We start from the raw sequence: 143041 nt of genomic DNA, 5'->3' as shown, positions 1-143041 counted from the left end.
AATCAGGAATTTGTTTGAAGTTTTTACCATTCCTGGTTCAGTGCCTTAACTTAACTAACTTTTTCGTCTAGAAACATGATAGTGAAATCAGAGGAAGAACAAAAGAAATCACTCTTTCCATCAATTTGGCTTTTCTCTTCCAAATAATAAATCTGTAATTGCAACAGAACCCCAAGAGTTTACAAATTCAATAGATAACCAAAGTAAATACTTATTTGAACTCTTAAAGTAATCTATTTAAATAACCCTTCTGTTATTTAAGAGATTCAAAACCATTGTTATTAAAAAAAAATTAAACATATGTGACTTTAATCTTTGTTTGGGATTTAATCAGCCCTCCAAACCTTGCCGAGCGATTTTAAATAAAACTTCTTTTTTGTAAATCAGAGATTTTAATAAGTAATACTAGCTGCCAGCATATTTTTTTAATAACCAGAGACAGGGTTCTGTCTCATAGTTCCAGAAAAGCTAGACAAAATTGGTTTAATTACTCTTCAAAGCAGCCCTGAAATATCCTCAGAACCTGATAAGCATGTCTGAGTTCGTTTCAGGAAGCTGCCAAGGTAATCTATGTGGTGAAAAGGATAATGAAACTGCCAGTTCAAAATAGAAGTTAGAGGAAAAATGGTCCTTGAATGTTGTCTTTGTCCCAAGCCATGACCCTTAACATCACTTATCAAGATAACAGGCCATTCACTGGAAACCATTTCCCCTCACCCATGTTTCAGTGCCAGGCATGGGAAGAAGAGAGGTAGACAATCCTCCTCTGGGAGACACCACAGGGCTTCAGGGGACACAATGGTACATCATTTTGAAGTTCTACCTTGTTCACAAGCAGGACATCCCACATCAGAGCTTCACTGGCCAGGTGGTCAGCTCTTCCCACACCACGTCACCAGGCAGCACTCTGCAGTGCTGTTTGCTGCTGTCTTCCATGTGGGGAACTCTACTCCTATCATTTCTGTCCAGCCTTAGGGACACATTATCCTGTACAGCTTGCTTGCTTCCTGCCAAACTGTTCTCTGGTGCTGGCACTTCCACTTGTCTTTCTACCTTACTCTGCTCACACAGATAGAGACTTATTACTGTCATGCATCCACAAGTCCGAGTGGAGGATTTGCATTAAAGACCTGGAAGACATTTTACTGTGGTACGTTCACAGTGCTCTTAATCTTTTCCAAACTTCATAAGTGCTGGTATCAGCACAGTTTTATTTCCATTCTTATCCCCTTGTATTGATTAGATTTTATTACAACAGGCTTGAGGCATCTAAATCATTTCCCCCCCTCCCTTTGTATATTGGGAAAGCTTCCAGCGATATATTTTACAAGTGAGCTCAGTGAGCCAAAGAAGGCTGTGTGAACCTCTCACTGCCTAGGTCACCTACAGGACTTCAGTTTTCTGCATAGTTCTTGAGGGTTTAATACTGTTGTTTCTGGTTGCTGCTGCTCTTCTGCTACTATTGCTCTTCCACGATCATGTTGAACCACAGAGTTCTCTTTAACACAGCAAGTCAGCATCCCAGTGGAGTTCCAAAACTGGAACATAGGTCTAGGTACATACTAGAACATTGGATAGTAGGTACACAGTTTTACCAAAATGCTTCATTGTGCTGCCTGCCGGGACACAATTACCTAAATATATTGTACAGTATACAGTGCATAGTGTCAATAGTATACTGCATAATGACAATATACATGCACTTTGGACATTTTTAAGGCACCCATAAGGGCCCCAGAGACATGACAAAGGGCTAAGGACAACAGCCATCTTTCTGGATCTTCAATGATTTAGAAGGTTGGATACACAAGCCCCTCTAAAACACCATTAGATGCCTGTTTTGAGAGGACAGAATATACACAGATCCAAAGCCCTGTCTGTTCACTGACAAGTAGAGATGTGATTCAAGTCCCAGTCTTGTATGCTATAACCTCAATGCTTTACTGTGGCCTCTCCTCATTCCCCTCATCTGGGCAGGATGAAATCCTGTATTGTCTCTTTTACATCATTAGTCCGTGAGAACCCTCATGTCACTGATTCCTGCCACTAGCAAAGATGAGTGGCTTTCTGCCTTCCATACCACAAACAATAGTAATGAAACAAATAAAACGAAAGCTTTTGAGAAATTATCTGAAATAGGTAGATGGCATGAGGCACGGAAACCAAAGCACCTTCAGTTCCCCAACAATTTTCCTCAAGAGGCCTTGTTTAGTACGGGAGCAGCCAGAATACTTAAACAGTTTTCCTATGGTCTAGGAAAATACTTTTCCCTACATATGCACCGGATTTCATCAGAAAAGTGAAAGGCTACAGTGATCACCCTCTAAACTATTTTTGGAGTCATATATAGGATTTAAGCTCCAACTCCCACTAAGATTCCAGGCTAGTAATTTTAATATACTGCTTAGGAGGTTGCTTAAAGGACATTTCCAATAAAAAGACACTGTTATATCCTCATTACAATGATGTTCTTCAACCTATTAATAGTTACCAAAGAGGCAGAGCATGTAGTTATGGAAAATCATACAAAGCTGAGAAAATACTGTCATTTTTATTCAGTGTCAAAATTAATAGAATTATAAAATTAGACTTGTGCATAATTCAGGTTATTCTCAATATAACTCGGTCATTTTTAGCCACCTGTAAAAAGAGAGGGCTGCAGTTTAACTGGAAAACTTTCTTCTTGTTTTTTCCCACTTTGTATAATTACAGTGTATGTAAACATGCTCTAACAAAACAGAGACAAAGCCTATTTTTACTCATGGTAAAATACAAAAGTATGAAATTACTATTTGTTTTAGACTTGATGTTGCACTAGAAAATGCCTGCTCACAGCCATAAAAAAGAGAGGGAAGAGAGTGATTTTTCAGTGAGCATGTTGAGAGTCTCAGCTGGAGAAAAATCTACCCAGACCTTTCAAGGACAGAGAGATTCATTAGGCAAGAAAGGGAGAGCAAGCAAGGGTACTCAATAGACAGGAGGCTTGGAGAGGCTGAAAGAAGCCCAGAGATTGGTACTTGTAATACCAAACCACCACTGACTTGGTGTAATGCTCAAGAGGTTGTTCACAGGCTGGTTCCAGTAACTTTTGGAAGTGATGGGAGATGAAGACCCGCACAAGCTAAATGTTTTTATCACTGTAGCACTCCTGTGTTTGTGAGTCAGCATCTAGAGTCTTCTACTGACCTGGAGGCCCCCAAAGTAATTCAGAAATTTGGCTGACTTCTTTTGTCACTCGGATCTGAAGAAACAGGTTCAGATGTATAGAAAGAAAATGCTCACCTGATGCAGTCTTGCAAAGCCAAGGTGATGATTTGAACTAGCAGGTGTACTGAGGAAGCCACATGAGCCTGACAGTTGCTAATAAAGTAGTCCTTCCCTAGCACTCAAAGTCTATGCTGGGATTTGGTGTGAGGCTGCCAAAGTGCTCACAAAACCTGGCACCTTTACAGACTGCATAACTAACTGATGGCCAGCACCAGTTTATTCACCATTCCTCACTGGACCAAGCAATTACTCCTCCTTTAAAGAAGGGAATTCTCTAAAATGCATACATCCCCAGAGGTTTCCACAATGACAGAAGCTTGAGGTAGGAGCTGAGCCACCCTTTTTTCCCTATCGCAATTTCTTAATCTTCTCAGTGAACTTCAACCCACTAAAAGAGACACCTAAGGTACACTTCAGAAGCAGAGGTCCTGATTGCTTAAGCAGACAACGATTTACCTATCTGTCTATCTCAACTTATTTCAACTATAGGCAAATCCAATGCATATAATTTCCACAGGTTTCTTGAAAATAAGTAGCTTGTTAGGGGGCTGAAAATTAGTGTTCCCATTGCTATGAAATCAGAGGTGTAATTCTAACAATTCATTGTTCCTTTCCTTGTGAAACAGTCCTCCTCTCACTGCTCTTTAGACAACAAGAGAGAAAGAGGCATCATGAAAATTTCACCTTTTCACCTCCGTTATAGTACCATTTCAGCAATGAACACTAATGAGTTTTGAAATGTGCAAACGTGTCTCACACTCTCCCCACTTTAGTGTCCCTGGTTTTCACATTTCCCTGAAGCACACTGGTCTTTTTGTGTTTACAGTGCAGAAATTTATTCACTTTAGTAAAAACCTTAACTTACACAGAAATACAGAATACAACGGGGGGGGGGGGGGGGGAATACTACATTCATGATGCTTACACCTGAAATTACAAGCTGAGTGTTAGTGGGATTCATTGCTGAAGGATGCTGTGAATGCAAAAATGAGCATCTATTTAAAGGCAATACAGCTAGGTATTTGCATGAGACTAAATGGAAAGACTACATCATTTTCATGGATATTCCTGAGATAAAAATAGCAGGAAGATGGGAAATTCTTGAGGAAAAAATCAGATATACATATCCTGTTCTTATTCTCTCAGCTTTGTACACAATTAGAGATGAGCTGCTCAGTTAAGGGGGGCCTTCATATGTGGCAGCCAATACACATATGTTCCTATATTGTTATGCTTAGATTTGCAGCTGAGAAACTGAATTGATCTGCAGGGAGTAGACACGTCCAGCAAAACGAACACAATTACAGTCCAAAAAAGAACAAAACAATTTTTTGTGCTAAACCAGTATGGCAGTGGAAAAATTCTGATCATTTTTAACAGCTTGAAGACGCATCAGCAGACGGCAACCACAGCTTAGCAACTGTGATCAAAGTGCTTGTCTTTCAGCTTCCCTATGAGGATGATAAAGTATGCAAATAAGACCAGGGTATTAGTCATGGTTAAATTACATAAACTGTTATAAGAAGAGCCCATTGTCCCTTCTAGGAAGGAAGGTAATTCCTGTTAAACTAAAAAATCTGTAAAAGTAGTAACAACACACTAGAAGGCAGGACGTCTGTCTGTCACCAGCTCTCCTTGTCACTGGTAAACTGAATAGGCCATTGTAGTCCTGATACAAGACTGAGGCTCCTCAATCAGTGCTCCCTGTTGTCTGTGCACCTAATAAATACTTGGACTCAAAAGCAATATGCAGTTTCAAAAGAGTAATAATCCAGAATAATAATCCAACTCTCAAGTAATGTCCTTTTTCAACAGCTGAATTTCCTTTTTAATGTATCCCACTCACAAGAGCTTGTGGAAAAACACAGTGATCACATAATTACTTGTGATATTCCCAACTGGGTTCATCATAACTCTCCTCAGCAGCAGATGGAGCATTATGGCAGGTCACCCACCAGGAATTCCTGAGTGGGTGCTGATCCTGGACAAGGTACCAGCTCCCAGCTGAGTGACTGAAACCAGCCTGCAGAGAGAGCATTCACTGAAGCCTCCCAGTGGCACAGCACTGAAGATGATCAGTACACAGAAGGCTAGTGTTTTCCTCTGCCTCCCTTCTGTCAGTGCCACGATTGCCTTCTTCACTCACTTGAAATGCTAGCAGAATAGGGCCTGAGTATTCTGTCTTGGAAGGCAATGATCATGTGGAGGGAGGATGTACAAGCCAGAGATGATCAGAAATCCAGCTTCCCCAGAAACGATAGGCAAATACAGTGCAGGCATATCAATCACTGGCAGCTCAGCTCATCTCTGGTTCCTTGCCACTTGCCCTAGAAGTACACGGAGTGTGCCTCAGAGCACCAACTCTTATGATTAAGTAGCATTTCTGAAGATCTTCTGTGTCTATAACTGTCCAAGGGGGAACACACAGGTTTAATTGGTCATTTTCTGTTTGAGCTCAATTTGGTAGGGAAGCACAGGAGTTACTCCTCAACACTGAGTCCAGCTCTATTCTGTTAAGCAATATTTCTATTTCTGGCCCTGCTTCAAGATCAAGTCAAGCTGGGAAACAGATCCCATGGTGGCACGTCCTTTGCCTACCTGCTCTCCTTTATCCCCATACCCAAAATCTGCTGCTGTGCCTTACTGAGTCCAAACAACACTAGAAAGAACATGGCCAGCCTCTATTTGGCTGGCTGTGTGATTTCAGTTGCCATGAAAAAACACAAGGATTAGTTCCCTGGAGGAAGCAGACACAAAGCAAGATTAAATGATTCAAGACAGGTAGCAAGACTACAAAGCAAAATTTAAAGGTCTAGGAGCTTAATACCTATTATCCTGCAGGATTCTCAGTAGGGACTCTGTCTGCTGTGATAATGGCATAAACAACCTCAAAAAGCAAGTATGGGAGTAAATGAAATTGCAGTTGCAACTTCTATGTCAATGAAGGGAAAAAAAATAGAAAACGGGCCACAGTACTCCCAAGCTGCATTACTTAGTTTTTAGCTAATACCTAGCTCTTGTTGCTTATTACATAAAACTGCATAAAAATCCTCTTTGCTGTAGGCTCAGGCATGACATTGTGTCACAGGGAACAGCTCTCTAATGGATGGCTCTTGTTTAGTTACTATGCAGATATATTTGCACATGGAGGACAAAGGAGCAGAGAAGCAATTTCCATACCAAAACCAATTGTACTCAGCTACCTGCATGACTTCACTTTCCAAATGTATCATTTCCGAAAGCAGCACATATGTGTGCCTGTGTGTGTGCATATACCAACACACACCTAACTGGAAAGGCGCAAGAGCACAAGATTTGGTAGACGGCTGATCTGATGCTCAGCTGACTTATCAGCACATACTCCTGAGGTAAATTTTCAGAGGAAAGTTGTTTTACCTCCCCTGTTGTGGCAACAGCTTTTGGCAAAAAGTTGAAGAAGGGCTTCATCAGATCTCTTCAGCTTGGAACAACCCCCTTCACAGCATTTTCCATATTTAAGTATCAGCGTGAAAGTAAATCTTCCACTTTCAGCTTGGTGTACCCCAAAGCTCTTCCTAGAACTATTGTTTGTTACCTCAGGAAGCCTACTTACCAATTATTCATTGAAGAAATGGGAATACATTGGTGCTTCCATGTCAGGGCAATCCTTGTGCAGTTAAGAAGTGAGTTGGGAGTACCATGACCAGTACTTTGTAAACTCGTACATTTTTTCCCCATGGGTTGCTCACTTAGCCCACCCATACAGAGCTCACAGTTGCCATCTGCTCTGCACCAGCGTGGCCAGGGCTGAGAGGGGCAGAGATGGTGCAGGGTTTTTTCTGGATTTCAATAAGAAATGCCCAACAACAAATGATGTAATAAAATAGCTGTTTCGAAAAGATAGAATAAAAAGAAAAATAAGAATGTAAATAAACCTCACATTCCCTCAAGTTTTGAGAACCTCTCATTTGTGAAGCATTGAACTGTCTCTGCATGGACTTTTCCATGGCACACTGCACAGATTCCATTCATGGAGAGAACTGTTTGCCTCTTTGGTCATTTGAAATTAGCTCAGTTGGTTAGAGTATCGTGCTAATAATGCCAAGGTTGCAGGTTAAATCCCTGTATGGGTCATTTACTTAAGATTTGGACTAGACAATACTCGTAGGCTCCTTCCAACTTAGAATATTCTGTGAGATACTATATTATTTTCTTACAATTTTGTTGGTAAAAGCTATTGTCACGAGAAATTCTTGCTGCTTTGCTACATAAAGGCAAACCACGCAGGTGTGGCAATCACTGGTGCCAAGCAGGAGCTGCCTGCAGTTGCAATGAGCTGTCTGAGTTTATCCTGCAGCCAAGGGGCTGTGCAACACCACACAAGCATCAAGGCCACACTGTATGTGCAGCACAGCAGAGCAGAGCCTGTGCTGTTAACTGGATCACTAACACCACAACAATGGTCATCTGGTGAGGACCAATACATTCCACCCCTTGCTTCAGACAGAGTTCGCCTTTCTCAATGGATTCTATTAGCAACCTCTTCAGCTAGTAGTTTCCTGGCAAGCTGGGTTCTCTGTCATAGCACCCACCACACACAGTCCAGCCCAGCACTGGCTGTTGCTGCAGGATCACACACAGCACCTAGTCAAGTTAGTGTATGGCTGCTTGTGCCTTAAGTACACGGTCAAATGGGCAGACATGGCTTGTTCCAAATCAAACACCATGCTTTTTGCAGGGTTCCCAGTGCACCATCCAATCCCCATGGTCAGCTCTCCAGGCTTACCTGCCTTCTGACTCTTGCATGCTTTCCTACTCCCAGTCCATGATTGATGGTGCCACAATTAAACAGCAACATTATATTTCTTGCTCTCAACAAGCCCATCTGCCCAGTATCAAATACGGTCACATCACTATATTTCTTGCCTATTGGACATATCCTCATTGTTAGTTTCCATAGAGACATAAAGCTCATTCAGTTGCTCTGCTTTAAAACTCCTGAAAACATCTTGATTTCTAATCTCAGATGAAGATAAACCCATTTTCTGGAGTTCTTATGTCTTGACAGAATATCAGCATCTAAGATATTCTTGATGACCTTTCTTTCTTTCTTTCTTTCTGTTCTCTCTTTCTTTCATTCTTCCTTTTTCTTTCTTTCTTTCTTTCTTTCTTTCTTTCTTTCTTTCTTTCTTTCTTTCTTTCTTTCTTTCTTTCTTTCTTTCTTTCTTTCTTTCTTTCTTTCTTTCTTTCTTTCTTTCTTTCTTTTCTTTCTCTCTTTCTCTCTTTCTCTCTTTCTTTCTTTCTTTCTTTCTTTTCTTTCTCTCTTTCTCTCTTTCTCTCTTTCTTTCTTTCCCTTCTGGTGAAATCTGCAATGGCTTGCCACTGCTCTTAATAGGTTTCCACTACGCTAATTTCTTTGGTGGAAACTTCCTATCATCTGGGATGAGCCCTTAAAAACCTGCATCATCTTGTAGACTCTCACTTAGGGAGATGCCATTCTAAGCAGTCCCTTCAGATGAAATGCTCTTTCTTTCCTTGCTCTCCAAACAACCCACCATGAAGATGAACCAAACTTCTCTTGAGAGCCAGAAGGAGCAAGATGTCACTGCCAAAAGAATCAGACTAAAGACTCCTTCATTTTTGAGAGGCTCATTTTTGCTGTCTCTAAAGCAGCCTCTTTAACTAGAGCTGATGCTTACTGATACAGTTTTGTTGATGGAGCATTTCAGGGAGGCTCTCAGGGCAGCAGCCTGAGCAGAGTGACAGCACAGTTGCACAAACACTTGTGTTATTCTGCTTTAACTCATTTTGGGCTAGGCATAAATACCCAACAAGTTCACCAACTCCAAACAACCTTTAAAAACTTTATTTAAGGTGCTATCCTGGTGTCACAACATTGTCTTTTCCAACTGGACCCATAAAGCCAGTTGGAAGGAGTCAGGATGGCTACTTCAGCAACATAAATCTATGGTTATAGGCAGGCTCTGTGCTAGCTCTCCACATGCATTGCTGGGGGCGCAGAAAGTTTTAAGTCCTTTATTGCACCTCCATTTAGGAGACATATCACCAATACTGGGTTCTGGGTACAGAACCTCATTGAAGGAGTTGAAGAAGATCAGAAATCTGTCAAGAGCATAAGAGGAGAAAGAACTTTACTGTGCTGAAACTATCAATGAGATGTATCTGTGTTCTCCCAACGCTGGGATCAAGAAGGCTGACCCATATTGATCCAGTTTGCCACAGAGTTAATCCGCCCTTAGACTCTCTTAGCCCTTCACTGTGGGCCCCAACATAGCACTGTCACATGGCAAAGGCCCCTGCAGTACTGTCAGGCAATGACACTTGAAAGCATCTTTCTACCCTAGTATATTCTCCAAGTTTCTTTCTAGTAGGAGGTGGGAATCTGAACAGGAGCTACATGCAGACCTCAATGTTTATAGGTCTATTTGTCACTGTTCTCTTGTTCTCTTTTCAAGCAGTATCCTGGAGAAACATGAGCTTTGCTAAACGGAGGCAAAACAAATACAACTCAAGAGCCTGGCTCCAGCCACAAAGGGATTGTCTTTGCCAAAGCAGGATTCTGAAGTACCTGTTAAGTGGCCTAGACTGCATTGCACTGAGTTGTTTCTATAAGGTCTTATCCCTTGATATTATGTAACACAATCCTTTTTTTTTTTTTTTTAAGATAAAGTTATCTTCTTGTGACTGCGATTGAGATCGAAAGCCAAGAGAAACACTAAGGAAAAGCCATAAATGCTTAAGAGAGGGGAAAAGAAACAAACCAATCAAACCAAAACACAAAGAAAGCCAAAATCCCCCATCACTAAATGACAAGAAAAAAATGTACACACATAAAAAAAAGTACAAATCCTGTGTGCTGCAACTGCACCATGTTACACATTTATCAGACTTGAGGAAATATTTTCTAACGGCAATAACAATGAGATCCAAACACTGCCTGCCTGAGAAAGGATGATCTCCATTAGAGAAGCTAGAAAGAGAACACTAGACAAACAACTGTCAGGAATGCTTCAGAAGGAATTAATTCTGCCTTGAACAGCTACAGGCTAAATCAGTTCTTGTCTGAACTTATACACCAAATATCAGTCATCCCATCCACATGCCCTAAGTCATAATTTTTTACACCACAAGGTAGACCATGATGCAGTTGCCCTGGAGCTTTAACAGGGTTATAGGAGCTGCATTTCACACTGGGCTGGCTGTCTGATGAAACCTTAGTATCTGTCAGCACTTCCTGTGTACACACACACACAGGCTAAGTGCTTTCACAGCATTCCAGTCTAGGCAATAATGCTCTGACACAGCCTCATCTTGTGGCACTACACAACTTGATTTGCACGGTCAGCATCAAGCCAGATAATCCCAGGCTTCCCTCCACAGTGCTTGCCTTACCACTGCGACCTCCAGTATGGAACTCAGGGGCAGAGAATGCAGTTGTGGCATCTGACAACCTTGTGCTCTTTCTCTTATCTTCCCGTGCTCATAGTCCTCTTCAAAACATCCTCTGTCTTCATTTCTCAAGGTTTCTACCGTCACACCAAATCTGTTTTCTCTACACCACATCATTATGTTAGTGATAAAACCATACAAAGCTAAGAAAAAGTAAGAAAAATAGTATCTGCTAAATTAGAAAAATCCCTGTTCAAGCTGAATTAGGTGAAACAAGCTGCTGGCACATCTCTGTAAATTCAGATAAAGTAAGCCCGGCAGTAACTTACAACAAAAGGCTAGTAGCAATGGCAATACCAGATTGCAGGGCTACACAGTAACAGAGTACAACATAATACCCCAATACACCTCTTTATCAGAAGCTCATCTGGCCCAGGGTGTCATCTCATATTATGGCCAGAGGTAGATATCTGCAGGACAGTTCAAAAACAGGGGAAGTAAGGAGCAATCCTTCCTCAGAACATTCTTTCAGGTGTTTGAAATGTGTGTGTTCAGGCTTCCAGACACGATTAATAAAATCTACACGTTCTAAGGCTACTGACATGAACATTAAGCTTCCCCTTTCAAGAAGATAGCTAAGGATGGATCTGAAATTTGTTGCTTACATTCCTTTTAGGGGTAGAAAATAAGAGAAGGTGTGTGTCACTTCCCTGCATCAGGGAGGTCATCAATAGAGGATCTACTTGGAGCTCTTCTACCTTTTTTTTTTAAAGTATACAAATATATATATATATATATACATATATATATAGGTATATATATATAGGTAGGTGTATATATATATATATACACCTAGGCAGTGCCAGGAGCTGCACGCAGGCTTTTTGATGGATTTATCCCATGTGCAGTTTAACGACAGAGTGCTCCCAACAGGGAACAACAGCTCAGCAGAGAAGACAAGCAGAAATAGCCAAGATCTATATTTTACTGCTAATCTGCAGGCAGGATAACCAAAGTCTCCAACAAAGACCTGAGTTTCATGCAGGTGCATTACGCAGACTCACCACAGCACCTGAGTTTGACTTAAGGTTCAGGCCCTATCTTTCACATGCATTCTGCTCTTTGCTTCATTAAACCACCCCTCTGCCTCTGTCACCAGTTGCTATTTGCATTTTTCTACAGAATACATAAAGCAGGAACATAGGCTATGTAGAACCCAAGTTGCTGAAGTCTCAGTCTCCTCTTGGCATTTTTAGACAAAGTACATTCAATGTTTCAAAATTTGCTTTCAGAAGGAATCTCTCTGTGGGACTGAAATCACAAATGACCTGAATGTCTTTTGTTTTGTATCTTTGTTCTCGGGCAGCAAATGGTGTCCTGTGAGGGACACAACTCTTAGTTCTTACACAAGCAGCTTGATACAGTCCATGAATGAGGTGGGTTATATCTAAAGGAGTTTCTCATATCAACCCAAGTATCAAAAATCACAACTATAGCAGGATGTTAATGCCCTTGATACAAAAATACAATAAGGTGTGGTGGTTGTCATGGTGACTTTCCATCACACTGGGCACTTGCAGCAACTTGAGAATAATGATTCAGAAGTTGAAATGCAAGGTGCTGTTTCTGAGCGAGATATTTTTAAAAATCACTTTTTCTTTGTGTTAAATAAATTCCTTTTTTCCAGTTTGTCTCTTTTGATTCACCATTGCAGCTTAAAAATAATAGACTGAATGTACTTGAATTCCCCTTTTGTAAAGAAGAAAATCCCCTCTTTATACTTTCTGCCAACAGATCTCATCTTCCCGAGTCTATGAGTTTTCAGGAAGTTTATTCGCTAAAAGCCTTCAAGTATCTCTAATATTTTTTGGGCACAACATAAAAATGTAATGCATAGTTCACTTGAAGAATATTAAAGCATAACAAATAACAGCTCCTTTTGAAAGAACTATCGAGATTTTTGAAGTTGGAAAAGTGAGAGGGGCCCTGAGGACAAACTATTGAAGAGAATTATTCAGAGAAAAGATGGGATTCATGTACAGTGGCATTAGGAATCAATAATAACAGTGTCAATCATACATTAAGGGTGACCTTTACACTGATGCACTCATGTTGGTGATGATGCATATCCTTGAAAAATTCACAAAGCGAATTTTTTTTAAACAACTTTTTTCTAAACAATTTCACTGTAGATGTATGCCCTTCAGTGTTACCAGAACTTTCCAAGGCATGATTTTGTTTCCTGACTGGCCACTGAAGGACGACCAGAGCTAATGCTGCAGATATGAAGAGGTTCCTGCAAAATGCAAGTCTCCACAGCCAGGGACACAACAGCTGCACGTTTCTCTGACATTTGCCAGCATGAGTTAGGACATGATCTATCCACATAAGCAGACTACTGCTTTTGCCTTGTACTGTGTCAGGGTGCTGCTACCAAGAATACAAATACGGCATAGAAGTCTCTCAACAAATAGAGGAGTTAGGGTCACTATTTGCAAGCTGTTGAGGAATGCATCTAGTGCAGGTAGCCAGTGTGCAGCTGCAGTGCTGGCATTGGTTGAGCCAGAATGAGCTCTGGGTGGCAGCCTGAGGCAAGAGGTCAGGAATTGGTGTCGACCCTTAGCATAAAAACAGGCATGGAGACCTGTGGCCCAGCCAGGTGACCAGACACTGAGAGACAGAGTAGGAGCCAAGGACTGAAGGAAGACCTCCGACTCTTGTGCATAGACTGTGAGGGTATAAAAGTCCAGGGTTTCCTCTGTTCAGGGTCCCTCCTCAGAGGCACCAGCTTGCACTGCTATTCTGTTGCTGCACTGTGATTACAGTATTTTGAGAATCTAGACATCTGAGACTCTGCTGTAGGAAACCTGGGGTCAATCCAGTAAGGAAACTTGGTCTGACTGTGTGAGGGTGGGGTGTGTAGGCAGTCGAGTGGGGCACCCATGGGCTCACTGGAGCCACCCACTGTGAATAGATCTTGGTCCCAGCTCACGTTGTGCAAGTGTGACTGCCAGAGTGGCTTCTGGATGGTCAGACAGGAAAGTTTCCTCAACAAAGTCAGTGGTAAGTTGATGCTCTGTGTCCCAAGAGTTCTGCATAAACAGGTAACTCTCCTGTGCTCTGATGTGATGAGTGGGAAAATGAGAGCCTCCCCTTGTTATGCTGTTTCACCCAGTGCTGGATGACCAGTGCAGAAACGAAAGTTGAGCTGAGTCCTTCATAGAGTTGTTATTCTGATCCTGAAGACATCTTCAATATCCATGTCCTTTCCTGGCAGAGATGAACTCAGGGACATACAACAGGTTGTCAGCATGTGTGGGAGCAGCTGTTTCCCAAAATATCCCCAAACTGAAACATTCACACTTGAGTTGCTTGGGCACTTGACTTATCAAGATGCAAGCAATCATCCGGGGAGATTTTCCAGGCTCCTCTTAGGAAAGTAGAATAAACACACTCCATTGCAAAGCGGAAGCTAAAGGAATCACCCTCCCATAAACAAATATCTCCCACCAGCAACAGAGTCAGATGGAAGGAAATGAGGTCACCCTACAGCTTCCATATTGGAATACCATTCTGAGGCCTGTCTCAGAGCACTGACCATTTCACCAATAGCTAAGTCACAATTTGGTGCCAGGATTACACTTTCTTGAGAAGTGATTTGACAGGTCCAGCACTTTGCTCTGGCTAGTGTCTGGAGAAGTAAGAGGCTGTGGGGACACAAGCCTGCCAGGAAAGTCTCAGTCAGAGATCACAGGACCACCACTGCAGAAAACAGGTTCCAATTCAGTAGGAAATAAACAGTGGCCAGTATTACAGAATCACAGAATCATCAAGGTTGGAAGAGACCTTCAAGATCATCTGTCCAACCATCACCTTAGCATCATCATAATCACCCCATACCATATTCCCAGTGCCACATCCAGATGCCTCTTGAACACTTGCAGAGACAGTGACACCATCACCTCCCCGGGCAATCTCTTCCAATACCTAAACACTCTTTCAATGAAAAAAAAATTCTTGTCTCTAATCTGAACCTCCTTTGGTGCAACTTAAGACCATTTCCTCTTGTCCTTTCACTTCAGACAGAGCAGTAAAGGCCAATATCCCCCTGGCTACAACCTCCTTTCAGGTAGTTGCAGACAGCAATAAGGTCTCCCCTTAGCCTCCTTTTCTTGAGGCCAAATAACCCCAGCTCCCTCAGGCACTCCTCTTGAGTTGGTTTCTAGACCCTCCACTATCTTTGTTGTCCTTCTTTGGACACACTCCAGCAGGCCCAATGTTCTTCTTGTAGTGATGGGTCCACACCTGGACATAGAACCCAAGGTGCAGCCTCACCAGTGCCAAGTATAGGGGGACAATCACTTCCCTGGTCCTGCTGATAACATTGGTTTCCTTGGCCACCTGGGCACACAGCTGGCTCATCTTCCCCAGCCTGCAGCACTGCATGGGGTTATTGCAACTCAAGTGCAGTACCCACTTTGTCCACTTTGTTGAACCTCATACCATTGGCTTCAGCCCATCAATCCAGCCTGTTCAGATCCCTCTACAGAGCCTTCCCATCCTGCAGCAAATCCACACTCCTGCCCAGTCTGGTGTCATCTGCAAATTCACTGAGGGTGCACTCAATTCTCTCGTATAGGTCGTTCTTAAAGATGTTAAACAGGACTGGCCCCAATTCTGAGCACTAGTGAACAGACATCAACTGGATTTAGTTCCATTCTCCACCACCTTCTGGACCCAGTCATCCGGACAGTTTTTCGCCTGGACAAGAGTACACCCATCAAAGCTGTGAGTAGCCAGTTTCTCCCGGAGAATGCTGTGGGAGATGGTGTCAAATGCTTTGCTGAAGTCTAGATAGACTATATCTACAGCCTTTCTTCATTTATTAAGTAGGTCACTTTGTCATAGAAAGAAATGGGGTTGGTCAAGCAGGACCTGCCTTTTGTAAATCCATGTTGACTGGGCCTAATCCTCTGGTTTTCCTGCACATGCCAGGTGATGCTACTCAGGATGATCTGCTCCATAACCTTCCCCATCATAGAATGGTTAGGTTTGAAAGGGACTTTAAAAGATACCAGGTTGCTCAAAGCATTATCCAACCTGGCCTTGAACACTCCCAGGGACGGGGCATTCACAGCTTCTCTGGGCAACCTGTGCCAGTGCCTCCCTATCCCCATAGTAAAGAATTTCTTCCTAATATCTAATCTGAATCTGCTTGCTTTCACTTTGAAGCCATTCTGCTTTGTCCTGTCACTACAGGCTCTTATAAATAGTCTCTCTCCCTCTTTCATGTTTAAGGCACTGGAAGGCCACAGTTGGGTCACCCCAAAGCCTTCTCTTTTCCTGTCTGAACAGTCTCAGTTCTCTCAGCCTTTGCTCATAAGAGAGGTGGTCTATCCCTCTAATCAACCTGGTGGCCCTCCTCTGGACACACTCCAACAGGTCAATGTCCTTCCTGTGCTGAGGAACCCAGAGCTGGACCCCAGAGTGTTCCAGGTGGGGTCTCACCAGAGCAGAGCAGAGGAGCAGAACCACCTCCCTTGACCTGCTGGCCACATTGCTTTTGATGCAGCCCAGGATACAGCTGGCTTTCTGCAAGTACAGCCAAGTCCAGTCTCTCACCCAGCAGCACCCCTGGATCCTTCTCAGCAGAGCTGCTCTCGATCTGTTCATCCCCAGCCTGTGCTGATAGCGGGGATTGCCCTAACCCAAGTGCAGCACCTTGAACTTGATCTTTTTAAACCTCATGAGATTTCCATGGGCCCACTTCTCAAACTTGTCCAGGTCCCTCTGTACAGCATCTCATCCTTCAGGTGTGTCAACTGCACCACTCAGCTTGGTGTCATCTGCAAAATGCTGAGAATGCACTTGATCTCTTCATCTAATGAGTCATTGTTGAAGATATTAAATAACACTAGTCCCAATACAGACCTCTGAGGGACACTACTCGTCATTGATGTCCACTGGGACTCTCAGCTGTTGAACATGACCCTCTGGATGTGACTATCCAACCACTTTCTTAGCCATCAAACAGTCTACTCAGCAAATCCATCTCTCTTCAATTTAGAGAGAAGGATATTGTGGGGGAATATGTCAAAGGCTTTACAGAAGTCCAGCCAAACAACATTTGTAGCTCTTCCCTTGTCCACTGACTGCATTATAGAAGGCCACCAGGTTGGCCAGGTAGGACTTGCCCTCGGTGAAGCCGTGCTGATTGTCCCAAATCACTTCCCTGTCCTCCCTGTGCCTCAGCACAGCTTCTAGGAGGATCTGTTCCATGATCTTCTCAGGCATAGAGGTGAAGCTGACAGGCCAGTGGTTCCCAAGGTCCTCCTTGATAAACTTTGTAAAAATGTTTACAATGCTTCCCTTTTTCCACTCACCTGATGCTTCACCTGACCAGCACTGCGGTCAGACCTGGTTCCCTGGATCATCCTTCTGACCCTTCTTGTCAGCAGATTCCAGCTCTACAAACCTATAACCTGAGGCCACACCTCTGCAGGTGTACTTTTCAAGGCTACAGAAACAAGAGACACAAGCGGACTTCTCCGGTCATCAAAATCAATCCAGCTACCATGGGAAAACATACCACTGAATACCTTTTAATTCTACAGAAAGAAAATGAGTCTTATATCATCTTTCACCATTTTCTCAGCCATGATCACAGTATCTAAGAACTGGCAAGTTCTTAGAGCATGCTGTACCCACTCCAGTAGTTCCTTGTCTCCCTTGTTCTGAGGAGTTGTCACAAGATATTACAGAGAGAACAAAGCTTGGTTCAAGGTCTTCATCACAGTCAAAATATGATCAGAGACTGGGATGAAATCTAATTATGAGATCATGTATCAAAATCGGGACTTCAAAAGAAACTGCCCATCATCACCAAAACCGTCTCCTTTGTTGTACCAGCAAAAAACATGCTTTCAAACACATGGAGAACTAGAATTTGGAGGGTCACCTGGATTAGTATCTTTGACAATCTCTTCAGCTTAGAGTCCCAGTCTATACTAGCTTAATGTATTTATGAAATTACAGCCTAAATCTCATGTGTTTATCTAATACAAGAAAAGTCTGTACAAGAAAGACAGGGGGGGTGTAGTGGTTTGGATCTTGTTTTCCCCCAGAGACTAAGAAAAAGTGGTAGACCCCAAGGGGTGGAAACCCCTGGAAGTTTTGAAGTTTTGTCCAGTGGGCGCTCCTGCAAAACGTAAACATACCACAACCAGACCGGAAAAGAAGAGTTGTAGTTTTGGTAGTAGAAGAAGTAGCCATGTTGTAGAGCCACGAGGAAGGGGCTCTGAACCCCTCGGGGCCTCTGGGGCCTCCCAGCCCCTGGCTGGGGGGGACTGCACAGACTTGGAACAGTGTTAGACTGGACTAAGTGTCTGTAGTTAAGCCGGGAGATGTTTTCTCCAAACTGGGCAGTGGAGACAGAGCAGAAAGCAGAGACGCAGCATCCAGAGACTGGCAGAGAGCCAGGATAGATAAGACCTGAACCGGAGGAGCAGCAGGAACAACGTGCAGCACCGCAGAGAAGACTCCTGGAAGGAGAGCCGAGGAAAAGAGAGCCAGCATCTGAGAGACAGAGTTCTGGGGGTAAGAACTGATACCAGACCCCCCCCAAACTCCTTTGATCCCTCTGAGAAAAAGAGGGAGATGGACTCCTATTAAGGAGAAGAGTTTTGGACATGTAGCACTGGAGAGAGAGAGGAGCTGAGAAGCTCAGTTGTCCTGAGAGCTGAGCCAGGACGGTGTGGGAGGTTGGCCGTGGGGGTCCTCCCTTGCTGCAAGCTACAAAGAAACTTGCAGCCTGAGACAGGGCACAGAGGCCCTGCAAGGAGCTTGAGTCTCCTGGAGATACCAGACCGTCACAAAGACCCCCCTGTGTCTTCGTGATATGACCGTGGTGGAACGACCTTTGTCTGGGGTGACGTAGCCCATGGAAGACCCCTTTGCCTGCGTCAAGGGGCCGAGGGAGCTTGGATACCTCCCTCGTGAGTGCTGGCAGAGATCCAGCAACAGCTGCATGCATGAGAGAGAGATAGACTGCTACCCTGAAGAAGCTGCTGCCCTGAGAGACTGGAAGGGATCTGTCCTTTTTTCCCTCCTGGACTTTTATTTGGAGGGGAGAAGAGATTTGATCCATTGTAAATACTATATGTCATGGTAGAGATTGTTGTGATCATGTGTATAATGTGTTATAATATTTATTTGTACAGTCATTGTAATATATTCCCTTTCCCCCATTCTGAGTCTGGTTGTGTTTTGTCTGGAAAACCCCATCTCACATTGGGTTGAGATGTGGGAGGGGGAATGGAGCTAGGGAATTGGATTTTGGGGCTATCTCAAACCATGACAGGGGGAAAAGGCAGAACTGAAGTCTTTATAATAGGTAGATTTAAAAAAATCACTTTAACAAATTTAGGTGCCAGTTTCATACAAGTCCTGGCTCAAGGCTGTGTGATGAAGCAAACATCAGAACAAGGCCATCACAAAGACAGTGAATGTCCTTTAAACAAGGACTTAGATCTGCAGCAAGGTTCCTGATCTACTGTGTTTAGATTATTTAAATTCTACCTTCACATGGAAAGTGAAAGCAAATGATCATACAACAAAGGTTTTGCTAAGTCCCTTCTTGGTTTACCTTGGACCTCTTCAGTCATGTAAACTATGTGCAGCAGTTCCAGGCATGCACCCTAGGTTGTCCAAATGAGTTGACCTTAGGTCATAAGTGAGTTATTAGATCACTTTTCAGTGCACTGCTTTTTAGTTTTGTCAGATAGTCTATACTAAAAGAAAGAGTTCTTTTCCTTCTCAAAGTCCATTTTGACCTTGTCAATTTTCATCAATTTAATTCAGCTGCAGCATCTTGCTCCTGAGTATCCCTTGCTTTCTGGGGATTTTCTCTTTAACGCAGGTAGTTTGACTGAAATAGTTGGGTTTTGCTTTCCTGTAGGTTTAAAACATTGATGACTGGTGGTTTCATTGCACTGCACTTAGCCAGGCAGAATGTGTAAAGAGAAAAAAGTATCTTTAATTAGATCATGTAATACTGCAGGAAAGAACAGTGAAGTTTTTGGAACAAGTCCTTCTTCATATTAAGACAGTCATTTCAAGAGACAGAGAAAATGACAGAGACAGGAACAGGAGAAGGGGCAGAGGGGTGCGGGGAAGGGGCAGGAGGGAGGGGGAGAGAAGAATGAGAGGGGAAAGATGGGGGACCAAAGAGTCTGAGAGAGGCTGACAGAGGAAGACAGAAACATGGGTTAGGAAGAGTGAAGAGAGAAAGACAAAACAAGACAGGCTGTGGGTGGGAGAGAAAGGCAGCAGACAGAGAGATCCAGAGTGAGAGAAAGTGAGACAGAAAATTAATACGCCACAGCAAATATTTTGGTGTTCCCTTTTTATCAAGTGATGTCATCTCTACAGTTTGCCCACATTTCATCATAAATGCCTGAGACTTTTTTATTCTAAATGTTTCTCTATATTTCAGCATTCTTCCACAACACATGTAGTGTAAACCTATTAAACTTCAACCTCTTTTTCCATAAATACTCCTGACCAGCCTTCAAACTCCATTATGGAGTTTACTTTTACATGTAGAGATCTATATTTAGTTCCCTTTCCTTTCAGAAATCAAGCATGCATATCATCTGAAATTCTCACAAACTATTCATTATTTAAGTCAGCTGTGAAAGAAACTCAAATATTCCTATAGGGCCTTCAGGACTGTGAATATCTACACTGAATAAAGATCACCTACCCACCTATGTGCCAAAATAATGAGGTTTTCATTATCACTTCACAGACAACTCATGAACTAGAGCAGGAGGAAATGAATTTACCCTGTTATATAGATTTTACACTGTAAATCATAATTTACTCATATCTGGAAGATACAGCTCTGACAGGGAGAAACAACAGGCAGATATTAAAGAGCTTTAGAAGGAATATCAGCTCCCTCTATGGAGCATAGCAAATAATTCAGAATAAAAATTGTAGTTGATATAGTAAAGTTGATTTTTTTTTTTTTTCTGTTTGCAAATTGCTTTCAACAGTTTGTAGTCCCTGTGCATCAGCTTCTGTCCATTCTCTCCTGTCCCATTGCTTGGCACCACTAAGAGCCTGGCTCTTGACACCCTCCCTGCAGATACTTGTATATATTGATGATGTTCCCTCTCAGTCTGCTCTTCTCGACGCTGAACAGGCCCAATTCCCTCAACCCTTCCTCATAAAAGAGATGATCCAGTTCCTTCATCATCCTCGTAGACTTGTGCTGCACCCACTCCAGTAGTTCCTTGTCTCTCTTGTGCTGAGGAGCCCAGAACTGGACACAGTACTTCAAATGTGGCCTCATCAGGGCTGAATAGAGAGGTAGGATCACCTCCCTCGACCTGCTAGCAATGCTTTTCCCAATGCAGCCCAGAATCCCATCGGTCTCCTTCGTGACAAGGGCACACTGCTGGCTCATGGACAGATTGTTGTCCACCAGGACATTCGCTGTACCTAAGACCTGTCTGATGACTCTGTGGCTCTATGGTCCAAACACAGTTCTACAAATACCACTTTCCTTATGACTCAAGTGAAAACATGAACAAAGGAGCAAGTTTGTCTGTTGTTTCTCTACACCAGTAAGTGAAAAACTATTTGCTGCTGCTTGTAATACAAAACCAGAAAAAATTGTCATCCCAGGCCTAAAGAGCAGGAAACAGCCTGGGAGGCAGCAACAAAATATTTTTAGATAGTCAGTTTCAACAACTGTGGTCTAGTACACCACTAGCTTCATCAGTGTTAAATGTATTCATTTCAGCTTCTTCCCAAAGATAGAGAAAGCTCCTCTGTGAGGATGACTAGAAGGAATCCTCACAGGATTCCTGAGGAAGAAGATACAAATGCCATATGATCATGCAGGGATGGAATTAGAAAAGTCAAAGACCATCTGGAGTTGAATCTGATGAAGGATGTGAAAGGCAACAAGAAGATATTATATAAGTACAAAAATGAAAGACAAAGAAATGCAGGCTAGCCACTAAATGAAGCAGAGACCACAGTGCCAAAGGAAAAGGCCAAGATAGCCAATGCCTCTCTTGCCTCAGCCTTTCCTGGGAAGCCGAGCATTCAGGAGTCCTAGTCTTCTGAGACCAGAGAGAAAATTTAAGCAGAGAAGACCTAACTCTTGGTGGGAAAGGGCTGGGATAGGAAACTCCTAGACAAACAGGACAAGCAGAAATTGGTGGGACCTGACAGCTTGCACTCACAAGTGCTGAGGGAAGCGAGAAGATATCATTGGGAAATCACTCTTGATTGTCTTTGGAAAGCAGCTGGGACAGGTTCTGAGGATTGGAAAACAACAAATGTCAGCCTGTCTTCAAGAAGGGCAAGAAGGATGAGTAAGAGAAGCACAGGCCAGATCGATTGTCCTCAGTCCCTGAAAGGCAATGTAACAACTAATACTGGAAACCATCTCTAGACACATGAAGGACAAGAAGATGATCAGGAGTAGTCAGCATGGATTAACAAAGTGAAAGTCATGTTTAACTAATTTGATAGCCTTCTCCAACAAGTTGAACAACTTGCTAGATGACAGGAGCACAGTGAATATTGTTTACTTTGACTTAGGTTGGTTTTTGACACTGTCTTTCATAACATCTCCAAAGAAAAACTAGAAAAGAAATCAGGTTATGTAAGTGGGTACTGAGGTAGATTAAAATCTGACCAAACAGCTGACCTAGACCATTGGGGACAGTGGGACAAAGTCCATCTGGATGCTGATCACGACTCATATACCCCTGGGGGGTACAATTTCTGGGGCAAATACTGTTTAATATCTTCATTAATGCTCTAGATAATTAGGTAGACTACACCTGCATGAAGTTTGCAGAACACACAAAAGTGTCAGAAGTAGCTGTTACACCAGATGGCTATGCTGCCATACAGAAGGACATCAACAGACTGAAGAAATGGGACAGCAAGAATCTCATAAAGTTCAACAGAGGGAAATGTGAAGACCTGAGCATGTGGGGGAACCTGATTCTTCCCCCTTACTCAGCGTTGGTGATGCCATTCATTGACTACTGTATCCTGTTCTGGGCTATGCAGTACAAGAGAGACACAGGCGTGCTGGACAGAGTCCCATAAAGGGTCACTGAGGTGATTAAGGGACTGGGTCATCTGCCATGTGACAAAAGGCTGAGCAAGCTGGGACTATTCAGTCTGGAGAAGAGGCGGTTTGGGGATCTTATCAGTGTAAATAAATACCTTGTGAGGGGACTAGAGAAGATAGAACCAAGCTCTTTCCAGTGATGCTGGCAGGACAAAAGGCAATGGACAGAAATTAAAACACATGACATTCTACCTGTACCCCAGAGCACACTTTTTTGCTGTGAGGGTGCTCAACCAATGGGAAAGGTTGTCCAGGGAAGTTTGGAAACTCAACCCCTGAGAGTCAAAATCCGACTGGACACAATCCTGGGCAACCTGCATCAAGTGACCCTGCTTAGGCAGAGAGGTTGGAGTGGATGATCTCAGGTGGTATCTACCAGCCTCAACACTTCTGTGGACAGCTGTAGGCTAGGGAAGTTGCACAGAATCTGCCAGCTTTGGCTGTAATTTTGCAGAAAGGTGTTCTCCTGCTCGCATGTATCTCACAATTTTCTCAAAGTGCAAAGGAAAAGGAGTAAAATCTACTGATGATCAGACCATCTGTGGTTAAATACTTACCGCTACTGCAAGGATAAGCTGGCCTGTGTACAGCACAGTCTAACTCCTGTCTTGCTCCAGGTTTGCCAAGATGTTCTGGGCAGCATGTGCTAATTACAAATGTGATTATTACAAATCAACATCATTTCAATCTTCTGCTACTTGTCAGGGATTATAAACTGGGTACAGCTTATCTAGGGGAGTCAATTCCCTGTTCCTAAGATCTGATATTTCATCTCCCAGAGATGTTTTATTCCTACGTAGTGTAACAAACACAGCTGGCACTTGATTCCAAAGTTCTCAAGTGACCAAAGAAATCTGTTGCTCACGGTTTGTCCTCGACAGCTGACAGGGGTGAAAAGGAGCTGAAGGAGTCTGTCTGTGAAGCTTGTGAGTGTCATGCTGCTGCACCCTGTATTTAACGTACCTGCAAATGCACTAAGGGCAGAAAAGGAGGGGGTGAAAGTGGAACTCACTAAGTGATTTTATTTAATGGCCACCGGGTGTCACTGCTACTCCGCCAGAGATGATCGCCTGCACAGTAACCAGGGCCATCAACTCCAGTCCGGAAATTCAGTTGCCCTCCCGTTGTCACCGGCAAAGAGAAAAAGGAACAGGCAATTGAGGGACTTCTGCACTTTCTCAAAGCAGATATCTTTTTTTAAAAGGACTGTGACAGCTTGATGAGGGGTGAAGATGAGTTGGAAAGGAATAAAACCTTGCAAGGAAAGAGAGCTCCTTGTGAAGTAAGAATGGGCCAGGGAGATTCCCAGAGAGTACTGGAGTTCAAGGTGGGGTAAATGTTAACCTTACCTTAGAGAATGGCAGTTTCAAGCAGATAAGAAGTGGAAAGATGGAGAGTCTGGAGAGACACACAGTTTAGGAAACTGTAGCCTTGCTGTTAGCATTGTGCAGTGTGGTGTATGTGCTTGCATTTTCCAGGACAGCAAAGGCTGTGCAAGCTCTGAGACATACAGACTGCAGTCATGCTATTGCTCAGGTTGGCCTCTTCAGCACAGGGAAACAGCCTGGGTCTCCTCAAACCCAGCTCTGGCCACTGGACCAGCCTGTCTAAGCCACAGAGCAAATGGTCCAACTTGCTACTAGAGTTCTGTCATTTCAAGTGACTGTTGCTGAAGGCCACAGGATGCTTCTGGCATTGTCAATTAGCCATTCTTTGCCCATGACCTACCACCTTCTTTCAATACATCCTTCTTCAACTGCAAAACATCCCCTCCTTATGTCAAACATGATAGCAGGGATGCTCAGAACGCTGCTGTGTTTTTGGTAGTGAATGGGTTGCAACAGTCTGGAGATGCCCATCACTCAGATGAGAGTGCCACTCTGACAAATCAAGCATACCACAGCAGATCTCAACATGGCATTCAGTTAGAGTGAGAGGATAGAATTTGTCTGGGTGGTGAATGAAGTCCAGGCTCAATGCTGTTTCTGGATTCTGTTATGTGAGAAGTTCAAAGTGGTGACCACTGGTATGTATGGTGGAAGCTCTTTTCCTGACAACAGTTCAGCTTCACAGCTCTAAAATGTTTTTTGGAGGCCAAAGGCTATGGGGCATCAGAGGTGAGAACTCTACTTAGTAACAGACCATAAAGAGGCAGAATAACACAAAATGTAAAACTGAAATTCTTCATGGAACACAGAGCCTGTCACTCAGTAGGAGCCAGCATAGCTTCAGTTTCACTAGTTTTGATCAGCTCAGCCTTTCACTCCAGGCTCTCTTGAGTTTTATTTACCTGCAGCCTCTGGCAGTATATGTTCGTCTTCTCTAACTGAAATAGTTTGCTAAAACCCAAAGCCTTCACAAATACGTCCATTAAGAAAAGAAGGGACATGGGAAGGAAGGTAACTTCATTTTATTTCCATTTCCAAAGGACACACAAAGAATACCTATCCTAGACCACAACAGGAGGTAAGAAATGGGAGTGTCAACCAAAATCACTCACCTCAGCAAGCACTTAAACCATAATATTTCAGCTTCTTGCTTCACTATCCCCACCCTCACCTCCCTTCCAAGCCAGGAGTCTGTGCACAGCTCTGCCTTTCCCAGAAATTGCTGCCTGGGCTGTGGGTCAAAATGTTCCCCTGTCTGTGTTGGATGCCACTTTTGTTCCAGTTTTCTGACTGCATCAGTGAGTGTGCAGCTGTCAGACAAGGGTGGTGACCAGAACTGTCTCAAAGTCCAGTCTAGCCATTACGTGGTTTGTTAAAAGCTGTCCTCCAAGTGATGTCCAGGCCAGGGGGCCCTCCGGGATGATTGGTGGATGAAGATCTACTGTACAGACTCTGTCTTTACTTCACCTCTTCTACAACAGTTGGCAAACCAGGAGAGGAAGGGTTCTTACTGGCCTGAGCTGCCTGGTTTCTGTACCTACTTCATCTTGGTGCACTGTCTTGTTGCATTTCTCCAGCTTTGGTGTAAGCTGAACCCTCCTGCTCCTCTTGGATGCAGAAATTAGTATTTCTTGCTTGTTCCTTCTGGCTGCAAACCAAATGAGCCATCCCCAGGCTCAGTATGCCAAGGGAGGGTTCAAGCTGACAGAAACAAAAGTGACTCGTACTCTCCTTGGCTATTATAAGTGCCTGACACCTCTCCCAGTGTCTTGTTTGCTGCTCTGTCCCATCCAGGAGTCCCCTCCCTACGACTTAAGAGTTCCCTCCAGACTTTTCCCCTGGCTCCCCACCCTGGCTCTGTAATCCCTGTGTTGTTCATTGCACTCAAAGATAGCTAACACTTGAAGGGAACAGAATCACCCTTCCCAAGCACAGAACTAAGGCACACAGAACCGCCACAGGACAGCCTGTCCTTTCTCTTCTCTCTGGACAGGCCGTATTTGTGATGGGAAATTCTGAGCACACGTGGCTTCTCTGTTTTTCCACTTTAGGAGGATTTCACTATGTCTCAAAAGGGACTGTCACTTTACCTCCAATAGGAGTCCTGCCTTTCCAGCCTAGGGCACAAAACTTTCTGTTTCCTGTCCTTTTAGTACTCTGTCAGGTGTCTGCTGGAATCACACAGAGCAGACAGGACCCTGTTCTAGACAGTGCTGAGAGGTGTAAGTGCTACAAGGAATGCTTATTTCCTGAAGGTGAATGTCATGCTATTCCATGGGCTTCATCCTCCCCTTGACTTTGTGGACACAGGAGATGTGTGCCTTGGCCTGGCTGCAAGCAGATGGGACCAGCCACCCATCTGGTGCACAGGGTCCAGAAGCAGAAAACATTGCTGTACTGTGGAGCTGCAGAAATAAGAGGAGGTGGGTTGTGAAAGCCTTGTATTCCTTGCATTTGCCAGACATGGGAGTTTATAAGCAGAAATCTGGTCCCATGGGCCTGGCAGCAAGGGAAATGAATCAGAAAAGCAAAGTTCAGTCCTGAACTCAGCTCCTGCAAAACTGGCTAAGTTCCCTCCACTTTCTGCTATGGAAAATGTTACAGAAAGGCCTTTCAATGCAAGTAGAGAGACTAGTCTGTGAGACTGTGGGACACATACTCACATCCTGCCTGGTCCTCTAAAGCAACATTCATCTGTCTGCAACTGGTATCAAAAATACTGTGAATTTTTAAGAAAATCTCAGGTCCAATTTAGAAAAATACTCTGCTTTCTTTAAAAAATAAAAAGACAGGATTTCTCACAGTTGGTAATGGAGAGTAAGTTTCTAAGGGAACAGAATTAGGTGGGATGAATGTCTTTTTTGAGCTCCCATCGTGGTCTTTTGAAAGGCTGGAGGTGGGAGGAAATATATGTTGCCAGCTAGGCAGGAAGTCAGCCTTCCCAAAACAAATAAAAATTTTCAACTTCATCAAAAACAAACAATGTCTTGACTCATAGCAACAAACTGAAAAGAGCAAAAGCAAATTTGCAATTAGTCAAACTGTCTCATTTTCCTAGAATTGCTCTTTAAAATTATTTTGAATTCAATTTATGCACATTTAAAAAATCTTCCTAAAGAAAAGAGCAAAGACAACTCCGAAAATGCTCTCTCTTCCTCTAGTTTACAGCACATAGGTTTGCTGACTGCGTCTCCCTCTAGGTCTAGCATTTCTCAGGTCAAAACCACAGCGAACTGATGAATTCCCACAACTTTCGGGGTCATTTGCACTGAACACAGCTGTTGTATCCTTCATCTGTCCCCGTCAGGAGGGATTTGTTTATGACCCCATGATGGTAACCTGGCCAAAACGAGCACCACTCCCTCTAAACCACACCCCACCATCAGAAAACTAGAGCAGCAAGCGTTCAGGAGCTTATGCAATTTCCCCATACTTGCCAAACTGAAGTAGGCTAGATCTTCCCTCAACACCACACGCCCATTGCCCTGTGTCCATAGAGAAACATTTGTGTTGCCACGTGGGCAGTAATGGCCATCCCTGGTGGTACCTGCCAGGTTAACAAAGACTGACACTGGATTCAGAAACTCTCACAGTAAGAAACTATTTCGTGGGAAACATCTTTTCTCTCTCTTTGTGTTGGGACATTCAGATGTCATGCAGGCTTCCAGTAGTCTACTTCCTTATGGTTTTTGTCTTATTTTGATTAGATTAGGAGAGGGTTGATGATATCAATAATGCCCAATATTTACACGAGGCTATCACAGACCGGTTGAGCCAGTTTAATTACAGTGACAGCACACTGTATGTGATACTGCCACATTCTCTGCACACACCTCATGCTTTTATCTTTGTTAAGGTATGCCAGAATTACTTAAAGCATTTTCTGCAATATTGAGTACAATTGCATGCTTTTTCTAGCCTTAAAAAACTCACCCCAATTTCACACACATTTCTCACACAAACCTGTCATAGCAGAGTAGTCTGCTGACTGAGTAGGAGAGATGAAGACATATGTGCTGATCCACATAAAGGGCTCCAAGGAGGACCCAGGAAACTACAGGCCCGTCAGCCCAACCTCAGTGCCTGGTAAGGTTATGGTGCAGATCATCCTCAGTGCAATCACACAACAGCTACAGGATGGAAAAGGGATCAGACCCAGCCAGCACGGGTTTAGGAGGGGCAGGCGCTGTCTGACCAACCTGATCTCCTTTTACGATCAGGTGACCCACCTGATGGATGAGGGGAAGGCTGTGGATGTGTCTACCTGAACGTCAACAAAGCCTTTAACACCTCTCCCACAGCAAACTCCTGGAAAAGCTGGCAGCCCAAGGCTTGGACAGGGGCACTCTGTGCTGGGTTAGGAACTGGCTGGAGGGCCGGGCCCAGAGAGTGGTGGTGAACGGGGCTGTGTCCAGTTGGGATCCAGTTACTAGTGGTGTCCCCCAGGGATCAGTGTTGGGCCCAGTTCTGTTTAATATCTTTATTGATGATTTAGATGAGGGGATCGAGTCTACCATCAGCAAATTTGCCGATGACACCAACATGGGGGGGCATGTCTATCAGCTGGAAGGCAGGAGGGCTCTGCAGAGGGACCTGGACAGGCTGGAGAGTTGGGCTCATTCCAACGGGATGAGGTTCAACAAGGCCAAGTGTCGGGTCCTGCACTTTGGCCACAACAACCCCCGGCAGCGCTACAGGCTGGGACAGAGTGGCTGGAGAGCAGCCAGGCAGAAAGGGACCTGGGAGTCTGGATTGACAGGAAGCTGAACATGAGCCAGCAGTGTGCCCAGGTGGCCAAGAAGGCCAATGGCATCCTGGCCTGGATCAGGAACAGTGTGGCCAACAGGAGCAGGGAAGTGATTCTTGCCCCGGACTCAGCACTGATGAGGCCACACCTCAAGTGCTGTGTCCAGCTCTGGGCCCCTCAGTTCAGGAAGGACATTGAGGGGCTGGAGCAGGTCCACAGAAGAGCAACGAGGCTGGGGAAGGGACTGCAGCACAAGTCCTATGAGGAGAGGCTGAGGGAGGTGGGGCTGTTTAGCCTGGAGAAGAGGAGGCTCAGGGGAGACCTCATCACTCTCTACAACTCCCTGACAGGAGGTTGTAGCCAGGTGGAGTTGGTCTCTTCTCCCAGGCAGCTATCAGTAGGATAGCTTAAGCAGTGCCTGGGGAGGTTTAGATTGGATATTAGGAAGAAATATTTTACAGAGAGAATAATCAGACTTTGGGATGAGCTGCCCAGGGAGGTGGTGGATTCACTGTTCCTGGAGTTTTTTAGGATGAGATTGGATGAGGCACTTAGTGCCGTGGTCTGATAACCACAGTGGTGTTGGATCAAGAGTTGGACTGGATGAATTCAGAGGCCTTTTCCAACCCAGTTGATTCTATGATTTTATGATAAAGAAGGAATGAAGTATCACTGAAAATAAGACAAAGAAAAATAAAATCATTACCTAACTTTAACAACATTTTCTTTTTAAAATTTTAGTATTTCATGGCAAAACCCAGTTCACAACAGAAATGTTTAGCCTGCCAATGTATTGAAAGAATCCCACTACTCCACTTAAAAAGAGGAATGGGATAAAATCCAATGAAAATGTAGATGTCTAGCTCCTTAGGACCCCTTGAAAGACTAAAGGTGGTATCTACTATGTAGGCTGAAACTGTCAAGTGACAAGATAATTGTCCATCAAAAGGTGAAATAAGCCTTGTCTGATTACATCTCAGGTCCACCTGGATAAAAACTGGTGTCCTGCCTACAAAGGCTAGCTTTCCTCTGTCCCTACTGCAGATAACCAAACATTATCCCTTGCAACTTCTGCCTTGATTAGACATATGAGAAATATGGTGCTTTCCTTGGAAAAAAAAAAAATAGAGAAAAATAAACACTTTTTGGACCACAGAGGACCAGCTTATTTTGCATATCAAGAAATTATTTATTCATGAGAAGTTGTGGGCTATCTCCAACAATTCCCTGCTGTTCACCAAAGAACACTAACAGCAGGTTATTAATAGGTCCTCTTGCGCAGCAGGATGTCTGCTGATCTTGCTGTGGTGTTGTCTCTGCTGAGTTTAACTTAACCTTCAACCTTCGGATTTCTATAATCACTTGAAGAAGCCTGCAAGCTCCAGCTTCAACACACAGGTGCCAAACATAAGAAAAAGCTCTGCTGGGGTTAAGTGATAAACCAGCCTTCCTGGACTCATCGTTGTCAGGATCATCCTAGAAAGACGACCCCAGCGTCTCTTGAGAAATACTACCCGGGTTCTACCAGCATGGCACACCCATCGTGTTTGCACCATCTTCATCACTGCTTTCAGTAGAACAAGATAAGCAATGACAGCCTCATTTTCTACATGAGTAGTTGGTTGGAAATTTCTTGCTGCGTGCTATTGCACAATACTGTGAATGGATTTTGACAACAAAGGAAATAATGCTGTGGACACAGCACAGAAAGCAGAGAAGAAAGAAACATCAAGCCTTGCTTGAGTGCTTCACTCTTTATTTAAAGGACTTAGCCTTTCAGGGCTTAAAACTTAATTCTGCATTAAGCATTTCTTGCAGCATGCAAGAAAGTTTTTGCAAACTTGTTATTATTCTAGGTGCTGTATGATGAAATGTTCCACTGGACCTTCATTTCTAGGGAGGCAGATGGATTTTCAGGGTACACTGCTATAGTAACTCAGACGTACAATGGTAAGAAAACTATGGGAAATGCTTTACATTTCATATATCCTATTCACATATTCATCTCAATTTGAGATAGAAAACGTATTTTAGGAATGCAATTTTTTTTTTTAGTTTCTATGAATTCTACGCACTCTTATACAACCCTGATCCACTTAGTATTATTTCTTCAACTGGATCTAGTCAAATAAACTAGATTCATGTGAAAGGTCACAGCTTTTAGGGTCAATTTTTATTTATATTTGGGTTTCTTCAAGTAAAGGTTCTTAAAACTATGACAACTTAGTGGATTACTTTAACTCCCTTAAGCTTTTATTTCCCAGAGGGTATTACTCTGATGGAAATGTTCTATCAAGTTCTACTCAGTGGTCTAACAGCAGAAAAAAAAAAATCCAGAAGCAAAAGTATCTCTCTTCCTACCTAGTCAACACATAGTAACATTCACCTGGTAACCTAAGCCACCAAACACACTGACTTGATTCAGCAACACAACTGATTTCTTAAGGTGTATGCGATTATAGTGGCTTCAGACACAATCTTAACACAAAATCATGGGGAAGCACAGTTCAACAGACACAGTGACAAGTGAAGTTTAGAAATCCAGGACATGCTTCTGGTGCAATCACTAAATTTTTGAGCAAATGGTTTAATCTCTCTATGGCTTTATGTCTCTCCTGCTGTTCTTCTCTCTTTTTATTAACTCTCTTCTGAAGCAAAGCATTTTCAGAAGGGTTCGTTATGCATTTTTATAGCACCTAGTACAATATTGACAGACTTCTGTTACAGGCTTTCATAAAAATATACTGCAGCACTGGAGATGTTCATAAAATCTCCTGTATAGTTTGCTGGACTTGGCTGCAAATTTCTCACATGCACATTAGGGAACACTTTGGAGGGAGTCCCACTTATCTTACCGGGAAAAGCCTCTTCTAACTGATACATGAATGAGGTTGTCAGTGAAGAATGCAGGAGGAATGGTAGGCAGAATTAAAAGGTCAGAGAGTCTAGTCCTTCCTCTCTACCACCCTATCTTCTGCCTACCATCCTTACTATGTCTGCAACAACATAGTACCTGGGGGATGATAACAGTGGAATTACAGGAATGAGACTCAACTAAGAGGAATATTGGGGGAGTGTTAGAGGAAAAGTTGGCACTATTCTCCAGTTCCCCTACAAACTAACCCTTCCACTCTCTCACTTGGTGGCTTAGTCTCCAGAACAGCAAATCATACCAGATAACTGCATAGGCTTGGTTTGGTTAATTACACACGGTTCTTTGCATTGTTCAGAGTTTTTTATATTGCATCGCCCTCAGTGAATTTACTAGAAGAGACTAGAATATAGTTCAACAAACCATATATGCCATGTTAGGCAGGATTTTAGCAGCTGTTCCCAGAAGGAGCTTATGAATGTTTTCTTAAGCCCCAACTGAGAAGTGGAATGGAACAAAAATAGCCAACTGACTTTTTTCATTTTCTGAGAAAGGAAAAAAATTGTTTGCTCAAATGCAAATCTATAAGGGCTGCAAGAAAGAAATGTTTTGTTTTTCTCCCAAAACATCATATACTTACAGTTAAAAAAAAATAAAATTCCATTTTCAATCTGTAGCAAGGATTCATTGCTTTAGTTCAGCTGAATCTTCAATAAACAAAAAATGAGAGACATGTTGTGCTTTTGACTGAAACTTTTTGTCCCTGAAGAAAATTCTTAAAGGCACTGGGTGGTCAGCAAGGCAGAAATTTTTATTTGGTTGGTGAGATTTCAGTCAACATAAAATGAAAACATTTTTCAGCTTGGCTGGTATATCAAAATAAAAATCTCTGTTAATTTGCGAGGATGAGAAGTCATTTCACTATGAGACACTCAGTTACTAGTGAATCCCATGTCAACTATGGTTGGTCATACACAAATCTGCAAGCAAGCTAAAAATAAAGTACTTGCTCTGAAATCTGGACTCCAATCTGCTAATTCAGAGCAATATTAAGGGGGCCTCAAAGGAGCTGTTGTGACTACAGTGAGGATCTAAGTGGGAACTGAAGACAGTTCAAATAAAAAAATCTCATCAAATGGCAAACCAGCCATATAGGAATAGATGCAATAGATGAAAAGGGGAAATATATGCCCTGACACTTCAATGACGTAGCCTCAGCCAGCTCTGAACATCCCACCAAGATGGGATCCAGCCAACGTGGCAAAAAAGCAACATCCACCATTTCTGACTTTAGCAAGCACATGCCAACCTGGGTGTTCCCCAGCCAGCTGCTGCCTGTGGCCCTTATCTCTGCCCTGCTTGGCACGAGACAGGAGCTGTCACACTCCTGCCCTCCTAAGCCCAGCACAGGTGTAGGACGTGAGAGGGGACTGCTGCTTGTCAGCTGGCAGCTGAGGTTCTGCTGTCTGCCTAACATAGGCCTGACACCACCTCACCTCTCGGAACAGACAGGACACGGGTGACAAAGAGCCAGGTTCAGAGCCAGAAACCACATTTAAACTTTTAAACAAATATTTACACAGATATAATGACCTTTAAAGACCAGTTAAGGCTGGCTTGCACAGAAAATTTGCATGCATGACTGCCATCGGCTTGAGAAACACCTTTTAGTTGCCTTGTCTAAGAGAGAGAGTGTTCTCGGAACTACTGCAACTGTGTTTATTTTTAACTCGCACAGTTCAATAATCAGCTACTCTGAGCTGGTGGGTAGGAGAGTGACAGTCACAGCAGCCATCAGGACTATTTATTAAGCACTTTAGAGCCTGGACCAGCATGGGCTGGTAAATACATGAAGTACTGTAGCACCCACTCTTCAGATAGATGTGAGGCTGACCTAGATCATCTCTGTGATAGCTGAACACTGCTCAGTGGCAGGAATGAACAGTACAAAATGTAGCATTTTGGGACACTTTCACACTTTCTAGAGAGCTGATCATGCTCCCCATTGCCTTCTGCCAAGGTCTCTGTGTGTTATTTCATTCACCTGCCCTCACCTCACCTCTGGCCTATCCACATGATGTCAGCACTAATAATGAGCATGATTTCTGTCTGAGGTAGGAGCTGTGCCCTGAATTTCCAGTCTGTACATTGCACCACAGGACACCATCATCATCTTCAGAAATACGAGACTAGTAAAACCCAGAATGGAAAACAAATGGAGTTCTACATGTGCAAGTAGGACTGGCTAATCAATGCAAAGAATATAGAGCCAAAGAAACATCTAAAAAACAACAAGAAAAAGAAATTTTATGGAGGAGGAAACCTTTTATTGCTTCAATGTATTACAGTTTTAAGCACATGCTAAGCAAGCATATGTGTCCACAGGCTCACATCCAGCTTTTTGCAGGAAGCACTCTGCTTTGCTAGAAGATAAAGTGGCAGTTCCTGTTTGTAAGTCCAATTTACTTACGAGAGCTGAATTTATCACCTATCCATGAGCTTCATCACTGCTTTGCTCATTAATTGTCCTGGAAACAGAAGGAAGGCACTGAGGAAAAGTGCCTTACAGCCCATCAGTTTCAAGCACACATTGTTCTACACAGAGGAGTCCTCCAAATCTTGAGCCAGTATCACTGCAGCTTTCCTGTTGTGCAGTGCTGGCAGCTGAAGATGGAACAAAACCTTGGACTGGCAGATCAAAGGAGCAGGGGTAGAGCACTTGATTTAGTCCAAGCAAGCCCCATAGCACACCGCACCTCTCAGACTCAGAGTCTCACCATTCTGCCAATGACACAGAACTGCTGTACACCGGGACTTACGATGTGTCTTCCATATCAAAAGTGTACATGCCAGAGGTCCAGAGGTCCAAAGGTCCAGCATGTGGATTTCAATTTCGTCTTGAAGTTTAGCATTTGCTTCATTCAGGACTGGACTATATGGGTAGGAAATGAGGATTAGTCATCACGGGATGCAAACAGAATAGGATCACAGATTTTTTTTAATTATTTTGAGTCCTTTTAGGTCTTACTTTTCCCCTTACCTTCAGAGAACGTTTCTCAAATCCCAGTCCCAAGAGCTACAAAGTCATTTTGACAGTTCTTTGAAGTCCAAATTCAGATACCAAGTACCATGAGACTAACATTTAGACTTCTAACACTGACAATACTGTGCTTCTTGGTGACTCTCCTTGGAAGCAGTCCTTCACCAAAACCAGCACAAATTTCCCAAATGCGAAAGACTCAGCATGATTTAGGTAAAGCTGCCTACAGCTTCCCTTGATATCTGGCTTTCTGTCCATAACCTATCCTTTGATCTATCTTGAACCTGTCTTCTGGGGAGGCCATGCTTGCCTGGATGTGTCATGATACCAATGTTGGTTTCAAATGCTGTGCTCATAGTACTGAAACACAGAGCTGTGGTGAACTCTTCCAGGAAGAGCCCATTAGCCTCCACTGACCTGTGTTCAGCCACATCAAGAAAGAGGTAACAGTGCCAGAGCCAGCCAATTTAAAGGGGTCTTGGCTTTCTCTATTTAAAGTCATTTCTTTCTGGTCCCTTCCCTGCTGCTGTAGAGGAATTCTGGACACTTGTCTGCAGGTCTTCTTTGTCCTTGCACACCTCAGCTTGACTTTGACTTCTTACGTCCTAGCACAGTTTACTTGGCAAGACCTGAATAAAACACACCATGAAGCTTCTCAGTGTGAGACAGGTGATGCACATGAGTACATCCCCTGCTGCTTTGCATTAGCTTTACTCCACTAGACCAGTTGTTGTGACTAATAAAAGAGTACTTCATACTGACAGAGACAGCTATGCTATCACATAGCACTTATGGCAATCTTTTCTGCAAAAGGCCCTGGTAAGATGTTTATGTCCTTCCTAACTGTCCCTAAGCTTAGTCCATTAAGGAGTCACTGAAGAACTCCCTTATTTTTGCAACTGTAAGTATGCAGACTTTCAGGATACAGTACAGGTTTTCCCTGAGACTCTGCTTAGATCATAGGGTACTTGCAGTCTCAGGAAATGTATTTCCCAAAAAGAAACAAGGCACAAATGAACTGAAAGAGAGCAGTGGAAAGCAGAGAAAGCAGTGAGAATCCCAGATACTTTATTTTTACTCTCTTATTCCCCAGAAAGATAATGGAGGATTTTAATGCCACGTATTTTAGATTTACTTAATTTGACCTGCTCACCCTGAATGTTTGAAACAGGTTCTGTGACCTATTTTTGACTTGTTCTCACCTGTGTTTTTCAAGAAGAGAAAGACTGGTCAGGTCTTTCTAGGCCAGGTATTATATGCTGCAGATTTTAGCCAAACACTGGAGATCTCGAGTTGTTTGCATGCTAGGCATGCCATTCACACATATTTATTACAGCTTTCCCTCTCTGACTGCAGATTTTTTGCCATACAGCTTATCCTTTGCTGTTCCTTCATTGAGAGAACTGTGCACCCTTGAGTTCTGCAGCATAAACAGAGCCCTAAGAAAAGCCAGTCACATGCAAGAAGTAAAAGCACACAAACACACACATCCTTTTTCCCTAAGCCATTAGACTGGCTGCAGAACGTACAGCAACAGTTTGCTAAGGAGAGTACTGTGGGGCTACATACTCAAGAGGGTGGAGTTGTGGTTTGGTGTGAGAACTGTACCTCTTTGTTATGTGACCTAAAGGGGAACAAGGAAGCAAAAGACGTGCTGTTCACCACGCTCTGCCTCCCTCTGGGCCGTGACATGGCACCCCTGGAACTCCTCTGACACAAAGGAAGCGGCAACAGCCCACACAAGTGGTGCCACGTCCCAAAGTCTGGCCAGCCCTCCTGCAGGTTTGATAATACTTTCCCTACCTTCAGCCAGGGATGAACTCAAGAATGACTGCACTCTCAGTTTCTTAAGAGCTTCAGAGCCCTCTGTTTCAGGACAAAACTGGACATCACACTGTCAGCTTCTCAAACACACTATGGATGGAGGAAGGTCTTGGCTGAGTTAGATCCCAGTTGACTAGGTACTGGAGGGAAAGGGAGTTCTGAATCTCAGTCCCTCCCAATGCATATTCAAAATTTCCCATGGTGTCTTTCAACATTTTAAGTGCCAAAGTACTTGCAAAAAGTTGGCCTCCCTCAGCTAAAATTCAGCAAAACATAGCTGTTAAAAATGGCTTCCAAACTAGGCTGAGAAGAATCCGGCCAGGCCTACTACAAGTTTCTGACCTTCTTCATTGTACATAACTTGTTCAAACAAAATCTCTTTCAGTCCGCTATGTTCCAGTCTACTCTCTCAGAGGTGATTTATTTTCCTCCTTTGTGAAGTATTTCAGTTTGGCTGTTTTGGGGTAACTGAAACAGAAAGAACGGAACATTTTCAAAAACATTTCAGATACCAGGAAGCCCACACATGAGTAACTGCCAAACATACGAAAGCACTAAAACTTCTCAATGGGTTTAACGTCAGGAATTCTTGAAACTTGTGCACTCTACACAAGCTTTCTACAAGCATTCATGACATTTATGAAGATGGACGCCCTGAGGCACTGAGAAAAGAGTCTGCTTTGAAGGCTTAGAAGGGAATTTACCTCAGGACTCTTGGTGTTCAGGTCTGTACTGCACTGAACATTACTGTAAAATTTGTGAAAGAGATGTCACTTTTACACTACATTTCTGCTTCCTAAACCCTTCCTCTATGTCAGGCTGCTGGCCTCACCTAAAGAAAGAGGTCTGCTAGGGTCCTCACTTGGAATAAAAATCCAGTAAGAACAGAACATAAACTAGAATGTCCTCCAGAGCCTTCCTGTCTCTCTGTGGCCCAGGCAGGTAAGATCTCACGCAGTTCAGTGGGGGCAGCTCTGAGGGCAGGAGTGTGCCAAAGAGCATTAATGAAAGAGAGTATTATTAACAAAGCAGTTAAATACCATGGGAGGGGTTCAGCTGTCTCACAGTTCTGAGTTTTTACTGAAATACCACATCTTGCTCTTGGAGCAAAAGGAGTACAAGTGTATGGCATGTTCACAGAGCTGCACTGATACAAAAGGACTTTTCTGGTACAGCATCATGTGATTTTGGGTAAACAAAGTGCTGATGTAAGTAGGGATCTCACTTGTTCATCCGGTGAACTAAAAAAACCTAGCTTCAGTACGTAAGCAATCTTTGTCTTTTCTTTGCAGAAGAGTGTCAGCCACACAGCTGGCAAATATATTTGCCAAGAACAAAAAGTCCCGCTCTGTCCCCTGTTCATCTCAAACATAAAGTATGAACACACCTTCAGGGCTGCTCTCACACAGTACAATCTGTGTTGTTCCTCTTGCATTTAATGCAAGAACAGTGACTTGCAAGAAGATGGCTCTGCCTTTTTGCCTTCAAAGGAAAACTGCCTTAATAAATACTCCTTTGAATTTGGCTCTGTATGTTCCCTTCTGTGATGCCCACAAATATTTCTACTCTATCCATTATATATAGGAAATCTGCATAATTTACATCTTATTTTCCTACCCCTGGATTTTCAAAGATCTGTTGTAGGTGTAAATCCAGCACATTTCAGATCCAACACATTTCAGATCCTCACTTAGACTCTCATGACAGAATTAGGCCTTTTGGTTTTGGGGCAGTAAAAAATGGTCTTGAAAGCAAGGCTATCCTGTCAATCATAGTTTGCACCAGGAAAAAAAAAATCAAACAACAATCTAAATTTCTCCACAGAGAAGAATCCAGTACAATGGGATACAAAGGGTATCTGTTCCGGTAGGTTTATGTTTTAGTCTAGCTTACAATCAGAAACAGGTAGGATAAGATTGCAGGTGATTTGGGATGTAAAGATAGAGTGCCTGTAGGCAACTGTAGGACAATCCTGAAAATTTTCTCTCGTCAATAAAGAGGTTTTTTTCCTGCTATCCCAAATCCCAAATGGACTCCAAGCCTAGGTCTTCAGCTCAAAGACAGAAGTGCCCAACCCTGATTTCAAAACTTCTATCAAAGTCTCCTGATGCAGACCTCTCCAAAAACACTATGTCCCAAGCACTTGGCTCAGGACCACCAAGACTGTAATCTCCACCTCTGAAATATCAAGGAGCAAGGCCAATTCTATAAAGGTACTTAAGCTCCCACACCCTTCCTACTTTAATACTTGAGGCCACATGTTTCGAAGTGTCCCTTGCCACCACAAAAGTTAAGCACACACCCAGTCCTACAAGTACACAAACCGCCAAACAACAGAATCAAAACCTGACCAAGAAAAAGAAATTGAAAAAAAAAATCTAAAAAGTTCATCCTTGAGAAAAAAAAGAAAGAATTTCTGTGATGTGTCATTTCACCAAACAAGCCAATACCAGTAATACAAATATCTTCTTCCTGTTCAACAGGATCCACATCCTGATCCTGCCCCTCCACAGATACGACACTGAGTGGAACATGTTTGCTCTGTGGAGAAGTTACTGCCAAGACATGCCAAGAAGTAATTCAGGCATTTAAATATAGGCATCTGATATAATTTTAAAGACCTTTAAGCATCCCTCATGGCCTGCAGCTGCCAGTACATGACCAGTAGGATCTTTTACATGTCTTCAATATTTTACAACACTAATCATAGAATCTTAGAATGGCTGAGGTTGGAATCAATCTCTGGAGGTATTCTGGTCCACCCATCCTGCTAAAACAAGGCCATCCAATCCTGGTTGCCAGGATTATGCCCAGATGACCTTTGAAGATCTCCAAAGTGGAAGATTCTATCACCTTGATCACCCTCACAGAAAAAAAGTGTTCCCTGATGCTTGTAGGAAACCTCAAGTGTTTCAGTTTGTGCACATTGCTTGTCACTGGGCATCACTGAAAAGAGCCTGGCTACGTCTTCTTTATGCCTTCCCTTCAGATATTTGTATCCATTGATGAGAGTTCCCACTGAGCCTTCTCTGAGAGAGTACACTAGCTCTATTGGCCTTTCTTCATATGAAAGTTAATCCAGGTCCTTAATCATCTTCATCGCCCTTCACTGGACTCTCTCCAGCAGCTCCGTATCACTCCTGTACTCAGGAGCTCAGAACTCCACACAGTACTCCAGATGTGACCTCACTAGTGTTGAATAGAGGAGAAATATCACTCTCTCAGCCTGCTGTCAACACTTCTAATATAGCTCAGGGTACAATTCAGCTACAGTGCCACAAGGGCACATTGATAGTTCATGTTCAACTTGTTGTCCACCAGGACTTCAGGTCCTTTTCTGCAAAGCTGTTTTTTCCAGCCTATTGGCCTACAGCATATATGACTACATCCGGCTATTTCTCCCCAGATGGAGGACTTTGCGCTTCCCTTGGCCAAACCTTATGAGGTCAAGGTCCCACTAAACAGCGGCACAACCCTCTGGAGTATCAGCCACTCCTCCCAGTTTAGTGTCATCAGTAAACTTGCTGTGGCTGTGCTGTGTTCCGTCGTGCAGATCATGAATGAAGATGTTTAAAGAGTATTGGACACAGTATTGACTGGGGTGCACTACTAGTTACTGGCCTCAAACTTCATGCCACTGAACACTACCCTCTGGGCCCAGCCATTCAGCCAGTTTTCAGTCCACCACACTGTCTGCTCATCAGTCCCATATGTCAGCAGCTTAAAGGATCTTAGGGGAGACAGTGTCAAAAGCCTTACCAAAGCCAAGGCAGGCAACATCTACTGCTCTCCCCTCATCTACCAAATGACTGGTTTCATCATTGAAGGTTATCGACTTCATTAAGCAGCCCTTCCTCTTTGTATATGCATGCTGACTAATCCCAATCACCTTCTTTCCAGGAATGAATATTTTCCTGAAAGTTGTTTCACCATCATATCAGGAGATATAGAATCACAGAACAGGTTGGAAGAGACCTTAAATATCACCCAGTTCCAACCCCCTGCTGTTGGCAGGGACACCTTCCACTAGATCGGGCTGCTCAGAGCCACATCCAGCCTGGCCTTGAACACTTCCAAGGTTGGGGTATCCAAAGCTTCTCTAGGCAACTGCTCCAGTGCTTCACACCCCCAGGGTAAAGAATTCCTTCCTAACAGCTAGTCTAAACCTACTCTCTTTCAGTTTGAAGCTATTCTGTTTTGTCCTGTCACTATGTGCTCTTGTAAAAGGTCCCTCTCTGACTTTTTTGTAGACTCCCTTTAGGCACTGGAAGGACACAATTAGGTCACCCCAAAGCCTTCTCTTCTTCAGGCTGAACAATCTCAGTTCTCTCAGCCTTTCCTCCTAGGAGAGGTGCTCCATCCCTCTAATTATCTTGGTGGCCTTTCTCCAGACTTGCTCCAGCAGGTCAATGTCCTTCCTGTGCTGAGGAACCCAGAGCTGGACCCCAGAGTTTTCCAGGTGGGGTCTCACAAGAGAAGGGTAGAGGGGTAGAATCCCCTCTCTCACCCTGCCACCCACACTGCTTTTGATGCAGCCCAGGACACAATTGGCTTTCTGGGCTGTAAGTGCCCATTGCTGGGTCATGTCCAGCCTCTCACCCAGCAGCACCCCCGGGTCCTACTCAGTAGGGCTGCTCTCGATCTGTTCATCCCCAGCCTGTGCTGATACCGTGGGTTGCCCCAACCCAGGTGCAGCACCATGCACTTGGTCTTGTTAAAGCTCTTGAGATTCCCATAGGCCCACTTCTTGGGCTTGTCCAGGTCCCTTTTGAAGGCATCTCATACTCTGGTGTGTCAACCACACCACTTAGGCTGATGTCATCAGCAAATTAGCTGAGGATGCACTCAGTCCATTTGTCTAATAAGTCAAGATGAGGCTGACTGACCTGCAGTTCCCCAGATACTCATTCTTGTCCTCCTTGCGAACAAGCAAGACAGGAATGACATTTTCTTTCCTTCAGATCTCAAGAACCTCTCCCAGTCACTATGACCATTCAAAGACAATTGAGAGTGGCCTCACAACGATACCTGCCGGCTCCCTCAGCACTCATGGGTGCATATCATCAGGGCCCATGGCCTCAGGTACGTCTAATTTAGTTAAGTATTCCCTAATCTGAGTCTCTTCCAACAAGATGAGTACTAAATCCTCCTTCCTTCAGACTTTTGCCCAGTCTCACATTTACACAAATTAATTTCTACCATGCTTGACAAGCAAGCAGTCCTACTGTGTCCATGGGGAAGACATCATTTACTGAACACAGATTAAGAAGAGGAAGGCACAGGCTTGCTTTCTGACTGTTGGCAATACATCAATGGCATTTTCAGTCTCCCATGTCCAACTCAGAACTCCTTGGTTTGTTACTCGGCACCCAAGCGAGATTGTTTTGATTGTTCCCAAGTGCTGGGAAAGTGCACAAATTCACTGGCATCAACAACTCAGTTAAGCAGCAAGAATAGGAGAATAGGAAGGGTTGTTTCTTATCCATGCCTGTGTTTGCTCAGCATGACACTTTCCAGATAGGGCTGGGAGGAGGCTCATTGCTAACTGTGGAGTGACCACTGTTCTTCAAAGACCCATGCAAATTTGGATCACTGATGCTTTCTGATAGAAGCATGTTTTTTCTCTTGTCTACCTGCTATTAAGAAAAAAACCTGTGCACTTTGGCCCTTAGCTGTCCTCTGCTGCTCAGGTATTTCGAGCTGTGGAAGAAAAGCTCATGATGTTTCCTCTGCTCTGACCAAGCACAAGGTCAGAGCAGTTGTCAGGATCATACCAAAGCAGCTGGCTAAATCTTCCCAGGGCAACTTTCAAACCTAGACATATGCTGACACAAGGGTGAGCAGGCATCTCTCTGAGGCTTGGGACAGAAGCACTTTGTGCCTCTCACTGCTCTGTCAGGAAAGACATGACAGGGAGCTCTGAGAGAGAGCACCAGCCAGAACTCCTCATGCTCAGATACCTGACCATGGTGATGTGTTCATAAACAGCCAGCTCTGTGAAGAACCAGGGTTTATTGGGAAGTGCTGAGTCTTGACTGGTCCCTCTGCTATATCCCATCACAGCATGGCGGTAGAAGGCAGGTAAAGGTATTTTTCCCAAATTTGGTTAAGGGCAGAGGTTGTCTGAGGACCATTTCTAACAGAGATGTTCTGTCCAAAACAACCAAGGGCTCTTTTCTGCCAAAAAATCAAATCTGAGCTGGCCTAACAGTCACATGGATCTCTTTCCTGAAAGATTAATTAGATCCCATGACTCCTGTATATGGTCACAGGCTACCTTAGAGAACTTTGAGATCCACATGACTTTCCTGGAGCTAATCACTCATCTTCCTCGAAATATCTGTTGCTCTCATTTCTCTTCTCTAGCACCAAAGCAAGTGTCAATCTAAGTCACCAAGGGATCTGCAATATCCCCAGATAAAAGCCTGTAAGTCAAATGTGATCTTTTTTAAATACAGAACACCAGATGGGCCTTTCTTGTTTTCTAGCTAAACATCTCATGCCATGTCCAATGAATCCCACCTCCACCCTGCTTCCATACATACTTAGCTGCACAAACCTAGTGCTTCCAGACTCCTGCTTCACGAGAATGTCACAGGGATTGCAATTCATTTCTGTCTGAACAGTCAGAAGATGATCAGCTTACAAATACTTCACTGAACTCCATCCATGCAGGATCCCTCAGGTACTGCAGCGTTTGAAGCTTTTGAAATTAGAAAAGCAGGAGTAAACATGCTTTCCTCTGGCACCACATAGCTTGTGCACTAAACCATTACCCAAGAACCTGGTTACATACAGCCACATCACTGGGATTACAATGGAGGATTTAGCCAAAACATGACTCAGGAGTAAGATCTGACTTCACTGAGTGTTTTTGGAACAGGCTGTGAACATGTAAAGAAATGTGATGTTGCTCCTACTAGCAGAGTAATGCTATTATTTTTAATAACTAAATATATTACACATTCACCACATTGTATGCCACTAGCTATAGAAACTCAAGGGCCTTTACCGTGCTTGGACTTTTAGGTGAAGCACTGATCTTTTTTTAAATATCAGTAAGACTTTTGAATCATCATCTGTTTCAATTTGATCAAAATACTGGGTCTTACTAAGCCTACAAGCCTAGTGTTTTTCCACACAGAGCTTTCTCATTCACCTCCCTCTTGACCCGGAGTCCCCGCTGTTCTGGGTCCAGGATCCATTTTCCACTTCTGTCAGTCTGGTCAGGCACTTACATAGTGTATGAAAAGGACCAGGGGAAGGCCCCAGCTGGCCTGAGTCGTCCACAGTCCCTCACTGCAGTGGTTGCTAGAAACTACCTCTGTTCATGTCATTCTGGAAGTTCAGACCCTTCCTTTCTCCTTCAGCAACACTACTGTCCTAACTATTATACTGAATTCCTCCAGTGTTTGTGGTGACATTTTTTAAGTGAGGCCACATGAGTGTCTGCTCTTTTCTGAGTGGACTTCCTTCACGCGCTTGCCTGGAGGCAAATAAAGGAGGGTAGAACAAGAAAATCTAGTATACCAAGGTTAATTGTTTATTCAGAGATTGCTTGAAAAGCGCCTTCTATCCCTCCTTGCCCCAAAGCAGAGAGATGTAAATATATCCTAGAAGGGGTCAGAGGACTTAAGATTTACTCTCAGCTTCCTGTAATACTGGCTCAGGGCTCTGAATCCCCACACAGGAGCAGAAAAAAATATCCTGCAAACCTTCCACGTCCACATTTCAGCTTCCTCCACACCTAATGCCTCCTCACTTGGGCAGGGCAGAAAACTCCAGACTGTATAAACTGCCAAAAGGAGATCAAGTGAACCTGTAAAATGTTGTTGAAAGCCCAGGCAATACTAGCAGGAAAAGGGTGGTGCTACCTCCCTTCCAACAGGATGAAGGTGTGTGGAGAACAGGCACGGATGTCTGAAGTCATCAGTGTATATCCTATATATCACTATACTCATTTTAGTATCACATACAACTGTACAGAGACAAAGTCTTTTTTATTCCCCCTTCATTACCAAGCAGCTACGCTGCTGTCAGCTCTGTCAGCTGCCCGACCTAGCCAGCAACACAGGCAGTTCAGTCTGAGTGCAATCTCTTCCTCAGAACATCCCACTGACTGGGGTTATTGCCATTCCCAAGTTTCTGGTCTCATCAAAGGAGAGGCAGAGGGGGACAAACTGAAACTTCTGCCAAATTGATAAAAATTGATCGATATTTTACTTAAAATTCAATAATTTTCTTAGACTGTAGACTGAGTTGACATTGGGCAACAATGTTTTGCCAAGACTTGTACCCTAAAGGAGAGGCCAGAAGGCAAGGCCAGTTATGACACCTGAAGGTCTGGTTTTGTGTGAGAAGATAGGCACCCAGGTCCCAAATAACTTGTACAACCTGAGGTGACTCACAAGCCTACTGAAGATTAAGGAGAACACAACCCTCTCCATTTGTCATTTGTGCAGAGAAGGAGTGCCTATATTCCTTGCACTTTGGGTAAAACACCAGTACAACTCATATAGCACAAGGGACCAGGACAAGAACACTTGACTGTCTTTACAAGCGCTGAGGTGTGCTCATTTGTGTGAAGGAGTTGGTTAGTTTTCAGAGCAGACTCAATTATGTCTCATGCCGACATCCCGTACTCTGGGGCTCCTGCTTTTGCTAAGCTTCAGGAAGAGAAAAAGACAGAGTCCTGTAGCCCAACAGACACAGTTCCTGGAAGATGTAAATCTTCCACAAAGGTCCATCTGGCAAGTGTATTAATCACCATTGGAGTAGGAAGTGAAGGGCCCAAATCGGACAAAAGATCAGTGAGACTTCTAGAAGAAAGATAACAAATGTCTTCAAAAGTGGAAAAGTACAGTAAGAAGGAAATTGGTTTTAGAGAAAGTCAAGGGAATTTGGGCTTTTCTTTCTAGTAATGTTGTCCCAGGGGAAAAAATAGAGGCTCAAGCTCCAAATGTAATGTCCTTTTTTGTCAATAATGGAGTCATTTGAGAAACCAAGTACCTGATACAGGGAAATTTGAATACAGCTTGTTTTCTCCCACAACTGACAGGCGTTTAAAAACCATACACCTACATATATATTTATGTGTTGCATACACATATACACACGCATAATGCAGCTCTGGGAGAAGAAAACCTGTTAATCGAATGTATCAATGCTGACAAGCAGTAAGAGCTGCAAATACATGAGTGCAGGAGGTAACTTCAGCAGAACAGAGTGTAATGCAGGTGAGTTTCAGAATCAGATTGCAGACAGAAAAATTTAGGTATTTTTCTGAGACAAAGAAAGCAGAAAACAGCAAAAGAACTCACAGTTACAATATACTGAAAGAAGAATCACACAGATCTGCAAGATGTGTGTAAAAGGGAGGGAAAAATACAGTATACAGTTCACAGCAAACTAACAAAATTCCTCCTCGTTCACCAATTCTACAATTGCCCACCCTTTCGAAGTCATTTGTTGCTGCTTTATGGTCATTGCTTTTGTTTTGATGCTTTATTTAGCAACTTGCCTTGGAGATACACTATGCTAACAAAACGCAAAAAATTAAGAGCCGCCGTGGCTATAAAGGGACGAATCAAAACAGATACCAGCACAGTACATTGATCTCAGGTTAAAAAAAAAAATCACAGCAATAGTCATGGCCACTGCTCTTGAATTGTTTGCATATAGGCATAAGCCTGGTCACAGAGGAAATGCCAGTCAGTAAAATTCACAGGTGCTCTATACTGACCTGCTTATCGGAGTAGAGTTTTGCTATAAATTTATAGGATACGTTGAACATCTGCGTTCCAGGAAAAACAAGCAGGAAAGGAGAGAATGGCTGGAGACAAATAATTTCCCTGCAAACACGAAGGCCCATATGTCAGAATTCAAACAGCAGTCAGGAAAGAACTGCAAGTACTCCAAGACGACCCAGAAAGTCAGGGGTCACACAAGTGTCTAGAGCAGCTTGGGCCTCTGCATGAAAAGGGTGACTGCAGGGCTTGGGCAGTCACACATGGGGACAGAGCACACATGGAGGCCCCAGGACCTGAAAGGGGTCAGAGGTAAAGCTACAAGTAAGACAAGCAAGACACGGTCTTGTCTTGAAGACAAGAAGAAGCTGGGACCACACTTGTGAAGTTCTGACTGCTGCTGTCTTTCAGACCTTTGGAAGACTCACGTGCTCGACGCATTACACACTTCCCAAGTTCCTTGCCTTGAGGCAGCCTCAGGTTCCTGTTGTTCTGACCAGACCCTGGTAGTCTTGGTGATGTTAAAACTCGCAAGGTGTCACGGCTATTAGAGGGTAAAGTTCACAGAGAGGCCTCTCCTCTCCTCTGTGCCTGGGGATACCCAGCAGGGGAACGGCTCCCTGAGACACAGGAGGCCACCAGAAGGCAATACCGGGGGGACGCTGAGCACAGACCCCGCTCCCCACGCCGCCCTGCAGGGATGCCGGCACGGCCTTAGCGCACGCAGTGCCAAAGCCTCGGGTCCCAGCACGCCCGGACCACCCCGGCACAGCCGGGAAGTCCCCGCACAGCCCGACATCCCCGGGCCCTTCCACGGCCGCGCGCGGACCCCTCCCGGCGGAGGGCGGCGCTTGCGGGGCGGTCCCGGCGTGTTCCCAGCCCCGAGTGCCTCTCCCGCGGCGTGGCCCCGGCTCGGCAGCGGCAGAGCCGCCCGGGGAAGGGTCTGGGCGGCGGGGGCTCGCCGGCTGCCATGGGGACCAACGCGCCGCTGCGCCGGGAGCCGCTGGCCCGCGGCCCCCACGTAAGTGAGCGGTGCCCGCAGGGCCCGGCGGGGCGGGCGGGGCGGCGGCCGGGGCAGGCACGGGGGCAGCTCTGCGCGGGAGGGCGAGGTGGGAATTCAGCCCGGGAGGCAGCTGCCCTGCCCGCTCGGGGAGAGGGTGTCACGGCAGGCGCCGTCTCCAGGGCCAACGCGGGACCCGCCTCCGTACCTCCGTTCCTCCATCAGGCACACGGGATTTGGGGCCGTGCCGGCTGATGTGCTGGGCATTCAGAAGTTCTCGGGAGACCGGTGCTAAATGGTTGCCCATTTGTGCCCATTCTTTCTGGATTCTCCTGTCATTATCCAGTCCATAGCAAGCTGTGGGAAGCCGGTGACCTTCCCAAAGCTAGCGCTCTGTTCCTTGTCACTGTGACTGTCTTGACTGTTATTTGGGAGGTGAAAAATTAGACTCACTCACATTGGGGCACTACCTGGAGGGTGGTCTTGGCAGGGTTCTGGCATTGTTAATCAGTTTTATTTTGCTGATGTACCTGTGTCAATGAGGAATGCCCCCACCATGCCAGATGCTGTACAGGCACAGTGGGAAGAAAGGCGTGCACCCTCCAAGGATTCACTTTCAAGCAGAATGTGGACAGGTTTTGGGAGAAGAGACATGAATGCAGGCAGGATAACAAGGCAAGTTAAGCTCTGTGGGGTCATTTTTCAGGTAGGTTTCTTCAGAAGGCATTCAGGTAACACGTGAAGTCAATGCAACACTGAGGGGAAGGCAGAGGATGAGGCATACAGCAAGGAGAAGGACAGCAAGTCCAGAAAGGCTGAGAAGGTGGCTCTGGAGAGAGAACCAAAGGGCAATCCAAGACCCACAGAGGTAGTCTGGACGCCTTGCCCCTTGGCCAGCGCTCCCACTGGAGGAAGCAGTTCTGCTGATGCTGTTGCCCCAGGCCGTTCACTTTGCCACCTGTAGAGCAGGTTTTGTGGCTGCCTGTTGGCTCTTTTAAGCTACCAGGGGCTATAGCTCTGTGCATGCATGAAGGATGTGAGGACACGTAAGAAGTGATGTCTGCCAAAGTACAAAGCAAAAGATGTGTGCCTATTATGCAAAGAAGGCCCGTTACATTTGAGTCTGAATGTCTCACCATGCAGTTCTTTCTCTGAAGCGTTTCTTTAGGTATCCTCCCTTTCCTCTTGTGTCCCAGCCAGCTTTGAGTTCAAATTTGGCACCAGGTCTCCCTGAAATCTGGAGGTGTTGAGAAATATCAGCTTGGATATTCACCAGTGAAGGCAACCACCTAGGATTCAGATTTAGGCTGTAAAGAAATGGATTTACCAGAAGCACTGAAAACATATCTGTTGTACTTATTTTCAAGTAAGAAATTAATTGACAGGTTTTGCCCTCTTGTAGCAGTGTTTTCCTCTGGTGCCCTGAGTCCAAACCTGACACCGCCATGTCAGTACATCAGATGCTAAAGAGTAAACTAACTCAGGGACAAAAGTGAAAATAATCAAAACTTCCCGTTCATATTAAGGAAATCAAAGGTGCTGATGAAAACTACAGAATGTTTGCCTCTCTCTCAAGACTTTAAATTAGAATGTTAGTACACAAGAACTAAGTGGACTTTTTGACTTCGGAGCAGTCTCATACCAGAAGATTTCTCACATCTGCTGCATTGCTCCTTAAGTGCATCACACTTAACAAGTCTACCTGCAACCTGGAGAATTTTAGCTGGTAAGAAGGTTGGTGGCCCACACTAAGGGAAATAATTAAGGAAAGTTGATTCCCATCGACAGTGTGCTGCTTGCGGAAGGGGGATTTCTGGGGACTGTGTAAAATTGACACTAGGGCAGAGTCAAGGACCTCCGTAATCTTTTCCATAAACCAGCATGATTTCATGTGGTAGAAGCCAACCACAGTGATTTTTCCACTAATTAATTAGCTTTGAAAATATGAAAACGTCCTTATCAAATTCCTGGTCGAATTGTATGCTTTTTCCTACAATTTCATTGTAAAAGATTGAGATGGATCATAGAACATTGTATGAGAAAATACAGGCATGAGAGCATGCTAAAATGTTAGTATTTCATAACTGCCTTTCAGAGACAAGAGGGTTTCAAAACACACACGGAAAGTAAAAGGGAGAGCCTCTCACAACATGGATTCTCATTAGCCAAATGTCAGGGACATTCAGGCTGAGTTTCTTATAAATACTGCCTCAGCAGCCAGGCCAGTCAGAAAGTGATCTGTATCCATATGATTTTGAGTAACCTCCTACATATGATTTTGAGTAACCTCTACCCTGGCACATGGAAGGCCTTGGGAAAATAGGCTGCTACTCTCTTTATACTAGTGTGTGCTCTTTCCTGGAGGGACACAGCAGAGCCTATGGAGATGTGTGTTAAGTTAGAACATGTATCGGAACAATTGCCCTTCCTGCAAAATCAGGGGATATTTTAGCAGTTACTTATATTTCTCTGTAATTCTGAACTATCTTTCATTAAAACATCCAGTACTAAATCAAAGCTTTAATAAAATAACATAGATAGCAAATCCAGCTGAGACTATCCCAGAATAACAGCTGACTCAGATGCTCTTCATGTGACTTTTTTTCCCAGATAAGTATCAAAAAGAAGGAAGGAAAGAAGCAAATGGCAATTTATTATGTGGGTTGTTTTGTGGGGTTTTTTTCCTATATGTCATCCTGCATTCCAAAGATTTGCTCTTCATCATCAAAATCCTGATTTACTGTCCAAGTGAAGCATATTTACAGAAGGTTTGCTGGTTAAAAGCTTTCTATGCACTCTTTTAAGAGTTTTAAGAGTTAGTACCTCTTTTAAAATTGTGTCCTTGTTTTTACTTTTCCTTTACTTTTGTTTCTTCTTTGGAAAAACAAAACTGTTTCTGGACTTGCTCGTAATGAAAATAAGGGCTATAGATACTCCAAACAAAAAATGAGGACATTTTAATTTTGACCCAAAATTAAATATGTACTTCTGTGTAATGCCTGGTACCACTGTACTTTTGACTGGTGCTTGAGCTTTCCGTTACCTCTCTGCAAGATTCTTCACATGGAAAACCTGAAATTGTTTCAGGAAATTATAGTAGCCATGTAATAGTTTAGGATTTATGATTGCTCTGAAAGTCAGATGATTAAAGAAGACATTTTAATAACTCATCTAATAATACCTAGTGTGTTACAAGCTTCCAAGACAGGAAGATTTAAACTTAGTGAAGGGTAGCTACACTTCTTTGCCCATTTTATGTTCTCTGTCTCTCAGAATTTCCCCATCTCTCTTCAAAACTGTAAACTGACTATATGTTTTGTACTGTGACTGTAACTTTGCAATCACATTTTCTTCTTTTATCAAATTTTTTGTCTTAATGCAGTTAATACCCAAAGTCCACAAACTACATACAAAAGTAATTATTTTAATATTGAAAAAAAGATGTAAATACAGGTTTAGTCCTGACATTAGATCTTTGCCTAGCAGATTTTTTTTTAATTTTCTAGTAGCATTATTAGCCCTTAAAATTAGAAATTAGCAATTATCAACAAAGGCACAATATTTCAAATATTTGTCATCTGATGGTCACATTGAAAATACAGCTGCATGCAGATAGGATGCCATAGAACCTCAGAAGGGATAAGAGAGATGAAAACCAAAAACACTAGTTGGACAAGAAGAGCAAAGAGGAATCTCTAGACCTGTTCACAACACAGGAGGTATTTATTAATAGTGACAAGCTGCCAGAGTTTGGTGCAATATTCCTCCTTCCTGCCAGACATTTAACTTTCTTTTCAACCTTTCATGTCAATTGGAAGTAGAAAAATTAGGCAGTCTTAATCACCAGAACTGAGAAAGCTTAACAGAACTTCCTTTCTGGACTTCCGTATATGAGAGGCATTTGCATGCTTGGTTGTTGCAAACTTGGCTGTTTCTTTGCGTGGTTTCCCCAAACAGGTTTGCCTAACAAATAATTCTCCCACCACTAGCTGAGTGGGAACCTGGGATCTGGTATTTGGCAAACCTACCCACTGTCTTACCTAGTGATGACAGCTTCCAATCAAGTTGGTTCCCTGCTGGCTTATGTCCAAATACTCTGAATATGTACAGCAGCTCTACTCATTCCTTTTGGAACATCCCCCAAGTCAAACCACGTTGTCTGCTGATCACAGGTTTTAGATGCACAGCACACTAAGAGGAAGAATTACACCACGAGAATCACCAAAGCCTTGGCTGCCATCACTGTTCAAGACCAACTGGTTTGAAGCCAGCTTGAGTGTGTTGAACTGAGTTAGATTTCCCAGAGGATGTCTGATGTGTGTCAACATTCAGCAGCACCAATCGTGGTTATTCCAGCAGGACTGAACAAGGACTGGAGCTTCAGAAGAAAGACAAACCATAACCTTAACAGCTTTTATTACAAATAAAGAAAACAGACCCTTCTGAGGGATTAAACCAATCACACAAGCAGAGTGAGTCACAGAATGACAGCAGAGAGTGGGCCAGTTTTGTTATTTTTAGAGAGGGAGTGGGAAAGAAAAATTTTGTGGGTGGTTTTTTTTCAGCTGAAATTAAGATAAAGGCTCAAGTTGTTAGGGATTGAATGAAATGAAAAAAAACACACTCTCTTGAGGTTTCCAGCACTTTTTGCAGTGCTTTGTTTCCAGCCTCAGATGGATATTATCCCACTCCACACACACCCCTGTGCAAGGAATCCCGTAGAATGGAAGTTGCTTTTTTATGCCATGCATCTACCACATCCTACAACTCTGGCTACTTATGACACACTTGACTCAAATTTTATATGATATAGGCAAGTGAAATTATATTGTAACACAGACAATAGATTTATTATATTTATTTTTATTATTATATTCATTATTACATAATTCCTAGTTATGTCAATGAGATTCACAACTCTGCTTGTTACCCAGGTTTTGATGCACCTTATTGTAACATAGAATCATAGAATTATTTAGATTGGAAAAGAACTTTTAAGATCATCGAGTCCAGCCACCAACACAGCACTGCCAAGTCCAACTAAATCATGTCCTTAAGTGCCACATCTACACATCTTTTAAATACCTCTAGGGATGGGGACTCCAGGACTTCCTTGGGCAGCCAGTTACAATGCTTGATAACCCTTTCAGTGAATAAGTATTTCTGAATATTCAATAATAAACCTCCTCTGGCACACACCTTGGGGCCATTTCCTCTTGTGCTATCACTTGTTACTTGGGAGAAGAGACTGATCCCCACCTCGCTACAACCTCTCAGGTATTATGTAGAGTGGTATAGGCTCCCTCAGCCACTCCTCAGAAGAAAGCTCCTTTCATTGCTTGTCTTTGGACAGCATCTTCCGAAAGACAGGCAACAAATTTTCATATCGTTTTTTATTTCCTCTGCCTTGGCTGGGAATTCTGTGCCTAACAGTCTCACCTACATGTAGATCCCCATTTGGTGTTAGTGTAAGACAGTGAGCAAAGATGTGAGAGATCTGTGTTGTGACTGGGGAGAGAATAAACCCCCCTGCTTCCCTCAGCGTAGCATCTGTGTCATTGTCATCTCTTCTATTTCTCTGGAACATCAGATATAAGCTGTGATGTGGTTGCTTACAGTTATTATTAACTGCATAGCATACAGAAGAACAACCAGGAAAATGCAGGAAGGGAAAACTTGTTATGCATTCCCTACTGTGTGTATCTGTTTATACTCTCCTTATCTCGTGTAGTACGTGTTACTTGGTCTTCTCCTATAAGGGATATTTATACTGGTTTGCCTTCGCAGCACAGAGCACTACTGTGCCAGAATCTTTAGAGGTTGTTGGTTTGGCTGTGCCAGAGGGACCTGCTCTTCTGAAAGCACTGTGATCCTTACCTTTAAAACTGAAGTTGCTTTCAGGTGCTTTAGGCTGGACAGTACAGAATTGACGTGGACAGCTGCTTTTGAAAAGCTCATCATAAGTTTTCACTTTCTTACACTCAGCAGCTGTTTTGACATAAGTAAAATGGACATAAACGAAGAGTTAGGGAGAGAAGTAATTAAAGATATTGATTTAAAAAGTCATATTCCTTTGCTTTCAGGAGGGAAGAAGTAACACAGTGCTTAGAACCAGTGCAGAAGATCAGAGTGCTACTGACTCTGTTTGTCCACACTGCCCATCTCCTGGACATAGTCATGCACAGACAGTTCCAGTTCAGCACCTTTCACCTCTTTCAGGATGGCTTTCCAATGAGTCCAAGCCAGCTGCAAACCAAACCAGTTGATCTTGGTTCTTCTGTTCAAACCTTAAGCAATATGACCTCTCTTTAAAAAAGTAAGCTCCTCATCTCCAGCATTTCCCTCACTTTTTGCACTACTGTCTATTTAGTCTCTGCAGGGCCTTTACCATTTCTGCATAGCTTTTTTATAAGGAGAGGGCCAATGAATTATCTGGATACTGAGACCCTAGTCCTCTGATGAAGTCCACTACTGCCACAAGGAGGAACCCCACTACTTCCCCAAGGGCAAGAGGCCCTCTTCATTAGAGTGTCATTAGAGATTTTGAGCAGCAAAGCATAGGGTTGACTGGAACAGGCTGATCATGGGCTGAGGCTTTTCCCATCTTACCTTTCGGCATAGCATTTATCTCTCTGGTGGAAAGACTTGAAGCAGGGCTCACTTAGGTACAAGATCAATTTCATCTTGTTTATGTAGTATGTGAGGTCAGCGGGGGAGAAATAACCAAACAGAGCATAAACTTCCTCCCATCTTCTGCACCTTATGCTGCAACATGCTGAAACACCATTAGAACATTTCCAGAAAAATCACATCAAGAGATGCACTGACGCTCTTGTAAGAATAATTAACTCTCAGTGCAGTTGCTCATAGCTGTGATAGTACTAAGTATAAATCAGAATCTGTCCATGTGTTCACACTTCCATACACTCGTGCTCAAATATGATTCAGGCCTTTCCTCAGCGTTTTGTTTCAGTGAAACCAGCTGTAGATAATGCTGGTGAGCTTATCATAACTTGAAAGCATTTACAGGAGACAATTCAAATTAACTGATAATGACATTTCCAGAATGCACGTAGGTTTTTAACCAATGTGCAATATGCATAAAGGAAATCTAGTGATGCAGAGAACAATGAAGACAGTTTAAATGGGACATGAATTGTACCTAAGGTGCCTCCCAGTTGCTATTACTACCTTTGGTCAGTATTTCAAGTGAAGATCCCTGGTAATTTAAGAAGTGGGCGTGCTGCAATATTCTCAATGAGTCTTTGAGGAGTTATGACTCACTGAACCATAGCTGTCTGAGGACTTTCTGAACATCACAATAAGATGTTCTTTCTAGCTCTCCAGGAAACGGTCACTTCATAATTTTACATTCCCAAGAGCAAGTTTTAAAGGGCTTTTGCTTTAATAATCCCTTTTTAAGCTTGTTGTTTTGTTTTTTTTTAAATTGAAGACTTCGGTATTTGTTTCTCAAAGCTTTTCTAAACAAGTATTTGTAACTGATGGAAAAGTCAACTTCTTCTCCCTGGTAAAGGCCAGGAATTCAACTATCCTATTCCTTGCATCTATTTTCTATGTCGGACAGAGGAGTCACTCTTATGGCTAATTTTTCTACGAATTAAAGGGCGAAAGTAGAAGGGAATTGAGGCTCTCAGATGTTATATGGATGAAAGAAGATAAAATCTGGACTAAAAAACTGTGTCAAAGTGCAGGTACCAAATAGCTGATTGTTGCACAGGCTTGTTCAGATATAAGGCTCACGTTAGACTGTCAGCCACACAAATGTGAGATCCATCAGAGGGATAAAAATGGGTGAAGAATTCTCATTGTACTAGGATGGTCAGACACCAGCTACCAAAATGTTTTAGTTAGGTGTTTCCATAGCAGAATATAGGGGACACAAGTTGTTGTTGTTACACATGGTGCCTAGGATACTGAAGTAGGATCCAAGTCACAGTCATCTCACTAATGTGAGAGCATTTTGACCCCAAAACACACCCAAGCTTGAAAAAACAAACCACATCACTTTTATAGTCAACTGGAACACAGAGATGACCAGCTCATATCTGACAGCTCATTTAACAGCTTTCTTGATTGTGCCATGTGCCAGCAAAGTCATCATTAAAGAAATGCAGGCACTCTTGGGCTGAATTAACACCGAAGTCACAGAATGCTGCATCACACCCAGGCACTCGTCATGAGCTACAAGGCAGGTGCTCTGACTGTGGAGGGCTGCAGTTCCTCACAGGCTGCGGTTCCTCACAGGCTGCAGTTCCTCACAGCCTGCACCTGCAACCTGCCTTGCTCTTCCGTGCACTGCTGTGGGCTGGGTCTGTCCTCGCTGTGCATCTCCTGCAGCAACCCCGCAGTTCTCTGACAGCCCTCACTGTAAAAGCTCTGAACATGACAGCGGTCCCCACTGAAGCTGTGAGATCATCCAGCAGGTTTTTTACTAGACTGGTCAGATATGTATTGCGGGGTATTCCATATATAAACCGACAGGATGAGGCTGTCCTGACTGAAGGATACGGTTTCTCGTTAGGAAGGATTTCTTCACAATAGGAAGAATTTCGTGGCAGGAAAGGGCGTTTAGGTACAGGAATGGATTGCCCGGGGAGGTGGTGGAGTCACCGTCCCTGTGGAGGTGTTTAAGGAAAGAGTGGACGTGGCACTCAGTGCCACGGTCTGGTCGACATCACGTCCTTCAGTCTCAGGCTGGGCTGGGTGATCTCGGGGATGTTTTCCAACCTAATTGATTCTGTGATTCTGCGGAGGCAAACCTTCATGCGACCCCTACGGACACCTCCGGGGACCCGGCCAGCCCGGGCCGCTCGCGGCTCCCGCCCCGCAGGCCCAGCCCGCCGCAGGGGGGGCGCGGGGCCGGCCCCGCCGAGCGGACCCCGGCCCGCGGCGGGAGGGGCGCGGCCCGCGGGAAGCCGCTCCTCACTTCCTGCCGAGGCGGGTCTTCCTGCGGGCTCGGCACGGGGAAAGGTGACCGGGAAGCGGAGCCTCCGCGACAGCCGGAGGGGCCGGGGTCGCGCAGACCGCGCCGCCGATGCGGGCCGGGGCAGGGCGGGCCGCGCCGGAGAGCGAGCGGGGGGCGGGAGGGAGCGGCGGGAGCGGGAGCGGGATGGAAGTGCCCCGCCGGCAGCGCATGCGCTTGGCGCCGGCACGGAGCGGGAGGGGGGCGGGAGTGTGTCCCAGGAGTGCGGGATTCCGCGGCCCCTGCAGTGGGAAGGTGCGTGTCCCAGGGGACAGCCTAATCCCAGGGATTAGGTATTCCCTGCAGTGGGAAGGTGCGCGTCCCAAGGGAGCGGGATTAGGCATTCCCTGCAGTGGGAAGGTGCGTGTCCCAGGAGTACGGGATTCCGCAGCCCCTGCAGTGGGAAGGTGCGTGTCCCAGGGGTGCGGGATTCTGCAGCCCCCGCAGTGGGAAGGTGCGTGTCCCAGGGTGCGGGATTAGGCATTCCCTGCACTGGGAAGGTGCGTGTCCCAGGGGTGCGGGATTCCGCAGCCCCTGCAGTGGGAAGGTGCGTGTCCCAGGGTGCGGGATTAGGCATGCCCTGCACTGGGAAGGTGCGTGTCCCGGGGGTGCGGGATTAGGCATCCCCTGCAGTGGGAAGGTGCGTGTCCCAGGGGTGCGGGATTCCGCAGCCCCTGCAGTGGGAAGGTGCGCTCGGGCGGTGTCCGGGGGGTGCAGGCGTGGGTTTGCCCCGGGCTGTGAGGGATGCAGAAGGGAGGGAGTACCAGCGCAGACCCTGCACGTGGGTAGCAAGGGAGTGGCCTTAAGTTGTGTCAGGGGAGGTTTAGATTTGATGTTGGTAAAATGTTCTTCATGCAGACGGTAGTTGGGCCCTGGAACAGGCTCCCCAGGGAAGTGGCCACAGCACCAAGCCTGACAGAGTTCAAGGAGTGTTTGGACGATGCTCTCGGGCACATGGGGTGACTCTTGGGGATGGGCCTGAGCGGGGCTAAGGGTTGGACTCAGTGATCCTTGTGGGTCCCTTCCAGCTCAGGATATTCTATGATTCTAAGCATATCGGTATGCTGGAGAGGCGCAGGGGGTGTTTGGTCACACCAGGAAGGGGCCCAGTGAAGAGGTCAGTCCCATCCCTGAGGGAAAATAGTGGGAAGGGTTTCTTATCCTCGCAGGCACACAGGGTGATAAGTGCTTTCCCACCCACACAGAGGTGTTAGAGGGCGTCTGAAGGGTGTGTAGTCATCTGCACTGGGATGCAGGAGCAGGCCCGGGGTGTGTGTGCACGCAGGCAGTGTACAACTGATGGCTCCATGGGTAAAGAAGGGTGTTGGGAACACACATACTGGTGCATGGAGTTTGGAGCAGAATATCCTGCGTGCTTGCCACACAGCAAAGCGAGTGGGAAGATGAAATGACCCCAAACACACAGCCATGTGCAGAGACTGTGGGAGTGTTGCAGGCTCTTTGATTTTGAAAAACATCAGAGGTGCAGATGTAGAATATACACATGGTGTAATTTTTTTATGAAACACTGATCAAGGTGTATCTAGTGCACTTCAGACTACTAACAGAAACAGTAGCTTCCTTGGTCGCTTCAAAGGCTGGCCCAGAATTTCCCAGTCTCAGAAAGTCCTTGAACCTCCAATAGTCTAAAAGCCTTAGGATGGAATATGGAAGAGCAGTAAACCAAAGGTGTAGAGATTAATTATTTCAAGTAGTCCTTCATGGAGCACTGTCTTATTTCTTTTCCTTTCTGCTAAAGATTGTTAGTCCCTGCAAGGTGGAAGAGATAGATCTTGGAAGAGGAAGATCCCCAGACTAGAGAATGCTGTGTAGATAAAACTCAGTATATCATCAAACACCTGGAAACTCAGAGGCAACTGTAGTGATTAATTATTTCAAGTAATTTTGATTAACAGTTCTGAAAATAGATGATTTGCCTGCAGAAGCTGTTAATAAATTCTAAAATATAGTGGCAACAAAATTATGTAGCTAGGACATTACAGCTCTGCTTGAAGGAATTTACTATTAGTAGCTGAAGGGACTCTGCCATTACGTGTTGGCAGTGAATGCTATCTGAAAATACAGAATTATTTTTGCTTTGGGTTCAGAATAGGTCAGAGCCGGGATAGAATTATATGTGTTATTGAACTGTGATGTAGCCATACATCACATGTTTCTTTAGAAAATGTCCAGCTTAACCTGAAAAGCAGTAGACTAGTTTAATTAGTGGTAAATTTCCACATAGAGTTACCACTTATATTGCATTGTTACCTCCCTTTTGCTAGGATAAATATTGTGGGTTTTCAGGTAACCAGGTGTTTAAAATGAACAGCAACAGAAGAACTGCACCAAGGGCAGTGCATGGCTTACTTGGCAGCTTTTTGAAACTGTTGTGGTACAGAGTTATAAGGCTGTACTAAAAATAATTCTGCTTTGGGGCGTACTGAAACTGTAATTTAGCAGAAGTTGAAATGCACAAATACCAGGAATTGCTTTTGATTCTAGTCAATTCATATGTATTTGAAGTGTCTCCACATCTGCCTCCAAAATTATTTCAAGAGACCATTACTGCAGCCAGTACCAACTGTAGTTGAATGTGATCTGTGTGGCTGGAAAGATGTGTGGTCTAGTGATTCAGTTCTGTTGGATCTCTAGGTGTGATGCAACGTGAGATATACTTTTTTTTACAACTTAACAGACTCACTGTTTTAGGAGACAGTATTTTCTGGGTTTAGATTCAAGGATTCTAGAATTTTAAGTAATGCTTGAAGATAAAAGAGGACAGAAATTTTTCTGCTTCTTAAAAGCCTTCATTGCATAAATGAAAAGGTAACTGCTTTGTCAGAGGGGACATGATGGTCCTAGCTCAGGCAGGTAACTTGGAATAAGCAAACTCTGGGTAAATTTGCTTTGTCACTTCCTTACTCTGTGCCCTTTTACTTCAGCTTCTCAGTTCATAGAGTATAGGATATGTATGCAGCAGTGGCTGACTTGAAGGGTCCTGTGAGAGATTTGCTTCTAATATTGTTCGTGCAGTTTCAGAGACAAGCTTATAGATGTATCAGAAGTGGTCTTCACATCTTGTACATGGTTTTATTTGAATTAGTGTCTACTTTTACATGTATAATGACTGGATGTCCTGCTCAAAACCAGCTCCAGAAAGAGGTTGTTTTAGAAATGAGGAAAAGCAGTGGTTCAGTTATATCTGAGTCTGGCTAATGTGATTTGAGGTTTCACTCAGTGATACAGGATAACACACTCTCTGACTCATGTTTATACTGCATCTAAAATCCTGAAAACTACTCTCCCTACATTTTCAACGTGAGTTACTGAATTTCTTAAAATATTTCTTAAAATATTTCTTAAAATATTTCTTAAAATATTTCTTAAAATATTTCAAGCATGTTGGACAAAAAGAAGGGCAAGATTAAATTGAAACAGCTATCATATATGCACATAGGTGCAGATATTTTCAGCATGAATAAATAATTAAGTTTCCTGAAGGATTATCATCTGATCCTTTGGAAGTGTAAAACAGTAATTAATTAACATGTTACTGTTGATGTAACATTCAAATGTAAATTCAAATGAAGGGGCTTGATATAAACGAAATAATATTTATTATTTTATGGCTGAATCCATAAAACTGAGCTTAAGTAGTCATCATGGTAATCAAAAGCTGAAATTCCAGGCTGTATCTGTTCCACTGAAGTTGTATGGAGTAGCCATGTCTGCTTTGTTTGAGTAAATGCCATTTCTTATGAGCTTAGTCATGGGAGACATCTTTGCTTTTTGTCACCTCAGTTTTATTCTGAAAGCTAGAGTAAACCACTCTTTCAGGAATCATAGTTTTTGGAGTTTTAACTAGAAAAAACATGACTAACAGTCAGTAGTTTTGTTGAGCCATAGTGGATTGCAAGTGGAGATTAGAAATATCTTTTACCTTTGACAGCCTGGCATAGTTTCCTGACCACCCTAACATTACTGTTATACCAAAGCATCACTTCTCGTCGTGTGTGATAAAACCTGAACTATTCTGGCTTAAAAATAGGGAAATCTTGAAAAATTGCTGAATTTTCTAAGTTTCTTAAGAGTGAGATGTCACAGTAGCCTTTCTTTTGGAACTTTACTGAAAAAAATCTAAGTGTAGTCTAAAAGGAGTATGAAATGACAATACACACATGATAATACTAAAAGGAGCAATTTCGTGCTTCTTTTGCAGTGCAACTGCTCAGAAGGAGCTTCCCTAGCTGACAAAACCAGTAGAGATTGATACTGCTCTGAGTCAGAGATAAGCAACCCTTGTGCGTTAATCTGGAAGAAGTTTATTTGCCATTTTAAATGGAGGGAAAATCTCACATAACATTAGGTTTCATACCAAAAGGATGATACTTAATTAAAATACTGTTATGTTTGAAAGGAGGAAACAAAAAAACCAAACAAAAAAAACCAAATACCACCTTGTATTATAAATGGTGGGTCTGATAAACTCTTGCTAACACCTTCGTAATTTCTGTTTGTGGGGAGGGGAAATTTGGGTTATTTGGGGGTATTTTATATATATATATATATGTATGTATGTATGTATGTATGTTTTTAACAGGTTTATTGTAACCCAGTACTGTATTAGTGAATATCTTAATGTACTTTGGCCTACAAAGCAGTATGTAAAGGTTTAGAAGTCAATGTTTAACTTGCCTTACCTGACCAAAATATGTTTAACGAAGACATGTAAACCAACTCAGTCAAAAACTTTCTCTTTTTCATTCATGGAGTCTCTCAGTGGATGCATCTGAGCAATTTGTTCCATTCCGTGGTTTTGGAATATGAGATTTTCTTTCTTTCATGCTAAGGCACAGTAATTTTTCTACTTATACAGAGGTTTCTGTCTGAACAGGGAAAACTACTGTTTAATTACAGCTGAACTTCATAATACTTAAATATGGTTTACACAGAGTTTTTATTTATTATTTCTAGAAATAGGGATATTGAGTTTTAACTAAAAAAAAAGTGTCTTATTTTCTAAAATTTTCTGATGATACGTACTTCAAGGTGTTAATTGTCTGTTATCAGTGGATTGGTTGCTGTGTGTCCATAGTTCTGGGCTGTACTTGTGTGTACTGTTCATGAAGTGTACCCTTCACTGCAAGTAAATGGCTATTACTAATGACACACTTTTTTTTCTCTATTATGCCAGGAAGTGTACTTCAAGAACCTTTCGAAACAGAAACAAAAGGAAGTCATGGAGAAGAATGGAAACAACCACAAACTTCGTGTTTGTGTTGCTACTTGCAACCGTGCTGATTATTCAAAATTAGCTCCCATTATGTTTGGTATTAAGGCAGAACCACAGTTTTTTGAGCTTGATGTCGTAGTGCTTGGTTCCCACCTGATTGATGATTATGGGTAAGGTGAATTTTTATCTTTCTACGGATCTGTTTCTGGGGTGTTAGCAATGATGCCATGAACGTTAGGTAAAAAGAGTCTTGGGATTGTCAGTGTAAGCAACAAAGTTCTAAGATTTTTTTTCAGATTCCGTTTTATTTTGTGGCTCCTTCTGAGATTGCCTATTTCTAGGATTTTTTCAACCAGTCTTGGAATTTTATAAAGTTTTCTTTAAATGCTTTAATCAAGCTCTTCAGCAGGATCACAGACGGTATGAAGTGAGAAACTCAGTTCCTTCATTTTTCTGTAAGAATCTGGTGATTATTGAATGAAAATGTGCTACAGTTTTTTTAATTCTCACAGAGAAAAGATACTCCTCAGTCATTTTAAGTTGCAGCTCTTCCACTTTCCATAGTTAATGGACAAAGTACTTACGTATTCCGTATCCCAGGGGAATACTGTTAGTTCTCACTTCCAGGACTGTGGAGGTAGGAAAGGGTGATTGTCTCTTTCTGACAAAATGAATAACTGATAGATATATTTGGTATGGTCAGGCAGGGAAGATTAGGGTCCTCCTCCGTAACGTTTCACCAGTAAGCAGTCAGATCACCTGAGAATGAGATGTCTTGGTCTAAATTCCTTCCTTTGGAAGGGCTTCCCACATCCCAGGTGAAAAGGATAGAAGGAACAGCGTGCATATTCTTGCTGGGATTGTGATTTGCCTCTGGCTGCATTTGCCAGATTGGGCTCAGTAAGTGGAATAGATAGAAAAACACTTACTTTGCAAGACAAAATCAGACTTTAGCTTAAAGTCTGCAGCGTATCAGCATTTCTGAACTTTTAGAAATGTATAAGCATATCTTCAAGTAAAGACACTTTTTGGTCTTTGCAATGAGAAATTTTGGCATTTTGTAAGTTAGGATGGGAGGAAGTTATATTATCTCAATCTGCTAAGACAGGAATTTCCACTGGTGACCGTTCTCTTTCTGCATGTTACAGTGCTCTGTTCCTTGCTTTGTGCTGGACACTGTTTCCATCCAATAACATGGCAAGGTGAATTCAAGACCACAAAACTAACCTGATTCAAAACAAAACCAGACAAGAAAAAAAAAAACAAACAGTCAAACTTCCTGACAGGTTAGCATGTTGGATTGCATCCTGTCTGATTGGAGAAATACAATAATCCCTTTCATTTGCTAACAAGGAGAAACATCACCCTAATTTTTCTATAGTCCATAATCCTTTGCTGTCTGCAAGACTTGTGCAAAATAATATGAAATACTTCTTTCCCAGTTCCAAGGTGTTTAGCACTTGTTTCTATTATAAATGAGTTGTAATGCACAAAGCAATCAGTAGAGATTTTGGTCTGACAAATGATGTTGCTGTTAGTTGCTTTGTGATAAGTATCCTAAAACCAAGGTACTGCTTGGGGGTTTTTTTTCAGGGCCTAGCCCTGCTGTCCTTAATCTGGGGAATCCTAGGGATATGTGTTCTAGGGATGTGAGGAGGATAGTCAACAGCAGCAGAAGTCAAATGACAGTGATCCTGTGAAATGTTTGTTATTGAAATGTGTGGAGGATAGTAAAAGAAACAAAACCATCAGAAATGCACAATCATTTGTTCCCTAGATTTTGACCTTTCAAAAGGCAAAAAAAATATAGAAGCAAAGAGAAGGAAGGTTTTTTTGAGGTAAATGCACATAATAGGGAAAAAGGCAGGTATATGAAGGGTATTTTTAAGTGGAGTTGGAAACATAATGCAGTTTTATGCTATAAAAATCTGAGCCACTTCACTCAGTAAAACAAAAAGGATTTGCCTTTTAAAAAAACAAAACAGAAATCAAAAAGAAATACAAATTACCTTACAAGTTACTTGTAGGCAATATATCCTGTGTTACAGCAGTGAGCAGAATCAAATAGATAAATAGATAGAGTTTCCTTTAGTTATGCAGATTGGGGATCACTTCTTTACTTGAGTTGGAGCGCTTTATAGTCTTTGCCATCTCAGCTCAGCTTGCAGATTGTGAGATACTAAGTTGCAGAATATGAGTAGAAGAGTAAATTTAATGAAAATTAAATCCAGTTTAAATCAGTTTAAAAATGTAATCCTTTTACTAAGACAATGAATGTCAGATGGATTGAAAACAAAATTGGAAAACTTCTGTGTTTTTTCTCTTACGGTCCAGACAGGAATTCCAGTAGTGTGCAGACTACTAAGGTCAGTTTTAGTGACTGTTGTAAACAGGTAGTTTTATGCAGATGTGTGATCTCTTCTATTTCACATACATTACTGTAAACAGTAATAATTCTCAGTATCCAAGGAATGTTTTAACTTTCTTATTGTGGACTAAAGCTGGTAGTGTGGTTGAAAAAAACTTCTTTTCTTTGGTGTGAAAGCCTGTTTTCCATTGAACTTAAGGCTTTGTGCAGATTCTTGATACAGCTCAAATACAGAATGTGAATAATATATCCTAGCTACAGGATGTTTTCCTTGAGCATACAGGCCTCAGCTTTGCATTGTGTCTGTTGTATTTATACAGTTGTCCAGTGAAGTCGATAAACATACCTTTTCTGAAAGGAAATTGTGCCCTATCTATTCTCTGAAAGGCTCTGCAAACACATGAACAAAGAGTTTGATTTTTGAGCATTTCCAGAGCATGTTCAGCCAATCTCCTCATTAAAGATGTCTAGGAAAACTTTATGCTTGCAATATGAGGCAGAATCTTCACATGGATGAGAATATTCTGTTAAAATCTTAAAATCTAATTTTTCTTAAAGAGGGAGATGTGATAAGCAAGCCTTTGTTCAAACCCCAGTGCAGCTGTTCCAATTTGCATTTATTTTGTCAGGCTGTGTTGCTGTAAAACCAAGCTGTGTTTCCTCTCACCCTTCTTCTCTTACCTTCAGAAATACCTATCGTATGATTGAACAAGATGACTTCGACATCCATACAAGACTGCACACCATCGTGAGAGGGGAGGATGAGGCAGCTATGGTGGAGTCAGTGGGCCTTGCATTAGTCAAGTTACCAGATGTCCTCAACCGCCTGAAACCTGACATAATGATAGTTCACGGGGACAGGTTCGACGCTCTGGCCCTGGCCACATCTGCAGCCCTGATGAACATTCGCATCCTCCACATCGAGGGTGGGGAAGTCAGTGGGACCATCGATGACTCCATCAGACATGCCATAACCAAGCTGGCCCATTACCACGTGTGCTGCACAAGGAGTGCAGAGCAGCATTTGATAGCCATGTGTGAAGACCACGACCGCATCCTTTTGGCGGGCTGTCCCTCGTATGACAAGCTTCTCTCTGCCAAAAACAAGGACTACATGAGTATTATACGTGTGTGGCTAGGTGAGCAGTTCGCTTTTTATGTTTTTCCTGTGACTTTCAGCACTAGACAGACTCAGTAACTAGGTTAGCAGTCCAAAAAAATAATATATTTGATAATAGTACCTGGTATTTCTTTCTTTCTACGTTTCCTTTCTTTTTCTTTTGTTCTGTAGTCTGCCTTGTTTAGCCCAAAAGCTCCAAGTCTGTCCTAGTGAACACTTCTGGTCCTTTTGTCAAGTCAAAAAAGTAACTCCTTAAATGGGTAATTTCTTTGGGCTGAACAACTGAAAAACAGAACAGTCCTACATGAACAGTTACTTTCATGTAAAGGATGTGTTTAAATAGAATCAAAGCTGTTCAGGCCTAATATAAAAAAAAAAATCTAACAGAATTTGTATTACGAACTTTTTTTTGAGGAATGCACTGCAACAAGGCAACATGCACCAAAGGCTTTTGGTGTTTCACTTTCATTGACTTACAGATCCAGTAAGCAATTGGGGGTCGTGCTTTCGTTTTATCTTTAACAAAGCAGTCTCCTATAGGGCACACTAACCTATGTAGTTGGAAGCTGGAGTCTTTTTTGATCAGTATGTTTTGCAGATCAGTTTCTATGAAATGTACTAGAAGTATGACTGTTTTAAAGAAATGGAAATGAGGTTTTGCTTGAGGATGGACAAGTGACGGAAAACCAGAGCAGCTTCAGGATTTACTGCAGATTTACACTGTTGTGAGAACAGTTCCTTGATCCTGGTATAGTCTTGCAAAGCTTTAGAGGTAGGCTTGCAAGTTAACAGTTTGTTGAGGTTTAGGTAGTGGTCTCTATAAAGTTATGTGATGTGCTTAGAGAGGCAAATAACAGGTTAGATCACCCTGTAACTCCCTTGAGGTTTATTGTAGCATTGATACTTACGTGTTAGATATCCCATTCAGTGCCTTAACTCTTCAGGCTTTCACATCAGTATTTTCAAAAGTATGACCTTCCTTCCTCTTGGTATTCCATGCCAATTAAAAAAATTCTTTCTTTGCCTCCATTTGGACAGGTGAAGATGTCAAAACTAGAGATTATATAGTTGCTCTGCAACATCCCGTGACCACAGATATTAAACATTCCATAAAGATGTTTGAGCTGACACTAGATGCACTCATCTCCTTCAACAAGAGAACACTTGTTCTGTTCCCTAATGTGGATGCAGGTGAGTAGAATACCTTCGTGACAGAGGGACACAGAAAAGGATACTTTTGAAGGGAAGTCATGTGACATGTAGGAGCAATATTAGTGCCTCATAAATTAACTTCAAACTATGAAGAGGCTTTTGCAGTGGATTTTTGGGTCAAACGTGGGCTCATGTGCCTAGCTATGCAACTTAAATAAAAAGAGAACAAAACTTACTCAGAGCTGGCAACTGAGTGAATGCTGTCTCCTTTACTCGTCTGGACTTCCATTTTAAAATAGAACTCGAATAATTTATTCTGCCTTGTTTTTCTGCAGGAAGCAAAGAGATGGTTCGCGTGATGAGGAAGAAGGGCATCGAACATCATCCCAATTTTCGGGCAGTAAAGCATGTCCCATTTGACCAGTTCATTCAGCTGGTTGCTCATGCTGGTTGTATGATTGGTAACAGCAGCTGTGGTGTCAGAGAGGTGGGAGCGTTTGGTACACCTGTCATTAACCTGGGGACACGTCAGACGGGAAGAGAAACAGGTACATGTTTGCTTGACTGATTTCCTTCTGGTTCTGAGGGGTTTTTCTTTCCTTCCCAGGATAAAGTCAGATGAATACTTCATAGATGCCATCTTGCAGTATCAGTGCAACATGATTTTTCACCCATTTTAAAGCTTCACTTGCTATTCCTCTATCATGTTAGTCCTGCTTATGTGTGATACATAAGATAATGGGGCTTTTATCTATAGACGACTGAAAATATATCTCCATTTGCAGTGAATTCCATTTAGCAGAATAGGTAACTAATTGTTTTCCTTCATAGCTAATTTGATGTTTGATAAGTATAAAAATTTCACTTCCAAAATATGAACTCTTCATCACTTCAGGAAGTAGTTGTATTGTGGGATTTCAGGTATACAGACAAGGCCCAAATAGCCATTTTTCCCATTTTCATTCATGCATTGTTAATAATAGAGTTCTGTGGAACACAAACACTTGCTAGTGTTCTGTAGTACAGGATATTGTATCATAGGTGTCACCATTGCTTTATTGGGAGCAAGGGGAGGCACATAATTGATACAGAGCAACGTTGATCTGGTGGGCATCTTTCCTCCTCAGAGGAAAGAAAAACAATATTTTTTTTCATTTCTAAAGCAATTCTTATACTCTAATGTAATTTGAGGAGCTGATCTGTGCTATTTTGCTGACTTTTGTCATCTAGGTGAAAATGTTCTTCATGTTCGTGATGCTGATACACAGGATAAGATTCTGCATGCTCTGCAGCTTCAGTTTGGTAAGCAATATCCATGGTGAGTACAGCTGTCTTAATTCATCTGAGGGGATGTTAAAGCAGTGGAGTAAAAAGCAGTTAGTCCTGAGGTGGTTCACTGGTTTTGATGGGAGTGCTTTTAACGTGCTAATCTGAGGTTACAAATTATTTTTGTTTCCGAATCATAGTGCAATGTCTGGTATGCACATTCATATTTGTAGAGCAAAATGTCACTCATAATGTTTTGATATAACTAGTAATTCAACATTCAACAGAAAGTCAAGAGGACAAAATTCATATGTTAACTTAGATAGCGTGATCAAGAGAGCTTGTTCCACAGGAGCAGCATGGGGGGAGAACATCCCGTGTGCCTACATCTGCCTTGTGCCTGAAGGACGCTTTTTCACGTGGGTACAGATGATGCCACAAGCCAAAAAATGAGCAGGATCAAGGAAGACCATAAAGGCCTGGCAAGGCACATGAAGAACATCACTGTCCCAGTCATCTTCTCGTCTCTGCTACTGGTCAGAGAAATGGGGACAGCCAGAAGCAGACACAGTGCAGCTCAACGTTTGGCATTGTGGCTGGTGCCATTGAGAAGGTTTTGGCTTTCAGGATAAGGGGTTGTACTTTAATGATTGTATCCTGTTAGGAAGTGATGGGATCCACCTCTCTAAAAAGGGCAAGAGAATCTCTGGCAGCAGGCTGGCCAGTTTTGGTGAAATGGGCTTTAAACTGAAGGACTCAGGGTTGGGGTCCAAAGTGGCAATGCTTGTGCCATTGCTTCCTCCTGGGGAGTAGGTCATACCAACCAGTGTATAGAATAAGATAAGAACCATAGGGCTAAATACATCAAGGGTGTTTATGGCAGTGGTGAATCCTCTTATACCCCTTCAAGCAACCCCATTGCCTGATCCTCTCTGAAGTGCCTGTATGCAAATGTGTGCAGCATGGACAATAAACAAGAACTGGAAATCTATGTGCAGTCATAGGCCGTGATCTCATTGCAGTTACTGAGACATGGTGGGATAGCTCACAACTGGAATGTTGTCATGGGTGGGTATATACTTTTTAGAAAGAACAGGTCAGTGAAGTTGCTCTTTTTGTGAGAGAGCAGCTGGAATGTATCGAGCTCTACCCAGGGGCAGGTGAACAAGTTGAGAGTTTATGGGTAAGAGTTAAGGGACAAGCTAATAAGGGTGACACTGTTGTGAGTGTTTACTACAGGCCACCTGATCAGGAGGAGGAAGTTGATGAGGCTTTCTCTGGGCAGCTGGAAATAGCCTTGCAGTCACAGGCCCTGGTTCTCCCAGGGGACTTTGACCAGCCTGGTGTTTGTTGGAGGGATGACGCAGTTCGGCACACACAGTCCACGAAGTTCCTGCAGATCACTGAAGATAACTTTTTTAATGCAAGTAGTGGAGGAGCCAATGACGAAAGGCTGGACCTTGTACTAGCCAGCCAGGAGGGACTGGTTGAAGATGTGCAGGTTGGAGGCAGCCTTGGGTGCAGTGAGCATGAGATGGTGGAACTCAGCATCTTGCACGGGGGAAGCAAAACAGTAAGCAGGACCAGAGCCCTAAACTTCCAGAGAGCTAACTTTGGCCTCTTCAAAGACCTGGTTGGAGGAATCCCATGGATTAGGGCTCTAAAAGAGAAAGGAGTCCCAGAGAGCTGGTCATTGTTTAAGCACCGCTACTGCCGAACTCAAGAAAAGTGTGTCCCCATGACCAAGAAATCAGACAAATGGGGCAGGAGACGTGTGTGGATGAGCAGGAGGCTTCTAGTAAATCTCTAAACAGAAAAAAAAAATTATGGGATGGTGTAAAAAGGGACAGGCCACGTGGAAGGACTATAGGAACCAACTAGAGAGCAGCTCTGCAGAGAAGCATCTGGGAGTCCTGGTGGATGTCAAGGTGACCATGAGCTGGCAGCATGTCCCTGCAGCCAAGAGGGCCAGTGGGATCCTGGGGTGCACTGGAAAGTGTGGTCAGCAGGTCAAGGAAAGTGATGCTCCCTCTCTATTCAGCCCTAGTAAGGCCACATCTGGAGTGCTGTCTCCAGTGCTGGGCTCCTTGGTTCAAGAAAGACAAGGAGCTACTGGAGAGGTTCCAGCAGAGGGCCACAAAGATGATTAGGGGACTGGAGAATCTCTCTCATGAGGAGAGACTGTGGAAGCTGGGCCTGTCTGAAGAACAGAAGCCTGAGAAGGGATCTCACCAATACATACAAATATCTCAAAGGCGGGTGTCAAGAGGATGGTGCCAGACTCTTTTCAGTGGTGCCCAGCAACAGGATGAGGTGCAAAAGCCATAAACCAAAATACAGGTGTCACCTCCAAGTGAGGAAGAACTTCTTTACATTGAGGGTGGCAGAGCACTGGAACAGGCTGCCCAGGTAGGTCATGGAGTCTCCCTCTCTGGAGACATTAAAATCCCACCTAGATGTGTTACCTGCTCTAGGTGCCCCTGCCTTGGCATGGGGATTGGCCTAGATGATCTCCAGAGATCCCTTCCAGCCCTAACTGTTCTTTGATTCTGTGACACAGTGCTTCATAGCTGAATCGACCTCAGGCATGGTATGTAGAGAATCCTGACTGCAAGCTTCCAGGGAAGCTGCAGAATTACAGCAGTATGCTTTTCATTATCCTTCAGCCCTACAGTACTGACCCTCATTTCTTTAATGTATATGTTCATGTAAACTTCAGGAGAGTATATTTGTCCAAGTAAGGACAAGAATCAAAAGTATATTTCTTAAGAACCTAAATAGAGCAACAAATCTGTAATACCATATGTCTGACACCATGTATGATGATATTTTAGAAATGGATGTACACGTTGAAAGCTGACATGAATATACAGTTTATTATTATGTAGTTGTCATCTGTGTGATAAGTACATCTTGGTTTGGGCCTGTAGCACATACATAAACTGTCCATAATTTTTATGTTGTTATTTTGCTTTATGATGTGGGTTCCTTCATCAAACTCTTAATTTTACAGGGATTTTTGGCATCATTAACTTCCAATTTTCTACATTCCAGTTTTGTATTCCAAAATGGAGCTAGTGCCAGACTTGCACAGTCTATTGTGTGATCTTCAGTATCACTCTCTACCATATCTTGTGACAGCCTTGTGTAGTGTGAGCTGCAGTACTTCATAGTAGCCAGAGCATAATTTTGTAATTACACAGTGTTACAGTCTTCTGTCATATGAAGAATTTTACAGATTGCAACGTTACTTCCAATTACATGGATTTTTTTTTATATGTATTACAGCTCAAAAATATATGGAGATGGTAATGCTGTTCCAAGGATCTTGAAGTTCCTTAAATCTATTGACCTCAAAGAACCGTTGCAAAAGAAATTCTGTTTTCCTCCTGTCAAAGATAATATCTCTCAGGATATTGACCATATTCTAGAGACACAGAGTGCTCTGGCTGTGGATCTAGGTGGAACAAATCTCCGAGTAGCAATTGTCAGTATGAAGGTAAATATTCAGCTGTGTTTCTGGATATTCTGCAAACTCCATTGGCCTTTGTTGTTCTGTTCCTGCAGTGAGGATATGGGCTTATGATGCAAAAGAGCTCCAAAACAAAGTAGTCCTACTGACTTTTGTTGTTGAGGGATAAAGAAGATTTTTTTTTTCCCTCATTTGCTTCACCTCTCATAAAGTCTTCATGCAATTTGCCTGCTCGTTTGCTCTTCTAAAACTGATGTTAAACTAGCAAAGCCCGTTTGCTGGTGTGAGGTCGTAGCTGCTGACTACATCAGTTAGATTTAGTTACCCAGAGAGCAAAGTAAGATGCCTGCAGAAAGATGAAGGGCTATGTTAAGTGAGCTGATACAGTCCAGAATTTTTAAAAGACGTCTGAGAGATCTTCGAAGTCTTAAAGACAACTTTTGAAAGTGTAATTCTTTTAGAAGTAAAATTGACACATTGTTCTGTCAACACAGCCTGGAAGAAAATGAATTTTAAAAAATTCTGTCCACTTTGCAGGGTGTAGTTTGAGCTGGCACTTACGATAGTTGAAATGCTAGCAAATCAGAGTGAACAGGATCAGACTTTCATAATAAAATTTACATACCAGATGTAGACATTCAACAGCAAATGGCAGAATCTGAGATGTAATTCTCACAAATAACTGAGTTTTCAAAAATTCCTTTTAAAAGCCGTTGTGTCTTCTCATAATGTCTGCTGCAGCCTTGTCTTCCAAAACAACTTCCTCTGATTTCCCTCCCCTTCCAAACTAAAAGTGAAGAGGAAACTAAACATAGAAAATCCACAAAATCTCTTGCTCGTGTGATGCTGAGATGGTGGGATCTAATACTCAAAACTGTTGACAGTTCTTTTGGCAACAGTGACTCAGCCATGTTTGTTACTCCTCTTTGCTTAGTTGCATTAATTTAGTGCAATTCACTCGGACACATACAGGGGATATAACAGGGAGAATAACATTATTAAGCTGTGTGCCTTCTGCAGATCCCTGGCTTAGTCCTGCAAGATGAACATTTCTTTAAGATTAGTTTCTTATAGGCATGCATAATGAATACTTCTATTACCACTGCATGACTCCTAGGGTTAAAAATAACCCTTTCCTCCTGGATCCTCCCCACTCTGTCCAACGTATTTGCAAGGGCATGTAGTGACAGGACAAAGGGTAATGGCTTCAGACTGAAAGAGAGTGGGTTTAGATTAGATATTAGGAAAAATTTACTGTGAGAGTGGTGAGGCACTGGCACAGGTTGTCCAGAGAAGCTGTGGCTGCCCCATCCCTGGGAGTGTTCAAGGCCAGGATGGATGGGGCTTTGAGCAGCCTGCCCTAGTGGAAGGTGTCCCTGCCCACGGCGTGGGGCTTGGAGCTAGGTGAACTTTGAGGTCCCTTCCAACCCAAAACCGTTCTGTGATTCTGTGATATATCCAGATATGATACTCCAGAAATATTACAAGTGACTCAGAAGTATAATTGCTTAGAAGAAAAGTTGTTTCTGAAAGGATAGTAAATTTTGCCTTTAAATTCTTAGCGTTTCTCTTTGGCTGACTCTCCACAGCGGTGTCTGTGACACCACACAAACCTTTTATGTAGTCAAACTGGAAATACTTTATTCTTAAAGCACTGTGTTTTTTCTCTCCTTTATAGCAATTGCTACTCTTTTTTTTTCTTTAACACTTTAGTGTTGGGCTTAAGTGTGTTGCTATATCACGGTTTATGCCCAACAACAGTTCCAGTAGCTCTGGTGATACTTCCTTACACAAGCCTTGTGTTCCTTAAAATGTGTATTTAATTTCAGACAGGGGAGGCTGATTACAGGAGTGGAAGGTAATGCCTAATCCTGCAAACTTGTCTCCCAGAGTTGTCAGGAATCTTGCCTGTAGTCCCGAGATCTAAAGCATAGCATCTGGTTGGTTTTTTTTTTAAAGAGATAAGTAATAGCTCTCTATCTTCAAATTGACCTGTAATTTAAATTAAGGAGACATTTCATCATGAAGTACATTTCTCTAAAAACAACATTTCTTTTGTTGTTTTTAATTTCTAGGGTGAAATAGTTAAGAAGTATACCCAGCTGAACCCTAAAACCTATGAAGACAGACTGGAATTAATTCTAAAGATGTGTGTAGAGGCTGCATCAGAGGCAGTAAATGTAAACTGCAGAATTTTGGGAGTGGGTAAGTTAACAAATACTAACTTTGTCTTTTCATCTAAGAATTAAATTACTACTCATTAATTTAAAACATCTTTCTAAAATGGATCTCTTGTATTCTAAGATCTTAAATCATAAATTATAGTAAACAAGCTTTTTAAAACGACTGTGAAAATGAGAAGCTGACTGTAAAGACTGAGGTTTCTCCAGTTTGTAACAGCCATGAAAACAATCAGCTAAGTAAACTATATGTAAAATGTGTGGTACATAGCTTTTATGGATTTTGAAGCTCCCTGCTGTCTTGGAGTTGTGAATCAGATGTATATCAAAAAACAGCTCTTGAAACAACTGCAGCTGAGTCAAGTTTCTTCTACTATCTGTAAGCCTTTCTTCAGGGCTAGGATCAACTGTGCAGCAGAGTCCTCAGTTATGCTAGGGCAGACTAAAATGGCTAGAATGTTAAGGAATAAATTTGCAGCTGACAGATACAAAAGCAGCCTTTGTAAACTTCCAGTTTACTTGCACCTGTAGTACAGTTCCACATTAAGCTGTTTATACCCTACAGGACTTCTTCAGTTTAATGGTGACTGAGACGTTTGGCCTTACATGTTACAGTTATTTATGAGGGTGTTGATTAATGTTGTCCTGAATTTTTAAGGAGGACATAGAATCTTCATTTTAGCTGAGAAATACTCTGTAGGAAAAGTAGTTTGTTCCAAACCAAAACTTACTTGAATCACACAAGAAAAGTTAATTCGAAGATGTTGTATTCTTTAAAAACAATGTTAAGAACACGAAGCCATAAGAAGAAATGTTAGACCTTCAAATTAGATCTTTCTTACACCTTTAATGTTCGATTCAGCTGCTTGTCTTAGAAGTTTTGTGGCTGCTTTCCATTATAACGTTAACCCTGGAACCATCTGTAGAGAAATAGCACTACAATAAAATGTTCAAACTTCATTTCTAGAGCTATATACCTCCATAATAGTGCTCTGCTTTTCAAAGGTCCCAGGAGAGTCTATCAACTTTGGAAGCCTCTCTAGCTAGGGAAAACTGGTTTGGCTAATAGTGCCTGTTACTGGTTATTATTCTGTTCAGTAGACAAATCTCTGAACAGATTTGATTTTTCACAAAAACAGTGTATTTTTAAGTAGAAATCACTGGTCCAGCGATTCTTTTCCTAAATCTTTAGTCATCTTAGGATGACTAAATCCTAGTCATCCTAAATCTTGAGAGTTACAGCAGACTTCAGGACATTAGTAATGTTTCAGGATTTGAATAATTTATTTTCTACAGTTTGCTAATATGTGTTTTGTACATGATTAACAAGAAACACAACTGTTAAGTGATTTGCTGCAATCTTGCCTGAAGTAGGAACATTAATTCTTTGACTTAACATTAACCAATACCTATCTAGTCGGTTTTAAGGACACTTGGTGCATTGTGATTAGAGCAGTGGCATTCTATGAATTACCTCCTTTGCTTTAAGGGTAACTGAGCACTGAAACACACTGCCTGGAGAGGTTGTGGAGTCTCCTCCTCTGGAGATACTCAAAACCCACCCAGACACAATCCTGTGCAACCTGCTTTAGGTGAACCTGCTTTTGCAGAGGGGTTGGAGTAGATGATCTCCGGAGGTCCCCTCCAACCCCCCCCCATTCCATGATTCTCTATCTTTACATGTCATAAGTTGCACTGCCAGTAATACTTAGGAAATTTTTACTCCATGCTCTGCTTCAAAGCCTAATATTAGAAATGAAAATTCTTGTCATTACAAAAAGAAAAACAGGTCTTTTACTTGAGTATCACAGAGACTTTGTTTTGATTTTTCTCTCCTATGTTTCTGGGACTTAGGTATTTCCACAGGTGGACGTGTAAACCCCCGAGAAGGAATTGTGCTTCACTCTACAAAACTCATTCAGGAGTGGAGCTCTGTGGATCTCAGAACTCCAATATCTGATGCTCTGCACCTGCCAGTCTGGGTGGACAATGATGGAAACTGTGCTGCTCTAGCAGAGAGGAAATTTGGTCACGGAAAAGGAGTAGAAAATTTTGTAACGCTCATTACTGGTACAGGTGGGTGTGTTATAGTTCAATGAAACCCAAAGTCCAGTAGCATCACTTAGAGGCTCAGCTGATCTTAAAAATATAAACACTACCACTATGCCTAGAAAACCCTAATATTTTAGGTTCTTAAACCAAAAATCCTTTTGCTACTCTTATTTGTCTCTTTTAGGGTACTTTTTAATTTATTCAGGCAAATGAAACCTCTTCCATAGTTTAAGCTTCTTGATAAAAGAAGTTCTGCCTGATACAGCTATGCAGGCAAGTAAGGAAAATCTAGGCAACTTTAGCTGGAATAATTTTGCATTTTTTCAGCTTTATAGCTTAATTCTCTTTCAGAAATACAAGTCAGATCAGGAAATGTATCTAGAATATAAGCAACTAAATATGAGAGATGATGCTTAGTATATCTCAAATGCAAATGTGGGGTAACTTTTCTCATTTGTTAAGTATATAGTCCTTTAGATGGTGGCAATAATAACTAGCTGATCAATCCACACCTAGAGTTTGAGAAGGGGCAGCAGAGACCCAGGTTTTAGTGTCCTGGCTCTTTAGCACACAGGTTTAACTGTCTCAATACAGCATTAAAACTTCTCTGAAGTGCAAAATTTTAAGGCCACCCTGGAAGGACAGTTTTCTGCATAAAGAGCATGACTCACAAGCTTAAAAGATCTGGCGTAGTTCAGTACCATCCATAGGCTTTTTAAGAAAAGATAAGCATTATATATAATTTTGATACATATATGAACAGGAGGGAGCTGTGAGCTTGCTTATTAGGTGTGTCAAATGGAGAAGAGTTCTTTTAATAACCAGTAATTTTTGATTTCCAGTGTAGATCATCACTGATGCAAATTATTTTATCTTGTCTGTATTAGAATAAGGAAATATCAGTCCTGCAGAACTGGGGCCTTTAAAAACTGTTGTGGGGTGGGGCAGTCGTTTGTCTTTTTTCTAACCATAGAAGTTTTCATACCTTTGCAGGAATCGGAGGTGGAATTGTTCATCAGCATGAACTGATCCATGGCAGTTCTTTCTGTGCCGCTGAGCTTGGGCACATTGTCGTATCTTTAGATGGACCAGAGTGCCTGTGTGGTAGTCAAGGATGTATAGAAGCATATGCCTCAGGAATAGCATTACAGAGAGAAGCCAAGAAACTCCACGATGGTATCTATTTAGTTTATTTTTGAAAACACAATTACTGAAATGCAGTATAGGAAGAAATTTTTAAAGGTAGACCTGCCTTCTTTTTCTACAAGGAAACAAGAGTAGGTGTGCTGGTAACCTGTTATAGTACAAATATTTTTCGATGGCAAAGAACATTTGGAATCACTGGTGTCAGAATTACCAGAAGCACACAGTAGAGTTTAGACTCTCCTTTTTAACTATTCTGTAAGGTAATCTGACAGACATTCTGTGGATGTTTGGTTTCACAGTGATTGTCTTTCAGAAATAGCTTCTCAGTCTTAAATAAGTTTGAGAACATTTATATTTTATTAACTTTTGGGCCTGACAAGACTAGTGAATTACCACACTCTAACTGTTTGAGTTTGATTCCCTGCTTCTGCAAGTAGTTTCCTGAATAATATGGGTATGATTACTTTGGCTAAACTCAGGGTTACGCAGGTTGCTCAGGATTCATTATGCAAGTAAAAGAGCTGTAAAGACTTTAGTTGCCTGGTTTTTCCCTGTCTCTTTCTTGACTCGCCACATCACCATGTTTTGCATCACCATGTTTTGCTCTCCTCTCACAATGGCTTTCTCTCCTCCTTTTCAGATGATCTGCTTTTAGTAGAAGGAATGTCAATGAAGAAGGAGGAGGTTGTTAGTGCTGCACATCTTATTCAAGCAGCTAAGCTTGGGAATACAAAAGCAGAGAGCATTCTCAGAACAGGTAAGAACGTAGTCTAGAGGGTAGAACACTCCAATGATTATATTTTTGGTGACAGAGAAACAGTAGTGCACTGTAACACTACAAACACATTCTAAACATTGAGGAACACCCTATATTAAAATTACTAACAGTAATGAAACTTCAAGTATAAATGTTGGAGGAAATGTCAGCAGAAGTGTATGTATATTCAAGGTATCTATTCCAATATACAAGATTAAAAGCTTCTGCAAAGATCAGTTTAAAAAAAAGGAAAGCGTCAGCATTCTCATATTGGAAAATTTGGGGACACTTCATTGTAGGCAAGTGAATGGCTAGTCTGAGCTAGCAGAGACAATTTATGTATAACTTTACACAAGATATTTTACTGTTTTACTAGCTTTAAACAGAGGGAGCTCCTCTCCCTCATACTAAGCTGATAACACTTAAGATGGTAGAGAGTAATGCTTTCCTGTTTTTGCTTTGCTTACAAGCATGATTTAATGTATCATTTTGTATTTTACGTCCATATCATTGATTAATGCATTATTTTGCAAAAAAATAAAAAAGGCCTTTTTTTTTTGTCCTTTTACTTTGGAAAATAAAAACTAATGGCAAACTGATATTGTCTGATAACATAAACCCAAAACCCTGCCCTGTGGAACAGAACACTTTCCTGACAAGTGTTATTTGCTGCTTACAGACCTATTTCAGCTACTGATGCCAGAACTGCTTTGAGTATTATACTTAATTTCTTTTTACTTTATCTTTTCAGCTGGGACTGCATTAGGCCTTGGAGTTGTGAACGTTCTACACACCGTGAACCCCTCTCTTGTGATCCTTTCTGGAGTTCTAGCTAACCACTATGTTAACGCTGTCAAAGACGTGATAAATCGACAGGCTTTGTCCTCTGTTAAAACTGTGGATGTGGTGGTCTCAAATCTAGCAGATCCTGCTCTTCTTGGAGCTGCTAGCCTGGTACTGGATTATACTACACGTAGAATATACTAGGTACCTGGAATAATCATAGAAATGGACTGTTCAGATTCCTAATGGGTGGAGGGAATACTTTGCCCCAAATTTTTCTTTGATGAGAGCAGCTAATGAATCAGAGTAGTGTTCTGAGTAGTTAGTGACCACTTCAGCATTTCCTAATAGAAGTATTATCTTTTTGTAGTTTTCCTAAACTTCATCTGACTTCATAGGAAGTGATGTGCAATTCTTTTTTTAAGCACTTCTGTTGGTAAGCCTATATGTTACTTTTGGGTGTAGCTGAATTATTTATAAGCATCTCTTGATGTATGGTGGGGATTACATGTATGGTGTGTAAAATTATAGGTAACACTTGGGGATCCATATCTCATTTCCCACCTATGTGAAATGAGATGTTTACCAGCTTTTCAGGCTTCCACCCACAAAGTGAATGTGATGTAATCACCAATAGCAGGTAGTAATTTCAGTGGGTGGTGGAAACGAGGGAAGCAGCCTATACAATAAAAAAAGGCTACACCTCGAAATTGTGGTTCATGAAGGACTTGGTAGAGGCAACCAAGTTTTTTTTACATCATCTCTAAAGGGCAGAGTCCCATTTTAGAAGCTTTGCATATGAAGGAAAAAGACAACAGTCTAGTTAGCATACAGCCTGCAGAGCAGTGCAAACAAACTCATAAGTTAGCATCTTTGTCTTCTGGCTATGGCCAACAGTTAATTGTTTGAATTTTATTCTTTGGGGATTTCTCAAGGGACTTCATCTACTACTTTGTCTGCCAAATTAGCAGAGAGGGGGGACTGCTTATTCTTTGGTAGCAAGTTAGCTGAAATTCAGCCACGTAGCACATCTGAAGATAAAGACTACCTTTCAGGAAAACTCTTCCACTGCAGAGTGACAGGGTGTATCCCTTCACCTGTTCTGGTGGCTGCAGGTACACTGTTCTTGTCCTGCATTCACCGTCAGCTTTTAGGATGAAAAGTCAAATCTGACCCTCATCCTCACCCTCAGGCCTGGGAAGAAAGTATGTCAAATGCAATGAAGACTTGCCTAAGTAAACCGTGTTTTATATTTCTTTAACTAGTCCTTTGTGATATATAGATCCAGCTAGTTTTTTAGCACACTTTCAAAATACTGGAGAAACTGAAAAACCAGCCTGCCTATCAGAAAGACAGCTGTGGAGGAACAGTCATAAGACTGCCCTCTGTCCTGCATTTAATGGCCTGTTTTGACACCTAACTCAACCACTGATATTCTCAGAAGTCCAATGACGTGTTAGTACACGGGAATATGCAACCAGTCATGCCTATTGCAGCCAGACATGCCTGTCTCATACTGGCCTTTTTAGCCACCAACGCGCTTGCAACGAACGTGGGTAGAGCCCTCCCCCAATCTTCGTTTGCGAAGCCCAGCCTCGCTGATGACATGGGAATAAAAGGGGCTATTTCCACACTTGAACTTCTTCTCCAACCGAAATGAAACAACCTTCTGCAACCATTACCCGCTGCTGTACAGTTATCTTGGACTGAATAGCTCTTAGTGTACTGGTTAATTCTGAGATGTTATCTGTACGGATTGTCTTCACTTCATCCTCTCTTCCACAAGGAATGCTTACTGAGAACTCGCATCTTCAGAGCAGATTGCAGAACCACCACCACCTTCCTGATGTCTAGGAACAATTGTGCAGCCTCTATACCATAGTTTTTCTCAAAATCAGCAAATATTGGTTCTTAACTACTTTCAACGTTTCAGTAGGCTTTATGTCACCAGGGATTTTTAGTTCCTTTTCCTGCATGTCTTGGTTTACTTAGTGATTCTCACTAACTTCAATACCATTAAGTCTGTCAGCATTTCTCTACAGTGAGAGTAGCTCAGATCAGGAGTAACAGCACTGAGGTTCTGACAGTGAGGAGACCTGTCATTTGATCTTTTCCATCCTCTAGCATCACAAGGGATACGTGAGTGGAATGCCTTGCTAAAAGTGGGACCAGGCTTTTGCTTTCCAGACCCTCTGAAGCTCTGTATTTTTGATATCTCAAACTCCAGATATGTTTTTCCCTAGCAGCTGAAGGGAGGGTGCAGGCACAGAAAAAACACAATAGAATAAAACTCATTGGAAAAGTTTTACTCTAAACTCCTTTAACATCTATTCCTGTTTAAAAAACAGTTCTTAAAATGCTTTTGAAAATGTTTTTTCTGTCAACTGGCTGAGAACCTGCTGCATATGTACACGTGGTGCAGAAGTCCTTGCAGTTTCTCCCTAAGAAGTTTGTGTGTTTATAAAATCAGAAAGAATAAAAAATCATATTTAATAGCATAATAGTGATTTTGTTTCTCCTTCCTTCCCTGTTCAGAAACCTTCCTTGCTTTTCAGGTACTTTAATGTGGTCCAGAGTTTTCATGGACACTACCTCCCAGCTGTATCCAATCCCAGAGGGAGCAAACATCAGATGTTCACAGAACATCTCCAGTACTGTGCTTACCTGATGCTGGCCCTAGAGCAGCTCCCTTAGAGCAGCCCATATCATGAAGATCATGAGCTCCAGTAAGGGCAAACCAGACTTTATATGCAATACTGGAAAAAAAGTGGGGGAGTGAAAGCCCTCTTTCCCCAGCTATTGTCAGTGTTTCAGAGCGTAAAGCAGCAGTGCATTCTCATTATCTGCACTGGCAGCATCTGCTTATACAACCTGTTGTGTAGAGGTGTTTTTGCAGTGTCCCTGGTAAGTGCATGTGGTATTTTAACTGCTGAAGCCTAAGCAGGAATGCCACTGTCCAGCCCTCTAAACACAATTGCATATGACATCAACAGCTTGGGAAGAAGATCCCTCATGAACATGGATGTTTATAATCAGCATTATATAAGCAAGCAGCAGCAGTAGAGTGCCAAAAGGTTGGAAAGTGAATTAAAACTGGAGTTCTTAGTGTTGTAACGTGTAGTTCATGTAGCCAATATAAGACCTCTACTCGTTCCTATCCTGCGTTGCTCCTTGTCCTTGCAGCTGGTGGAAAACAACTTGTTTGTCCACAAAGCTCTGCCTAACCACAGAAACCCAGCCAGCCAGGACTTAGAATCATGAGGAGGCCAGTTCAGCTGTCTTTTTAGAGATGATTGCTGATGGTTTGCAAACCATATAGCTAATCCATACAGCATGAAGGCTTGAATATTTTTGTCTCCTGACCAGCAAGTTTAGTTATTCAGTATTTTTGAGTCTTTGATCTGTCATCCAGCCACTCGGAATCAACAAATGCCTCAGTTTTCTGGTGGTCTTGAAACACTGTCCTTCCTCCATTTGATTGTAACAAAATTGTCAGAAACTCGTAAGTATTATCAAGTGAGGCAATGGCAATTTTGTATCACCAAAACCCATCACAGAGAGTAAGATGCAGACACAATTTATACTCTGATTCAGAGAAATCTGATCACTGTGTCCCTTTCAAATGCCACGGAGAGGTTACAGGCAGTAAGTGTTAAACCCCTGGACTGTACACCCTTTGGACCATTCCAGATAATTGTGTTTGTATTAGAACAACTGTTCTGCAGAGGAACAAGCTTGCCCATGACAGCTACTACTGAAGGAATACTCTTTGGCAAAGACAACAGACACCCATCTCGTCCATTCTGAAATACCAGCCACTAATCTATATGTTTCCCTCTCACTGAGCTGCTCAGAAACAAACACAGCGCCAAGAAACGGGCAAGCCACACCACATTGTTTTATGGCTACTTAAAACTTACCCACGTTCCACAGGCTCAGAGGATGAATGCACAGCGCTGTTGCTTTCAGGCTCCCTGCTTTCTAACAAACCCATGACCTCTCCATCCCCCTTCTTCACAAATGCTCATTGTAATTTCAGACTGCCTAGCTGCTGGCTGCCACCTGATCGCAAGCTAAACAAAGCAAGTTCTATACCAGGATGTTATTCAGCAGGAGTATGCAGCTTCTCTCTCAGTGCTGCATGAGATCTTTGCAGATTTCAAGGATTGGAAGTGCCCAGGTTTTCTTCCAGTTTTCACAGACTGACTCAATTTTCTATGGAGATAAACAGCAACAGTGGGAAGCTAAAGCCAGTAAAAAGAGGAATAAGTATGCTCAGTTAGGCCAGAGTTAGCACAGAATTGTCACATGAAGTCAGAAAACGAAGTGACAGATGCTGACTGACCTCTGAGGAAAACAAGTCAATGTTCAGAAAAACAGACAAGGGCTTTGATTTGCCCAAATAAACCCTGAGTATTCTTCTGCTTACTGTGACAAGGTCTAAGTATCCAAAATAACTCTGAGACACAGAAAACATCCAGACCCCAGGAGTGCCGAGTGTAGTTCTGAGCTCCCTCAAGAGAGACAGACACACTGAAGAGTTCAACAAAAAGCAACTAGAGCATTTCTCCTGTGAGGAAAGGCTGAGAGAGGTGGGACTGTCCAGCCTGGAAACAAGAAGGCTCAGGGGGATCTTACCAATGTATATAAATATCTGAAGGGAGGGTGCAAAGAGCACAGAATCACTCTCTTTTCAGTGGTGCCCAGTGACAGGACGAGAGGCAACAGGCACAGACTGAAATGCAAGTTCCTCCTGAACACCAGGAAACACTTTTTTGCTATAAAGGGTGACTGACCAAGCACTAGCACAGGGTGCCCAGAGAAATGATGGAGTTTTGCTTCTTGGAGATCTTCAGCAGCTGTCTGGACATGGTCCTGGGCAACAGGCTCTAGGTGGTTCTGCTTGAGCAGAGGGGTTGAACCAGATGATCTCCAGAAGTCCCTTCCAACCACAGCCAACCTGTGATTCTGTAACAGCACTGATAAAGGAGACAGTGAGCTAGCATACTTGAATGTAAAATTAAGGCAGAAAAGGTAATCTACAAAATCTCAGCACAAGAGCTAGAGGAAGTAACCCAAACCCACACTTTTAAGTGTTCCAGCTAGATGAAATACATAAAAAAACTGCAAAGACCTTCTTAGCCTCTGCAAACCCGGCTTATAAAATACTCCTTTAGTATTGCTGTAATATTGCTCTAATATTGATTTGGCCTTGAATTTGAGTCTTTGCCTATTTTCTTGGATTGCAGCTCAAAGCCATGCCTATAGCCAGATAAAATGTCCTGTAAGACAGGGCAATGTGATGATCAGTAAATTCCATAATTAAGTGTGCAGAAACCTCTCTAATATATTCATTTTTCAAATCCTACTAAATTCATATTAACACTTTTAAGACTCTGAATTTCACATAGTGGAGTTTTCTTTATTAGATTATCAATTCATTTTGAAAGCCGTTGTTTTTAGAGCCTTGGAGTCAGCAGAAAAAAAAGGAAGTTTTCAGTCAAGGTGCCAGCATTAGTCAAGGCTAGCAATGGACTTGCTCTGTGTTTCAGTCCTATTAGACTCACCTGTGATATCTGTGTGCAGTTCAGAAAATATCTTCCTGCTTTAATATCTTCCTGCTTTAATATCTTCCTGCTTTAATATCTTCCTGCTTTAATATCTTCCTGCTTTAATATCTTCCTGCTTTAATATCTTCCTGCTTTAATATCTTCCTGCTTTAAATATCTTCCTGCTTTAATATCTTCCTGCTTTAAATATCTTCCTGCTTTAAATATCTTCCATATTCCATGGAATCATCAAGCTTCCAGACCTGTCGTCAGCAGCAGACTACAGCAGGTAGTTCCAGACTACCATTCTTATCACCACTCATCAGCAGCATGTGAATACACTTGCAAAGATGAAAGTAGCTCCAGTCACTACAAACAACAGTAAGGTACAGAGCTTAACTTCTGAAGCCCAGCTGGAAACCATTTATTCTCTATCTTACCCACCCAAAGGGGAGACAGCTGCTAGTAAGACAGTACATTTCAGTCTGCATCTGCAACCCTTTTCAAGCTGTCTGGACCAACCTTCCAGCTTGTGTGTAAAAGGGATTAAAGTAATTATGCTACACAGTAGTTAAGATACTGTGTCTTTGATAAAAATGGTGGAATAATATATGAGACTGAACAAATTATTCTGACAGGAGAGACAACTAAGGTAAGCCTTAACAGAGCAAGGCTGGAATAGAGTCCCTGTGAATGCAGGGTGACCCAAGGAAGCAGAACAGTGATTTTCTGGAACAGGTTTTTTCAGATTCAACCACCTTGGCAGACAGAGCTCCAACCCGCAGACAAACAGCAGTAAGAGCAAGCCCTCCCTTCTCTTGCTCTCCAACTCTCCAGTTCACCACCCTGGTGGGAGAAAGTCTCTGCAAAAGTTAGTAAGGACAAAGACACAGTTCAAAAACATCCAAGCAGCCTCTGCACAACAGATCTTTTGCACTGGATACTTAGCAGAACAGAATATGCAGTAGAATATCAAAAGCTTTAAACTACTCAGTGCCCTGTACTGTATGTTGAGTCTAAGATGGGCAACCAGAGTGACAGCAGAAAACTACACAGAACTGCTTACCTGCAGAAGTCAGTGTCCTCAGTTCCACTGGAACAGAGATAAGCTCCTTAACAAGCCTGCTGCTGCAGTTTCCTAGAGCTTTTATCTAGTGTGATAAATTGGATAGGGGAGCAGTTTTTAAACTAAAGCCCTCAAGAGCTTTAAGAAAGCTTAATGAAACAAGGAGGACAGCCTCGCAGAGACCAGGAGCACTGCTGTCTGGACTAGTCACCAACAAGGTGAAATCACTAGGCATTATGAGAAATGTTTGCTCACACCCAGTTCAAACACCATCTGTCAAAAGGGAGCAGGACACCACCTTGATTCATCCAAAAGTCAACAACACATTTTGCTGTTTAACAGATCTTTAATATCAATAATGTGGGAAGTGACACCTCAGTGCACAACAGCACAGAGACTACAGTTTTGGAGGTTCTCCCATTTCACACACAGAAAGGAAACATTGGGAAGAACATGCAATCAAACAATGATCAGATCTAGATACATCATGATGTTGTCCAAAAAAAACACATTGAAACAATTAATCAAATTACTGCAAACATAGCTTCTCTGAGTAAGGTTAAGATATTGCATTTGTAGTGTTTCCATTGAGCTTTGCTTCAGCGAACCAGCGGAGCCTGCTTGAGTGAGATGAGGACTGAACGCATGCGGGACACGTCTTTTGCCTGCTTACTAGACTTGGGATTAAAGTCACAGAGCTGAGCCACACGTTCCCACTCAGTGCCCGGAAAAACGTCTTCTGCATCATTCACAAAGGCTTCTTCAGCTGCCCTAAAAGCAATGCAATGCACTTTGTGTTAATGCCCAGCATATAAGACACTCCTTCCCTCTGACAGGATGCAGTTTCTTTCATAAGAATGTGACCTGACAGCTGTTTGTGGACATTATGGCCACTTAAGATCCCACTGCCCCAATCCTGGAGATGAAAGTAGATTGCAATAGTATGCTATGCACAAGCAGTGCTGAGGTTTGCTGTGTAAAATGTTGGAATACAGGTGTTTGGTTTTAAGAACAGTCATTGAGTCTTTGCCTAAGGAGTCGCCACACAAACTGCCAGGAAGTAAGGTACTTCTATGTAGGCATTTTATTTATGGTAAAATGCCCAGGTCTTAACTAGTTAAGACCCTGCCACTTGATGGCTTATATTGGACATTTGCCAACTGGAAATTTACAACTGCCTGCGAGCATATCTTAAAACAGATTCCATTTGAGGATTTAAATCAGCCCCAAGGCCTACAGGCCATCATAAAACTATCTGCTGATGATTCCCAATGCTGCAGTGAAGCAGCATGAATCATAAGAATTTTGTTATGAATCCCATGCTTGTGAGTGCTATAGACTACAGCGTATTTTGGCAGAGGAGATGACTCGTTTGAGGTCAGCTCACAGAATAAATATGTTTCCACTGCTCTCACCCTACAGAGACTCTAAGGAGGCTTTGTATATTACGTACAGGTTAGTGCCAGTGGCTTCCAGCTGTATTATTTTAGCATTTCTATGCTGCCAATAGCATTGCTTCAACACAGGGATAACACTCCAGCATCTAGTTTACGTGAACTGTGGGGCCCTGGTAGCTGCCTGAGTGCAAAAGCAATAAGCATCAAGAGGTCAAACCAAATCCATCTACTCCAACAAGCAGTACAGAGAAAGCAGTGAAAATGACTTTCCCATGAGGGTTCAGCACTATTCACAGGGATGATAAGGTTACAGACACCACTGAAGACAAGGATCACTACAACACTGCTACTTTATGTGACATGACACTTTTAAGGGGCAGTGAAGATTTTTTTACTTAACTGTTCTAGGCTGTAGCAAGGATGATTTATGTTTGTGCTTAAAGGTGAAGAGAAGAAAAGAAACAAGGAGAGAAAGTTTAAGTCAGATATAGAAAATGAGAATGAGTTTAATGCAGATGATTAGCTGGCTGAACATGCACTAGTAGCTTAGCCTACATTCAGGAAACAGGCAGCTAGTTTTATTATGCAGCATTACACTGCACATTTGCATTGGACATATGAAAATAAGGGTTTTACTGAAAAAAAAAAATCTAACAAAATCAACTCCAGGAGATTTCAGAAAAGTTAAACACCACCTGTAAGTCCATCATTTCACAAGTCTTGGTTTACATCCACCTACAGTTAGCTAATGAATTCCACACTGAACCTTCAGTATTAATCCAGTCAAAGCCACAACACGGCTCACCAGTACACCTTCTAAAGGTGTCACCTTACAATCTGTGACGTCCATCTTTTAATTCAAGTCTACAAATTAAAGGAAGAAATTAAAATACATGAACAAGCCAATGACCACTGCATTCCTTCTACCCCTTGGAAACAAGCATACTCACTGGGGCTTGAAAGTCATGGCTGTGTTCTTACTGACCCATTAGGCTGGCAAAACATCTACACAGAGCTGCTCCTAAATGTCTTCCCAGCAGCTTTTGCTGATTTTCCAACACCACCTTCTTGTACTTTTCATCTGTTCTCTTAACTGTCCCCCCTATTTCTACATGCACACACCTCTTCTATCCTGATTTATGTCAGGTGATTCCTTTCTACCTTCCTTGGCTTACAGAGCTTTATGTGCAAGCACTGCTTGAGTATTTTTCTGATTAAGTAGGCAAATGCCTATTACAGACTTAAACACTGCTTTTCTGTGGAAGGACTAAATACAGCATCCATGTGAAACTGTAGTCCCTAACCCACATACCCAGCAAAGCATCTTGCTAAGCAGTGTTCACTGGCCTGGAAGCAACTGTAAACCCCTATGTCATTACCAAAATTCCAGTGGTATGTATACTACAAGACTTAATCTGAAAGTGCTACTTTGTGCAGCACATACAAGAAAACTGCACTTCATACTGCAGATCAGAGTCGGTCCAAAAACTAAAGGCTATTTACTTATATGAGCTTGTACTGCCCTGAAATATTCAGAATTCACCTTAAGACACTCAGCACTACTTCTGATCCTCCTCAGTATCTCGTTGACTAGCAAACAGAATTAGTAGTTAAGCAACATACACATAACCAATCACGTCAGCGAAGGGTTGTTTGTAGAAAGCTTCATCTGCCACCCTAGGTAGCAAGTAGTCCAACAGGCAGGCAAGCAGGCAGGAGAAAAGAAATAAGGATGAGAAGTACAGAACACAGCTGAAGGCAGTTTTAACAAGCACATTAACCTTGCATCACCTAGGCTTACTGTAACAGGAAAGCAGTTACCACATGGAATATATTAATTAAGCCATTGATCAGAGGGGCAACACAAAAGTTCTGCTACATCCTAGAAGTGTGGACCAGCTAGTTGAGGACTAGAGCTCCAATGTTAGCGTTAGACTACTTCCAGTGAACAGAAACTATCATCAGGCAAGAGATCTCACCAGGCTCATGAGAACGCCAAACACTCCTGCACAACACTTGTTTAATGGACCCTGCTCCAGAATCCATATCCTGCACTCAAACATTGGTCATAATAAAGCTGTGGGGGTATCATGAGCTCTGGTCACCACCTAGAAAAGCACCAATCCTGTTTTCCCTTTCTTGGCCCAACAAAAAGATAGTGGATTCCTCAGTGAATGGAAGTGGCAAAGCCATAATTCTGTAGGCAGTGTAAGCCTTCTTTCTTCCTTTAGAAAGAAGAGTAGGACTCCACTTACTAAAGACAACCCTGACAGCCATTTTCAAAGAAAAATGGTGTTTCAAAAAAAACTCCAAACAAACAAACAAAACAGCAGTTCATCTTGAAGTCTGTGAGTTCCCAAAGTATAAAGCAGTCCTGATGACTACCTGGACAGAATGAAGTAGAAATCTAAGTGGTGTTACATCGGTACTATCACATTTAGCTTTACGTAGGCTTGAAGTCAAAATTCCACAGGGAACCTCAGAAAATGTAAGAGCTTACTGGACCAGCAGCCAAGTCATTAGTTTCTGCCACAGGGCCCATAATTAGACAATTCAAACCACCACAGACACAGTCAGCATTTAGTTTTTCACTAGTAGAACTGACTCACAGTATTTCTGAAACACTTCCAAAAGGAGCGGTAAAAGGTTTTAACATATAAATAATTTGTAGCAATGTCTAACTAGAACTCCATTTCTACGTGTTCTACAGATGGCAATAAGAATGCTGGTCTCGGGGTAGGTAAATGCTGAAATCATTGAAGGCCTGTGCAGCTAGGAGCATGCCAACAGGTGGATAGAGTAAAACATTTTCTGGCCATGTTCAAACTTTGTGTCTTAAGGAATCTTCAGTGATTCCGGATCATTCTTAACGCTTCCTCTTGCTATTCTTGGACATTTAATCTAGATTCCTTAAAAAAACTTAAAAAGATAGTTAGTAGGAGTGTTTATTTTAATGATCCGAAGGACTAGTGCCTTAGGACATACCAGAAGTATTCTAACCTCCCTCCCCAGTTATTTTCATCTCCAGTACTGTAACTCTTCCAATGGCTGGACAAACTTTACCTGTTACTGGCTTTTGTTTTCTCAAGCTTTTCATCTTGCCTTGCATACCACTCTTCCAACTCCTTTATTGCTTTCTCTTTCCATTCTGCTTCCTGCTTTCGTGAGTTTGCATCTGAAGATTTAAGAATTGATTTGTCAGTCGTGTTTGTTCCAGACATAAATTATTAACATTTCAAATGATGGCTCAGGATGCACTCCAGACAGTTGCTTCATCTACTCAGATAAAGGTAAGGAGATTTCCTGATTTATGCTATGAGAATTCTAAATACTATGAACATTCAAAGGATTAGCTAAACAGAATTCCTGTGCTGCATAACTGGGACAGTCCACTTCAGTTCAGGATAGTGTTGTATTTGTAGACTAGTTCAGATTCAGCAAGTCTATTGGTCTGCAAACTGCTCAAACCTTGCTATGCCAGTACGAGAACAAACCTCATCAAACTTTGTCACTTCAGACAAAGCGAGGGAATCTGGCACTCAGCATACTTTTACAACAACCTACAGTTCAAGACAAGCTCATCTGCTGTAACTAGCCCAAAAGAGAATCAACAGGGTCAGCTCTGTCCAGAACCACATTTTACAGAAGTTTCTATCCTAACAATTTCAAGCAAAGGCTCTTCCACAATGCAAGTGAAAAGCATACCAGTTTATAGGCTCTTAGATGCTGTGCTGTAGGTATCACTGCATTTAGTTTAGTTAATAATCCACTACTGTCTTAATTTAGCTATTAGATTAAGATCTATGTGGCAACAGATGGCCTCAGCAATTACAAAATAAGCAATCTTTATACTTTGGAAAAAAGTACTGAGGACTGCAGTATTTATTTATTATTATTATTATTACTATCTTGTTTTACTTACAAAAGCTGTTCATTTTCTGTCAGCTTATCTGTAAGTACAGGTTCAGAAAGCCACTTGCTTGCTGACTTCCACACCAGTATTAAGTCTGCTTGCTGGAACACTCATCCAGACTTGCTGCTCAAACTCAAGAAGCATGTTAAGACTTGGAAGAGGCAGAGCCATGGCTGAGAAATCCACTGCTTAAGAATCACAGAATGGCTTGGGTTGGAAGAGGCCTTAAAGATCATCTAGTTCTAAGTCCCCTGCCATGGGCAGGGACACCTTCCACTAGACCAGACTGCTCGAAGTCCCTTTCAACCTGGGATGGGGCATCCACAGCTTCTCTGGGCAACCTGTGCCAGTGCCTCACCACTCTCACAGTAAAGCATTTCTTCCTAATAGCTAATCCAAACCTATCCTCTTTCAGTTTAAAGCCATTACAAAATGGTTAAAAGTCCCTCTCCCGCTCTCCTATCGGTCCACTTTAGGTACTGGAAGGCTGCTTTAAGTTCTCCCCAGAGCCTTCCCTTCTCCAGGGTGAACAACCCCAACTCTCTCAGCCTGAGAGCAGCTGACACTAAGTTACTCACAAATACCTTCCTTACCAAGTTGCTCCAGGCGTTCCTTTTGCTCCTCTCTCCACTTACGAATACTTTCTGGTTCTGACTGCAGTCGATCTGCTTGGGATATGGCAGCATAGCAGTTTGTAGGACCATTAGTCTCCTCAGAGAAAAGGAACAGTACAGTCATTTATACATGACAACCGAATATTTCAGGTAACTGCCTAGAAGCTATGCAAAATTAGTCTCTGCTTGAACTGAGCCCATTCATCTGATGTTATAACACACTTCCACTATTAATAGGAAAAACATCTTGCCAGAAATTACATCAGAACTGAAGGAAATTAATACAGGACTGTCTCTAGAAATCAAACAAAAATTCAGGATGACTGGCAAGACAAGCACCACATGTACTTAGTAGCAGAGCACCAAGCCTGAAGAACACAGAAGACAATGCCTAGCACCTTACTATACAGTTGTAAGCCTAGATATTATCCAAGTTCATTTCACCTTAAATTTTTACTGTGAAAGTAATTTTTTTTATTATTTTGTGCATAGGAGTTTAAAACATTCTCTGCAACTTACTTGTCTACATCAGAGACATTTGTAAACCCAACTGATACATTACAAAATTTGGATTGCTGTGTGCAGCTTATAACACTAGAGGCATTTCAATATTTAAGCATCAAAACAGGTTGAGTACTAGCATACTTTTTACTATATAATAGCTCAAAGACTTGCAATGAGTCATGGCTGGGCTTCGCGAACGAAGATTTGGGAAGGCTCTATCCACATTTGTTACAGGCACTGTGGTGGCTTATGAGGCCAATACGAGATAGACACGTCTGGTTGCAAAAGGCACAGCAGAAAGACTCCTTAGGTGGTATATTCTGCAAGGCACAATTCTTTCTGCATTGTCTTTTCTCCTCAAGGGTGATCCTGCGTGTGTTCTCAAAGGAGACAGCTGCGTTATAGATGCTGTGTCTCCAGACCTCCCGATTGGAGGCCAGATTAGACCAGTTATGGTGATCAATATGGCCAAGGCTGAGATGTTGTTTCAGGGAGTCCTTGTATCTTCTCTTTGGGGCTCCTCTCTTGCGGCAGCCAGTGGCAAGTTCACCATAGAGCAAGATCTTAGGGAGGGGGTGGTTGGTCCTTCATCCTTGAGACGTGCCCTGCCCAACACAGCTGTGTTCTCAGTAACATGACCTCAATACTTGTGACTGCTGCTCGTTCTAGAACAGATGTATTGGTCACATAATCTGGCCAGTGGATCTTTAGGATTGTACGGAGACAGCGTTGATGGAAGTGTTCTAGGAGACGCAGGTGGTGGCAGTAGATGACCCATGATTCAGAACCACACAAGAGAGTAGACAGCACTATGGCTCTGTAAACACTGATCTTGGTGCTTTTCTTTAAGTGTTTATTACGCCATACTCTTTTATGGAGTTTTCCAAAAGCACTATATGCCTTTGCTAACCTGTTGTCTATCTCCCCATCAATCTTACCATCCGAGGAGATGAGGCTGCCTGGGTAATTAAACTGTTGGACTGATTTGAGCTCTGATTGGCCAATGGTGATGTGGGGATGATGGGGGACTTCCTGAGGTGCAGGTTGATGGAGAACTTCTGTCTTCTTTAAGCTGACTTCCAGCCCAAAAAGCTCAGCAGCATCTGCAAAGCAGGATGTTAAACGCTGCAGAGCTGCTTCTGTGTGGGCAACAAGGGCGGCGTCATCAGCATAGAGCAGCTCCCGGACAAGATGGTTTAAGGTCTTGGTGTGGGCCTTCAGTCGTCTTAGGTTGAACAGGCTCCCATCAGTACAATATCAAATGTAGATACCATCCTGATCCTCGAGGTCTGCCATGGCCCTTTGGAGCATCATGCTGAAGAAGACTGTGAATAGGGTAGGAGCGAGAATGCAGCCTTGTTCCACATCATTGGTTATTAGAAAGGGCTCAGAAAGCGCATTGCCATATCTGACTTGGCCATGCTGATCCTCATGGAGTGAGATGATCACTTTAAGGAACTTGGGGGGACAACCTAAACGTTCCAAAATCTGCCACAGACCTTTTCTGCTCACAGTATCAAAAGCCTCAGTGAGGTCGACAAAGGTTACATAGAGATCTTTGTCTGTTCCCTACACTTCTCTTGCAGTTGTCTGAGAATGCAATGAATAGTGCTATCATTAATACACCGAATTCACAAAGCTAATCAATATTGTGCTATTTGCTATAGAGGATACTCCAAGTTTAACAATTCCTATTTCTTCATCCTACCCTTAACAGAGCTAAGAAACACCTCTCCTCAAAGTACCAGATTGACTGCAGTTAACAACAGATTTATTTGGCTGTGCCTTGCCCCTCTTTGGACCTCCTGTAGTCCTCAAGAAAGGAATAATGGCAAGAGAAGGAGCTAGCCTGGTGCAACACCACCAGGCTTCATATTCCATCCAAAGCAAAATATACTGGCCAGCTACAAAGCCAACTAATAGCTAAAACAAAAGTTATATATAGACCATTCAGTCCATTTTTCCTCATAAAGAGGAAGCTCTATCAACCAAAGCAACTGGTCTCTTAGAATTTCAAACACAAAATCAAGGTATTTCATCTACCCTCTGTTGTATAAGGAAGCACAAAGGGCCAATAAAATACAATTTTCCCATCAATCTCACAGCAATGCTGAGGATATAGAAATATTAGCAGCAGTGAAAGTGGTTTGTGTTTCCACAGAGCTCTGCATTCACTTAAAAATTCTAAGGAGAAGTAAGTAGCTCATATGTTGCTTCCTCCCCAAGCATTCATTTAATCAGGGCTAACCAGCCAACTGTGACACCAGGCAATGACAATGCCTTGGACAAACCAGTGTGAAATTCAGTTACAACACAGTGATTGCCTTAGCATGCCTCATTCCTCCCTGACGCTAATAAAGCAGGTATCTCCTCCTGTTGTCATTACCATGGCTGTCCAACATGCTTTCATATTCTGATTGAGCTATTTAGCCACCAGCTTAATTTCATGCAACTCTGTGTCACTAAGAAATAAGTAATGTTTTCAGTCAGCTCCTTGTAAGACCAATCTCAATAAGGCAACCAGGATGCATGAATTATCTTTAAAGAGCAAGCAAATCTGAAAACTCTGCCTTAAACTAGGTAATCAGAGCATGCTTTTAGCTTATCAGTGGCACGTCAATGTGAAGCCATATCACAGAGCCTGTCAGCCTGCTTTACAGTGCTTATGTACTACTAAGCCACAATTCAAAATAGAGGTAACTTAAAGCAGCAGTCCAAGTTCAGAACACGGGTATATTAAGAGCATTGACAACTTTATGAGATGAGCTACTAGAAGTTCCTTTTCAGAGATGAGACAAAAGCACATTAGAGATAATAAACGGGAAGTGTTAGTCTACATTAAGGTAAAGTTCTCAGAGTAGAACAGTACATTCTCAGTACAGAATACTTCTGTCTTACCTGAGAGACATCCCCGTTAACCACTCCATCAACAGCATCTGCAAAGAGGTGACTCGTTTAGTCATTTGAGAAAAGACAGAACAGCCAGATTTACTGATTTCAGTAACTTGTATGAAAAGCTTTACTAGAGTATCTAATGTGAGAGTTGTGAAAATGAGTGTTCCTAGATACCCTACAGGACACTTCTTTTTCCCTGTACTTTTCTGGACAGGCATGAAAAAACAGGTGGGCCATTATTTTGCAGAACCAGTAATATGAGGGCATTTCTTCACCATAAGATCCTACTTCAAACTGTATAAACAGTAGAGCTGATACTGCTGAGAAGCTGCTTCAGTGTTCCAAAGATACTCCCACTTTCTCCTCCCAGTCTTAGAAGCTGACTGCTGTACAACTGTTCCAAAGTTAAAATGGATGACTGTCACTGTTTCAGTGTCTACTTGGAAGACTGATAATCTGGCAGCCAACACTCAGTAATTCTTATCCTAGTCTGGTTACGTCCTAATCAGCTCAAAAGATACAGCTAACATTCCTAGCAGCCACCTCTCTGCTACCATCTGTGATGACGTGCTTAGTAGCTTCCTACTTCAGCTGCAGCATTATTATCCCTGAAGTGACACTGGCAATTGATCCTCAGGAACTGATAAGCTACAGAACCTTAAAATTTCACCTTATTAAAACAGAGACATAGAGAACACATGTCAGTTGTGAGAGAAACTCCTAATTTTGTGAAACTATTTAAACCTCTGGACTACGCAAAATACACCAAGATTTTCAAGAACTGCTAAATCTCAGCAGGGCATCTCTCTGGAGCAGCATCACATAACATCTGCCTGCATGATACACCAAGTATCTCTCACCCATAATGCCACCATGGATAAGCTTATCACACAGAAGTGTTTCCACCATCTTAATACACCCTTCAGTGAAAGAAGTGACTGTACCAAGCCCATACTACAGTAAGCAGAAATATTAAGTTGCTTTGCGCCATCTTCTTAAAAACAGATAGCTGACCCACGTAAAACTAAGAGCATTATGCTGCTGTATCTTTTATTTCTTTATGCCTAGGGGTGTACCAGTTTCATGATACCAGTGTTAATGGCACACAAGAAGCTCTTTATACTCCCTTACCAGGGAAGTAGGCAAGTATTTTAAGTCTTTATCCCTGAGCCATGAATAGCAATCATTAAGTGTGCTAGGCAGAGGACTGTAAATTCATCAGTTCAAGAATGGCAGTTAAGTTGGAAGATACATAGTTACTAACTTCCGTAGAGAAAGATTCAAGTTAACAAAAATTAGCTTTTCAGTTATTTTTCAGAGAACCTAGTATTTTATAACTAGTCTATATCTCAAAGATGGTCACTACTTTGTCTGATTGCTACTCCTCTGCAAGGTACAGGAGCCTTTCTGAAGACAAAAATCACCAGCTAGGTAAGAGGGCTTTTAAGTTTTGAAGATGCTTCCAGGAACAGTGGTAATACAATGAAGTTTTCTTGTCACACCAACAGACACTCATTACGGTCTTCACTACTCAGGCTGGTAGACTGAGGTAAAAGGAACAACATCACTGCCAAGGGCTGCAGCTCAGATGAAACAGACAGTTTGTCTTAAGGCCATTTTTCTTCTGCACAGAAACAGCCACTAACTGGCACTGAGCTGTCTCCAGAGGGCAACCAGGTCAGAGGCACCAAAAGTATTAGAAGAAACTTCCCATCTGTTTTGAGCTCCCTAGAACTTGTAACGTGCAGAGTCAGCATGCTGACTGAGCATACTGCAAGCAGAAGAGGAAATGGAACTGTACCAGCATGCTGTCATATGGCAATACAAGTATGGTAATTGGAACGAGACTAATAGTCAAACATCCCTTCATTTCAGCTCTCCAGTCTCAGTATAATTAAGTATGAAGTCTAGAAAAGCTATCTGTTTGCCAGCCTTCATATGAATAACTAATGCCAGTTGCGTATCAGATATTTCTGTGCAATTTCATAACTGACTTCCTGCAGAAAAACTCTGAATACTGGTACTGCCATCATAACGTTTTCATCGGCCCTGAACAACGAGGCCTACTGGCTTCAGAGTTCATTCAATTCTATCACAGTATTGCACCTTGAAGCTCCTGAAGTTAACATTCCACATTTATAATTATCCCTTTCTAAGTAATGATCAATATTCCTTGTTGCTTGCTTCTGAACTTAAGATAAAGCTTTATTTCTGAGGACACTGTCCCAATGAACATGTCCAAACACCTACAATTCTGTAACACGTGCTGACAATAGAATAATAGTGAACTTTCACACAGCAACCCAGACATTTTTTAGAGTCTGGAAGGATTTGGAGAGGATAAGTCATACGAGCTACCTTGGATTCACAGGACAGATGCAACACCCAAGCTTGCCAGAAACACAAAGCTAGCACCAGGGCCTTCCACATTTACTACAGTTTACAAAAGAAAGGGCCAGGTAGTTTGAAGATAAATACAACAACCATTTTGTCACTTCAGTCCTAGAAGTCAATTTACGGCCTCAGAGGCTTATCACAATGAGGATCAACTACTGTGAAGGCTACCACATGCATTAATATCACTCAGTACCACTAGGCTAAAAGGAAGTTTGCTTAGCCTTGTTCACCTGCCTCTCTGAAGTCTGACTCTCAATGCACAAGAGGACTGTTATCAGAAGAGTCAGAGGCAGGGATTTGCAGACAACTGTAACACTTTTCTTGAGCGCTTTTAAAATAAAAGTACTTTTAATGAGTTACCTTCAGCATCTCTTTTAAACAGCAAGTATTCTACTTCTTCATTGCTACTTTCAGTGAACTAGTAGCTGTAGTTAAAGCAACAGAAGAACATAACCAAGTGTAATATATTCTGACATAAGGTTAAGTAACATCACCACTCAAGCTCTACTTTCCCATCCTTTTTCTTCTAGACACAGTCATGCTTCCCCTTTACCTACCTCTCAACCATAAGACAATAAGAAAGCAGACCTCTCTACAAAGTTTTTGTTTAGATAGTTACACAAGAACCTGGGGGAGAAATAGTTTTTCTTTACATAACTCACCCGTGTGCCTATGTGCAAAATAAAGCTAAGCACCTTAGGAAGAGTGCTTCTTTCCTGTGTTTTAGTTCTAACCTGCTGTCATATCAAAACCCATTAGAGCTCCCTCATTTTCACAGTAATCAATAAACAAGCACTAAACCACACCTGCAATAACACTGTGCCATAACAGCTTCCATAATCTCCCAGTAGGTGTAGTATTCTCTTGCAAACCAAAAGTTGGGGTTTTCTGCCCCTGAGTTTCATAATAAATAATGCAGCATCACTAATACAACTTAAACAGATACCATTCCTTCATTACACATTTCTTGGTGCTGCCTCATGGTGCTCTGAAGTATCAGATGGAGATTGCACAGCAAAACCTAGAAAAATGGCTGTTCAAAAGATTAAGAAAAAATATCAGTAGTCACAGACAAGTAACTCGTTTTGTCTGTGGTGCTAATTATAGAGACAGGAGGAATAAATTCTTTGCCAAACAATTTTCAATTAAATTGATATTCACTTCCTGAAATGCTATTATACGCAGTTTCTTGACAAACACAAAACACAATTAAGTTTCTTAATTGCTAGAGCCTCATGAATGTCTTCAGTAGACGGAGAAATGTCATTCAGTCAAGTTCATATAAAACTAACAGAGTTTAAAAATGTGAAGGCAATGAGACTACTCAGCCTACATTAAACTTGTGTGTGTTTGCATAATTGCTAACATATATAACTGCTTGTCTTTGAATTAAATTTTCCATAGGAAGCTACTCAATAAACTGTCACAAGGTTTTTATATCGACATACAGGACCTAGAAGCCACACATCTCCACTTGAACTCACTCTCTCCTGCTCAGAGAACACAGCAAGTGAACTGATATAACCTGAAGACCTAGTATTGTCAGACTGGAGAGAAATTAAGAATTTGACTGTAAATATATGTAAACATTGATTTATCACTGAAATCTCATGAGACATCAAGTTACTAATAACTAGGCAACAGTACTGTATTATTTGATTCATACAGCACTTCCTGCTTTCTGAAGCAGTGGTTATGCTTCATCTTTCACAGGAAATCAGTTTTTCCCATGTCCAGGAAGCTTGAACAGGACAGCTCTCTACATAATGAACGGCCTACTGGATCAGGCCACTATTCCAACCCTGACCATGGCAACATGAAGTGATGCTGTGTGAGACACACGAGCCTGGTGACGCTCTGCCATTCCCCCCATACTCACCCAGTATCCACCATTATGACAATTAGCAGAATTCCCAATATTGATATTAACAATCCATGAAGCTCCTGTCCATGTATTTATCTAATCATTTATCAAGAGACTTCAAATTAAAACCTGTTTGTTGATGAGACACTATGATTCTTAAAAGCGTATGTCAAGGAGTTGGTGATTGCTTGTCACAATATTTTGAAGTTAAGATCTTCAAACTTCAGTTGAGAGCTGCCCAAGTTGTTTGTTACTTTTGGCCCAGTATTTAGAAAGAAAACTTATCCAACTGACCTGTGACCAAGGAGTTCAAAAAAGGTTACGGTTAAAAAAAGTAAATCCACAAATCCCTGATCACGACGCTTAAGCATTGACATAAGAATTAGTATTGTTTCAAGAAGAAATTTGCATTCACCTATTTAATTACAAAACAGCTTAATAAGCTAATATACACTAGAGACTACGACTTCCTGATATTTATTAAGGTACTGATCAGATGATAGGAAATCTCTAACACAAATGGCAACAGAGTCATCAGATCATTTGACGCCATGACTGAACCAGTACAGTTTGCATTGCTGCGGTCTGCTGAGCCTTTTAACATGGAGGGAGAGAGTACAGGCTCTGACAGTCAACAAATCAATGTTCTGCTAAAAAACAGGACCATCAGAAGTCCACAAGCACCATCTCCCATCCCTATTTAACAGGCCAAAGCTCAAATGCAATCACAGTGCATACAAGGAAAGATGACATAAAGTTCACACATAGACTTCCCAGATCCTGAGATCATATTATCATATTTATTATTTTATGAACCTCTTTCTAGAGAAAGCTCTCCAATAACACTTCTGCATTTCATGACAAATCAGTTGACGTGACTTGACAAAAAAATCTCTTGAAAAGCAGCTTAAGAACTACTTTTAGATATCAATTCAATCTAGAAGCATTTAACAGATTGACTTTTTCACAAGGAAATACTCTGCAACAGTCACACTGAATGCATGTAGACCAGGAATGCTTCTTGCTGGTTCTAGCACTTTGTGAGAAAGACCAATGACAGAACCTTCTTCAAAGAAATTGGTTCCCCAACAGCTACTTTAATGTTCCATAGACTGTTTGGAACATAAAGCCAATGTTAGGCATAATGTCTGTCTAAGGCTTTTGAAAGTAAGAAACAAAGTGTCCACTGTGCCTGTTTCTGCACTACACATAGAATAACGGAAGTCAAATTATGTTTGATACCAAAACAGGATGGTGGTCTGATAACAATTATCCTCATGTTCCAGTGCTGGAGCAAGTTACTCCCTGGTAAACACTCTTTTTCACAGGAAGTATGTAAGCCATATGTTTTGGACTTCAGGAATGAGCTGGTCTTAAGGGCAGTGCTACCAGTAAATAAGCACTGGAAGCAGCAGGTCTCCATTACTCAGTTTATCTAGCTAAGCTTTATTCCAAGAGATACTATAAACCTGCATCCTCATACGTAAGATACACTGTTAATTTCAGAAATCAGGCTGCAAAATGAAGACTGCATTCTAAAGATGTTCTGACAGGGAACTGGAGAGCAAGGTTATTCAACTTATTTTGAAGAATCAGAGTGGCATCCTTCTGCCATGAGAAAGGAACGTCATATGAGAACAAATATGTTCCTGTGGACCTACTGATAAGCAAGGTCTTCCTAGAGTGCTGGAACATCAACTCCTTTCCAGTCAGACTTCAGTTAAAACCTTTCATAATGATAAGTGTTTACTCAAGGCTGCTCTGGCTACCATCAGACTAACTGGAAACACGCTGATTTGTAGTTCCCTCCTCTGAACGAGGGTTCTGCAGTGTCAGGTTTGTCACATTCAGTACAAAGGTTACCAAGGAACAAAGGCTAAAGGTTTACTAAAATTAAACATTAGCTTAACTGCTCTCATACTTTAAGACTAAGATAAATCCCGCTGAAGACAAGAAACCCAAGGGGCATATTTATTCTGCTTTCAGCGGCCCTTCCTTTCAGGCACGCTCCTGGATTAGAGATCAGCGCCGTTCTCATCGGGATACACCTCGGGCATCTCCAAGAGATACAAACTGCACCCGAGGGAGCAGGGAGGCCGCTCACCTTGTGGCACAGCACACTCGGGACGGCCCTGACCCTCCCGGGGCCACCTTTGGGCAGCCGAGACCTGATCGGGGCAGGAGCCGGGGCGAGGGTCCCGCCGGCACCGCCCCCGCCCGGACACGGCGCCCCCGCGGGAGAAGGGGAGCAGGGACCCCTCGCCCCCGTCCCCCGCGCCGCCCCCTCAGGGCGTACCGTCGCCGAGGCCCTCGGAACCCTGCAGCGCTTCGGGCACCTCGCCGTTCTCCAGGATGCCGTAGCCCTCGTCGTTCTCGATGCCCGCCATCTCGGTCTCCTGCTGCGCGAGGAAAGCGGCGGCAGGATCCTCCTCGGCGCCGTCGGGCGCCCCGTTGCCGGCCGGCGGCTGCTGCGGCTGCTGGGCACCGAAGAGCTCCATGTCGGCCATGGGGGCGGGCGCGCGCTGCGGCTCCGCACCGCGCCTACGCCGGGCAGCGCGCGGGCGGAGGAGCGGCTGCGCCAATGAGCGGCCAGCGCTGCCCGCCGTGGCCAATCAGCGAGCGGCGGCCGCGGGGCTGGCGGAACGCGAGCCAATCAGCGCCCAGAGCGGCGGCGGCGGGCGGGGTCTGTGCCTCCCCGGCCCGTGCGGGCCCGCCCTGCCCGGGGAGCCGCGCTCCGCCGGGAGCTGCTGTGGGCGCTGCTGCGGCCCCGCCCGCGGAACATGTCAGGGAAAACACCGGTTCTTCCCTCTGCGGTGTTTTTTTCTTTTTTTTTTGTGTTTTCTCCCCGGCATTGGGAAGCTAAAAGCACGGAGTCACAGAGTGGGTCAGGTTGGAAAGGACCGCTCTGGGCCGTGTGGTCCAACCTCCCTGCTCGAGGAGGGTCGTCCCAGAGCACGTGGCGAGGGGTTGCGAAGGGATGGTTCTTGGATGTCTCCAGTGAGAGAGACTCTGCGGCCTGTTCCAGTGTCTCCCCGCCCTCGCAGTAAAGAAAATATCTAACCTGAATTTCCCGGTTTTCACTTTGTACCCATTGCTCCTTGTCCTGTCAGCACTGGAAGCCCCAGCTTCCTCAGCCTGGCTTCATACTGGAGGTGCTCCAGTCCTGTTATCAACTTCATGGCCCTCCTGTGGACTTGCTCCAACAGTTCCATGACCTTCCTATGTTGGGGACACCAGAACTGGTGTCCACCAGGACCCAACCTCCAGGTGGGGTCTCACAAGAGCACAGTAGAGGGGAAGAATCACCTCCTTCAACCTGCTGACCACACAAATAGCTTATTGGCACAGCAGAGAGTAGGGAGAGGGAAAAATATTGCTGAAAGAAAGGAGAAAATTACGGCGGCAGCTCCTAAGCTGATGCAGTTGCTGCAAGAGGTACCTGTTTAACTCCACTTACATGCTGCCGTAAGCCTGTGTGTACGTTTCATGGTATATTAGAGGTAATGCCTGTGCCTGCAGCCCACCAGGCTCCAGGGACACACGTCTCCAGGATGAAGGACCACCACCTCCCTAAGATCTTGCTTTATGGTGAACTTGCCACCGGCTGCCACAAGAGAGGAGCCCCAAAGAGGAGATACAAGGACTCCCTGAAACAACATCTCAGCCTTGGCCATATTGATCACCATAACTGGTCTAATCTGGCCTCCAATCAGGAGGTCTGGAGACACACCATCTATAACGCTGCTGATGCTTTTTGAGAAAGCACGCAGGATCACCCTTGAGGAGAAAAGACAACGCAGAAAGAACCGTGCCTTGCAGAATTTACCACCTAAGGAGTCTTTCTGCTGTGCCTTTTGCAATCAGACATGCCTGTCTCGTATTGGCCTTTTCAGCCACCAACGTGCTTGTGACAAACGTGGGTAGAGCCCTCCCCAAATCTTCATTTCCAAAGCCCAGCCATGATGAGAGGTAATGCCACCCAGGCCTATGTTATAGTCCAGTTCAAACACCTTTCAGAAAGAAAGGTTTCCCACGTGATTTTAACGGTGTGAGACAAACCACATGCTGAGTTACACTTTTTCCGCCACCCGTCAGCGTCATTTGCTAGGGGAAAAAAGCACAAGCAAACTCCTGAAGTATGACAGAATGCTCCCTTCACCTCACTCAGTCAATTAAAACACATGCCTAGTTTCTCCTATGAAAACTCAATCTGGCATGGCAGGAAGCTAGACTTGCCTGAATTTTGTCTCCTAGGAGAAACACAGCAAGGTCATTTATTTTAAATAATCTCCAGCTGCCACAGGAAAACTAAAGAATTAAAAATAACAGCAGTAAGCAGGCCTATAGCTCACAATAGGAGACCATAAAAATGAAATACCATCATGAAGTGCATGCCATGCTCTCACAGAAACTTGCTGACTTTGTCCCATAAGTTCCTCTAATGCACACTCCCATGTGCATTTTCATCACTCTTTTCTCCTTATGTGTAAACAAAAAGAGAATGTCGCACTGCTTCCCTTTAACTGTGAATAGTGAATTTTGGACGACAGTCTAGCCACTTCCTCTTTTGCTTTTCCACTGCCTCTAAACCCTCGGGGGGGGATTTCTGATGACTTAATGGCACAAACACAAATAGAACATTGTGATTTAAAATGAAAAGCAAATCCGGTTACTTGCTTGTCTTTAAATTGCAGAATAGGGATTAAGGCCTACGAAATATAAGCAGAATTACAATTTTTCAAATGGCCCAAGAAAATTGTTATCTGTGTTCCATCAGAACGAGTAACTGAGTGTTATTTGCCTTAGATGCAAAGGAAAATACAGTGAGTTGTTAGATCTGTTTTGATGATTAATTCGAAAATTTCTATGTTACCTATAATTCAGATGCACCATGAAGTCCTTTTCCACTGACAAAGCTATTATTATTTTCCTGCTTTCTTACCCTGCAAAACAAGTCAAGATACTACCTTTTCTAAAGGCAGGTGTTACTGCTTAGAGACCAGTACAGAACATAAAAGTACTATACCCTTTGCAATTCATCCATAGTTGTTTGTTGATGTGTCACACTGAGGAGAAGACTTTACTAGAGAAATATTAAATTAATAAACCCTCATGGAAATATGAAATGGCAGTCAGACTACAAAAGAGTTTCAGGATTGTTCTGTTTCTCTCCATTCTTTGAAAGAGGATGACATATAATTCCAATTTCTGTATGTACTGAGATCTGTTTTAGATGTAGTTTTAAAAGACATTTTTGAGCATTTATGAAAATATGGGTTTACAGTTCTGCAGTTTGAACATTAAGGAAATCATTGTAAGACTAGTGGGATTTTTACTGACTCTCTCAGAATGTTTTCCTTTTAAGAAATTAAGAAATCATAGAATCATGGAATCAACTGGGTTGGAAAAGACCTCCGAGATCATCAAGTCCAACCCTTGATCCGACTTAATAAGTAATTAGTAGAGCAGATGTTTCCAGAGCAGAAAATTTAAATGCAAATCCTTACAGTCTGTAAGTATGCAGACAAGAAAGGCATTGCACAACTGACATCTGGACATGAATCATATCTCAGGAAATCTCTCTATCTAGGACCTCATTACACAAGAGCCCACAGTCAATGGCGAGTAGAATGTGAGAGCACTTAATGACTAAGATCTGGTTCAGGCCCCACTGAAATCAATTAGGACGTTCCCTCAACCTGCTGATGGCTAGGGACTTTCATGCTGTAGACAGAAGTTAGGAAAAACCCTTAGCTTTTCAGATATGAAAACCTAGTATTTTATAACTACTCCTATATCTGAGAGATGGTCGCTACTTCATCGGATTGCTACTCCTTTGCAAGGTACAGGAGCCAGAAAGAACTGCTTTGAGAGGCACATAAATCTAACAGCATCTCTCTGCTCCACAGCAGCTGTCCTGCACACCACATCAGCCTGGAAGCTCCCTCAAAGCAGATTTGTAGAGATCACTGCACAAACAGTGACTTGGGCACATAAAGCTACAGTTAACAGTTCTACTAAATGGGTTTATGAAGACTAAAGCCCATGAAGAAAACATGCTTACACTTCACTGTCCTTCAGCTCAAGCCCATCTGCACTACAGACTCGTGCTGCAGCTGTTCACCTTGTTTTGATGGGGCTGGAATTAAAGCTAAGCCAGGGTCTATAACTCATACTGACATCAGTGGCTTAAATAAGCCAGCTGCCCACTCTGCCTACCTTGGAAGAGCAAAGAGCAAGTCACCTGGTACAGACAATCAAACTGGTGTTACAACACCCAAGAGAAGCCAGCCCTTTAAATCTATGTAGTTCTCATCCCCAGAAGGAAGGTAGTTGTTTCCCGAGAGAAGCTCCTTGAGTGCACTGAGTCACCAGCTAGGCAAAAGGGCTTGAAGCATCTCTGTGAAGCAAACCACAGTGCTTTCAATTTATCATGCTGATTTGCTGCCATGAGAATTTAATTAGATGGAGTAATGAGGAGACAATGGGGGTAGCATCCAAAATGTTAAACGCAAACATTCCAAGAGGTGCGGCTGCTTTCCAAAGAACATCCAGTAGTAGATAAAATAAGAAATGTACCTACAACTAATAAACGTGTGATGCTGTGGTGCTACTTCTTGCTGCTGTTACAGCTGTATCTCTAATCATCACAGCGTGCATGGTATTCAAGCAGAATCTGGGTAAGCAAAGGATAGATATTGTTCCATGCCTAAGGGAAGAATGGAGCTGCACAAAGATCAACAGAGCAGAGGGACAGACTGTCAGAGGAGAACAGTAGGAAGTAATATGACAAGAGTAGCATAAAGAGGGAGGTTTGCGAATATGGGGTCAAGATACTTGAAATAATATTGTTGCCTGAAAGACCGCGGAGAAAAAAGACTCCAGGCCAATTTAGTGTATAAGATAAGATAACGAGAGCAGGTCCTTTAATCTCAGGCCTGAGGCCCAGGGAATATGTACCATGCACACTCCTCTAGACAGTGGTTCTGTGATTTTAAAATAAGGTCCATCCAATCCCAGATTTGTCCACCCCTGTTCTGCCCCGTTCTGCCTCCTGACATGCCCTGTCGGGAATTGGGTCTGGAGGAGTTTGGGACCCCTTCTTCCTCATCTTCATCTTCTTCACAGCACACACAGTTGTTGGAATTCCTCCAAAGTTCTGGGCTTGAAGGTTGCTGTGTCTGTATGATATCTTCTGGTCCAGGCCTTAGGGTGTTTTTCTACAATTCTACCTTGAAAAGAAGACTAAACATGCTAATGGAATTTTAGAGGGATTGATATGAAATGGGATAATAGGGTTGGGTATCTGTAAACCTTATGCTACAGGGTAAGGGATATAATACAGCTACATTAAAATCTACATTCACTACACATCTAATTCTAAAATCTATAGAAGTTTAAAAATAAAAAAAAAGCTCTGAGGCATCAACATGAATTACAGGGTAAGCAAGATCACGAAGGTAAAAGTCTTGGGAACCTTTTGAATGGATAGAGTGGAGCTAAAGAACCCAGGGAACAGAATGCAGTATAGAAGGTTTTTATAAGGAATTAGCCATTAACAGTGACAGGTGGATCACAGATTTGCTTTGGCTGGTTAGTCCAACCTGCTTGTTCAAGCTGAGTCAGAAAACACAGGAATCCCAGTACTGTCTCCAGCCTGGTTTTGAGCGCCCTCACAGCAAAAAAAAAAATAAATAAATAAGTGTTTTCTTGTGCTCAGATTAATTTTTTATTCGTTTTTAAATTTCTGTTGACTGGCTGCTGTCCTGTCACTGGGCACTACTGAAAAGAGCCTGTCTTTCTCTTCTTCATTTTCTCCCATCAGGTTTTTATACATATCAGAGCGTCAGGGCGATAGGCAGGAAGTCCCACAAACAAAAGGCTCTGATGTGTGGGGTTGGCCAGTTTTAAAAAGAACCCTCTCCCACTCCTGTGCCCCTCTACATGCAACCCTGCTCCTCCCCACCTCCCCAGGCTCCCCTCACCCCAGAAAAAAGAGTGGGGTGAGGGTGTACCCTACCCAGCGCACACTACCCAGTAATTGATACTGGGAATAAAAAAATTCCAACATCTCTTTTCACACCTATAACAGGAAGTCAAGTGAAGAAGTCTTTGGTGCAAGTGAAAAGCCATTCTTTATTGAGAGGGATTTTTTGTTTTACCTTTCCAATTTAATTGCGACTTTTAGAAGAATTTTAAAAGGTAGTTTGACTACATGGAAAACTGGGTAGTCAAGAACTTCTGAAGGATCTGTGAGAATTTTCCCATTTCCCTCCTCTCTGGTGTAGTCAGAAAGTATTTGGACTGAGAGAATATTCCTAAGGTCATTTTTCATCTGCATAAACAATGCTTTCATACAGGACAGACCTCCTTGTGGTCTCCAACTGAGCACACCAGATGCAACTAATCTAACATGCAGGAATCTGGTAATATCACAACCATGTTCATTAATTTATTCTCTTCTTTTTCTGCAAGTTGATATCTAAAATATTTCTTTGGAGATGTACACACTCAGGACATTTTCCTGTGGAAAAGACAACAACAATTGCATGATTGGATTCAATATGGAAGGTGTATTCTGAACACATAGGAAGCATCTATTCAACTGCCTTGTCACAATATAAATTAACTTGACTTTTGGGGTTTTTTTCCCTTGGTGATCAAAGCATCCATGGGAATGCTTATTTTCCCAGTAAAAGTCAGGAGTTCTCTTTGCTCCTATCACCATACTCACAAGTGTTAAAAACGTATTCACTTGCATCAGCATATCTAGACTCTGATCTGTTGGAGAAAAGAAACTAGATCCACCTTCAAGATATGCCTCTAACAATGGGAATGAAAGCAAATTGTTGAGAACTTGTGACTAATATCTACAAAGCAGCTGGGAATGGGTTTGGCTATGACCTCAGCCCACAGACTGTAGTAATGAGGTGGGTCAGGCTGTGATGTCAGCCAGGCAGGCCAGGAGGCTGAGCTGTGACTGGTACTCCTGCAGCACCACTGAGGCAGGACTGACAGACCCCAGCTGAGCTGACATGGGACTGCTGGGAACATGGACCCTGACACCAAATATTCTGTTTATTCTCACTGGCTTTTGCGTCACAGGTTTTCTGCACCACAAACTTTTCAACTGTTACTCTGACAACAGATATATTGTTTTCTGTCCTATGGCTCTCCCTTGTGCCTTTTACGAGAGTGTGGAGGCTTTTCAAAGTAATAATTTACTTTTACATTTACATTTACATTTACACACCTCTCGAAAAGGTGAGAGAGAATTATTCCTCCCCCTCACACTTTACAGAGTGTACCCTCCTCTATCCTCTGCCCCAACAGAGCAGAACTGAAATACAACCAGATTGGAGTGGATGGTGGTTTTTTATTCCCAATTCAGAGATGCCAAAGACCAGGTATTTTATGTAACTGTTGTATTACTTCAGCACACTTCTCCTAGTCCTTTGTAGCTGCAAGAATTCAACAAATCTGTAAACTAAATAATAGTGCCTTTAATAAGCCAGCTGTAAGAATTTGATTTGGGAATTGGATGTGAACAGCTTGTTTTGGTGATTAGCCCAGTATCATCCAGCAACTTGGTGGCAAAAACAGTGAATCAGAACTGAGTCAATTTAGGGACCAGCTTTTCTCTTCCCTGAAGCTTAGTCACTGTCTCCCTGCTGTCTTCTAAAACCCAGAATATACAGAATAGGAGAGTCGCCTCCACTACATTTGGTACAGTCTGGGGCAAAATTGCTCTTAAGGGGAATATTTTAGTGATTGTTCACTAAGTATGGTAAAAGAGGCAAAAATGATGACTGAAAAACAATCTTAAAACTAGCAGCTCTTATCATCTGAGGGCTTTATAGCCCTAAACATGTGCTTTGTGTCATAGCCCTAGTGCATGTCAAATCAAAGCAGCACATCCTTGTGATACACAGACTGTTGGAACACAGAGATCTCTGTTCCTTCAGCACAGGAAATACCTGAAAGAGAGGGGAGAGAAGAAGGGAGACTGAAGAGGGGGAAAATGTGTTGATGGTAGGCATCTGACTAATTTCTAAATCTTTACCAATTTTGAATATGTTCTAATGGATCATAGTCCTTCACATGTAACATTTTAGGAAAAAATATTATGTTTAACATCATCTGTTCTGTATCCTTCGCGGTCTTTCTCCTGCCTTTTTCTCATGCAGACTCCTTATTTCTAGTCCCATTTGTGTCATATTACTCACAGCACTAGGGAAAGAATCTTTGAGTTTTGTGATTCAGTCCCCTCAGCTGCTATTTCCAGCAGCATTTCTTCTGAAACCAGTCTCCTTCAAGTTCTCCGATCCCCCAAATTTCAGTCCAGCTTCTTGGTCTCCTCAGATTTTGGGCTTCACACCATTCTCACCCATCCACTGACCCAGTATCAGCCAGTGTCACTCCTCATTCTGTCACTATTCCCTGGTTTCTCCTTATATCCTTTCCCTTCTGAATCCCTTCCTGCTTCTGCAACACTTAGTCCTTGGTTATCAGTAATAGTTGCCTCACTTACATCATCCCAGCCACCCCTTCCAAACACTTATGCAATCTCAGTCTCCCACTTCTTCCTATAGAAGTCATTTAAACAGTAGCTTAAACTCTGCAAGATCTCCTTACAGGATAAATTGATCCATTGGTGCAATCTAGACTCATTCACATCTAGACTAGCACATCTAGACTCATTCACAACACACAGGCTTCTTTCAAAGTTGCAAGAGAAAGTTGCACAGAGTGAAAGGGAAGCATGCTGGTCATCTTGGCTTGTCAGAACTTGGGTGGAAACTAAAATTCAGAAGCTGTGCTGAAATAGAGAAAATCTGCAGAAAACAGATCCTTGCTGTCACCACAAGGAGGTATACTGCCTGTCACCCTTGTCTGGGTGGCCCAGTAAAAATTATACTGTCATTGCTAGTAAGAAACCTAATTCTACCATTGCAAGGCTACAAGAACTTGTGGGCTGTTGGTTTTTTTATTAGCTTGAGTGAACTTAGAGTGCAAACTGAAGCTTGGTACCGGGTGCCTTTTGTTGGAGTTTAAGTGTGACATAATACCAGAGACCTTGAAAATGTGTGTACAGGCTGAAAACTGAAACCACAAGACTATAAACATCTCAGTGGCAGTCAGCTTCTGGTTCTTGAAGAGTTATAACCTTAAATGCTGAGAACACTGCTTTAGACATAACAAAGAAGATAAGGAAGCAGTCAAACAACAGAATGAGCCAAATAAATTGTGTGGCCACAGGAAGTTAACACCCACCAGCATTGCAGAGTATATAGTCCAGGGAAAGGAGACCAAAGACTTAAAATCCACTGAGAAATTCAAATCTTTTTAAAATGGACTAGATCTTGATATTTGAAAAGAATTGCTGCTGACAAATGGTCGTCATCACTGGGTCATCATGGAATTCTCTTCCTACAAACTATGTCAAAGCTTCAAGCACATTACCTGCTTCAAGGATTGTGACTCTTAAATGTCTTGTATCATGCCAGTCAAGCTTCAGGACTGTATAAAAGTCTGTGTCTGAGTGCATAAACTACATGAACTTCTTGTCTCAAGCTTTGTAATTCCCGAATAAGGCACATAAATTCAGTTTGGTTAGTGTGATAACTATCAGTGTGACAACTATCACACTGATCAGCCCTGAAATGATCGAGCAATTGCACTAGACAACAGCTGTTGGTCCCTTCCAATTGGAAGTATTCTATTGTATTCTATGTATGCTTCTTATTATTGTGCATAAATACATCTATAAAATCCTCAGTGTTAGTCTTCCACTGAAACAAAAGACAAACCTCCAACAGAACCAGGATTTTAGACATAACACAGGAATATACAGTTTCACAGAATATAGTGTTGGAATTGTTGTGGCCAGACTCCCACGAGAAAGTGTTAAGTAGTATAAAACTGCCTGGGTTGGAATAGTTCTCTCACTGTTGCACAGTTTCTGTACTAATATTATTTGTTTCTCACTTTTGTACTTTACATTAGAAGCATATATATATATAGGTGCATATCCTCTTACCTCCACTACTACTGCTTTGATGCAGGATAAAGAAAAGCACAGGGGCTCAATCTTCTGTCATTTTTAGACTATGAAGGGCAAAATGGTATTCTGCCCTTGTAAAATTATTCCAGAAGTTAATTATTTGTGTTCTGGAGGCATTTCTTTTTTCCTGCTTCTTTTCCTGATGGTTGAACAAGGAACATGCCCCAGGAAAAAAGGGTGTGTTTCTTCTGTGAAGCTGGAGGTAAGCATTTGTGCAGGAAAAACCTAAAGCACCTAAAGAACTTCAAAGAACAAGCTGGGGCTTTGAGCCTCAAGCCATGCAGTTTAGTTGGAGAAATTCTCATATGGTAGTGCATTAGACTGTAAACTAAAATTGAGTGAGACGTAGCACACTAGAGACCTGCTTCAAATGTTACAATTAAGAAACACTTACTTAATGAACTGCTCTTTCAATCAGCTAGCTTTTGGGGGAAACTTCATTATAACTATTCTCAGCTCTTACATGCATGCTGTATCAAGGTTACACTCGCAAATTGTTTTATATGGCCAATAACAGTCTGAGGTTTTTAAATAAAAAGGTTAGTTAATTCTTACAACCTTAAAATTCAACAGACTATGGTGTGGCTCTCAACCTTATGTAACTCCTTAAATTCTACGGTTATGGCCCATTGTGGGGTATATTAGTAATTCCTGCAACATATTTCCAACTTTTTATTCTCTCCCTGGATAAATTTTCATGAAAATAAATATAAAGTATGTATTGGCCATTACACAAAATGCAGCCATTTCTGTGGTGATTATATTTTATCCAGATCTCTTTCAGTAACTATCACTCACTACCCCTAAATAACTATGCCTGCATTTGTACCCACCTGTGACTGTAGTCAATGTAAATGACCTGGTGAAATGCTTAGTAAGAGTTCTGTAGTCGTGAAACTTTCCTGTCTATGAGACAGCCTCCAAATGGACCTTTTTTTAGAGAAGTGGTTGGATTTATATGTTTACAAGCATTTTATATTGCCTATAATACTTAATAAGACAAAGCAAAAAAATTATATTTATACAGTGTCCTCGCCATAATTTACAAAGTTCAGCGCTTGGTAAAAGACAGCATCCATTCTGTGTGTCACTTCAGCACTGACACATCATGGTATGCCATTCATCAAAGCCTTTTCTGATTTGAAACTGAGGCAATTTTTTATGCTATCTCTCATATAGTACTACACAGTTGAGAGTCTGTTGGTTGTGTTCAAGCAGTCACTGCAATCTCTCAGAAAAATGCAGTTCCCCTTAGGAAACAGCCAATACCAGCATAAAGACTTACTACACTACTGCAACTGCAGTTGTGCAAAGGACAATATGTTGGTGCTAATATTGTGTGTAGATAATGTCTCATTTCATGACTCATTTCAGCTTCTCCCCCCTCCAACAAAAACAACAACCAAAACCAAAAAACCCAAACAAACAAACAAAAAAAAACAACCAAAAAAAACCACCAAAAACCAAATCAACCAACCAAGAAAGAAAGAAACAAAAAAAGATGCGCACCTCAAAATCATAACAATTGAAATAACTGATTTTCAGTTCCACTAAAAACCTCACAGACAGGCCCAAAATGTCAGAAGTGTGTCTACATGTCTGTCAGATTCTCCAGCTCCTCCACCTTGCCTAGCTGAGGTGTGGATTCAGGGGCTAAATCCCTGAATGTGCTATTTTTTTAAAAGTACCAAAACACAAGGCTATGATACACATAATCAGGTCCTTGGAAGTAGCAAACCTTACCCTGGCTTATTTGACCAACAGATATAACTCTGCTAAATTAATGTTTCTCCTCTTGCCCACGAAGGTATCCTTAAGGAGAAAATTATGTTCCTCTTTTTCCACCTCCACAAGTTTTGTATTCCCTTTGCTTACTATAGCCCTGATGGCTTCTCATGATATTTCTGATGTATTTTTTGTTTGTGCAGGATGGATGCAAATGAATCTGTTATATACTTCTCTAGTTTTACAATGAGGAATCTAGATTTTAAAAAACAAGCTATCCAAGTGTTGCTGTTCAATTTCCTCTGGCATAGTAAGTTTTCTTACAAAATTAATACATTGCTATCACTTGAAAGCAAGAAATGGAGAAAGCAAGCAAGAGCACCCTAACTGTAAAAGTGCAGGACATCCTCTGTTCAGAAATACAAAGCTCTCCAAAATATGTACCAAAAAATGTAAATTTCTCACCTTCCCCACTTCCTGAAAGTAGGAGTGGGTTTGTTGTTTGTTTGTTGGCTTGTAGTTTTGGGGTTTTTTCCCCCATAATATTGGGACTTCCAGAAGCAGAACTGTTGAAACAGCTGCAGTCCTGTGTTTTATATCACCAGTACCTGGAGTCCTTCCTTATATTCTCTATCTCATTTCCAAGTTTAACGCCACTTTCATCTCCTGAAATCCTCTGGCATGGTCTGCTTTCCAATATAGAGCACAGTATTATCTATCTCTGTGTGTTCTGTGGTCATATAAGAGAAATGACAGAAATGACTGTAGGGACTTTCCTGCCTAACCATTGATTTGAGCTCCTTACCAGACACAGCTGGCAGCTGCTAGGGGAAAGAGAAGCTATTTCTATTTCTGTTTTCTATTTCTATTCTCTACACATTTTCATCATATCCAGAATTCTTACTTTCTGGGGTTTTTTTTGATCAAGTCTATTACACCAACACCTAGACTTGGAGCTCTTCAGCAGCCTGTCAAGTAGCCACTACCCACTTTCCCATTTATTTCAGTGTACGATTGAAAGTTTTGTCTGAACCAAATCCCTACAACTACCTCAAAAGGAGATTGTAGCGAGTTTCTTCTACCACGCCTGCAGTGAGAGGAGAAGAGGAAATGACTGTAACCTGAGATAGGGGAGATTCTGATTAGATATTAGAAAAAATTTTTCCCTGTCAGGGTGGTCAGGCACTGGAATGGGCTGCCCAGGGAGGTGGTGGAGTCACCACCCCTGGAGGTGTTCAAGAGGTGTTCGATCTGGCGCTCAGCGATGTGGCTCAGGGGTTTAGGGGTCACAGTGGCAGTGCTGGCCTGGATGATCTAAAAGGTCCCTCCCGATCTTGATGATTCTGTGACTATAATTCTGAGTCCTTCTCGTAAATCCTCTCTGTATCAACGCATCTTCACGGTCTCTTAGGTGCGGTTCCCAGCTAGTTTGTTTCCTGGGAAATGGCGTTCTGCCCGCACCCAAAGCGCTCCTTCGGCGAGTCTGGCGGTGCCGCCGCAGGCGCTCCGGGACCACGGGATCTGCGGCGGGCCCTGGGAACGGGAACGGGCACAGCCACTGGCCCAGACACCAACACTGCCCCAGACACTGACACGGTCCCGGACAAGGGCGGAGCGGAGCCAGCCCGGCCCAGCCCAGTCCCGGGCTCTGCCTCGGGCCCGCCCCTCGACATGGCCCCGCCCCTTTCTGGCCCCGCCCCTCGCCATGGCCCCGGCCCCGCCCCTTTCTGCCCCCGCCCCTCGACATGGCCCCGGCCCCGCCGCGGCGCCACGGCGCCCCCTGCCGCCCGCCTCCTGCCAGGCGCTGGCCAATAGGGGAGGCGGCCACGCCTCCGGCGGCGCTGATTGGCCGCGGCCGGGAGGGTGTCGCCGCGGGCGGGGGAGCAGCGGCGCAGTCGCGGGCGGGCGGAGGAGGCGGTGCCATCTCGGCGAGCCGCAGTGTCGGCGTGTCACAATGCCGAGGGAGATCGAGCTGTGCCCCGGGCGGCGCGTCGGCGGCGACCAGCCGTGCTTCATCATCGCCGAGATCGGGCAGAACCACCAGGGCGACCTGGACATCGCCAAGCGCATGATCCGCATGGCCAAGGTGCGCGCGGGGAGGCGAGCGAGAGAGGGCCCCGGGGCGCTGCCGGGGGACGCGCCCGCGGGGAGCGGCTTCTCCTTCGCGCGGTGGTGCCGCTCGGGAGGAGCGGGGTGACTTACTGGAGGGCTCGTTCCTGAAGCAAAGTGTCTGCAGCGAGACCCTTGCGCTCGACTTTGGGGAAGGGTCTGGAGCGCGTGTCCTGTGAGGAGCGGCTGAGGGAGCTGGAGTGGTTTAGCCTGGAGAGAAGCAGTCTTTTAAAGGGGAGAGCCTGGAGAAAAGGAATCTTCTAAAGGGGAGTTGTGTCGCTCTCTACAGCTACCTGAAAGGAGGCTGTGGCCAGGTGGGGGTCGGCCTCTTCTCCCAGGCAGCCAGCGACAGGATGAGAGGACAGAGCCTCAAGCTGTGCCAGGGGAGGTTTAGATTGGGCATAGGAAGAAACTCTTCATAGAAGGGGTGATTAGACACTGGAATGGGCTGCCCAGGGAGGTGGTGGAGTCACTGTCCCTGGAGGCCTTTAACGACAGGCTGGACTGTTTAAGGAAAGGCTGGACCTGACACTCAGTGCCATGGTCTAGTTGACATGTTGGTGTTTGGCCATCGGTTGGACTCGGTGATCTCAGGTCTTTTCCAACCTAGTTGATTCTGTGATTCTGTGTGACAGCCACAGCCCTGCAGCTGTGGTGTGAGGGAATGTGGGAAGAATCAGGCAGCTGCTGAACCATTTCTGATGAACCTCCAGTTTGACCTGGTTGCATGAGGGTTTTTTTTCAGGTAATGCTTGTGCCATCCAGGAAGACAGCCAGGCTGCTTTGAAATTCGATGTTATATCTGTTAGATAGAAAACGGTACAACACTGAAGAACAGCTCAGGGCACAGTGTGTTCAGAGCTGTAACTGTCATGTAAGTGCAAAATAGTGTAATGAGGATATATCTTTACTCTGTGTATCACTTCCAATGGATTGTTATCCCAGAAGGTGTTCACGAGGCATCTGGATCTTGCACTGGCTGATTCAAGGGTTACAGTGCTGGGTGGACGGTTGGGCCAGATGATCTTGAAGGTCTCTTTCAACATTGATGATTCTGTGCATTTCGCATTCAAATTCCTTGTTCCACAGAATCCTGTATCTTGTTTTAATGTAAAATTATAAAGTGACAGCTGAGCTGGAAAAAAACACCACAGAAATCAGCTCCTCAAATAAGTGGCATTCATAGCAAGAGGCTGTGCAGTTTTGTATGTTGAGTATGATGTCCCTCTGGACTGCTGTTCTACTAAGTGTTGAAGTAAAAGGGCTTGTATGTCTGCAGGTCCTCAGTCACTCTGTGTTCATTACCATTTCTGTGATTGCTGTGATGATACTGTGAAAAGTCCACAGCAAATGAGCACATTAGTTGCTCAGTTCTTGTGTTCACACTCAAGATGAGTGCAGTTTTTCTTGCACTGCCACTCAGTGTGCACCACCTTCTTTTGCAGGAATGTGGAGCAGACTGTGCTAAGTTCCAGAAGAGTGAACTGGAGTACAAATTCAACAAGAAAGCCTTGGAAAGGCCCTACACCTCTAAACACTCCTGGGGAAAGACCTATGGGGAGCACAAGCGCCACTTGGAGTTTAGCCATGACCAATACAGAGAGCTAAAGAAGTATGCAGAGGAGATTGGCATTTTCTTCACAGCTTCTGGCATGGATGAGGTACGTAAGCCATACTGGAATGACAGTGGCAGTCTGGCTGTTGTGTCTGTTGGGTGTTATTAGGTGTGATAGTTCTTGCATAAAAAGAATATGTGGATGATGAATTTCTGCATGAGGGGGCTAGAGTAATTTGCCAGTTCACCTGTACGGTGAACCTGCCATAGTTGAGTAGATAGCTGAACACTTTGGAAGACTTGATGTGTGTGCTGCTACTACTGTTTATACACAGTAAATGATATTAGAGACAAGGTCTCAGTTTGAACTTCATAAACAATCAAGGCTTTAAGAGTTTAGATCAAGTCAGTGTGATCTGATTGCTCTCCAGTGTTGTCTGGTATGTTGGCTCCAAGAATTTCAAACGTCCTTCTGTATTTAAACCAAATTTCTTTCTTAACCTAATTCAAGTTTCCCAGTTCTTTTTCCCCTCCTTGCTGTTTACTAGGACCCTGTTGGTGTTTCTAAGCAGCAGAAATGTTTATATCCCTTTTTTTTATATTAATCTCATTGAGAGGGCCCCACCTTGCCCTGTTACTCCTGAAGCATTTACTGATTTTTGCCAGTGAGCTCTTGAACAGTCAACTCCACCTCGAGCTTGTCAGCTGCATGAAGCTCATCTGCTGCTGATCCCCCTTAAGATGTGAATACTTCTAACTGGGCATGTTGCCCACCTCAGAATAGTGTTAGTTACAGTATTAAGAAATGCAACACACATTTGAAATGTGTAAACTGGAAAGATCAGGTAACAGTTGAAATTCAACATAGATCAGAGATTACAGATTGCTTTACTTTTCTTGGTGGCCTAGAAAATACAGAAAAGCAAACTGAAAGAGACCCTAGCAGAAGTATGCTAGCCACTCTTGCATATGGCCAGCAGTTCAATGTCCCTGGCTTCCTGCAAGTAGCGTCATCCAGGATGGGATAAGGATGTGATTTACTTAATATTTTAAGGTGATCTGTTCAGTGCCTCACTCTCTTACCATCAGAGAGAATTCCTAATGTATTAGGGTTATCTCCTTCCTCATAATTTTTTGTCCTGCCTTATCTGACCTAAAAGTTCATACTTGTACCTCCTCTCTGGTAATTGAACACAAAAATTATCGCACCTCTTCTCTTTTGTAATCTCTGGTCTAGGCAATTTCAATTCCTTCAGCCTTTTTATGCTGTCTTTTCTAGTGCTCTGGCCATTCTTACTGCTGCTATCAACTTACTGTCCTCAAAATCCTTGAGTTGCTGTGCCTCTTCTGAGGTGATACAAGCACCAAATATCATAAACAACTTCTTCAGATGCGTGATAGACAAAAAGATGTTTTGTGTGTATGGCAAAAGCTCAGTGCCATGGATTCAGAAATAGATCTGTGAAGAGAGAGTGGTGCCATGTTTTGTTTGTCATGTCTTCATGTGTAGAAGACCTGCTGAAAACCATGTACTCCTTTAACAAAGGAGTAATTGAACCCAGGATTCTTGGACTTCTGTATCTGGGACCTTAAAAGACCCATGTGCCTTCGGGTGGGGGAGAAAAAACCCACACTCCTTCTTTGACGTTAAAATCTCTGGGTTTTGAAGGCTATAGTGCAATACAGAACACCTTTCATATGCAGCAGCTAAGATCACTTTCTGCCTCTGGGATCCTCCTTTCCCTTTGCTGTGCTCCATTGTGTGTGACCTTATCAGCTAATTAACAGAACTGATACATGTTTGTGCCCTCTTGTTTGAACAGTAATTACATTACACATCTCTTAAGATTTCTGGTGGCATTTCTGCAAGACGTGGGTTTGGAATTTAAGGAAAACATTGCATAAATTGACATCATAAATCCTCAAGAATATGTTAACTTCTGTAAATTTAACATAATCTCTGGAACTCCAGCTATGTCAAAGAGGTTAAATTGTGTGTTAACTATATGAGGAAATGGATGAACTGATGTGTGAAGTAAATACAAAGGCTATGAATAACTTCTTTATCTATTCTATTCCAGTGTGTACTGGAGACAAAACAGGATCTCCTTGAACCACTCCCTTTAATGTCATTCCTGTTGCTTGAAATTACTTCCTGATCCTTGAATCTCCTACAGAAAAGCTGCCAATTTTCAAGAGATATTTACCTAATGAAGAGTGGCTTTAGATATGAGGCCTATTCTGTTATATTTCATTTTGTGCCATCTCCTGAGATTAGATCTGTGGGGGTTTTATATAATGTATTCATTGTCTTTATGAACAATGCATTTTAATTAATAAACTATATTAAAGAGATGTTATACATCCTAGGTACAAGAAATTGCATGTCCATCATACTGATGATAGAAAAATTGGACAAAATGAGTTTCTCCTCTGGACATTAGCACTCTTTCTCTGGCACTAAGTAAATTTAACTGCAACAAGGAAAGAGCTGAAGAAATTAGAAGTGTTTGTGGGTGATTGATAGGGAACAAAGTTAACTACTTCATTGTTTTCCCTGGAGGTGAAATGGAGGATTTAAATATCTCTTGCTTTTAATAGGCTTGGAATTAGAATTTTCTTCCTTGACAATACTAATTTTTAAAAGGCCCTTACTAATGTAAAACCAGTTTTCAGGGAGCCTCCAGTAATTCCTGAATTGTCTTCAAAATAGCACACTTATTTTTAGGCAAAAGCAGAGTATAATTAGCATTTGAGTAAACTGCTTGATAGCCTTTTCCTTGGCATATTTTATTTTCTAGTATCTCTCCTAGAAGCAAGCCCATTTTGTATTTCCCTTTTTGGGTGCTTCTTTTTTTTTCAGGCGCTTATGTAATATGCTTGTACAATTTTTCAGTGTGGCAGGTCCGTTCGGGAAAACTTACCTGTAGTTTTAAACTCTCTGTGGTTTAATATTTCTGACCTGCAGGAAGTGTGTGGCTGGAAGACTGCCTGTGTGCCTGTAACGCATTCCTTCAAAGGGCAAGCTCTCATCTGCAGGTAGTTGCTCTCTCTGGTAGCGCTAAAAAAAAAAAAAATAAGCAAGAATGCTGTGGCCCACAAGTTCATCCTTAAGTTAGAGGAGCAGTGGAACTCTCCTGTACTAAGCAGCAGTTCCTAGAGCTGGCTGACCAGCTGTGGCTGGCAGACCAAAGAGGCTGCCTTCCAACTGTGATCCCAGTCAAAAACCTGTAGAGAAACAGTACAAGTATGAAAGAAGGCACCATAATTATACTTTCACCTGGAGGGAAAGCAGAAACCAATATCCTCAGGATAGCAAGTGTATTTTGGGGAGATACCTATAATGTCTACCTATTCAACTCAGCCTTGGTTTTGCTGTTCTGAAGGGTTATTTCCCGGCACAGTGGTTCTTTATCCTTTGATCCAGCTGGTGTGTTAAAATGCAGTGACTTCTTTTCCTTTTAGATGGCTGTGGAATTTCTTCATGAGCTGGATGTTCCATTTTTCAAAGTAGGATCAGGAGATACAAATAATTTTCCATATTTGGAAAAGACTGCAAAGAAAGGTAAGCATTTTCTTTGGTCCATCTTGTTAAACATCACTGTGTCTCAGTAGATCAGTCATTAGATCTTTCATCCAGTTGATTTTTGGGAAAAAATCTGAAGTTTCTTTAGAAGAAACTCAACCTCAGGTTTGGGGAAAAAAAAAGGTTCACCCAGCATTCTTTTCTAGTTTTACTGGATTAATTCACTACAAGAGCTTAATTTAACCTTGTGTAGCTTTCTTGCAGGCCTACGGCAAAATTTTTGTGTATTTTCTAACGGCTAGGTCGCCCAATGGTGATTTCCAGCGGCATGCAGTCCATGAACACAATGCATCAGGTTTATCAGATTGTGAAGCCCATCAATCCAAACTTCTGCTTCCTGCAGTGCACCAGTGCTTACCCACTTCAGCCAGAGGATGTCAATCTCCGTGTTATATCGGTCAGTGAGTAACCCATGCGTAGGGTAGCAGAGAAGGGCCTTGCACTTCTGCTGAGATACATTTCCAGATCTTTGGCATGCTGGAATTTGCTTCTGAGAAGTTAGAGGATGTATCGTGTTCCTCTAATTCATGCAAGTGTTGAACTAAAAACACCCTAAAAAGATCCTTTATTTAGCAAAACTCGTCTTTGAGGAATATGATAAAGGATAATACTGGAGTGTTCACAGCTCAACAGAGGAAAGTACGACATTTGGTTAACAGGTTAACCCTGTGCTTTATAGTGCAAAGAAAAATTATGTACCATTAAGAAAGTGCATGGAAGTGAGAACATAACTCTAAATAGGGAGCTAGACCAGCAACTTTTGGTCAAAAAGCTTCATGTGAGTATCAGAGTAGAGAAGAAAATCGATTAGACCCTGGTATAGTTCCCTTCACTGGAAATATTACTTGGATATGCCTAATAATGATATAAGGAAGTTTTCCCAAATTGGCCAGTGTTCAAGCACCAGCTTAGATTTATGCACATGTAGTGTGTTATTTTTAGCAGAATGCGACATGGCTGCATTTAATTGCCTTTAGGATTGGGTGACTGTCCCCTATGTATGGATTAAAAGATTGCTTCAGAATTGAAATACAGAGTTGAAGAAATCTGCTTTGGATGTAGGTTAAGTTTTACCCGTCCATCGGGTTCTCGTGTGAAAATAGAACGCTGCTCTGTTACTGTTACTTACAGTGATGTAGGCTTTGAAGACCTGGAATAGTAGAATTGAATTAAAAGGAAAAACATTAAGTGGTAGAAAAGAACATACCTCCTTTCTCTTGTCGGGATTGATAATGTTAGTGAAATTGGGAACGTGGCAATTGGTAATGCAGTGTGACTTGTTGAATGTAAAAAAATGCATTCTCAGCATAACCAACTGCTTGTTTTGTGCCACAATAATTGCCCTTGGGTTTTTATTGCAGTTATCACTGTTAAATTTGCTTTGTCTTTGAAATTGCTACCTTGGTAATTAAGACCAACTCTGTCGTGATTCAAGGCGTATCAGTCAGCTTTTCCTGATATCCCCATTGGCTATTCGGGACATGAAACTGGCATAGCCATTTCAGTGGCAGCTGTTGCTATGGGTGCTAAAGTAGTGGAACGCCACGTGACCCTTGACAAAACATGGAAAGGAAGCGACCACCAGGCATCTCTGGAGCCAGATGAACTGGCGGAGCTGGTGAAAGCCATCCGTACTGTGGAAAAAGCAATGGGTTCTCCAATCAAACAGCTCTTGCCCTGTGAGATGGCTTGCAATGAAAAGGTAACTTTTGCTTTTGATTCCTGTAAACCTGCAGCTCATTTAGACCTATAACTAATAATCTGTATTCAGAAAAATAGCTTGCTGTTCATTTATTGCAGTAGTGTTCCTGCCTCTGCACTCAAAAAATTTCTCACCGCGTTACGTTTTGAGTATAATGGAGTTCTGTGTTTATCATCCAGTAGTTAAATAAGTTAAGTAGAAATATGGAATGATTTAGGTTGGAAAAGACAGTTAAGATCATCAAGTCCAACTGCTAACCTAACGCTGCCAAGTCCACCACTAAACCATGTTTCTAAGTGCCACATATGTTTTAAATAACTCCAGGGATGTTGACTCAACCACTTCCCTGTTCTAGACTGTTTCAGCGCTTGATAACCCTTTTGGTGAAGGAATTTTTCCTAATATCCAATCTAAACTTCCCTGGCACAGCTCGAGGCCATTTCCTCTTGTCCTGTCTCTAATTGCCTCATAGAAGAGACTGACCCCCACCTGGCTACAACCTGCCCTTCAGGCAGTTGTAGAGAGCAGGAAGGTCCCCCTGAGCCTCCTTTTCTCCAGACTGAACAACCCCAGCTCCCTCAGCTGCTCTTCATAAACCTGTTCTTTAGATGCTTCAGCAGCTTCGTTGCCCTTCTGTGGACTCAACTCCAACACCTCGATGTTCTTCTTGTAGTGAGGGGCCCAAAACTGGACACAGTATTCGAGTGCGGCCTCACCCGTGCCAAGTACTCAGTAACAGTAATGGGAATAATATGTCTCTATGACTGCATTTGAGCTGCTTTTACATTAAACTAAAATACCAGTCCTTCTAATCAGATTCCCTCCACTGTGATTTCGGAACATTCCAGTAAGCCACCATCCAGTTTCAGAAAGGACCTTGATGTTCCCGGCAGCCCGGTTATAGTGAAGGTGTCCGTGGCTAACTCAGCCTTCCTTTGCAATAAGCAATGCAGAGGGCACAACCTGTTCCCAAATAACTGCAGAATATTTTTTATCCTTTTTTCGTATACTAAGCCCAGCAATGTGTTTGACTTAAAACTTTTTCTTTCCCCCCCCTCTCCTGTAGCTGGGGAAGTCTGTTGTGGCGAAAGTGGCAATTCCTGAAGGTGCCGTCCTGACACTTGACATGCTGACCGTGAAGGTGGGAGAGCCGAAGGGATTTCCCCCAGAATCCATCTTCGATCTGGTGGGCCAGAAGGTTAAAAAAAGTATTGAAGAAGATGAAACCATCACTGAGCAAGTAGTGGAAAACCATGTAAAAAAAGTGAAGTGCTAAACCAAAGCACTCCACTCCGTGTTTCACGATGTACTACTGCACAGCATATTTAAGTGTAGCAAAGAAAGGGGCATAATTATGGGGATCCAAGCAGGTTAGGATTTTCAGATTCTCATTAGTAGGAAGTTTCTGAAGCAAGGGGATATAAATTACGAAGAGCATTTTATTAGAAACTGTATAGCATTGTGCCTAGGAAATACCATGCTCCTCCCTTCTCCATTCCACTTAACCTAGATTAATTCAGAGTTTTGCCAAATCTGAGACCACAGTCTGTGCTTTCTGGCTTCCTTTTTCTGTTAAGAATACAGTAAATCATAAGAATTTTTCCCACTAGAAAACTTTCTACTAGAACAACTTTTGAGTTTTTCTAACCCCTTATCTTTTGATGTTCCTTTCTTTTCTGCCATTTGCCTCACCCCCGTAATAGCAGGACTCTAGCTGGAGTTGAGGGCAGCTAAGTGAAAGTTCACATACCCTGAACAGAAAACTACACGTGCATCCTGATGAATTTTTCCCAGGATGAAAGCCTTAAGATGAAAAGTCTTGTGATAAAACAGTGGGTTGCAGGAATCTGCACTCTGTGGGAAAATGGGCTTCTTGAGAAATGTAGGTTTTCAAGAGACAGTACCAAGAAAGGAAGCATACTGGATATGTAGAAAGGTCCCATTTAAGGGGCAAGGGAACCTTTTTGTGAACTGAAAGGCAGGAGGGCAAGCCAGACAGATTAAGCAGGTGAGAAAAGTAGTTCTGAGATGAATCAGTGGAAATAAACTTAACCTATGCTTTAAAATTTGTCAGAAGCATCTGTTGTGAGCTGAGTGAAGCCTAGATCTTAAATCAGTTCTGCAGAGCATTTGGATACCTCTGTTTGGACCTGGTGCGGGGGGGGGTAACTTCTTGGGTAGGAAGCCAAGTGCTGGTGAAGATTGAACAGCCCTTTTCCTGTACTAACAAGCAAATAGATTATGTTAGGGTTTTTCCCTCAACACTGGAGTTTGAGATGGCCAAGGCTGACTGCCTGACTACATCACATCCTTACATGATGGTAGGTGCACCTCTTGTGTGCTCTACTCTTGCATCCCAGCTTCTCACTTTCCAAGTAAGAAATGCAATCCCACTGCTGTGAGCCTGCTGCTTTTCCCTGTGACCAGGAAGGAGCCATATGGAAGCAGCTGCAAACTGGGCATTCCCCAGTTACCTCTCTGAGCACAGAACTGCTTCGGTGTAATTCATCTGCTTTTTTTTTTTTCTGTGGTGGAATCATTTACTAGTGATGGTTACTTGGAACTTGCTACTTTTATTTTCATCACGAGGTGGTGAAGTACCTTGAATTTGGTGGTGGGTGTTTCTGTACCTGTGAGCTGTTCACTTTCAAAATGTTCACCCTTCTGCAATTCTGAGGAAACTGTACTCATATCTTCAAATGGGGAAGCAGAGACTGAGTCATGTGCTTGAACATATGTGAGCTGTGACTGACACAGTATGCTTGCCTTACATTAAAAAACTACTCAATTGTTAAAAGATTGGGTTTTTTTTATTTCAAATTTGAAAAATAAATTTAGCTTATAAAACAAGCTGTTGTTTCTCCATTTCAGCCTATGGCCAGACCTTGCCTTTGCTAGCACTGTTGAGGACTCCAGGGCCTTTAGGATTTGAAAACTGTAAGATTACCTGACCTGCTTCAAATAGCAGTGGTTCTTGAGTCTAGCAGGGCTGGTCCTAGAGACTGCTGTAAACATAGGCTCCAGAAATTTCCAAGACTTTAATTAATGTATTGGGGGAAAAAATATCCATATACAGAAAATTGCGAGCTGTGTCTCCTAGTTTTGTGTGAACAGATGTTTATCCAGCTGCAGTTAAAGAGCCTTTGCAAAGTGGACAGAAAAATAAGCTGAGCATAAATGCCCCGCTGACCTAGTGTTTTTATTGCCCCTGTGGGCCTTCCAGGCATTTTTGACTCTGTTACAGGTTGTACACAGCTGTTTCTCACATTTCCCCTTAATAGGGAAGAATAGGGCCATCCAGAAGCCCAATTCAAAGTCCCTGTCACATGTAATACCAGTTAGTGGCTATTAAATGTGGCCTCAAAAGCTCCTACTTCAGAAGGGACCTTTCCAAAAGTCTGTGCCAGTCTTTGATTTTTCCAAGATGACATGTAAGTATAAGGTAATTCACTTAGTGCATTTATTATCCAAATCTGACCTTGTCAGCTATAACAATATACAATATATAAACTTGAGCTTGAACCAAACTAAACCCATTACTGTACACAACTGCAGCCTCTCCAAACAGATGGAGGAAGTTCATTAAAAAATATGTTAATATCCCCATTCCAGTCTGAGCTGTAATATGCTTCTTTCAACTAGACTTTTTCCATTTTGCAAGTTGAAAAAAGTACAAAAATATTATGTATGGCACTTCGGGTGGTACATCAACACCATTTATAAGAGCCAGATCACCTTCCCCCATTGACAGAGACATTAAAAATTACAGTTGGTTTTCTTGAACTTACTGTTACCTTCTAAAAGCATCATAGTTACAACATTCATACAGAGATTAATTCATACTAAAGTGGTTTTCACAGAGAAAGCATAAAATAGTAGGCTTTTTTTTTTTTTTGCTTCATTCCTTATGGTAATTTGCATATTCTAATGGACCCTTCCCAGAGTCTCAAGGCTGGATATACTGGTTCCGTGAACTTGCAGTGGAAGGTGTGCAAATGAGCCATTCCATCACTAACATTGTAGAATGAAAGGATTCCTGCTTCATAATCCAGAAAAATGCCAATGCGGTCAGGATCATCCTCTACCAAGACAGGGATTCTCTCCCCCTTGTGAAATGCCCAATATTCCAATTCAAACTTCTTAAGGCACCAAGATGCTCTATTCCAGCCCAGCCGGCAGGTTTCAGAGTCTCCTTTCCTGCCAATGGAAGGGTAGGCTGCGCCAATCCACCAGCCGGCTCCAGCATGAAGAAGGTCAACTTCCCAGTAATGGCTCCCAGAGAGGAATGCGTCTTTGCTTAGCACTTGCCATAATTTATCGAATCTCTGGGGACCACAGGGGTAAAATATCCTCCTCCAGCTGCAGCTCACTTCAAGACGGTCATCAGACAATTTCAGTCTTGGGTGAACGCTGTCGTATTCCCAGGTTGGTGATCTTGCATCTGCAGCCAAAGCCATATATGACGGATTAGTGGGATGGGGGAGACCTCCAGGCCTTAGGCTGCTAGCCCATTACCTGTGAGGTGAATGCTCTTCCCCCCTGCCCCCCAGCACGTGGCCCTGCGACCCCGCAAGGAGCACACAGACCACCAGGGAGGGACGGACGAAAGAGGAAGTTTATTGTGGGGTAGGGGTTTATAAGGCTTTCAGGAGGGTCAAAAGGGGACCAATCACAAGTTCAGGGTCACATAGAAAAAACCATCAGGTAAAGGGTCAACAGCCAATAGGAAGGGGTTAACAAAGGACCAATGAGAAACACCGCAGGACACCTTCCCAGGACACTCTGTATGGGAGACAATAGCTTCACAGGGGGTGTCGGGAAGAGGGAGACAGTGACTCTGCAAAAAGGTAAAAAGCCATTTTAAAACCTGTTTAAACCACCTTAAAAACTTCGGTTTCTATAACATTTGAACTGTTTCCATTTTCTTCACTAGTCCATCTCTGACAGGACTTCTTCCATCCTGTATATGACAAATCCATTGCCACAGCCATAATCATACTTATACTACATTTATCATGACCCTTGGAAGAAGTCCGAGTTAAAAAACGCCTGTAAAGAAGCCCACAGCCAGCAGTGTCTTAGGACAGAGGCAGAGCCAGAAATCCCACTGTCCCAGGGGCACTGGGGCTGGAAAAGGCATGCCAGAGGGATCACAGCAGGGCACCAATATTGCTGCCTCCATGCCTATGTAATCTCGGCTATTCACAGTGATGGGGACCTCAGGCACAGCACCAACACTTCTTTACAGGGTTATGGCTCAGAGAATCAGGAAGCCTACAGGTCCAAGGACACTGGGTCTGGAAAGGGCGTTCCAGTCTAAATAAGGCAGGGTAACAACATTGCTGACTCCACACTTTTCAAATCCAGGCCACCCCTTGTGATGGGGACATCAGCTGTAGCACCAAGATTCTCTTAGGGATAGAGTTCAGCGAGTTACAGAGCCTACATGCTCCGAGGATGCTGGGGCTGGAAAATTTATGCCAAGCATATCATGGCAGTGTACCAACATTGCTGCCTCCACACCTTTCTGATCTGGGCCACCAAGGTGATGGGGATCTCAGCCACGGCACCAACCTGCCGTTAGGGTTAAGGTTAGGCTTCAGAGAGCCATGGAACCTACAGTTCCAGAGACAATGGGGCTGGAAAAGGCATGCCAAGGGAATCACGGCAGGGCACCAACACTGATGCCTCCATAGCTTTCTGGTCTGGGTCACTCACAGTGATGGGATGAAGGGAAGTCGTACACAGAGCGGCTACAGTCACTCAGCTTGTTCAGCTCGGAGAGGAGACTGAGGGGAGACCTCACTGCAGTCTACAGCTTCCTCGTGAGGGGAACAGAGAGGTAGGCACTGATCTCCTTTCTGGAGACCAGTGCCAGGACCCAAAGGAGTGGTATGAAGCTGTGCCAGGTGAGGTTTAGGTTTAGGAAAAGGTTCTTCACCCAGAGGGTGGTTGGGCACTGGAACAGGCTCCCCAGGAACTCATCATAGCCCCAAGGCTGACAAAGTTCAAGAAGCATTTGGACAACAATCTCAGGCACCTGATGTGATTCCTGGGGTTGTCTGTGCAAGGCCAGGACCTCAATGATCTTTGTGGGTTCCTTCCAACTTGAGATCTGAGGATTCTGTCATCATACTTACGTTTTAAGAAAAGCAACCGATCCACAGGAGTCATGGTTTTCAACACTGTTCCAGGTTCCTTCTTTGCAGTGACGTTAAGGCTACTGAAAACATCTGGACAGAGATGAAAAGGGACAGTTCAGGGAGTCTGCTAGTTCTTCAACTTCCATTTTCCAACTTCATGGACAAACTCTGTTACTTTTTCTGGGGAAGGGCTACTCACTCTGTAGGCTTTCAATCTTATGCTCTTTGGATAGCACAGAGATGCTGGACTCCTGTGTTGCCAATGAACTACACAACTGAGCACAGCACCAAGTAATCACATCTGATTCCTTAAAAAGCAGCCCCTATCAGACGAGAGCAGTCAGGCAGCTGAAGACAGCTGCAGATGCTAACTACAGAGCACCTCCACAATGCTGTCTAGCAATCCTACACACAATCTGCAGTGGCCTTTCAGATCTGCTCTGACCATTTGCCCCAGCACCCTGCTATTTTGTTCTTGGTAATTCTCACAAAAGGGATTATTAAAAGGTAGCTGGGTGAAATGTGATGGCCAGTGTTGCTCACTCAATGAGCAGCAGGGTTTTCCCATGGTTATGTGGCTTTGTGGTTCTGTGTCCCATTAGGAAACTCCTGCCTTAATCATGACAAAGGTCACTTAAGGATGAAATACTAGCTCAAAGACAAAAGTAATTCTAAATAGAACATGTTAGCTCACCTTTAGAGTACCAAAAAGCACAGAACTTTTTCTGACTGAGGCAGAAAGATCACTGGGTACATCAATCAGAAAAAGCTTTCAAATTTTACAGGTAGCCAATGTTCAGTACCAGAGCACTCAGACCCAACAGTAACTGAAAGGACAGAATAGATATATTGTGCAGGTATGACGGTCTGCAGAGAAGTAAACTGTATTGAAATAACTGCACAGAACTGGAGGAAAAAAGCATCAGACAAACAAAAGACTGACTGAAGCATTGCTGTTTTCTCCAGCTGATTTGGTAAAAGTCCTGTTCTTACTTGCAAACCACACTTTATTTACAAAGAGAGCAGATGAAAGCAAAATTCAGAGCACTCTCCCAGATACCTTCTTTAAGCCGGGCTTCTAGCGGTTTCTGTAGAATGGACTGAAGAACTCTGAAGAAGTGCTTATAATGGTTAAGTATGTGTTCAAATGAGAGAGGTATTGGATGCCACTGTTCTCTCAGGTGCCTAGATTCCTTCATTTCCTTCTCGATGTCTATGTACCTCTGAGGGCAGAAAGCCAAATTCTCCAATTAGCAGAGACAGTGACATGAAAGGACTCTTCCCTCCCAGCTCCCCCCCAAGGCAGAGCAAGGACAGCTCCATCACTAGGTAAACCTATGGGCCATAACAGGCAAGCTTTGTTGTGTTCAGACTGCCTATTAGCTCATTAGCCTGCCCATTACTTCTCCTGCCACTGGAGCCAGGGGCCAGCCCAGCAGTCATGGTTTAAAACAGCTCCCAATAGGGCTGCCTTTCCTCAGATCTTCATATGACACTGGACAAGGAAAGACCTGATACAGCATTTGTCTTCAAGATCAAGAGACACATCTCTCTATTCCATATATGCTTAAAGTTAACATGGATTTCGTACAGATCTGAAATCAATGCCATAGCAGGAACACCTAACAAAAATCAAAGAAAATTAAAAAGCAGTTAGAAAGGTGCTGCTTACACACAGAAAGATCTACAGAAGAGATCGCTAGAGCAGTTTATCAAGGACTATGAGGGCAAGAGGCAGAACGAGACCATACAATACCACCTCCAGCAACTGAATAGGATCACTGTCCTGTTGTATTTGTCTGATCCGACACGAGAAGGTCTCTAGGGCCGCAAGCTGTTCTTGACAGGACTCCAACTGCTGAGCATGTGCTCCTAGGGCTTGCTGAGTCTTTTCATCAATGAAGTTTTTTGCCAGACTCTCTTCTTCCTGAAGAAGTAACTGGAGCTCGGTCACTTTTTCTGACAGCTGCCGTTTGATCACATTGGCATGTGCCTATAGATGAAGCAGAAGAGTGTCTCCCCACACTCACCAGACCGTAAACATTTCAGATATTTCTCTCAGATATTGCCTTTTGGTTCAGTTACTGATTTTTCTGCATCTCTTCGTTAGCATGTGTCTACCCCTTAAGGGAGGGCAGACAGGATTTACCTGCTGATGTCTGGATGGAAAAGCTTGAGGGAAGATTCTAAGATGCCTATTTATGCAGAGAGTGCTGTTTTCAGCTGGAATTTACAGGGTCAGGTACTAAGTGCAACAAGAGGCAGACCTGGTCCTTCAGACTCTGACCTCCTTCAAAGCAAGCTAGAGACAAGGAGCTGCTAAAAAGAGAAAGCCTCCAAAACAAAGTGACATCAAACCTCTAGAGCTCCCTCCAGCTCTTACTGATACTTCTGTGATAGAGCTGCTTAGAGATGCTTCTTAGGGCAAAAGCCATTTCATGCTCTATAAACGAGGTGCAGTTTAGCACATAATTCCCATTCTTAAGACAGAATCAATAGAGCTCTTCTTGTGTTTACTCAAACTCTCAATAATGCAGCTCAGTGCAATGTAACATAAATCAGTAAAGCTAGAATAACATAGGCAGCTCAGGCTATCTGCTGTTCCTCTGCACAAAAATTTCAACATTGTTCTTCCAGAGATGTTCAGCTGATCAGGGAATGAGGACCAGGTCTTTGGAGACTCTTTCCCTCTTCTCTCCTTTTGATAGTGTAATATATTGTGATGCACACAGGGAAAACACTCTTTCCCTGAGAAGCAGTAGGTGTCTGGGTCTTTGGATAGCTACAGAGAAAACAAAATGTCTCTCCTTGGAATATGACCATTCAGTGGGAAAGGAAACCACACTTTACCTTCACATCATTCACAGCCTGCTCTACGCTCCTTCTGTTACCAGCTTCTTGCTCTTTTCTCTCTTCTAGATCCTTCAAGCACAATGCCATGAGTTCCTATACAGCAATGAAACAAAATAAAACACTGCTTCACAACAAGATCTGTAAAAATCAGAAATCAGTATCCAGCTTGTTTTCCATATAGGGGAGTATATCACCAAAATACTGAGTTTATGAGGCTTACTGGGGCCAGTACAGTGATGAACCATAAGGATTTCAACATTTCACCTGGTGGTTATACAGGTAAAATTTGGAGAGGTCTCCAAATTAGTACCACCTTCCTAAGGAACAGGGAAACCGATGGTGAAAAATACATTTTCATCTTTAAATCTATGGTGCTGTGCATTTCAAGACTACATGCTAATGCACTTAGCAGCTGAAGGGCAGCTAACCAAGTACTTTTATTCAGTGGATGAGTGGAAGGCTCCATCTACAGTCAAACTCCAGTGAAAGTTCAGATGCTTCCCAAAAAGACCAGTGAGATATACCCCACTATCACTTCAGTGATGCTGTAGTCTGAATGCCTATAACAGCAAATATTATCACTTGGCTGGTGATCACACCATCTGTGATACTTGTGGTGTGCCCAGCACATTGTTCATGTTCTGCTACATCCAGCTCCACAGTTTCTCACTCACAGCTCTCTGAAATTGGCTGTCCTCTGTCCAGCAGGCTGCAGTCTTGGTGCACCTGCTGATTCATTTTTGTCATCAGTACCATAAAAGATCCAGGCAATGCTGCCCCATGCTCTCAGTGCACTAGTGTTAAAACAGAGCCTCTCAGTAAATACCAGAAAATGTAGCTCCAGCTGTACCTGTTATCAGTGTCCTGTTCCACAGCTGGGACCCACACAAGAGCATCTGCCTGCCCATGTACCAGCTCACTGCAACATCTCCAGGGCAGCATAGCATTTAAACTCTGAAGGGTTGACAAACTGAGCTTCATGAAGTGTTGCTTCATGGTCAAAATGTTGCATTTCTGACATGTGCCTCCTTAGAAAACACATGCAGTTTGTCTTTTGATTACGACAGAGTCAGAAGAAGATGGGCTCCCAGCAAAAGTCAGAAACTCTGCATCTAGAAGGCCCTTGGCAAGCAGATAAATGTTCTTGTATAGAGCAAGACACTTCAGTTATGCTATCCATTCCAGCCACAGTTTTTCAGTCTTGTTTCTGAAGAACCAGAAGAATTCTGCATTGCTTGAAGATTCAGGAGTTCTACTCAGTATCCGCCTGCTTTAGTTTATTTTGCAGCCTAGACCTCATTCCCTTCATCAAAGACTGACAAAGACCACAGAGCAAAACCCAATCTTCCTTCTCTGCAGTTAAAACACAGGGCACTCACTCCCTCACAAAAGTGACCATATGCAAATACTTATGCCAACCCCAAGCATTTCTGGTTAAGCATTACTTTCTTTACAGAGGTAAACGAAAGAGCTGCTTTTTAGCAATTGACACACTGCCAGGCAACCCATGTCATTCACCCTAAGGATTCAACTCCAAAACCATTCCTTTAGGGATTGCCTGGATGCCTTAAGTCATTCAAGTGAAAACACTGTAAAAGCAAGGATTTCCGAGATGAGACTCCTAGCTCCAGTCAGGCTCACAGGACTCACACCAAGTGCAAAGAATGCTGATCCTGTATCCTGCGCTCAGGAGGACGGGGAGAGTCCTTCCAGATGATTTTATACAGCCTTAGATCCAGGGATGAAGCAGCTGATGGACCTCACACAATAGTTCTCATCTCTTCTTAGCACTCACAGCTAGGATTTGCTAAAAGCACGGTGGAACATTCTCTGTGGAAGAAGGGCTGCCTGGCTGATGTTGTATCACAAGGGCTGTACAGAGTAACTGCTCCCAGCAAACAAAATCACCAGCCAAAATACCATCTCTTAGGCTACAACTACTGATAGTTTTTGCCTGAAATCTCTGGAGCCCTAAGCCAGTAGATGTCAGCAGATTCTTCCTAGGGGCAGGGTGTTTCCACGGGAACACAAGTTTCTACTCTGCTCAATTCCTAATTTGGCACAGAGGTAACTCTTTATCAACAGCACGTGCTCCCCTGTGTCCATCAGACGCTCAGGGAACCAGCACAACTTGTAGCTTCGTACACTTTACCCTGGCTTAAATCAGGTTGCCACAGCACAACACCTGCATCCACACGCTGCCCCGGTGTCATGAAGGGAATGCAAACACTGTAGTGAGTTCCCAGCTTCAAAAGGGATACTTTGGATGAAAGCACACCAGCAGGCAGGAAGAGAGCTCTGCATTGCTCAGACATCTTCAATGGTTTTACCCCTGTGCTGCTGTTTACTTGCAGCTTAGTGCACTGCCCTCTACCCTTGTAATGCTCTCTAACATTAAGTGCAGTAAAACGTCAGAGGAGTTTAGCATGACCTATGTATCTGCTCAAATCTGTACGAACTTCCAAGCAGGAAGTTCTGCAGGAGCTGTTTTTTCCTACTGTTTTCTGTAGGAAACCTCTTAGTAACATTGCTCCAAAATACCACAGAAGGAGATGGAAGGAGTTCTCTGAAATTACAGACAAAACAAACAAACAAAAAAGGGCAAAAAAAAAGCACGCACGTACCTCAAACCTCTGTGTTACAACTTTTTAAGCCTCCCAAGCTTAGCATCACAGCATGCAGGCCTCAGCAAGCCCCCTGGTAGGCTCTCCAGAGTGAAACAAAGCACAAGCAAGAAGTATTGGGCAAGCCTGAAAAGCCTCCTGGGGATATTCGATGGACTGCTACAATGGGGTGGAGAAAAAAAGCTTAGGGAAGAACCGCCAGTCTGACTGTCAGTTTTCCTCACAGGAGCTCGTGTGGCACTGTGTTTCAGATGTGACTATACTGTGAGTGCACAAAAGGCTGCGAGGGGATGCAAGCAGGCAGATGACCCGTACTAACCAAAGAGATGTTCCATGCCATATAGTGACATGCTCAGAAATAAAACTGGAAGGGAGGGGTGGTTAGGTGGGTTATCCATCTTTTGGTAGGGAAGTGTCTAGGTATTGGTCTACACACAGGAGGTGGTGAGCGACCACCTTTGCATCTCTTTTCTTCTGTTCCGTTTCTCTTTTCCTCCACTTCTCCTTCACATATTTAACTATTTTTATGTCATGAATTTTCTTGGTTTTAGCCTTCATTTCCTCTTCCCCTGTCTCTCTTGCTCCCAGTGGGCAAGGGAGGGGAGTAAGCAGGCAGCTGTGTTGTGCTTAGCTGCCTCCTGGTTAACCCACAACCACCCCTGCTCCCCATCCCCCAGGATTATCAGAGAACAGGTACTGTGCGTGGGTAGTCACTGTGGTCTAGCAAGCTACAGTGGTGGGGGGAAATGATAAACAGAAATGGCCTTTCCCCTTCCCCTGTGGCATCTATGTTTCTGTCAAAGGTGCTTCCAGGCTAGCAATAAAAACAAGTTCCCCAGGGCACCCAAGTTCCATGGATTCCACACACAAGGTCTGCAAAGAAAATGCTCAGACACGAAGCCGAAGTCAGAGGATAAAATAGTGCTGCATGTGACCTAACAGTCAATCTCACTTCCTCGTTCCTTGATTTATACACCTGTTATGTGGGTGCTTGGGTGCAACTGGTTAACTCTTTCCCTCCCGTGCTCCAGTGGCAGCAGCCTGACCCCTGTCCATAAGGGATTTACAAAGCACTTGTCGAAGTAAGGGAAGCACAGAAACTTTGTTATGCTAGCCAGCACAGCCTACAAAAACGATGTGACAACAAACCCTGAGCTCCACAAGCTGTTCATAAGGCAAGCAAAGTAAGGCTAAAAGCTGAAGATACTTGGCCTACTGCTGTTGCACTGCGCTGATACTCACAAGTTGCCACCACCTCAACCCTGGCAAAAGAAATCCCAGCTGCACAAGCACCAGAAACGAAGGGGAAAACGGCACGACATTACAACCAAATCGGGAAGGTCCCTGCTCCCGCTGCCGGCTGATAACCCTGTCCACCCACCCCGTAGGCGCTGCCCGCGCTGCAACCCTGCCCTCCGCAACCCTCCTCGCTGCAACCCTGCCCTCCGCAAACCTGCCCGCTGCAACCCTGCCCTCCGCAACCCTGCCCTCCTCAAACCTGCCCGCTGCAACCCTGCCCTCCGCAAACCTGCCCTCCTCAAACCTGCCCGCTGCAACCCTGCCCTCCGCCACCCTCCTCGCTGCAAACGCCCCCGCTGCAGCCCTGCCCTCACCTGCGTGCGGCGGACGGCCTGGGGCAGGAGGCAGGCTCGGTGCCCGCGGTGCGCGCCCAGCGCCGGGCACAGGGCGCACACGCAGCGCCCGCAGTCCTCGCAGAACAGCTCCAGCGGCCGCCCCGCGTGGGCACCGCACACCCGCGCCCCCGGGGCCGCGGCCCACGGGCCCCCCTGCGCCATCGCGGCCGCGGGCGGGTGCGGGGCCCGGGGGAGCGGCGGGAGGGTGGAGGGTGCGGAGCGGCCGCCGCTGTCCCGCCGCGCCTCTCGCCCTCCGAAGGGGGCCGGCCCGCGTCCCTCCCCGCCGCGGGTGCCGAGCAGTCAGTGCCCGCAGGACCTGCCCGTGGGAGAGGCAGAGGCGGTGCCGCGGGACCTGCCTCCGTCCGGTGCCCGCGTTGGAAAGGCGACTGTTCTGCGGGGTTTCCAGGGGGGATGGGAGTCGGTGTTACAGCCGAGCAAAAATGGAAAACAAATAGTCACCAGGGCTTCCTCCCCCCCCCTTTCTATTTCTCAATTACAATTGTGTGCTCCGTAATGTCTCATTTATAGAAATCGAACCGAAGTGCTCACGCTCTTACAGAGTTTGCATACTTACTTTCGTTGGCCAAAACTCTGAGACGCGTTCAACCAAATGCATACGGGTTTTTCAATCTGCTTTCTTCTTTCTGGGAATAAAAGCAGTAGAGGATATTGACGCGCACACAGAAAAAAAAGTGGTGTGAAAAAATAGGAAGAGATTTTAAAAATAAGCATTTTGGTGAAATATTTGGCGCATTAATATATATGTATCAATACATGAGAATGTGGAGCATTGAGAAGCAAGGCAGTCCTCCTGAAAGCAGGCAGAACCCCTTGCTTGTGAAAGAGCTGCTGATATAATCAAGGATTCAGAAAGTGCTTTGTAAGAAAGTCAGGGATTTTCTCAAAAAGTGCTTCATAAGGCCCCCATACTAGAGTTACAGAAGAATCGTTGGGGATATCTGGAGATCGTTCAGTCTCATCCCACATACACACAAAAAAGAAAAATGAGTAAAGATGAGAATTTCGCAGCCTATTTGGGACCCTGTTCTGGTGTTTGACCATCCTCACAGAGCAAACCTTTCATAATATCAATCAACATTTTTCTCATTATGACATGTAGTTTCACTGTGCCTTTCCAAGGAGACCTTCAGCCTCGTATTCCCAATCTACTCCCATAAGGGAGCTGTAGACAGCACTGAGTTCTCCAATGGAGGCTGAACAAAGTCCAGTTCCTTCCATATCTTTTTGGAAATTTTAAGCTTCAGCTCCATTGCTGTCTTGGTGCCTTCTGCAGGAGGGTTTGCTTAATGGACTCAACGTGAGTCTTGACTGGGGGAGTGTGTGTTAAGTAAATTTTCCTGTCTGACCATTCAGGAGCACTCTGGCAGTCACACTCTCACCACCAGAGACTGTCACTGCTGGGACCAAAGTCCCTTCACAGTGGGTGACTCCCTACACACACCACTCTCACACAGTCAGACAAGGTTTCCTTACAGGATCAATCCTGGATTTCCCATTGCAGAGCCTCAGATCTCTGGATCCCTAAAGCGACTTATTCCTGGTGCAGTAACACAGTAAGAGCTTGAGCAGATGTCTTGGAGGAGGGACCCTGAACAAATATCTGGGGGTTTATACCCTCACAGTCTGAGCGTGCAACAGTCTGGGACCTTCCTGCTGAGTCCTCGGCTCCTGCTGTGTCTGAGTGTCTGGTCACCTTGCTGGCACCACAGGTCCCTGTGCCATTTGTTGTGCAAAGGGTCAGTGCCAGTTCCTGGACTCTTGCCTGGGGCTCCAACTCAGAGCTCAACCTGCAGCTGCACACCGAGCTCCCTGCACTGAATGCATTCCTCAGAAGTCCACCCTTTGTTTTGATTGACCACACTTGCTAATATGTTAGAAGGGAAAAATAAAAATTTCACAACATTTTTCCACTGCCCTTACATACAGAATTACTACAAATAACAGAATTAAGGCTAACAAGATTGTCATAGGGCAGAAATTGTTATCAAGACAACATCACGAAAGATTGTCGAAAGTCAGTTATTGACAAATTGGTTAATCATTCACTACATGCTTGATATGAAACTGGTGGATTCAGTTTCCCTAACCCAAATTTAACAGCAGAATAAGAACACAGTAAGGCAGTATATGCTCCCTCCCATTTAGGTTCATATTTGGATTTTTGTGAGAACATCTTGATTAACACTTCATGCCCAGGTTGTGTATCACGTACTTGTACATCAGACCGGGCTGGGCTAATGCACATAATAGGAACAGAGAGTGAACTACTTCATATGGTGTCTTGTGCGTTCTCCAGAGACATGTTCACATGTACATGTCTGTGTACCAATTGCCTCACAAAGAAATCATAGGAGATGGGCTGTTCACCTTGAAGACCTGCTGTGGATATGGACACAGCCCGGTGCAGACTGACACCCCCTCCCCCACGTGGCCGTGGGCTGGTGAGAGCTCGTGGGGTGCTGTCAGAGCTGTCCTCAGGGCTCCTGATGGCTCCTCTGCGATGGGTTATGTCACCACACTGGGTGACCCACGGCACTCTGAATTCTCTGCCACTCTGAATTCAGGAGTCTGAGCCCAGCTCCTGACTCTGGAATGGCACTTGCCTGTCTCTTTATAACCTACTGACCCACGTTCAGCTGCTGCTGATGGTGCACTGGGCAGGAATTACATCATGTCTGCACCTGCTGTGGGCCTTTGCCACACTTCATTCCCCTCACACAGCCCCCGGTTTGCAGCAATTCTAAGTCAGCTGCTGGATGTTGGCTGAGGCTGGGTACCAGCCCAGTCCTGTGGAACCTCACCAAGGCCAGTTGTGGCTGCTCCTTTCACAGGAGCCCTCTGGACTCCAGTGCTGGATGCAGACCAAAAGGGCAGGGAGCAGAGTGGGGAGGGGTGGTGGTGAGCAGCAACAGTGCCTGATGCAGGCTGGGGCGACCCATGGGAATGGCCCAGTGTGTTCAGAATCACTGCCTGGCCCAGCTTCATGCCCCAGCCCTTAGAGCCAGTCCTTATCCCCAGGTCATGGGTAAAGCCAGTCCTTATCCCCAGGTCCCAACAGCTATTTCAAGGTGCAAGTATTTACAGTTCAGTTTCTCCCAGTTTTGCACAACCTCACCCAAAGGCATCTCCTTTTTCATGCCGGGTTAATTTTCCATCATTTCTAATGGTAAGAGGGGTTCCAAATCCCCTGTGTCATACAAGAGACTTGAGCTTTCATCAGCACCTTGCATCTTACAAGGGACTCTATATCTCCCCTATCTGGTCCTTACACTGGTCAGGCTGTGCATCCGTACTCAACCCCCCGCCAGTAGTTTCACCATATCTGTGCAAAATGCTGCACTAACAGGGAGACACAAATCCACCCTTATGATTTATACAGAATCTGCTCAGGGAATGTTAACATTCACCCTTTGGCTCTTTTCAGCACCAGCGATCCCAGGTGAACTCACCCAAGTGTTTGGGGAAGGGAGGCTTCAAAGGTGGTGGCCTGGGGTTCCATCTGGGTTACCAAACTGTTAGGGAAACTTCCCTTTCTGACCATTCAGGAGCACTCTGGCAGTCACACGCCCACCACAAGAGACTGTCACTGCTGGGACCGAAGCCCCTTCACAGCGGGTGGCTCCAGTGAGCCCTTGGCTGACCCAGACTGACCCCAGGTTTCCCATAGCACCCTCCCAGACCTCGGGTTGCTTTAAGTAATGTAGTCATTGTGCAGCAACAAAATAACAGCTACAGCTTGAGCTGGTTGTCTGAGGAGGGTTCCAGAACAAATGATTACCAGGCTTTTATACAGTCATAGTCTATGTGCACCAAAGTCTGGGCTCTTCCTGCTGAGTTATCATCTCCTGTGGTCTCTCACAGTGGCTGGGCCACAGGTCCCTGCGCCCTTTGTTGTGTAAAGGGTCAGCGCCAGTTCCTGGCCTCTTGCCTCGGGCTCCCACCCAGAGCTCAACCTTCAGATCCCACTGCAGCTGCACACCAAGTTACCTGCACTAAATATATTCCTCAACATGTGGCTGGTCTTTGCCACCACAAAACCACACAACACTGATGGAAGATAATCAGACCAGGACTCTGGTTCCTCTTCTGGCAAAGTTATTCCCCAGCCTGTTGGTGCCCAGCCCTAATTGTTGCAGAGTTACTGCACGGGTTGGATAAGCCCAGAGGCCTGTCTTGATCTCTGTGAAGTTCATGCTGTTGCATTTCTGCAGCACATCACAGTGAGTGATCAGAAGAGTGACCCTGCCTGCCACTCGATCTGTCCTCAACCCCTGCCCTGCCCCCTCCTTCTTTGTAATCATACCAAATTTGCTGAGGGCGTATTCCATGCTATTGCACTGGTTGTTGATAGGAACATTAGGGTGCATTGGGCTCAACATCAGTCCCTGAGGAATGGCACTAGTAACCAGCTGCCACTTGGACTTTGTACATCTAATGACAGCACTCAGTGTCTGGCAGTTCAGGCGTTCTACTCTATCAACATTGTCAGTTTGTCTGTAAGGACATTATCAGGGCCCACGACTTGCAGGGTTAAAATTTGCAGGTTATTAGTACCTAGGACATTTTCCATTACAAATGAACTTACTGAGCTAGATTATCTGTGCTTTTTAGTGTTTTAAATTGTTTGGTATGGAGGACAGAGTTGCAATAAAGCTAAATAATGCTTGTGTGAACACTACTGGATGATCAGGAGCTGCTATAATGCACTAAAATAAGATGTACTTTTGCCCCAGTACTTTATTGTCTACCACTGGGGGAAAATGCTGCTGCACTGTGTCTCTGTGAGGTCTGAAGAGCAAGAGACACCCTGCTCTTTGCATTCCACATTCATCTTTCTGGAGGGAACAATTCTAAACTCTCAAAACAGAGTTTAAATGCTTCAGAGTATGTCTCAGGCTGTTTTTGCCCAGAAGAATCATCCTCCAGCACAGGCAGTGGAGAGGAGTAAGAGTTAAATCAAGAAGAAAACAGGAAGTTTTAACGTTTTCCTGGTTCAGCACCATCTCATTGTGAAAGCCAGCTAGGGAAGAAGGGTGGGTTGGGCTGGTGGGGTCAGAACGCCTTTCAGTCTTCATCTGTTAGTTTTGAGGTGAAATGACATTTTCCTTCTCTGGACTTTGGATCTAATAAGCCTTCTGCAAGCTAGGGGTGCATTTCTGCAAAGTTTGTGTGTGAAGCTGGCAGCATGCAACACACAAAGACCTGACTTTGATTTAGCCATAGCATTCTCTATTTCTTTGTATAAAAATTTACAATTGGAAAAATGTCTTAGCAGTGCTACATGAATTAAATTTTCAAGTCTTTTCTCCTGAAAAACAAATAAAATTTTGAAGCTCCTGCCTTTACTGGCACTGAATGCTCATTATGCTTTAACATTCCATTAACAAAGTAAACGAAAGCAGGAATTATTTTGTGGCTAAGTTGCCCACTACTTAACCTAAAAAGATAGAAAATCATTCTAGGCTATCAGAAAAAATATTGATGTATAAATTTCTTGCTAATTTTAGCAAAATATACTCTCAAACACACGCTTTTCAAAATATATTTTCTGCAGCATTGTGGAAAGATAGCATGCTCTAAAGAAGTGTCAAAATTGCTTCAAACTTACATGAAAATTTTGTCTTTCCTTGTAGTGTCACTGAGTTGGCTGGGTAGTGACCAACCCTTTCGACACACACATTGTAAAGCACCAAGTAACCCAGGCAAATAAGGATGAAGAAAAAGTGAAGGCATTCAGAGCTTTTTATGCCTCAGTTTTTAATACTGACAATAACCCCTGTGCTGCCTGGTCCTCTGAGCTGCAAGGACCATGACTGTGGGAACGGTGACTTTCCATCTGGGGGCACTGAAATTGTCAGGGACCAGTTGTACCAGTTGACTGTTCATAAGTCCTTGAGGCCAGATGGGTTTCATCCCAGAGTACTGAAGGAGCTGATGAATGTTACAGCAGGACCTTTCTGAATCATGCACCAAGGTCTTGGGAGCGTGGGGAGGTCCATGCTGAGTGACAGCTAGTCAGTGTTATTCCAGATTACAAGAAGGCCACGAAGGATGACTCAGGGAACTACAGACCTTTTATTCTAAACTCAGTACCTGGAAAAATTTGGGGGAAGATCATACTGAGTGCTGTTGAAAGACATTTAAAGGACAATGAAACCAATTTTCTTCACAGTAACTAGTATGGGACTGTGTTTTGGATATGTGCTGAACACAGTGGTGATGACATAGTGATGGTTTTGTTAGCATTGAGCAGGGCTTACACAGAGCCCTCTCATACTGTTTTTCATGCTGCCACGCTGGGGAGGAAGTTGGGGATAGAGGGGAGGTTGGGAGAGGACACAGTAGGGACAGGTGACCCAAACTGACCAAACACATATTCCAGGCAATATGGCACCATGCTCAATGAGGGGAAGAAGGATGAAGGGGGAGGCATTTGGAATGATGGCGTTTCTCTTCCCAAGTAACTGTTACACCTGATGGGTGTAACACCAGCTCTCCAGGAGCTGGCTGAACACCTGCCTGCATGTGGGAAGCAGTGAATTAATTCTTTGTTTTGCTTTGCTTGTGTGTGTGGCCCTGTTAAACTGTCTTTATCTCAACCCATGAGTTTTCTGCCTTCTACTTTTCCGACCCTCTGGTGGGGGGAGTGAGCAAGCAGCTATGAGGGACCTGGCTGTTGGCTGGTGTTAAACGAGGACACAGGGTAAGGTGTCCCCTAAGACAAGCCAAAGTGGGCACAAACACACCAATGCAGTTACAGGCCAGAAGATGTTCTCCCTGAGATCCACAGCCTCTAACGCTGCACCGTGAAACGATGCTAATTGAACTGCCATCCTCCCACAGGGTTCCTCACTAAACCTGATTCTGCCACTGTCACAGGGGAACAGTGTTCAACTCACATGGCTTGAAACCACCCAGGATCAAAGCAGTTTACTGTTTTCTCAACTACATGCAATTAGCTGTCAATGAGCTTGCACTTCTAGTCTCCTGAGGGGTCTTGGGCTGCAAGTGGGGAGGGCAGTTGGGCAGGCCCTACATTAATTCAGATCCTAGAGTTCTCCCAGAGGGGATCAGTGCTCAAAGCAGAGCAGAACAGGAAAAGGCAACTGTAATTGTTCCCTGTGGCAGGAAGAGAACAGCCTTGTCACCATCCTGACCCAACTTCAGGTACCCCAGAGCCACTGTGTGAGAGAAGAACGTAGCCCTGGAGCCAAACATAGCCACGATCTCCCAGCCGGTGGGGGACAAAGGGTAGGAGAGACGTGACTCTTCCTTCAAGGATAGTATTTCTCCAGAACACCTTCCTGGGAGGCAGTAGGCCTGCCTGCAACTGCCATCAGCCACCCTGTCTGGGCAAGGCTTCCCCAAACTCAGTCTGACACACCAGAACTCCACACTCATTCTGGGCTGGTGAGGGCTGGGAGCCCCTCTTCGTCAGCAGGCTGTCACCTGGACAGGTACTCCTAGTTGTTCCTTATCAACTTTTCCCAAAACTACTATGGGCAGAGGCATGCATGATATGGCCCAACAAGCCCTTCTCAGTCCTGACAACTGTTGCTGGCAGCACAGGGACCTCAGACAGAGGAGGGAAAATTAAAGATAGAAAAGGGGGGTGCAGGGGCCTGGCAATGGCCCCTATATCCTTTGGGAGTGAGCACACGCACAGGGAACGGGGCACAGCCTCAGCTGCAATCCTGTTCTCTTTCCCTGTTGTGGTGTCTGAGAAGAAAGAGTGTCACTGACAAAACTGAGAGGGACATGTGTGCTTCTCTCCCTTGCCCTCTCCCTGCAGAGTAGGGCAAGGAATCACCTCTTCACTCAGCCACAAAGAGTCCTTGGCAACACAGTGCCATTTAAAACAATATGTTTCAAAGCATTCCTCTAAGCAAAAGTCTCCAACTGCAGTTCAGACTCTTATACAGCAGCATGGTATGGCCACAAGCAGCCCCTCCAGAGAGTTTGCCCACAGCTTTTTGCAAGCAAACAGATGCCAGGAAAGGATAAATATGCATCCCCAGCTGCTCCCCAAAACAGTACTGTAAGTCAAACAAGAAAGAAGGGGTGAAGGAACCTTTCACTGCAGCAATCCTATTCCCCTTGAGAGATAGTTCTTAGTTACACCATCAAGCCATGTTTTGCTCATGTCCTGCCATGGGCATCCACAGAGCTGCTCTATCCTGGGCTACCTGTTCCTGCAGGAGTCATATTAGCACTCCAGTACCCCTTTGTGTCTCCAGCCACACACTAACTGTGGCCTGTAGCTCTCGGGAGAGCAGCTCTTTGCGAACCTGCTGCTCCTTCTCTCCCTTCCTACACCTCCCTACAGTGTAAGATACCTCTGTGGTGACCGTGGTGAGGTGAACAACATTTCTTCTTGCACCTGTGCCCCAGTATAAGCTATGAACTTGGCCTTACCAGCATCTGTTAAGATCAAGAGTTCATCCTTAGCTTGTGCTCTGAAAGCCAATGCCTCCAGAGCAGGAGGAGCACAGTCCCACAGCCCCTGTGAAAGAAGGCACTCAATATTTGCATAATGAGATTGTTTTACTTGAGATTATGTGCTGCAAGCAAAACAGTTTTATTATACAGGCTCTCTGATCTCCCAGTGATGTTTCACAGCAAGATGCTGCAACTGAAAACTAGCTGACAGGAGAAAATTAAAGTCATAACTTGCTCCTTTCCTTCCTCTACTGTCACATGCTCTTGCTTTCCACACACCACTCCTCCAAGTGCCCTTGAAGACTTCCTGCTCATTTGCCTCCTGAAGACAGGCAGGAGTTTCAGATCCGGGAGACCTGCTCCTGCCCCAGTGCAAGGCATGTGCCACGTCAGCAAGATGTTACCAACAACACCTGCAGCACCAAGTGCCCCTTTT

At 43.4% G+C, this 143041-nt stretch overlaps 4 protein-coding genes and 2 long non-coding RNA genes across 18 annotated transcripts; 2 read left to right on the top strand and 4 right to left on the bottom strand.

Annotated features, from left to right (window-relative positions):
• The first annotated feature begins 47362 nt into the window (after nucleotides 1–47362).
• GNE (glucosamine (UDP-N-acetyl)-2-epimerase/N-acetylmannosamine kinase) lies at nucleotides 47363–80454 on the top strand. 6 transcript variants are annotated; one of them, XM_032675918.1, is made up of 12 exons: nucleotides 47363–47457; nucleotides 61617–61825; nucleotides 64711–65162; nucleotides 66182–66334; nucleotides 66631–66843; nucleotides 67526–67613; nucleotides 70850–71060; nucleotides 73109–73238; nucleotides 75068–75289; nucleotides 76259–76441; nucleotides 77052–77168; nucleotides 77920–80454. In XM_032675918.1, the coding sequence occupies exons 1-12, from the start codon at nucleotides 47407–47409 to the stop codon at nucleotides 78153–78155; spliced, it is 2265 nt and encodes a 754-aa protein (XP_032531809.1). In that variant the 5' UTR covers nucleotides 47363–47406; the 3' UTR covers nucleotides 78156–80454. The 6 variants fall into 6 exon arrangements, with proteins under 6 accessions (XP_032531809.1, XP_032531812.1, XP_032531813.1 ...); XM_032675921.1 differs by lacking the exon at nucleotides 47363–47457 and adding an exon at nucleotides 56352–56427 and having other exon boundaries at nucleotides 77920–80289; XM_032675922.1 differs by lacking the exon at nucleotides 47363–47457 and adding an exon at nucleotides 56928–57106 and having other exon boundaries at nucleotides 77920–80289.
• LOC116780665 lies at nucleotides 61941–67121 on the bottom strand. Its single transcript, XR_004354562.1, has 3 exons — nucleotides 66052–67121; nucleotides 65265–65425; nucleotides 61941–65117 (listed from the first exon to the last, which is right to left on the bottom strand). It is a non-coding gene; the product is annotated as an uncharacterized LOC116780665 (long non-coding RNA).
• LOC116780664 lies at nucleotides 77751–83570 on the bottom strand. The gene is made up of 2 exons (XR_004354561.1): nucleotides 83519–83570; nucleotides 77751–82930 (listed from the first exon to the last, which is right to left on the bottom strand). It is a non-coding gene; the product is annotated as an uncharacterized LOC116780664 (long non-coding RNA).
• Nucleotides 83571–84892: 1322 nt separating this feature from the next.
• CLTA (clathrin light chain A) lies at nucleotides 84893–100721 on the bottom strand. 7 transcript variants are annotated; one of them, XM_032675930.1, is made up of 7 exons: nucleotides 100447–100703; nucleotides 93893–93930; nucleotides 90470–90584; nucleotides 89027–89138; nucleotides 87587–87640; nucleotides 86364–86399; nucleotides 84893–85337 (listed from the first exon to the last, which is right to left on the bottom strand). In XM_032675930.1, the coding sequence occupies exons 1-7, from the start codon at nucleotides 100655–100657 to the stop codon at nucleotides 85166–85168; spliced, it is 738 nt and encodes a 245-aa protein (XP_032531821.1). In that variant the 5' UTR covers nucleotides 100658–100703; the 3' UTR covers nucleotides 84893–85165. The 7 variants fall into 7 exon arrangements, with proteins under 7 accessions (XP_032531821.1, XP_032531820.1, XP_032531823.1 ...); XM_032675929.1 differs by having other exon boundaries at nucleotides 90470–90587; nucleotides 100447–100690; XM_032675932.1 differs by lacking the exon at nucleotides 87587–87640 and having other exon boundaries at nucleotides 90470–90587; nucleotides 100447–100690.
• Nucleotides 100722–113836: 13115 nt separating this feature from the next.
• On the top strand, nucleotides 113837–123688 carry NANS (N-acetylneuraminate synthase). Its single transcript, XM_032675928.1, has 6 exons — nucleotides 113837–114025; nucleotides 115494–115709; nucleotides 119069–119168; nucleotides 119432–119586; nucleotides 120625–120891; nucleotides 121958–123688. The coding sequence occupies exons 1-6, from the start codon at nucleotides 113894–113896 to the stop codon at nucleotides 122165–122167; spliced, it is 1080 nt and encodes a 359-aa protein (XP_032531819.1). The 5' UTR covers nucleotides 113837–113893; the 3' UTR covers nucleotides 122168–123688.
• Nucleotides 123689–124714: 1026 nt separating this feature from the next.
• TRIM14 (tripartite motif containing 14) lies at nucleotides 124715–134803 on the bottom strand. Of its 2 annotated transcripts, none has more exons than XM_032675927.1 (6): nucleotides 134720–134803; nucleotides 129885–129980; nucleotides 128794–129027; nucleotides 128095–128257; nucleotides 127032–127124; nucleotides 124715–125332 (listed from the first exon to the last, which is right to left on the bottom strand). In XM_032675927.1, the coding sequence occupies exons 1-6, from the start codon at nucleotides 134759–134761 to the stop codon at nucleotides 124797–124799; spliced, it is 1164 nt and encodes a 387-aa protein (XP_032531818.1). In that variant the 5' UTR covers nucleotides 134762–134803; the 3' UTR covers nucleotides 124715–124796. The 2 variants fall into 2 exon arrangements, with proteins under 2 accessions (XP_032531818.1, XP_032531815.1); XM_032675924.1 differs by lacking the exon at nucleotides 134720–134803 and adding an exon at nucleotides 134125–134307.
• Nucleotides 134804–143041: the final 8238 nt, after the last annotated feature.

This window comes from Chiroxiphia lanceolata, chromosome Z, assembly GCF_009829145.1.
Source record: "Chiroxiphia lanceolata isolate bChiLan1 chromosome Z, bChiLan1.pri, whole genome shotgun sequence".
In the NCBI taxonomy this organism is placed as follows: domain Eukaryota; kingdom Metazoa; phylum Chordata; class Aves; order Passeriformes; family Pipridae; genus Chiroxiphia; species Chiroxiphia lanceolata.
This window is presented reverse-complemented; position numbering and strand designations above follow the sequence as displayed.

Excerpts from the sequence above, each read along its gene's own strand:
- GNE (XM_032675918.1), top strand. The coding sequence starts at position 47,407 with ATGGGGACCAACGCGCCGCTGCGCCGGGAGCCGCTGGCCCGCGGCCCC. Across the intron at positions 66,844-67,525 it reads TCAGACGGGAAGAGAAACAG|GTGAAAATGTTCTTCATGTT; the intron begins GTACATGTTTGC and ends TTTGTCATCTAG. Across the intron at positions 67,614-70,849 it reads TTTGGTAAGCAATATCCATG|CTCAAAAATATATGGAGATG; the intron begins GTGAGTACAGCT and ends TATGTATTACAG.
- CLTA (XM_032675929.1), bottom strand. The coding sequence starts at position 100,657 with ATGGCCGACATGGAGCTCTTCGGTGCCCAGCAGCCGCAGCAGCCGCCG. Across the intron at positions 87,641-89,026 it reads AAAACAAAAGCCAGTAACAG|GGTGGCAGATGAAGCTTTCT; the intron begins GTAAAGTTTGTC and ends CTTGCTACCTAG. Across the intron at positions 86,400-87,586 it reads GCTGACGTGATTGGTTATGT|CACAAACATAAATCATCCTT; the intron begins GTATGTTGCTTA and ends TTCACCTTTAAG.
- NANS (XM_032675928.1), top strand. The coding sequence starts at position 113,894 with ATGCCGAGGGAGATCGAGCTGTGCCCCGGGCGGCGCGTCGGCGGCGAC. Across the intron at positions 115,710-119,068 it reads CAGCTTCTGGCATGGATGAG|ATGGCTGTGGAATTTCTTCA; the intron begins GTACGTAAGCCA and ends TTTTCCTTTTAG. Across the intron at positions 120,892-121,957 it reads AGATGGCTTGCAATGAAAAG|CTGGGGAAGTCTGTTGTGGC; the intron begins GTAACTTTTGCT and ends CCTCTCCTGTAG.
- TRIM14 (XM_032675924.1), bottom strand. The coding sequence starts at position 134,307 with ATGGCGCAGGGGGGCCCGTGGGCCGCGGCCCCGGGGGCGCGGGTGTGC. Across the intron at positions 127,125-128,094 it reads AGAAGCCCGGCTTAAAGAAG|ATGTTTTCAGTAGCCTTAAC; the intron begins GTATCTGGGAGA and ends ATCTCTGTCCAG. Across the intron at positions 125,333-127,031 it reads TCGGTTGCTTTTCTTAAAAC|ATGCAAGATCACCAACCTGG; the intron begins GTAAGTATGATG and ends CTTTGGCTGCAG.